Here is a 137,021-nt window from a genome sequence, read left to right on the forward strand (position 1 = left end):
GCCCAAATGCTACTTCATTTAAATTTGGACAAAAATGAAGAATAAAGGATCAATGCTAATAAAACAAAATAATTTTACTTTGTACATTAGAATGGTGTGAAATGGCTGTGGTAGAAACATAGAGTAAAGTCCAACCCTGAAGCAAGAGGGAGAACCATGGCTATGGATTATTTCATTTCTCTAGCTCCATCAATTCTGTCCCATGCACTTTATTGACATGGAAATAAATCCAACCAAATATAATACCAGTGGAGTTATAAGTTTTATTTAGAAACAAAACAACTCCCAATTAAAAGCACTATTTTAAATGTTTTTTATATCTGAAGAACAGTTTGAAACGCATAAAAAAAAACCTAATCCTCATGCTCCTTGATCCCTCGACTGTTTGAATCTCGAAGTGTTTCACATGCTAACGCATATTACCTACCAGATTATGGATAAGCTTTAGGCATGCATAACACCCTCCTTCAAAAACTCTATACAAAACAACCATGCATGGTCACCATCTTGCTCACGCTCAGACAACAAATACCACCACCGGAGAGGGCGAAGAGATCATCATGGCAGTCTTGAACGTCGATTTCATGATGTTGGCTACTTCTGCAATGGCTGGAATCTTAATTTCCAGCAACAAAGTAGCCCTTGGCCAAGAATGCCATGATGACTTGCAGGGATTGACAACACATTGTGCTCATTAAATATGTTCAAAGACTAGGGCCACCGACCGACGGACCCATCTCCAGCGTGTAGTAATGCACTCCGAACTGTAAGTTTTTTTTATATATATTTTAAAAGTATTTAAAAAAAATTAAATTTTTTTATATTTTTAAATCATTTTGATATATCATGTTAAAAATAATTTAAAAAAAATAATAAAAAATATTATTTTAAAATATTTTAAAATAAAAAATACTTTAAACATGACTATATTTTCAAACATGACATGTCTCTCATACGACAAAAGTAGCTCATGTTGCTGAATCCTGTGGCATACCACTTGCCAATGGCGCCAAATGCGGAAGTAAGTATCCTTTTTTTTTCCGGATATTTATAAAAATTTAACACACGAATCGGATTCATATGAATCAAAATTGTTCAAGATCTTGTTTTATTATTGTTTATTTATCCGCGAATGAATTCGTTCGTAGTTTTCTAAGTTTTTACATGTTTGATAGTATTTTTGAATAATTTTTAGAAGTCCATTTCACATAAAAAAAATATTAAATTAATATTTTTTAATTTTAAAAAATGAAAAATAATTTTCACCGCAATTTCAGACACAATCAATTAATGTGATATGATTTACAGATTTATTCAAAGATTTTTTACCCTGTAATGGAGGGCAATTTTGCCAATACACCTTGCCATTCTTGTCCCCCCATCACAATCATCTGTCCCTTTCCACCGTCTTTTACCTGATAAACTTCAAACTTAAAAAACACGAAAATAAACAAAAATATCTCTCTACTAGCCTCAAATCAACCGTCCGATGCCCACCAATCACTCTCCACCGTCGATGCTGTTCCCCATCGAAAGTTCCAGTATCATCCTTATCCACTCCGACTCCCACCACGTGTCCGTTTTACTCACCGCTTTATCCTTTAAAACCTTAGGTTCGGAAAATCGACCAGGCTCGGACTATATATTTTCCTCCCAGTCCAGATTCTTCCTGTGTCCGTTAACAGTAATAACTTCCACTAGATTCTCTCAGTAAACCTTTCTGATCGCCACTTGAGAAATTTAAGCCCTTTTTGGATCGAAAGGTAAAGCAATGACTATGATCTCATTGCTTTGCTAATTTATATCTTGAGTGGTTTTTTCTTTTTTTGAATTGGTGATGAAAAGCTTTAAAGTTTGTTGCTCTGTTGTTTTTGTGATGATATTGATGGATTCTTTGTTCTGGGGTTTGGATTTTTGTTGTTTTTTCTGTGATGACTGATGTTTCTGTTTCTAGTTTTTTTTTTGTGATTTGGGATGATTCGTGAGATGTTTTGTGGTTTTATGGGGTCTAGGATTCATGATCCTTGATTCTTTGTTAAAAGGGTGTTTGGATTCGATTGGAGATAACCGGTTAGGTTTGATGATAAAGATTGACTCTTGATTGTTGCAGTTTCAGGGAAATTGACTATTGTTGTGGTTGGATTGATTGAATAAAGGTGGTGAAATGGCTACTCTGATTTCTGGAAGAACCACATTGAATCCTAATGCACCTCTCTTTATCCCTAATGTGTATCGACAAGTGGAGGATTTCTCACCGGAATGGTGGGAACTTGTGAAGACCTCGACTTGGTTCAGGGATTTTTGGTTGAGTCAACATCCAGAGGAGAGTTTTGATGGCAGTGCTGGTGCTGATGATGATGATCTTACAGATTTGATGCCGGAGGATTTGGATGTTGGTGTGGAGGAGGAGTTTCCTAATTTGGAAGCTCAGTTTGAGGAGATGGTCAAGTTGGCTGAAGCTGAAGAGAAAACTGACTCTAGCGCTGCCGATCCCAAAGTTGAAAGGAAGCCTTTAAATGGTATTGTGTTTGTTTAAGATCTTTTCTTGTCAGAGTTGGATTGAATTCTAATAGCATTCAATGTTCGTAGGCACGAATACAATTAGCTGAGAAATGTGATCAGAAGATTGAAATTCTTTCACTGAAGTCAATGGATCTTTGTTTTTGGTAGTTCAACTTTATCAACTTCTTAACTGCAATGGATCGATTAATATCTTAAGCTGTATATCATCATCATTCAGAGTACATAAGCAATGGCATTCAGGAAGGATAATCATTTTTTGTGTGAACAGGTCTTGTAATGGATGTGAAAACTTTGCTCAAGGACATGAACATTCCAAAATCTCCCAAGGAAAGAAGTCCCAGATCTCCAAGAACCCTTGCAAAGTACCAAATGAAGCCACCACACCGCGTTGTTGCCAAGCGCACAGCGCTGTACATTCACCAGCCTCGCTGAAGGAAATGCTGGATAGTTTCAAGGTTGCATTTGTTGCAACATCGCTAACATCAAGTAGAGTCAGTAGACTTGCTTTTAGCTGTCTTTGTACATGCAAGGTCGTACCTTTTTTCGTGTCTTTCCTTGTGCAAGTTCATGTCTAGCTTTCAATGTAAAATTTGAATGGAACATGTTTAAAAAAGGAATAAAATCAGAAGTGCCTTTTGTGAGTATTAATCAGTGAGTGTTTTCGGGTTGCATGTTGATGTTTTTTTATGAGTTTTTGGATGGTTTTGATGATTTTGGATGCTTTTAATCATTTAATGTAAAAAATAAAAAAAATATTTAAATATATTTTCAATTAAAAAGTTTTTTTTTACCGTGATTTTGTTCAACAACGAGGGAATGCCTTGTCTAATTTGGGATCACTGAATTGATTTTCACATGGACGGGAGCAAAGGTAAAGAGAAGGTAGGGGCAGGCATCCTTTTGGATTGGATTAAAAATATCTAATTAAATGGATTTTCTCCAAGTTTTATTTGTTGAGAGAGAGCAGGAGAATAATTGAAGAAAATTTATAGTGCCTGACCTGTACCCAATGAGTGAAATACATGGTTGAGGTTGTGATTTTATTGGACTTGTGGGTGGCATGTCTATGACTAGAATGGGAGTAGAATATGGAAGTACATGTGGTAGCGCACTTCAGGTTGAGGTTACTTTTGCTGTCACATGTTGACTGTTCTCTTGATTCTTATTGAGTTTTGAAAGTTCGATTGGTTTTACTGCGCTAATGGAATTGGGTTATGGGATTGGTAACCAATCGCTAGTTTCATGTATTTGAAGCGATTGCTTTTAGTGGCACACTAACTGTTATTGAGTTTATGCTGCTGGTGTATATATTCTTTCGTATGTTGATTTGGTTTAGACTGGCTCTGCTGTTTGTGGGACAACAAGTGCATTTTATGGATTCAACCATGGTATCTACTGTTCTTTCCATATTTCCTCTCCTAATTGATGAAGAGTGTTTTAATGTACTCAATACGCATTTCATTCATGAGGCTAAAACCTCGTAGTTGTAACTGCAAAAACCCTTAAGATAAGCATATACTTTGTCTCGAGAATGCTGGGAAATTATTTACCATACTCAAGGCAGTGTTCCCTCATTTCACCTACATTTTGGATCTTCTTGTACTGGCTGTTATTGGTCTTGCATCAATGTTAGAGGGAGCACTTGACCGGGTATGGTGTAGTGGATGATCTTTCTAGGATGCCTACAAAAAAAAGGACCCTCGAACAATCATGGCTTGAGGCAATTCCGTTATGCTTTGATTCTTAAACCTTGAAAACACTGCCAGAAAAATAAAAGGGACATTCAGCAAGGAATCCATTTCTGAGTTCATGGCTCTCCTCTCAGTGCTCGATCACTTCAATATGTTTTCCATGTATGCAGGAACTTCTTTAAGACTGTCTTCTTTGTCCAGTATACTTTTCTTATTGGACAGTTTTTATTGATTTACTGATCAAAATCTATTTGCATATGCAGGCACCACCTGTAATAGTATTCTCTTCAGCTTGTGCAGGAGTGGCAGGTCAGCAATACTATCCTTAAATTTTCTTGTGAGAATCACCATGATTTTACTGGCATCTAACTACAGGAATGTCATAATGGACATGGAATTTTATATCCGTGAAAACTATGGGGTTTGTTCTGTAAATGGCCATGGCTATGAGAAATATCCTACTGTTATAGATGTGCGATGACTTCCATAGGAGGAAAGAGTATGTCCCCTTCTGGGACTCTGTTCCTCAGGATTTCCTTGCGTATCTACGAACTTAATCACTAGAAACCTGTAGCGACTAGCTAGGAGAGGATGATGCTGTCTGTCTATTGAGGCAGCAGTCAATCTGCAAGAGACGAAACACGGTTGGCTGGTGACCTGCATGTTGACTGCTGGCTAATGCATGTTTCAAATTTCAACCTATCCTTAATCTGTACTCGATAGCAGCTGGGCTTCATTTCCATGGACATGACATTGGAGGAATTAGCTCCATTTTCTTGAGATACAGTTATGATAACTGGTCCTGAAGCCGTTCTTTGTTAAAAGTAAAACTTATCTCATTGCTTTGCGACAATGTTCATCTGTGTATCGGTGGCTGCGCAAGCACATGTACCTTTATCATGTCTGATTGTTCTGACCAGGCATTTTGTTAGTGGATTGCATGGTGGTTTAGTGTTTATTTTGACTTATTATTCAATGTCTATCAATGCTATAGGATTAAAACTGTATGGACGTTTTCCAAAGGGCTGATATCAGTTGCTTGCTATGGATTCTGGATTCTGTTAGTTTTTGGCTACAGTGCCTTTTAGAGACTCCTAACACTGGCTCACCTGGTTAAAATTCAAATTATAGACTTGATCCGATCAAATCTCAACCCTCAATTAATTATTTTTCTTTTGAATTTTTCTTATCCAAACAAAATTGTTTTGATTATTTAAAAAAGAAATCTTTTTTGAGGCTTCCTCGATGATTTGGGTCTTGCCTTGAATTAATTGTTGACCTAGGTGGAAGAAACTGGAGGCACTGTGTGGAAGAGAATATACTTGGGTTTCGCAGTTGACGCTATTAGTCTGGTTTGGGCGTCCAGAGGCCTTCTCTATCCCACCTCCCCCCCCAACTAAATTCTAATTTTATGGATTAAATGTTGTGATGATTAATAATGCATATATTCTCAAGGAGGATATCATGAAGATTCTATGATATGACCAACTTAATACTAAAGTTATAAAACTTATCTCGGTTGATATAGATTAATTAAAACAAAATAATTTTAATTAATTTGTGATGTTGATCTTCGGACTAAATGTTGTGGTGGTTAATACTATTAAACTTAGCTAATCTCATGACTAAGTGGATTGAGAGGTTTAATCTAGATCAATTAAAAAAAAATTATTTTAATTTAATTTTTTAAAAATAATATAAATATTATTGTTTTGACAAAAAATAAAAAGATCAAATCGTGTTTTAATATAATCATCTAAATTTGATTGTGTCATGAACTCTCATATGATTTAATGATATTTTTTGAAATTAAAAAAGCCAATTTAATGATTTAATGATAAATGGCATAAATATTGGTAATAAAATCCAGAAGCCCAGTTTGGTGGTAACTACTGGTTGGTGAGTGTAAGTACGAGGTATATATATATAGAACTTCCTTGAAAGCTTGGCTGTGTGTATCAGGTTTTCAAACTTTTTTCTGGATTAACATGAAACATGACCCGAATAAATTAAACTTTAAATTTCAAGTTTTTTGGATCAACATGTTCAGACTATGACTGATTAATTTTTGTATTAATTATTACCAATCTTGACGTTGGATCTTCCATATGGTTCCTTGATACCCAAGTAGTCCAAGCTTGCATGCCTTGTTAAATATTTAACCAGCATACCAAACACGACCAACTATACTTGCTACAGGAAGGAACATCAAAACATATATATATATATATATATATATATATATATATATATATATATATTTGCTTTCAGACAACGTTCTAGCAACACATGGAACAGAAAGCTTGTTTTAACCATGGCAATATATTCTATCAGCAATATCACCGAATCAAAGCATAAAAAACCCCCTCTTTCTCCCTGGTTGAAACATGTGTCACTGTGTAACCATTGTCGTCGTTTGGACGGCTTATGCCACAGCTTTGCAGCTCTCGCATGCCTTGAAAGCAAACCCTTTTTTATGTGTTAAAATCAATTAATTTATGCATGCTAGCAGCAGGGAGGGAGAGGGTGTCTGCTCATTTTTCCCCTTGTAACATGTATCAACCCTAGTGAAACATGCACGCATGCATGTAATGATGGTATCCGTCTTGAGAAATAGATTAATTAGGCCGGTTATAAATTTATTTTTTAATTATTACAAGTTTGTATTCTTTTAATACCATTAAAAATGTATATAATTGTTAATTTTATAATTTATAAGATTAATTAAAATATACACACCCATGCTAATTAAAAAAAAAGTTTCATGTTATACTGTTTTTTTTTTTAAAATATCTAAAACGATCGATATGGTTTTTGCGACTTTTAAGAAATCCAAAATCTCAGACAACTCGCGATGATTTTCCGAGCAACTTCTTAGTGATGGGACACAGACAACTTCATCCATGTGAGAGAAGTTTAGGAGTAAAATAATGTTGAAAGAGACGTGGTTTTGTTATTACATTTCCAAGATAATGTGCTAATGACCGACCACTTTTAGCTTGGAAGTAACCAAAAGGTTAGGTGCTATAAACAAGCTTGATTAGTGATTTATTAATCAAAAAACTAGTTATAGAGGCTGGTGGTTCCCTGTGATTAATTGAATTTAAAGGATTTAGGTGGGCTTTTAGCATCCCTCTCTCGATGATGATTGATTCTTTGTATCAAGAACCTGTTATGTGATTGGTGTGAATCGTGTGAGGTAATGACGATTAGTGCTCCTCTAAATCTTTAAACTTATGCACCACATCAAGAATGTTGCTGAGAGGTTCCAGGTATGTATAATTGTTAAACATGGTTTACAGGATTAAACATAGTTTAATCCTGTAAATTCGATGACTTAAAGTATGGTTCAAGATGTTTTTAAGTTGAAGTGGGAAATATATTAACTTAATAAAACCCGGTTAATCAAATGAAATTGACGCATAACTATTCAATCAAGCCTGATTAAGTTAATATTAAGAATTTTTTTAAAAAAAAATGAATGAAAACACATCATTTTAATTTCTAATTAAATCAGTGGCTTGTAAATTGATTCAAAGATCCAATAATTTAGATTTTTTTTGTGTCAATCCCTGAATCAACTATAAAAATTATGGTTTTAGGAGTTATCTAAGAGATTATAAAAATAAAAGAATAATATTATTTTATTCTTATTAGAAGAATATGAGGCAGCTCTTTGATGCACAAAACAAAGATTTAGTGTGTCAGGTTACGAGGAAGAATGTCGGGATTACTATGTTTCTGGCAGAAGCAGCAAGGTGGTATGGCCCTGCGGCTTCAGTCTAGCTTTGGTTTAATCTGTTTTTTATCATAAATTATTTATTTTAAATTATTTTTTATATAATTGTTTTAGATTATTTTAATGTCGGAGGTTAAAAATAAAATTTTTAAAATAAAAAAATATTATTTTAATATATTTTTAAATAAAAAATATTTTAAAAAATATTTACCATTTACAAATAAATACAGCCAATTAAAGTTTCTTTTTACCCTTAGATCTGGGCAAATAGCTTTGTATTCAATCCAGCTATATTTTCTTTCTTTTATTTACTTTTCCTTTCTAATCATAAAAATTCGAGGAGCATTGAATAATGAACCACCATGGAAGGCAAGAATCCCTCTGGTTGACCATCAATAAAGAATAGTCTCAAAACTTAACCAGGAAGTTCACAAGTACAATCAGAAATTTCCCAGAAAAAAAACAGAAATTTACCAACTTGCTTGTAAGAAAATGATCGAACCCGATGAAGAAATAAATTAATTTATTATAGATTTGTTGAGAATGATTCTAACTAGTTCATGGTGTCTTAAAAATAGAAGATGTTCTATTGGATCCCAGTTCGATAATGGTCAAGGTGACATGCTTTCCTGTATTATTAGCACCATCCTTTGTATAAATTCAACTTTCTCCAGCAAATTTCCTTGGAGTCCTTGTATCTATAGTCAAGATATTCTTTTCTTTTTATTTATTTATTTATTTATTTATTGTCAAATTGCAAAGAAGAGTTGAACACAAGGGTTTGTCTCTCGTGAATATAGAGATCCCACAACATTGCCATGATTGCTAAAAAAACCCCTAACAGCTCAATCCACCATTAAATAACGAGTAAAAAAAAAACAGAGGTCCCTTGGGCCTTAACTTACTTTTCATGATCAAACTAACATTTTCAAAGTAGCCGTTGCACCTCCTTCTTATACCATTTAAATACTCTCTCACCAAATACTTTTGCTTTCCATCAAGAAATCCGTGCCCCTCTACGCTCCCCTCTCTCTCTCTCTCTCTCTCTCTCTCTCTCTCTCTCTCTCTCAAGACAAAGAAACACCCTTCTTCAGACCAAGAAACAAGATTCAAGACTGGTTTGTCATTTATGGTCAGTGCTCCAATGGATCTCTTTGTGTCAGAAATCACCACTCCTTCAACCCCATTACTGTTTGCAGCAGCTACAAGTACCATTGGCATGAGTACTAGTAGCAGCAGCAGTATTTGCAGCAGTGAAGATAGCCCAGCAACATCATTTCGCTTTGAGCTAAAAGATGAGGAGTGTCGTAGTTATCCAAGCAAATCTTTATCTGGGGCTTACTCATATAGGCCCCTGGCTGTTTTATCAGGTCATGTTGGGTCAGTTTCTTGCTTGGCTTTATGTGGGGAGTTTATTTTGAGTGCTTCTCAAGGCAAGGATATTATAGTTTGGCAGCAGCCTGATTTGAGGTTGTTTACAAAGTTTGGTCAAGGTGATGGTTCTGTGAAGGCATTAGTGACTGTTGGTAGTAAGGTTTTTACTGCCCATCAAGATAGTAGAATTAGGGTGTGGAAGGTGTCAAGAAGGTCTGAAAATGTGTTTAGGCTTGTTGATACACTGCCTACTACAAAGGATTATTTAGGGAAGTTTATGAAGCAAAGTAATTATGTGCAAACTAGGAGGCATCATAAGAAGTTATGGATTGAACATGCCGATAGTATTTCTTGTCTAACTGTTTATAATGGGTTGATTTATTCTGGTTCTTGGGATAAGACTCTTAAGGTTTGGAGGATATCAGATTTGAAGTGTTTGGAGTCAATTAAGGCTCATGATGATGCTATAAATGGATTGGTGGCCTGTAAAGGGATAGTTTATTCAGCATCTGCAGATGGGAAAATTAAGGCTTGGGGGAAAGAGGGAAAGAGTTCACATTCTTTGAAGGGGATTTTGGAGGGTCATAAAGATGTTTCACTTAATTCAGTAATTGTTTCAGATGATGGAAAGTGGGTCTATGGAGGAGCATCAGATGGGTTTGTGATGGGGTGGGAAGGGAGCTATGATTTTTTGAGTTGGAAATTGGTGTCCGAGACAAAAGCACATCAAATGGCTGTTTTGTGCATGTGTTTAATGGGGGAGTTTTTGTTTAGTGGATCTGCTGATAAGAGTATTAGCATATGGAAGAGAGAGGCTTTTGGTAAGCTTTCTAAAGTTGGGGTCATAAATGGCCATGAAGGGCCTGTCAAGTGTCTACAAGCATCACCTAATAATGTTGGTAGCGGGTTCTTGCTTTACAGTGGTGGCCTTGACAAAAGCTTAAGGGTCTGGTGGGTTCCCAAGCAATCTACGGCACAGAATACAGAGGAAAAATCCATCAGCTTGTGTTCGTAAGATTTTCAAGGTGTCAAGTCTTGAAGCACTGATTCCCAGTATTTTTTTCATGTGTTTGCAGTGCTTCTAAATTGTTCTTATAGTTGTTGATTGATATTCAAGTGTGAGAAGCTTAGGGAAAATTGAAACTTTAGAGGATCAGTTAAAAGATTTTTTTTTCCTTTTTTTTTTTCCAGATTTTGATTTCTTGTTATGTTGTTCTTAGGGCTTAAAAAGTCTATGGGATATGTTAAGAGTGGTCTGAATTAATTATTTTTTTATCTTCTTTTTTTCCTTTGAATGGGGTCTTATACAGGTTTTACATTCTATCAATTGTAATTAGTTTGTTGAAGGAATCAATCAATGAAATAATAAATATTTATTTTGTCTTTTACATGATTGATTTGCATGATTTCAGAGGTTTAGTATAGTTAAAAATTCCTGACTTGGAATCTGTGTTTTGCTAAGGACAAATACCACAGAACATGGTTTTGTTACACATAAACCTGACATTGCTACCCAATCAACACAGGAAAATAACTCTAAAATATGTTCTCAAGTTTATTGGAACCTTATTAACAAAGAGTTTGGTTTAGATAAGCCAATGATTCGTTGCCTTAATGGTGTAGTTTCCTTGGTATTTTGTATTTACTTTATCCTGTTTTCTTTTCATCCTTGATATAGATTGATGCGAATGATCAATTTTCCTGATCTGTATTAACATTTTCTTCCGAAAGCCGAGAGCGGAGAAGACTTATATGTTTTGATCTAAATCAAACAATCTATTCCTTGACACTAACCAAACGCAACAGGAGCTGAAAAGAAAACTAATCTTCATTGTTTAGGCATCGCCTGCTGTTGTTACTAATTTAAACGGTTAAGTTGCCTCTTGTCATTGTGGTTTTCTTGATCTTCTGCAGCCTGCATTGAAAGGCTTTTTGGTGTGGCAACGCTGGCAAACTACACTAACAAATTATCTAAAGCACTTTACAGTATTAACAATGATAATCTTGCAACACTAGTGTACCATGCTTTGTCTAACAGGCTGGCTGTCCATACTCTCCCTTTTCCCATTTTTTATTCTCCACTGAAAGAAACGGAGCCTAACAAGAGGATTCAAAAATATTGCAGATAGAAACAAGGTTGGACAACTGAAATTTTCAAGAGTGATGCTAGCACATTGATTTGGCATGGTTCTATCCATAAGACTGATCCGTCATCTTCTTGCTTAGCATTTTCTTATAACGCTAAAACATCAGATGATACAAATTAGATTTGAGTTATTTGATTTTTTGAGTAGCTAGGGAAGTTTTTCATCTGTCAGCAATGGAGATTCCACAGTGGAATCTACTCCTTGGAAATGGGAAGAAATTTCCATTTTGTTTTCTTCAACTTTGTTTTGCTAGGAGATGCAAGTCAGAGAAAAAAACTGAAACCAGTCCCTTTCTCTTCTTTTTTTATCCCCTGGCATTTGTTTTCTGTCTCGGGATAAAGAAAGGGAGATACTTGGAACAAAAGTTACATGTCCCTTCTGCCTTTTTTATTTTAGAATGACAAAAACTCACTTCAAAACCTTTTCTTAGACAAATTTACTTTTATTTCCGTCTTTGTCATTTCAAGTTTCAACTAAACATGTCTCTATTCTTTTAAATATGTCTCTTTGGTTTTAAGACACTAACCAAACATAACCCATAGTTTTCACTGTAGAATTATATCAAAGAACCTATATTTCACAAGAACCTGCTCCAACAAGTCTCAAGCAATAAAGTAGGTTTTGTTGGTCAATTGTCGGTCAGGATATAAAATATTTTAGCCGTTTCCAATTCATCTTTGGACCAGAAAATGTCCCTAACAGGAGAAATTAAGGGCAGGATGTTAACCCTTCTTAAAGCAACCATTCAGCTTGTTTAACCCGCAATCAGTTTATCAATGTTCTGTACACAACAACCAGTCTAGCTTTAGCTACACTGCTTTATCTCTTGCATTGTAGCTCAAACTGAGACAATTGCTACCGTAATGGACCACAAAGGGAGAAAAAAAACTATAAAAGAGAGGAATATTTAAAACAAATCTATTGATTCATGTGAAAGGAAGGAAGATACAAACTAAAGCAATGACTTAAATAGGTCCTGCTTACCAGAACAGTCTTGGAGAAATATTTCACTTTTCTTCAAATATGATGTCTCCATCTCCATTTTTCTATTCTTTTAGTAAAAAGACTATAGAAACCTATTAAACTGGACCACTCTATGCTTTTATGCATGTTGAAAAACATTTCATTCTGAGTTTTATAATAGAAGAAATCAAGCAGCCATTCAAGAAACGACCAAAACTTTGAAGGCAGCCAACTCGGATACCATCTTTGTGTATTATCTCTATTCCGTTCTTTAGGGACCATTCGAAAAGTTCAATCAGCCAGCACAAGCACTTTTTGAAAAGAAACAATTTGCTTTTTCAATTTATAATTTGGTTCAGTAAGGCTCGTGATAGGTTGCCAAACTTGAATGTAATTGAGAATTTATCATTAGTATTATCTCGTGTAAAATGCTTGTTTGTTGGAAAAATGGAAATGGAACAGAATCACAGCCTAGCATTTTTCTCAGCCGACAGTCATCAAGCAAACTAATTGAACATCACCTTTCAAGGCTTCAGTGAGAGGTTATGGCACCTTTTAGGGGCATTCATAATATGAATCATTCTCTAAATTAAATAGCAAGGAGTTCCATATGATTTTGTGATTTCCATGAGATTACATCAGTTGCATTCACAATATAAAGCTGAAAGGTAGAAAAATCACTACAACAGCTATTATTTCCATTCGCCTTGGGTATTAGCATTTTCTGACCTCCATCGAAGTGTCTGATGATACGTAAGCAATAACTTGCCCATTAAATACCGGAATGCAGAAGATTTCTTGTTTTTACATAGTGAATTAATGACAAAAATCCTCCACCGCCTTCTAAACTTGTTTGTAAAAGAGAACGTAAGCCTGGTCATGCAAAACCTTACTCGTTGTGATGGCAGTGACAGATGCATCATCAAAACGTAGCCACTGGCCATTAGCATGGCGCACATCAGCTGTATAATGACCTTTTGAAGGCTCCCTCCCGTGATGAGTTACTGTGGCAACTAGTTCATACTTTCGGCTCTGTAAATGCAAACAGAAGGAATCCAGTAAGAAATGACCCAGAACATTATTCTGACTTCAATTTGATTTGACAATAGAATAGCTGATTGCAGAAACTGCATGCTAGTAAAGAAAGATGACTGGCATTTAAAAAAGAACGCTTTAAGCTTTAGATAATGACCTATCACCAATGTACAATGAATACATGGAAGACACTTGCAACCATATAAATGTTGCATGGTGAAAGTGGGAACTGAATAAAAAGTAGCAGACCATTTGTGAGAGGATCGCATATCCATTATAGGTGTGCAGATTAAACATGAATATTACACATTGGTATTTTGTAGCGATGTACAATACTCATGGTCACTCTTCAGTTCCCTATTAAAAGGGTTGTAATTTGTTGAAAGTGCAACTAGATTTCTTCACCAAAGATTATGTAATATGAGAGGAAGAAAAAGATACGAGGTAGTTACCTCTGTCGATGGGGAAACAAGTAATTCCCGACTCAGAATGAATTCAAGAGGAAAGTGCACAGGCTTGAGCAACTTGGCACTCCCTTGGCTTCCATAACTAAAACGCATCAAGTGCAATATCATTATCTTTGAAAGTGTCTGTATTTTGACAGATTTTTTTGCAGTCACCACACCACCCTGTGAGATATGGCAAAGGGTCAGTACTTGGTTATCGCAAAAAATGTGCTAACCATATAAATGTAATCTCTATCATAATTTTCTGTTCACATTATCATCCTTATCAGAAGGACAAGTAGTTGGGAATTCTTCTTCAGCCAATGAGAGCGAAAATGTAAATGCACTCAGAAAGAGCCTTAACAAATCCTAATGATTCTACAAAGTTATGAATTACATGCCATCCATCCAAAGACTCCCACTATGATATTGCTTAACAATGTCACACTCTAGAATATCTTCATAGATGTACAGTAATCTACCCAACCATGATGCAGGTTTAAATTGTTTTCATTCGTTAAGGAAGCAGGGAATACCTTCCCAATTGCAGAAGTCCGGTACCCTTCAAGATTTTCAGGTGCAGAGAACAGATGGAGTGCATCCTCGATAGTGCGAACAGCTTCAACGTGAATATCAAGGTGGAGCAACAAAAATGGTTGAACTGTTGCAGAAGCTTTGTTTCCTGCACCACACAAAAGAAACATTAAGGACATGACACCAGGATGAAGCCATAGGGACTACACAAAAATCCATTCCACCATTTTTTTTTCCTATCAAAAAGAAATAAAAAGGATAATAGAAATCAGTGATGGTCTGAAAGCATTTTGATGTTATGTCGTATTAATTTTCTTACCCCAAGTTTGATAGCTTAAATAGCACTTCCTTACTGATCTAATATGGTATCCAGCAGGAATGGAGATAAGAAATGCCATGCAACAAGCTGGCATGGTCAGCCAGATGAGTTAGGGGAGATAACGGGAGGGAGAAGCGAGAGAGGGAATCAAGTGATTGCCTTACATTAAAATGGTTCCATTTGAATCAGATCATGTAACCACAGTTCTATTGGTTTCCTTGCCCTGTGCAGCTGTGCATGCCATTATAAGCAGTCACTAGTTATAATTCAATTTTCATAGTTGACTAGCATGCCCTTTTGGACAAGTTTGCAAGTTATTCCATCAGAGTAGTGGGGACAAAAAAAAAGATAATTAATAATAAAACTGTAAAAAATAAATAATTTATTAGGATCATACAGGGAACAGGAGAAGTACTTCAGAATGAGAAATGAGGAAACAAAGCAATTCTAACACCCAGGTGATTCTCATCCTTTAGATTGCCCAAAAAGCTAATTAGTTCTGAAGGAGAAAACAATAAATATATGTAGATTCTTCTAAGGAAAAAATGAAAAGAAAATGAACCGAAAGATAGCATGAACTGATACCTCTTGCCTTAACCACACTTCTCAACTGTCCTCCAAAAATATCACTTAACTCAGAAGGAATGAAGCTTTGTGTTCTAGTCACTGCAGATTTGTTTTTTGGCCCCACTGTCTCCCATTCATCTTCTTCTGTAGAAGAAACTACAGAGGTTTTAAAACCATTTGTACCAGAGGATTGTCCTTCAAGCTTAAGTAATTCATCATGCATTTGATGCATGATGAAACTCAGAAACTCCTGCGCATCTTCCTGCCTGAACACATATCATAGAAAGAAATATCAGCAGGCCTGACCTTGCTAGATGCTAAGCATGATAAATTGTTGTGGCATCTATTTTCAGCTTCTATTTCATCTTGATAGTGTACCTGTACTTTATTTCAATTGTTGTCTTTCCAGGGTCCAGAATCACCTTTCCATAATTAAACTGTCTTAAGGAATTCTACAAAATGAAATTCTTGTTTCTGTTCGCTCCCAATACACTGAATCATGTTTATTTAGATTTCCAAGCGTAAAATCAATAGCAAAGGAGGTTATGGAAGCAGGGAAAGAATATATGAGGTATTGAACTGAAGAAAGTCCTACTTTGAGGATAAAAGGCACACATGCAACATTACATAAAATGCATGCAGTTCCTTCAAACTCGATCCCTATCTTTGTACTATGATTTCCTGGGAAAATTGAAAATAAAAAAGGCCATTCAAAACCATCATATCCTAAAGGCGTAATTTACTATCATTCCAATTTTCCACCAGGAAAACTTGGTAAGTGCAGAAGGCTATACTGAATGAATATAAGATAGAAAAGTTATAAGAACAGTGAATGCACAAACCTTGGCCGTCCTGATATGCTATTTGGCACATCTGGGGTGAAATTTTTAAGAACAGCTTCAAACATGGCAGGACGAAAAGGCCGACCAGTCTCAACAGCATCTTTTTTCAAGTTTGAACTGGTTGGCATGTCAAAGTCACAGACGAACTCTGAAAATGCAGTCAATGTAGGAAAGCCAGCCTAGCAGATCATAGTTCAACAAAAGCATAGCTGTCATAAGCATGTGGAGTTTTTTACAAACTTATTTGAATTTGATTAATTCTACTTATAAGATTTTGGAACGATTAGAAAATTACAAAAACAAACTATTCATTTTGAACAACAAAGAACAATTAATCAAGCTCAACAACAGGTTTTACAAGGAGCTCTAGTATCAGTATAACAAAATAGACAGCATGTTTTCTATTGCTAGTGGTCTTATGCATTGTTATGATAACCAGGTCCACTAAAACCACAAAGAATCAAAAGAAAAGGATAGGAAGAAATTAAAATGACAAACCTTAGGGATGTCACGGATTCTAAGCTCCTGCAATAGCTGCACAAAAGGGGAACAGGATAAGAGCGCCTGCAGGGTCGCATTAAGAAAGCAAAGATTCCCTGTATTAATCAGGCCACGGGGTAGCAAACTCATAACAGCAGGAAGAGGCCCATCATTTGCTTTCCAAACATCCTCTTTTCTCACATGTATTGACGAATCATTGCTAGTCCCATCATGATCCCCATCCTTAATGCCTTCACTATCAAGGACATGAAAGCTCGAACTTTGCAATGGACTTGCGGGACCATCTTCCTTCTCAGACAAGTGCAAAGAAGTTAAATCGATACTCTCAGTTTTCAAGACATCCACACCATTACCTAGGGAAGAACCATGGTTCGAATTGCCTATGCTTCCATTTTCTCGCGGACTTCCTAACACCCCATCACCTTCCTTGGCAACCTTCACATCTTTTTCCTTCATAACTGAACTCTTAGACTGAGAAGTAACATTTCCATTAGCAGAAGCCAATTGCGTATTCAATGTGGTATCAAAATTACCAAAAGTTATTCCAGTTCCAAAATTCAAAGACCCAAATCGCAGTTCTATCTTCTCTACCGGCTTTTCGACTTTGCCAGGTGATTGCTTTCCCAGCAACGATTTCGTTTCATCTTCAGTGAATGAACCAAATACCAGTACCTTCTACAGTAGTATGCCACAAGTTACCATCACAAATCACAACAAAAAATAAAGAAGCAAAAAAACTAAAGCAAAACAATCATCAATGAATCTGGGCATACACAAATTACTCTCGTTACCAAACTTGCAACACATAAAAGTTCCAAATTTTAACTAAGTCAAACCCATTAATTTTTCTCTCTTTTAACCTCATTCAAGACAAACCCACATTCAAAAACCTCAAAAAAACCAAGACTTGAAGCACTAAAAGACAATGAAACACAAAAAGAGAAAAATCTCACCTTAGAGTCGCTCATGTTGTGCAGAAACCAGAGCTTGAGAACCTAGAAAGAGCGAAAAAAGCTTTGAGGTATAATCAGTGTTAAAGTTGTCTCCTTTCTGGACTAGGAAGGCTAACGAAGCAACAAAAACGACAGGCCTTATGATAAGAGTTAGAAGGGTTTGAGACCAGGTCCAGAGTGAACAAGAGAAAAGAAGGTGGTGGTTAATTGAAGACATGAAAAGGATGCAAAATTTGAAGAACTCGGAGAGAGAGAGCATTTAATGATGGAACTCTCTCTTTGGTTAAGGAAGAAGAGGAAGCTTATGCAAGGGAACATAGAGAGAGGGATGGAGGGAGAGTGGGGGGGGAGGTGGGGTGGGGGGGTGGGAGGGGGAGACTGTTTTTTGTGATGGGTTGATTCTTGGTTAGGGTTAGGTTTGTTATTTTGGGTTCTAAATAAAAAATAAAAGAGATGGGTGTGTTTGTTTCAATTGATACGGTGCCGTGCTCGAGGTTTCTCGGAATTTTAGAAATTTTGGAGGAAAAAATTAGGGTGTTCAGAAAAAATCATCTTGTGTAATATATACATTTTACTCTGCATGATACATTAAAATTAAATAATATGGATATGTGAGTTAAAAAATTTAAGAAATTAATATCATAAATTGAATAACGGTTAAGATTTTTAAAATTGGATCAATTTGACCTAACTCGAATATTCTATACTTATATTTTCTTTTATGTTAAATAGCCTATGAATTAAGTGTTTATTTTATTTTATTTTATTTAAAAATGTTTCAGCTTCAAAGTTTTTTAGTGAATTTTCTATTAGTTTTCTTTTATATAACCAGAAAAATCTTGCTTCTTTGTTAGAAATGAAGAAAGGTATCTAAAATTTAATAGTTATGCAAGTCATGAAAATTAAAGTTAATATTTGAAGTGTCATGTCACCTACAAAAATTATGGATATATATAACATCTACAAAAACTTTAATCCAACCCATTATGGTTGAGTTTGAGTTTGATATAATTATGAGTTGAAACTTAACCCAATTATTCATGAACACCATGAAGAAAATGGATTCACTCACATTTTTGTTCTTAGTTGTTCATTCAATACTTAATTTTTTATATAAATGTGAATATTTATATGAAAAATTTATTCAATTAAATAATATGTTTAATTAAAAAATACAATCTTTTACCGTGAACCAAAACACAATTCATGATTCATTGTAGATTGAAACAGTGAAATGACCATTTTGGCTTTCTCAATTAAGGATAATATGGTTTTTTCTACGTAATCTATTAGTTATATCTGATTAATTGGGATAAATTGATTTTTTCACATTTTTTTTGGCATAGTAAAGTAACTTAATTACTTTTAAAAGCAAAAAAAAAATATAAACTTGCTTCTAAGAGCTTTTTTTATATTTTCCTTTAAAGCACAATGAAATTATTGAATTACCCTTAAAAAAAATATTAAGTTGACGTCTAGGAACTTTTTTGTATTTTCAACTTGGTTTTCGACCAAAAGCAATTTAATATTTAAATAAATATAAAATATTATTTTTTAAAATAAAATGGTTGACATGTAGTGGAAGACGCCTGCATTATTTAGGTGTCATATTGAGTGTCGTTTAACGAACAAGTAAAGGCTTAAGGGGAAGCATCTAAATCGTCTCGATGACCCCTTAATCCCTTAGCGATACATGTGGGCAATGGATGTTTTGTTTAGTATTGACGGTTTTTTCTTTCTTTTCTATCTCCTTTTTTATTTCTTTCTTCTTATTTTTTTTATTTCTCTCCTCCTCGATTTTTATACACAACCCTTTAATTTTTCTACGCAACCATTCAGTTTGTTTTTTCTTCAGATTTGGTTACTATTCTTTTCATTACTATTTATTTTATTTAAAATAATTTATAAAATTAGAATATTTTTTTTCAATTTCACCCTCTATTTTTTGTTTTTCATTTATCATGTTTAGTCTCCATTCTTTTGATTGCTATTTACTTTCTATAATTTTAAAAATTGATTTTTTTATTTTTTTATCCTCTTTTAGTTTTTCCTATAAGATTTGATTCTTATTTTTTCATTATTTCTTTGGTTTTTTTTTTTTTTACTTTAGCCAACTTTTTAAACTGATTTTTTTAAAATTAGTTGGAAATTAAGCTTATTTATTGAGTTTGTGTTACAGGTTGCATGTTTTAGAGATTAACCTAAGATTAGGTAGTTTGCCTTTCTTTTTTTTTAAACTCATGTTTTTTTTTAATTTTATCATTAAACATTTTATTCAATTGGTGAATAGAATATATTATTTTTTCATTTTTTCTAAACTTATATTTTTTTTAATTTCATCCTTTATTATTTATATTTTAGTGATTAGACTTTATTTTTTTTTATCTTTTTTCTATAAGATTTTTTTTATGAATGTTCAAATTGATCACGTTATCTTGAGTCTTTGTATTTGTCATTTTCTGTTGGATTTACATTGATAAATTTTTTAAGTTGATATTTTTTTTTTCAATTTCATCTTTTAACATTATATCAGTTGCGAACCAAATTTTTATGTTAGTTCCATCCTTTAGTGTTGAGGATTTTTTATATTGGGCTTTGCGATTTTCTTTCTATTTGTTTGTTCTAATCCAATCACTTAGGCTGTAAGTTTGGCTAGTTTATTTGACTTTTTATGGTCATTTTTTTAAAAAAATTTATATCCTTTATGTTTCATCCTTCTCTATTAGGTTGTTTTAAAATTGAGTTTCATAATTTTTTTAATTTTCTTTTTATCTGAGATATCTCATTCACATAATTCAAGTTAGAGAGCTTGGTTGACTTGTTTAGTTTGCTTTGTATTTTTCTGATTTTTTTTTATTGTTTTTCTTTTAAATTTCATCGTTCTACATTAAATTTGTTTGGAGTTGTACTTTGTTTTTTATGTGTGTATTTTTTTGTTGGCTTATATCGGTCTCATAACTTGACTTATATATTTGACATGCCTGCTCGAATTGGCGTAAATTATTTTTTTCTTCTTCAACATTTAATTGGTTGAATCTTAGTTTTGTCTTATTTTTCATTTCTTTAACTATTCTTTTTTTTAAGGTTACCATGATTTTTTTTTGTCATGAATAATTGTTTAATTAAATAAAATATTTATTTAAAAAATAAATTTATTAAATATGACTTAATATATAATCCTTGTCATGAGATCAAATATATTAATTTTAGTTTTTTTATATATATAAAATATGGACATAATTAATTAAATACGTGTATAAACATTTCAATTGATGATTAAAAAAAATTATATTGAAAAAATCTATATATTTAATTTTTTACTAAAAACAATTTATGGAAGCCACAGCAAAATATGTATCAAATAGCTATTATTTACTATAGTGATTAGATTAATCCCTCGTCACAGCGGATATCAAGCTTGACTTCCTCTCCTTTTTACATGACAACTAATGTATATCAACTTAGATAAAAACAAAATAAAAATATAAAAAAAATAGAAGAATGTGTCTTTGACTGTTTTCTATTTGTCTTTAATCCATGATTTTTTTATCGCTATTTATTTATTTATGAGAAAATGTGTCATGGTATCAGACTTCATTAACAAAAAAAAATAAAAAATTAATGTTGTGATAATTAATAATCACTGAATACTTATATAATTATTATGATAATACCAAAACCTCTTTTAAATAACATATACAACAACTTCATTGCTTGAAAATTCAAACATAATTGTATTATAATATGAATAATGCTAAATTTATTAATTAAATAGCCTTGCTTGAATTATAATATGAATAATGTTAAATATTAAGAAAATATGATATTGTTTTTAGTAATACACCTAGATCGTACTCATTGAATCATGATCTTAAAAGTCCCATTAGTCTAAAAAAAATATAATTCATATATATTCTTAATTTTTTTTCTTGTCATATTTTCAAAATTTACATTACCTATTATAATTCTTCAAATGGAAAGAATTTAAAAGCTGAATGCTTAAAACCTAAAAAATCTAATATTCTTACCTTGAACAAAAAAAGAAGAAAATCCTTACCTTGACTTTCTTTAAAATTAATATTTTGAGAAGGAAATGGAAATCTTTCAACCTTTTCTTGATAAGAAAAAAATCCAAAATAATAAATCCAAAAACAGTAATATTCATTATTTTTCTAATATAAAATTCACAGACACTAATCTCTCCCACCAAAAATTATAATTATAATTTTCCCGAAGACTTAACTGCCAGGAGGCAGTTGAAGTAAACTACCTTTCCGCCTATCCCCTGCTTATCACTCCAAGGACATCCTCTTTCTCTCTTACAACCACCATGCCTAGCCACCACAACAACCACCTCACCGCTTCCCTCCGCTCCTCCACCACCATCTCCACACAATCCTTTACGTCAAGACTAATCCTCCTCCTGACACTCCTCCCTCTCTCTCTTGCAGCCTTAGCTTTCATCCTCCAATGGAAAGGGAATTCTGACTTCATGATGGACCCCATAACTGCCAATTCTCGTTGGGCCCCACAAGGGTCTCACATTCAGAACCATGAGATCTTCCCTGGCATGGAGTCGTCAGTTTTATCGCCTAAAGCTCACAAATCATCTGACTGTTCTAGTCTTGGACGTAGTGGGGCACCTTCTTTTCCTTATTTTCGTGATTGGAAGATTGATTTTCAAGATGATTTGAGGCCTAAGGTTTGTTTTTGTTTTTTGTTTTGTTTCCGGGTTGGTTTGGTTTTTGCTGAATTTTAATTGGTTTTTTGTTGAAGTTTGATTGGTTTTGAGTTTTGTGTTTGGGGTCATGTTGGCTTGTGGGCCTGGGTTTTGGGTTGATTGAATTACGGTGGCTTCTGTGAGTTTTTGCTGTTAATTATGGATAATTAATTATTAACTATATAGTTTTTATATTTTCTCTTAGCACTTGTGTTTTGGCTGTGAAAGATGTGAACTTGGCTGATCCTGGTTTGTAAGATAATTAGGAGATGAAACTGAGTTATTTACTCTTCTTGTTTGCATGCTAGTATTAATATTTTCTTTGTTTTTTCTTTTCAGGAACTGAATTTTGTGATAAGTGATAGGATTTGTTTCATGGTTATTTTATGAGTAAAATTAATCTGTTTGCTACTTTGGTTGACGAGAGAAGGAAATGAGGGAAAGCTTTAAGCTTTGACGATGTTGATGCTATTTTGATTTTGAGAATGAAAGACTTGATGAAGTATGGCAATTGGCTGTTGAATGATTTATCTGACATTTTGTAGGCTTGTTAATCAATTTGCAGATATGTATCACGACGAGTACTTCAGCTGATTTAGATCAGATTCTACAATGGATGTTTTATCATAAGGTTATGGGGGTGATGACCTTTTTTCTTTTTGTGGAAGGGAAGGCCGCGTCTCCTAAGGTGTCTAATGTTTTGGAATCAATTCCTGTGAGTTAACATAACTTTTGCTGTTACTAATTTATTTTTGTTTGTTTGTTTTCTTGTCATATTGGAGCTTCTCCTGTTTTTTGTTCTGAATCTTTTGGTATGAACTATTTGTTGATTTCCCAGGGAGTAAAATTGATTTATAGAACAAAAGAGCTCGAGGAGCAACAGGCTAAAAGGTCAGCTGGTTTTCATATGATGATGTTTCATTCATTTCTGTTTCATTTTGAAGCAAAACAGGGAGTAATTTTCCTCGTCTTTTTTCCATCTAGCACCCATTTTTAGGCTTTTAGCAGAAGTTTATTTGGAAATGTTTGGAGGATGAATACAGTTAGAAAATTACTTGAGATCTTTATTTCTTTGTCATCGAAAAGTGAGCAAAAGAAAAAGGATACACTTTGGCTTAAAGCTATTTAATGCTGATGACTCTCTTTCTAAATCTTTGTTAGTGTTTAGTCTGTTTGAAAATGCAATTGCTTGATGTATTCAAACTTAATCATCTTGAAAATTTTCCATGTGATTTCTATTTTCTGCCTCATTTAGGGTGTATGTTTAACTTCATTGTTTATATGCTCCTCTTTACTTGATCAGTCGGATATGGAATGAGACATGGCTGTCCAATTTCTTTTACAAACCATGCAACTATGAACTTTTTGTGAAGCAGTCTCTCAACATGGAAATGGCAATTGTCATGGCAAGGGTATGCATTATGCAACACTATTTACTCATCTATAGAAGTACAATTCCTATTTCCAGTAATAACAAATCGTTTTTGACACTCAGTTCTCACAAACAACAAAATTTTAGGATGCAGGCATGGATTGGATACTTCATCTTGACACTGATGAACTGATTCACCCTGCTGGTGCCCGTGAATATTCTTTGAGGCAGTTGCTGCTTGATGTTCCTGGAAATGTGGATATGGTCGTATTTCCAAATTATGTGAGTCTTGCTGTGTGGAATGTTATGTTTGTGATAATGCCGATTAGGGGATTTATAAATGTAAAAGTGTCAGTCCTGTTAATACTTCTCAACTATTTTCTTTTTAAATTATGTTGATGTTTTATTTTTCAGGAGAGCAGTGTTGAACGAGATGATATTGAGGATCCTTTCGGCGAGGTAAATCTCTCTAACTTACTGTTGAGGTTCAGCAGTTTGACTGGAACATGATGAATTTCATGAATGCAGTATTTGGTACTCTGGTTTTGTTAAATTCTATGTGGTTGAAAGTCTTATACCAATTGCTAATGTATTTGATCGTTATACATGGTTAAAGTTAGAAGTACTTCTGTTTCGGGTTTAAGTTCAATTTGATGCTTTTGACATGTGAGAGATATTGCTTCTAATGATGTAAACTTCAGAGATAGAAAGGGAATATATGATTGTAGATGACTTCTATTTTCTAAGAAATTTTGAAATAATGATGTGCCCTGCGTTGTTCTAGCTTCTAACAATAATTTGCTGGATTTAGTTTTCTTATTGTTTTGGACAACGCTTTGTATTGTCAATGTTTGCATGTATTTAAAGATAAAGGCATGATGTATTCCATAAATTCATGTATCTATCCTAACAGGTGTCGATGTTCAAGAGGAATTATGACCATCTCCCAAAGGATACGTACTTCGGAATGTACAAGGAATCTGCTCGTGGCAATCAAAATTATTTCTTAACTTATGGAAATGGGAAATCAGCTGCTCGAGTTCAAGATCACCTACGACCTAATGGCGCGCACAGATGGCACAATTATATGAAAACCCCAAAGTATGTTAATTGGATAATTTTATGTGGATTCTTAAAATGAAAACAACAATATAATCCTGCTCATGAAACCAGAGGGCTTGATACGTTTATAATTCACACATGTGCACAAACATTGGCAAGCGTGTTTATATGCTTGGCATTTACTCTTCCTTTTCTGGGCCACTTGTGTATTTGCAAGTATAGATAGATGTTAGTAATTTGTGAGCAATAGTAGTATTTTTAAATGTCTTACATCCCCCTTTTGTTTCTTTGTTTGCAACTTATGTTAATGTTATTTCCTTGAATCTGAGCTCTTGAATTTTTTTATTATGGCACTGCTATTCCTTAATTGATAATTTATAGTGGCATGAGCAGAACTTTTTCTTTCTAACAAACAGTCTTTTGTTCTATGAATTTTATTAGTGAGGTGAAATTTGAAGAGGCTGCTGTTCTACATTACACGTACTCCAAATTTTCCGATTTGACTTCTAGACGTGATCGGTGTGGCTGCAAGCCTACTAAGGAGGATGTCAAAAGATGCTTTATGTTGGATTTTGACAGATCTGTAAGTTTAGATCTTTCTCTTAATACTTTTCTTGTTTGCTCATTTCTGCCACTGCCTTTTCATGACAAGTAGCGGTAAGAATATGATTATAGAAATTACTGTCTCCAATTTGAGCAAAGGGAATCGAACTAGATTAGTTTTTTCATTTAGAGCATGGCGTCTTTTTTATATAACTTCGAAGAATCTAGTTTCAAAGGAGAAACCATTTTGGACTTGGACCTATGTAATCTGCTGGGATGATTTTGTTCTGGATTGTTCCATTCACCTTTTGTTTCAAAACATTAAGTGAATATTATTGAGAAATTTCTGAGGGGTTGCGTTTCTTTGCCATACATCACTATGTGTATGGTGGTAGTGTAGCATACAGATTACAGGGGCACGACATAAAATGGCTGACAAAGTAATATGTTTTTGGTAATGGTGATGCCAGGCAGCTACTTCATTCTTTATGCCATACAATACCATTGACTGACCAAGTTTGAGTGATGTCGGGCAATGACGTTTCTGATAATGGTGATGTGATGAGAGCTACCTCTTGTTCATTGTTTATTTCATACAAAGCAGTGATTGGGAGGCCAGGTTGCATTTATCCAAGACCCAATACCGGTGGCGGCCACAATGCATAGCTGGCTAATAATGATATTCTGGAGAAGAAGGGTTTCCCTGCTGCATTCTGTAGATATAGGAGGCACGTAGTTTATGGCTTATGATGTCATTGCACAGTGCAAAAACTGAAAGTCAGTCTGTTTCCAAGAAACAAGATCTGAGTTCTTTAATCAAGAGTTTGTATCATAGTACCATTTCACAGAGGGAATGCTGATCGTGTGGGTGTTTTTGATTTTACAGATTTTTTCATAACTATTGATTCTTATTTGAACCTGGGAAGTAAAACCTGGATAACTGCTTCTTAGCTAGGGTTTTAGTATTGAAAATCTTCTATAAACAAGAGAGACTTCAGTTTATTTCAATTCTCCCATACCTCAATTCGATAGCAGAATAGAAGGGCCTAAGTTTATAACTAGAACATTATTTTCGAGCAATTTCATTTGTGTTGGAGTCCATTTCCCTACAAATCTTCATTCTTAGCAAGCAAATGTTATTGCAGGCCTTCATAATTGCATCAACTGCAACCAAGGAGGAAATGCTGAACTGGTAAGAAACTTCCTTTTCTTATTCCTTAGTTGCATTTGCACGTTTCTGGAAACATGACAACTCATTGATGGTGTTTTATTCTGTTTTAGGTACCGTGAACATGTCGTATGGGGTGACAAAGACTTGAAATTGAAACTCCTGAGGAAGGGCATTTTAACTCGCATATATTCTCCCATGGTAAGCTAGATTAAGACACATCTACAGAATAAAACGACAGACAACCAAATATACTTCTTTTTTCAAACTGTTCATCTCTTAATAACCACAACATAGAAATAAGTAGGAAGGAGAAAGCATTTGGATTACATGGTAATTTGTCTTCTTAATCCTTACATACGAGGGCTTACTCAATAAAGGCTTAGCAGCTTCTTTTCTCTATGGAACTGATAGCTAATTGCTTACTGCTAAAAGAAAGAACAGAACAGAACAAAAGGATTTCATAGGTTAAGAATTAAGAATTAAGATGGAGGAAATGGTGATTTACAATCTGGGAAAATAAATTGATGTGTGCAATCAATTAGCTGGTCCTTTCCATCTAGGGGAAAAGATGTGCACGCGCATCAACTGTCCTAGCCATTTTCTTTATCGGCATACGCATGCTTGTATATTTCAGGTCATAATTCAGGGCTTAAGGGAGTCAGGCGTCTTCAGCTCTGTTATTGAATCCGCTCCAACAACACTTTCAAGGGACAAGTTTTTAGCATCTGTGGATAGTAGTAACTCATCAAGAGCAGTTGCCTCCGAATCAATGCTTTCAAGAAAGACCAACAAAAGCAGAGAGAATCAGGCAACAGCTAGGAAGGTTTTGGGTTTAGAAACTGCTGCAGCATCTCATGAAGCTGCTGTTCCACCACTTTCTCCTCCAGGGTTGCTTGTGGAAGCATGATCCACATTCCTGGCGTGATTGCTGCTTCTTCTCATTCCTGTTTTAACGGTGGATTTTCCTGAAGGGAAGAATCAGGAGAGAAAAGAAAGATCAAGCAGGCTTCTCATCGCCGTGTATGTGGTCAGTTACAACTGGTTCTTCCCGATCATGATCCAAGCGCCTCTGTACATTACCTTTAGGAAGAGGATTCTTGTCCATTTTGTGTGCGTGGCCACCTTTTTTTTCAAATAGAAAACTTTACCTGCCATTCTCATGTATAGAAACCAGTCTTGACAGTAGAAAAAGGTTATTATTTGTCGTTGGCAGTTCATTACCTGCCTTTATTTTATCAGAATTTTCCTAGGAGGAAACTTGAAATAATAATCACAATAATAAAAGAAAAACTATTTGCCTTAACATGTCAATCTCTGGTTATAAAACTTATATCGCCTGATGAGTTGACTCGAGATCCAGCTGATTTGAATTTTGAATTAGTTTGAATTAAGAAAAAAAATAAAAAATGATTAACTCAATCTAACCTGATAAAAAACTTGGGTCAACTTATAATTTATTTAAAAATTATATATTTTTTTTGGAAAAACAATAATGTTTTGATAATTTATAGATTTTTTTTGTTGACTTTTCCGATACATGACCTTGACCTCAATCAGAATTTAAAAATATATTTCAACCTAGAGGTAGAGGTATTTTATGTCATGGATTACAAATATTATTTTTCTTTCACCAAACACTTATTTTATGACATTTTTAATTACTTCAAAAAATAATTTAAAATAATGATATTTCAAAATAAATTAATTATTTTTTCTTGAAATAATGATACTTAATCATTTAAAATAATTATTTCAAAAACTATTTTATCGGATACATGGAAGCATTTAGTACGGTATAGCCACTTAATTCTATACGCAACTTCCGAATTTATTCATCTGTCATGAACATCATCCCTTCTTGTACAAATTCTTGAATCTTAACATTCTTCATTGCCTTATTCTTTTAGATCAATTATCTAATATCAAACCTAAAAATCTTTTCTTTTAAGGTAAAGTAATTTTTGTTTAATTTATCTCCAATATCCCAAATCATTTACAACATGATGAAAACACAATAAAAATATATAAAATTTGGGATTTGAATGCATAAATCATATGGACACCTTTCATGCAAACGTGAGGTCTTTCTTGTGAGACGAGAGTGGGACGATAGATTGGCCGATTAGGGGTTTATTAGAAATGACTATTTTTGAGGACCTACTATATATTTTGGCCCTTGCTAAACAAAACATCTAGTAAAACATCATGGATTCAAGTCTTTGAGCTGACCGGGTTAAAAAAACTCGATTAATTTATAAAAGTAAAAAAAAAACTAAGATTTGGGTCATTGGACCAACTGCTATCAAAAAATAAAAAGGCGACCACTATAAACAAATTGAAAAATTGAGTTATTTTCAAAATTATAGGAAAATATTAAGAAAAGAGGGAAAAAAGACTATGTCAAACCAGGTTAACTCACCAAATTCGTGATTTGAGACTTAAGATCAGGATAACCCTAAAAAAAAGAAATGAAAAAAATAATAAAGGATTATTTGGAATTAATCAAACATTGAAGAATCAAATAAAAATAAAATTATTAAAAGAAGGGTTTAAGAAAATGACGAAGCTGACACAAAATAATTCTCCAAACTTGTGACCCGAGTTATCAGAACATGATTATTCCATGGAAGGAAGATTAAAAAAAATAACGACACAATAATCTCAATAAATTAAATGTCAAGGAATGAAATAAAATAAAACATAGAAATAAAAAAGACTTTCAAAACCCGACTTAACCAAGTGGGTTGACATGTGAATCTTATAACTTAATGCCTAAGCCTGTTGAGTTTTTTCTCCATTATTTTTTTTTATGAAATTAATACTATTTTTTACTTTTTAGTTGAATAAAGAATTAAATGATTAGCTAGGAGAAAATCATGTTAAAACTTGTTGGGTTTTTTTTTGCCATTATTTTTTTTTATCAAAATAATGTTATTTTTACTTCCTGTACAATAAAACATCCAATTGACCCGGTAAACTCGGTCATTCAACCCCACCCATGACTCAGGACATGACGGGGGTCGACTTCTATGCCGGGTTTTAAAAGCATGATAAAAAAGCACCAAATATGATATGGAAATACAATGAAATTAAACAATGAGGGATGAAATTGCCAAAAAACAATTAATAGAAGAGAACTCAAAATAAAAGGAATTATAATCATAACAATGAGGATCGCAAAAAAAAAAGGAATTAAAATCAAATGATTAGGTATGAAATCGAAAAATAAAATCCAATTAGAAAAAAAAGATTAAAAGCAAAATAAATAGAAATCAAAAGAATGATTATCAAATTTAATAAAAAAATATAAAAAATCAAATATCAATGAATGAAATTGAAAATAAATAAATCAAATTCAATACAATTAAAAGATTAAGAATCACTTTGCAATTTTACAAGGCTAACACATCTTTTAAGGTAGGGGAGAGAGAAAAGAGGAAGGGACTAGAGCTTCGTTGTGTCCTAGTAACTGACATGTGCTAACTCACCGTGTAAAGAGTGACGCAATGCTTTGGACATCGCTTCAAAAAAGCACCAACAACCATCGAGATGAGCCTCATGCGCCGCTCAAAAGGCGCAATTGCCTCGGCGCATGTGATTTTTTTTTATTTATGAAAAAATTAGAACACCTTAACTCTACATGGTAGTTGCAAAAAAACCAATGTCAAAAAAACAAAAAGTCCTCTTTATCTATGTAAAAAAAAGTTACCCCACGAGCTATTTGGTAATTAAAATATACAAAAAAGAAAAAAAAAAAACATTGAAAACACCCCTCAAACATTATCAGCCTTTTTTTTTCCAAGAGCATGGGCGTAATTAAACCATGCAATGAAGTGTGAAAATACCATTTTACCCGTGTGTGTTCACTCCTTTTGGTTTTTAAAGTGCAAAATCGTTATTGTACAGTGAAAACACAGGGGAATTAGTTTTTGAGACGAGAGCGGGACAAGACCAGATAGATTGGCCGATTGGGGATTTAATAGCAATGACAATTAGCATTGCGTCCCACGCACCAATATCGTATCTTACTCATTTTTAAGTTATTATATGGGTTAGATTCGTTATGAATCAAATCAACATTTAAAGTTGTAATTCTTTCAAAATTGCACTTGCACTGTCAAAGATGAGACCGTGCTGCTCCCTACGGCATGTTCAAAGTCCACCTATGCTATTAGCCAATTGCCATGGCCAGCAGGTACAAATCTCACATCTCATCCCGTTCTTAGAGATGATGATCTACTGTCAGCAATTTTAGGAAACAGATACGAATGATAAAGGAAGCTCGAACACAAGATCATATAGGCAAAAATATATTTGATTCCCCTGTTTTTGCTGCAACTGCGAGGCAGTAAGATATGGTGTCGGCGTGTTATTGAATCAGACTACCAAGTTAATGTTCCCGCCTTAAAACGCATCAAAGCCGCGTTCATGTGCCATGCCAATTTTCCTTTACCAAGAACAGTACGTTAGATAAACAGTTGTGCTGTTCAGTTATGCAAATTCTGAGGCAAATTGATATGGAAGTTGATCGTGAATGCAATGCTCAACAGGATGCTATTCATGCTGTAAGCTACTATCTTTCACACCTTTTCAATTTATCACACTTCCATCCTTGAACTTAGAAAAAAAACCATGCTTATATTTGCAATTAAGAAAACAGAAATTCCACACAGTAACAATTAAATATATACCATTCAACTAAAGCATAGAGTATTTGCTAACTTTAGACAGAACGCAAACCTAGAACTTGGGTTGTGATCATGTTACTACTGTCAGAAGATGTCTTATTTTTCATTGTTTCTCATCATTGTTGGCGTCCTCATCAAAAGCACCCAGCAGCTCCTGCACATCTCTCTCCTTTATACTTGATTTCTTCACATTGCATCTCTCTCCTTCCCATTTATGAACAAGCCACAACATCTCTCTTACCCGATGATTATTTTGCTCATCCTTTTTAATCCAACAAACCAGATTCTGCGGATTCTCAAGCCAGCTCTTGTTCACTTTTGTATTTGAAATCAAAGAAAAAAACCTGGCCATCTGTTCAGATTCCATAAACACCTTCCCTACTTCTGTTCTATGCCGCACCTTACGTTTCAAACCATGCCTCTCTATTCCCGTACTCAAAATCACCACACTACTCAGCGTTTTAGGCCGATGACTTAATATTACAAGAAAAAAGGACATCATCAGAGGATTCTTGTCCTTTTCAATATCGAACCAGTCCCGTTTATGGGAAAACATCCCCCTACTATCACTTGACAATGGTCCAACTTCAATAGCCATACACAGATGAGTGTGCATTTTATCGTTCATATCCTCTGCCTTCAGCTTGTACTTGAATGCATGTCCACGATGCACTCCATAACAAGTGAGTAGTGAAGGGCAAAGGCAGAGCTTGATTTTAAGAGATTTCATATAAGCAAACACTTTCATAATGGCAGGGATAGCTGATAGCGGAATGTGGTAATGTGATTTCCAGCAAGGGAGATAGTCGCCTGCCTCTCCTGGATATGAGAATCTAAGAGAGACTGCATCCACTTTGGAGACAAGGGATTGCAAGTGCTTGCACACTAAACAGCAACGAAGAAGGGTTTTGGGGTCTCCAGTTTTCTTCAAGATGGTTATGATCAATTCATCCGGTAACTGGATGAATCTGTCCGAGGCATCCGAAATACGGCGTTTCTTTGTCAATTTGGATGCCGACATATCTTTTCAGAAGATGGGACTCAAAAGGTTTCTACTAAAATTAAAGATGATACTGTTTTAATCAAAACTAAATATGGTTGGCAAGGCTTCAATAACCTCTCCTGCAAAACAAATTCCAGGCTCAAACAATGAACATCGGAGAAATAATGACTGTTTATTCTACAGCATTAATCATATTCAAGATCTACACACCAATACTCCATTAACTATCTGAATTACTTTCCAAATTAAGAGAAGATACTAAAATCAATTGATAGACCTCACCAATCTACAAAAAAAGAAAAGATTGAAAATTTGAAACCCTAAGATGAACTCAAAATGAATACCCTAACCTGAGATAGAGAGTGACAGTTGAAAAGGTGCTGCCTTTACCTCGAAGGATGATGATACATCGATCTCACCTCTTCTGGGGTTCCTAGAGAATCAAAACTCGAGAGATGGAGTGATCAATCTGTCTGCGAGCTCGAAGATTAGGGTTTCGTGGGTAGAGAAAAGTTTGGAGCAGAGAGTGACCACACAACTAGACAAAAAAGAGGATGTCTTGAAGACAAACACCTACACCTCTTTTAAACCCGGTCCGATCAAGCTCGATATATAAGAAAAGATAAAAACCTAGGTTACCTAGTCTAGAATTCGGATTAACTTTGTAAGATCGGATAAAAAACCTAATCACAATCCATTGATCATTTATTTATTTTTAATAAAAATAAAGTCATTTTTATTTATAAAAACAAATTATAATTAATCTAATAACATGGTTATCCAATAAAAACTCATAACCTAGATTTTGAGTTGCATCAACCACCACCGAGTTTATTTTTTACAAAAATAATATTTTTTTTTTAAAAAATAAAATTTGATTCTAATCTTATTGGATTTTAATTAGATTTATTCTGATCAATTAATCACTAAAAGTAAACTAGCTTGTTTAGTGGTAATAATTTTTAATTTTTATTCTAAAAAACATAAAAATAATTAATTTTTTAGATTTTTTATATTAATATATTAAAAATATTAAAAAAATATCAATTCAATAGTTTTTCTAATTAAATATACTTTTAAAATATATCTAAACACAATTCCAAATACAAAAAATAAAAATAAAACGGTGCTAAATTAATATCCATTTCAATTCAATTTAACAAAACTAATTCAGTAGTCTTTGTAGTTTTTGAAGTTATATGTTTAGTCCTCAAGTTTCCAATCTATTTATAACTTAGTCCTAAACTAAAAAAAAGCAATACTGGTCAGTTAAGAGTAAAGTTTTAAAGGACTAACAGAGAAAAACATTGTGCGAATTTACAATGATTTTTTTTTATTGATGTATATTAAAACCAAAAAATATTTTAGTGTTGAAGAATTGTTTTTATTATTATGTAAGAATTTTATCCATAAAAAAGGAGGTACGTAGAAAAGCTTATCTTAAGATTGGGTATTGGAATATAATTATTAAACTTATATGATAAATTTATAATTTGGCGCATGATTCATAAAAATCAGGGTAATATCTCAGGTTGACTAATAAACCGGATAATTTAATTAAGTTTGGTTGAGTTAAAATTAAAATATTTTAAAAAATAAAAAAAATCTTTTCACACAAAAATAATAGAAACAAATTAATTCAATAACAAATAAATTACTCCGTTGATTTAATGATTCAAATAGTGTAGGAGGACAGACACACACGCACGAGATGCTAGATCCAGGATCTCTCGGCTGGGTTGATCTCCGGCGTCAGGTCGCCAATCGGACGGTGAGCAAATTCAACAAGTGGGTTAGTGACACGTGTTGCTACTTGAAGCTAAGCTTTGGGCTTGTTTTAAAGGGCTAGAATTTGTTTATTTGTGGACTATTATAGGTTTTATTTCCGGCCCAAATAGGCCCATTTATTTTCTTCTTACCAAACTCCAACCGTCCAACATCTAAGAACACCTGGAAGGCTGGACGTGCTATAACAAGAACACAAGTAAACTGCCAAACAAACCTTGAAATTTACAAAAAATGCCACCCCAACCGCCACCTCCGCCACCGCCAAAACCCCTTAAACCCTACTTCTTCTACGGCCACCGTAAACCCTCACAAAACCGCCCTGTAGTCCGCGGTGGCCTCTTCACAAACCGTCAAACCGTCAAACCACAACCTTCAAAAAACCCCATCACCCCTTTCAAGCCATTCGATCTCCACAAATGGGACCCACAGCAAAACCTTCCCCACCAGCCACAACCTTCCAAACCTCAATCTCCACGATCACGACACTCCCTCGCCCTCTCCCAACGCCTCTCCCCCATTGCCAGATTCATCCTCGACGCATTCCGCAAGAACCGGAACCAGTGGGGCCCAGAAGTGGTGACAGAGCTCTGCAAACTCCGGAGGGTGACACCGGACCTGGTTGCCGAAGTGCTGAAGGTCGAAAACGACCCCCAGTTAGCGACAAAGTTCTTTCACTGGGCAGGTAAACAGAAAGGGTTTAAGCATACTTTTGCTAGTTATAATGCTTTTGCTTATAATTTGAACAGGAGCAATTTTTTTAGAGCTGCTGATCAGTTGCCTGAATTAATGGAAGCACAAGGGAAGCCACCGACGGAAAAACAGTTTGAAATTTTGATTAGAATGCATTCGGATGCGAATAGGGGACTTAGAGTTTACTATGTGTATCAAAAGATGGTGAAGTTTGGGGTTAAACCGCGTGTTTTTTTGTATAATAGGATAATGGATTCATTGATTAAGACGGGGCATTTGGATTTGGCATTATCGGTTTATGAGGATTTTAGGAGGGATGGACTGGTGGAAGAGAGTGTTACTTATATGATTTTGATAAAAGGGTTGTGTAAGGCAGGGAGGATAGAGGAAATGATGAAGGTTTTAGGGAGAATGAGGGAGAATTTGTGCAAACCGGATGTTTTTGCATATACAGCAATGGTTAGAGCGTTGGCAGGAGAAGGGAATTTGGATGCTTGTTTGAGGGTTTGGGAGGAGATGAAGAGGGATGGGGTGGAGCCGGATGTGATGGCATATGTGACTTTGGTTACGGCGTTGTGTAAAGGAGGGAGCGTGGATAAAGGGTATGAGGTGTTTAAGGAGATGAAGGGGAGGAGGATATTGATCGATAGAGGAATTTATGGGATTTTGGTTGAGGCATTCGTGGCGGATGGAAAGATTGGGTTGGCTTGTGATTTATTGAAGGATTTAGTGGATTCAGGCTATAGGGCTGATCTGCGAATTTATAATTCACTTATTGAAGGTTTTTGTAATGTTAAGAGGGTTGATAAGGCTCATAAGCTTTTTCAGGTTACAGTTCAGGAGGGTCTCGAACAGGATTTTAAGACTGTGAATCCTTTGCTGATGTCGTATGCGGAGATGAAAAAGATGGATGATTTTTGCAAGCTTCTTAAGCAAATGGAGAAGTTGGGATTTTCTGTCTCTGATGATCTCTCCAAATTCTTCTCGTACGTGGTTGGGAAGCCAGAAAGAACTATGATGGCCTTGGAAGTGTTTGAAGACTTGAAAGTAAAAGGTTATAGTAGTGTGCCTATCTACAATATACTAATGGAGGCTCTCCTTACGATTGGAGAGATGAAAAGGGCATTATCACTTTTTGGTGAAATGAAGGACTTAAATAAACCCGACTCAACAACTTATAGCATTGCAATTATATGTTTTGTAGAAGATGGAAACATCCAAGAGGCTTGTGTTAGTCATAACAAAATAGTTGAGATGTTCTGCGTCCCTTCTGTTGCTGCCTATTGCTCTCTTGCTAAAGGGCTTTGTGATAATGGAGAGATTGATGCAGCTATGATGCTTGTTCGTGACTGCTTAGCCAGTGTTGAAAGTGGGCCCATGGAGTTCAAGTACAGTCTCACGATTCTTCATGCATGTAAAACAGGTGGTGCTGAAAAGGTGATTGATGTGCTAAATGAGATGATGCAGGAGGGTTGTACTCCCAATGAAGTTATATATTCTGCTATCATCTCTGGTATGTGCAAGCATGGGACAATTGAAGAGGCAAGAAAGGTGTTTACAGATTTGAGACAGCGTAAAATTTTGACTGAAGCAAAGACAATTGTGTTTGATGAAATATTAATTGAACACATGAAGAAGAAGACAGCTGACTTGGTATTGGCAGGGCTAAAGTTCTTTGGTCTAGAGTCAAAGTTGAAAGCAATGGGTAGCACGCTTCTGGGAAGCTGAATAGGTATTTACTTCATCTGTTTGATTGCAACCTAGTTTAGCATTTACTAAAAGCACAACAATTTGAGAGAGGGGATTTAATTTTCTGTTCATGTACATGCAAATGTTATTCATGCCTAACATACAGAATAGTTGTTTGCAGTCACACCAGTGGAATATGGATCGTGTGTTGCAGGATAAGATTCTGATGCCCATTAGTGTGAGCATCGTGATGAATAAGACTCAGCGGACTGGTGAACCTGGAGTCAAGGTCTCACTTGGACATGCATGCTCTTACAACACTCAATTGGTGGGTTCAAATCTCAAGCATGCCTTCTATTCATCATCAAGCAGTCAGGCTGTGAAATGCCTGCAGATTCGTTCCTTTTTTTTGGCACCAATTCTCTCGACCAAACAGTTCTTGCTCATCCCATTTTGGTTTTATTACCTCATGCATATATTGTTATGTATAGGAAAAATGTGCAATTTTGTAATTTAAAAGATTAATGTCAAAGAACTTCAAGTCCGGGAGCATTCGATAGTTGCTAGTCAGTAATCTAACTGGTTGGTCAAATGTCTAATTTATCATCTTCTTTATGTTGACGCTTGCCTGTTGATTCCCTGAAGTGTCTTTGTAAACTGCATCCAAGTTTACATTGGACAGGAAATATTACAATGTGATGCTTGAAGGAAACTGAGTAGTGCTTATGGACAATATGAAAGAAGAGGGGGCATTCGAGTAGTACTTAATATGGTTAATATCCAAGAGTTTTTGATTGATTGATCAATTCCAGGGGTAGATCCTAGAGATTTGTACCAGTATAGATCCAATAGTATGAATAACATTTCTTTCTTGTGCTGGGTTGCACCATGGAGAGGAATCTGAATTTGGTGTATATTGTTGTGGGACTTGTGATTGCTCTATTTTCGGTCTTAGAAAAGGAGAGGCCACCTCAAAAGGAGCTGAATGTGATAGAGTTGTCTCTGCTCATAGGGAAGCCTCTTTATAGAAGATTCTGTCTGCCTGCTTCTGTTATTTTTCATGGAAAGGAAAACCTATAGAGGGTGGCTGGTGTGGGTCAAGAACGCCGTCAGATTGAGGACAATCATCAACTTACTCTTCTTTTCCAAAAGTTCCTATATTTATAAAGGTTCTCAAGGACAAATCATCCAAGTTTTAATTGCTTTTAACACCGTTTGTAGCTGATTTGAGGAGTTACCAAGGTAAAAGGGATGCATATTTGATTGAAGAGTGAAAGAAATTCGTCCACACTGGCTCGGTTGCTTCAGTAGCTTGCGGAGTTCCCTTCTTGCTTTATGATTTCAGATATTCAGGAACACTGAGACAATGAGAAGAAGATTAAGATGTTGTCACTGCAAAATTTGGTGGTTTACTGGTTTGATGACTCCCCTTGTTCCTACGGAGGATGCACCGTCAGCATTAGAGTTTGTTTTTATAGTAACATGGAGCAGTGAAGCAGCCATGTATTGTTTAACTTTGTGATTGGAGCTTGTTTATATAGTAATATGGAGCAGTGAAGGAGCCATGTATTGTTCAACTTTGTGAGTGGTAATCTGGTAATGGTAATGGATGATGGAGTGCTGAAAGCTTTAAGTATTTTTATGAGGAATTGGAAACTTGGCTGGACATGGATTTCCTCTTATCAAATCACTTACAGCTGTGGGTAAAACAGGGACCCTGCAAAAATCTCATGTTGGACAAGGCAGGAAACACTTGGCTCTATTATGCATTTTGAAGAAAACAAATGCTGAACTACTGTCCGGATAAGTTGCAGAACTCTTAGCTTAAGTTGGAAACCTCTCTTTCTGTGATTTACATGTTTTTTTATAGGCATCAGATGAAAATTTAAGAATTTTGTTTCCCTTCCTAATAGACAAGTCTTCAAAGCTTTTGGTGCAACCTTGTAAACAGGCCTAGGGATATCACTGCACCAACAAATACCGGATATCCTCGTATACCTTTGGTAGTATGAAGAACCAGATTAGAGCTGCTTGTGGTGTCAGGCAGCCTTGCATGAAGATTAGGCAGAAACCTGGTTTTGACGTTCAGCAGATGATTATGTTGTATAGCCTTTCTTCCCAAGTTTCTACGGCTTCGGCAGACACACTGTTATTATTTGTAAACTAAACAATTTCATGCTGAGCCAGTTTAGCACATGCGGCTTGATTCTCCTGTAATTGGTGTCCAGATGATTTTTTCCATCACTAATCAACTATGAAAATATATATTATACAAACAACTCTGAATTATTGGTCATTTTGATGGATATGTTTTTTTTTTTATCGGATTAATGCCCCCTAACCATGTTAAGTTATTCATAATTTTTTTAGATTAACTCCTATAATTTTTGTCTTTCAATTTTAATACATGAGATCATTTGAGGGCAGAGCTTGTAAACTTCAAGCCATTTAAGATGTGATTGTATTATTGACACCTGGAGCTAGTATCATTGTTCGTTTTAAGCATGGTTGCTGGACTCACTCAGGAGATAATGCCATGTTTTGTGATTTTGTAAAAATATGATTTTTTTTTAAATTAATTTTTTTTATGTTTTTAAATTGATGTATTAATATCAAAAATATAAAAAATTATTTCAATATATTTCTAAATAAAAAATACTTTAAAAACAATAACTATTAAAATATTAAACATGGTCTATATAAAAAAAATAAAAAAAATCGAGGTCGCTATGTCATTAAGTTTACTAGCAAGAAATCATAACTGTTTTTGTTCTTAAACAATATTACTTCATTTATTTTTTTTATTTTTTTTGTGTTGATCTTATTGAATTTAAATAGAGTATTAATAGAGTGTTATCATATCAATATATTTTTTTTATTCAACTTTGCTTGGAACAAGTTTTGGATTTCAAGTTTTTTTTTTTCAACCTACCAGAGTCCAACAACTAAGATTCTAAGTAGTGAATTATGTATCTCGAAGTGATTGTACTGTCAACCCCATTTCTTCATGTTCATCTTGCTGAAATTCCTTTTCTCCATCCAATATCATGTATCTTTGTCCTAGGATTGGGAATTAGCAAGCAAATGAAAGAATGGATCAATTCATTGTAGGGATCTTGATTGATAATCTTTGCGCATATATTGCAAACAATTCAAGAAAGAAAAGAAAAAAAAGGGAACCATACTGAAATACAAGAAGGAGGACTTGAAACAACTCGGTGCAGCTCTGCTAGAACATATACAGCAATTGCGGAGAAGAGGAAAACCATTTATTTCTCCAAGATCAATGCTATTACAATATTCTTTCATCGGCATTACCTAATGACGATGTTCACCATGCAAAGACTAATAAGAAAACAATTTAAACCAAAATTGGAGATACAAAGTTACTATGGCTATACTATTGGATTTGGATTAACAAGCTGGTCATGGACAATAAACTGAAAGAAGCTAAAATTTGCTTTCTCTATAGCTATGCCTAGTGACACATCCAAACTCCAGACTGAAATCATGCAAAGCATGGATGATGAAGCCTAGGCTTTCGCTTAGGCCGGTTGCAAGTTCTTGTACATGGAAGCACCGTCTGCAATTCCTTCTCTAAAGAAATGTCAACAGTATCATCTTTCTCGTAGTCATCCTCATCGTCTTCTTCCTTGTCATCATCCACTTCTTCTGATTCCTTGATTAATTTCAAGCTTTAATTCGATGAAGTCGCGAAAGTCAAGAATTGTCCAAGGACAATCACACTCTCAAAACATATAAATGCTTGAAACAAGCATTATAGATTCAATCTTCACACAGTCTATGCATCTAAAACTGCATTCCATTAAATAAAACTAACACCAGAAAGTACTAACAGTGAAACTGAAATTGCCCATTCACATACAGGGAAAGAAAGAAAGAAAGAATGGCAAGAAATCCAAGCAGTTGGCATCTAATAGCTAAGTAGATTTGGTGTTAGTTTTAACATTCGAGATCTCATTTTACTTCTGCCACAATCAGAAACAAGTATCCTGGCACATCTTGAACATTTTAGACATCTCAATTTGCATCGAGACTCTAAGATTAGAAATCTAGCTCATGCAATAATATACAATCATAATGGATAAATGGACAAAACTTTGTTGGCAGCTTGTAAAATGGTCTATCAAATTCACCATTTCCCATGCTTGTTCACTACTAACACTAATCTATTTCTAGCCTAAAACACCAACAGCCTGAAAGAACCAACACACTAAAACATGAAACCAAGACAACCCATTTAACAAAAGACTGAGAACTTAAGAATCAATGTACCTCTTCAAGAAAGTCTTGGTCAAGCATATCAGCAATTCTAATAGAAGAAAAGATAGTGGCAGAAAAGAGAGAGAGAGATGGAGCAGGAATGCCAACACGTAGCTGTTGGAGCTTAACCCTGCAGGTGTCACCATTGTCAAACTTCTCCTCCTCCGCCTCGGGTCATCGGTGATGAGAATTGCCGGTGAGGTAGGCAGGTGAGCTGGCTTAAAGAAGGCACGAGTGGAAGAGAAGGGGATTGAGATACTGGCCATGTTTTTTTCGGTGGCACAATCGGAGTGGATATATAATTTGTATTTTTTTAATTTATGTTAATTACTATGTGAAAAAAAATACTGCAGATCGATAAATTAGAAAATGAAATACTATATTCTTAAAAGAAAAGTTACCGGAACAGATAATTTAATTTTGTGTAAATTAAATGTGTTTGTTGTTGTTAATTATGTCAAGTTGTGTTAAAAATTAAATATTAAAAATTATATTTTAGATTTTATATGATAACTTAAACTTTAACATTAAGATGATTTTATGTTAATAGTCATAGATAAATGCATTTTTATATTGGTGTGAGAACTAGATGTGAAACCTTAACCATTTTACTTGGAATTTAGAGCACCTAAATTTGCAATTATTGGCCATGCATGGCTTAATTACTCCATAGTTTTAACATGGTGGCAGCCTGTTATTGTCCATTCATTGCTTTTCTAACCCATTAATTAAAGCACTAGTTTCCCCACACAAATGCGAAATCCAAGGAGACCACCTTGCCATCGTCTCCAAAACGACACGATCTCCATCAGAGCAGCACTCCCATATCTTAGCTGGGGCGCTAGGTTTCCATGCTCGGGATCGCACAACCACCTTGCAGCATCACAAGTTCCAGGTCTCATGAAAGTGTTTGTCAATGTGAAATCTCTCAAGATTAGGTGTGCATTTTTCCAACTTTATCTCTGACGAAAGTGTTTTTCCAACCCTGACAGTAAAGTTTCATCTACGTACCTGCGAGAACAACAAATCTTGGCATGCGTAATTATCCACTAAAGACGTGTTCATGGCTTGGCTTGTCCAAATGTTCACCCCAAATGTCCAAATCATAAGACTTTCTTCCTAGTGCTAATTTCATGCTCTAGGAAGAGGTCATAACAATTGGATCACTTCATTTACATGCAGCCAGTGCCATCATAAGGCGGAAGAGACTCAAGTTCCTTAACCACTACCTGTAGGATCGATGCTGCTTGTTCTTGTCTTAACCAGTTATATATATATATACTCAAGAGTTCATTAAAAGACCCATTATGAGCGCTATTGCAATCGGATCAAAATCAAGCGAGAATAAAAGGGGAAAATAGTAAATAATCCAAGCATCAAATAACCATCTTAACATTAAAGTTTAAGATCATAGATAATATGATAAAAATGACTTTTTATTATGAAAGTTTTGTGAACTTGAAATTTACATTTGGCACATTAATTACTACCTTTAAATGAAAAATGACTTTGTGCGTGTGTGTGTGTATAAAGGCTTTACACATCACAACATACCATGATCCAAATCATTTTGTTGCGTCAAGAATCCTAGTAAATTAATTAAAAACTGATATCAGTTAACGTACATTATGGTTCAGCTCATTCTCGCAGGAAAACAGAATAAAATTGAAACACAATGAGCAATCATTAAGAAGTTTCTCTTTGGAACTTGAAACTTCATCGATCACACTTGCACCCAAACTTCGAGACGATGTCTTGAATAATCCAATTTGCCATATACTTATTTGAGTTTTGGGTCGAATGATATTGATCCCAGAACATATGCTTTTGAGGGTCTGAACAAGGTGGCTTACCTTGATCAATGTAGCAACCTTGAGTTATATATTCAAATCCTGCGCAGTAACAAGTGATCAAGTAAAAATGTCAGTTTCTATCCACTTATTTCAATATCTACGCAGTTTTGAAAAGGGATTTTCAAATATACTTACCAAATTTCTTGTAATTGTCCATAACAAACTGCATTGCATTATAATAATCACCATATACTATAGACACTCCAGGGTATTTCTTTCTCAATTTCTCAAGATTTGCTTGCAGAAGATCATTGTGATAGTTGAAAAAATCATTGTACTCCTTTACACAACCATATTTGTCTAGTGTGTTAGATTCTGCGAACTTCCTAACATAGCCTGGTGTACAACCTACTCGGTAGATTCCAGGGACAAGAACTCGAGTGACACCATAATGAATGACTTTCTGTGTAGCCAGAGGTGCAATAACAAATTAATTGAAGAATCAAATATGATCATGTTAGTTTAGTAAAAAATTAGCTAAGAAATTAACGCAATATTGTTACAGATATGGAAATACTCGTTTTACTAGTACGTTGACTTACTTCAATGGCTTTCTTGATGCTTTTTACGTTGTCAAATACAAGGCCCATCCTTTTCACCTCCTCAATTGTTTTACTGGCAAAGTGAAATGCCATGTTATAGTCATTTGCTCCAATCTCTCCCATTATAAAGAGAGATGACTTGAGTTTTTCCTTACAATCTGTTAGACATATAAAAGATAAACAATTAATATTAGTTATAATATTAACTTAAATTAATGACAAGTTTATGTTATGATGATACAAGAATCATTGCCTAGTTATGCAGGTCAACCCAGTGACTTGTTAACATGGGGTTTGGTCAGGATTAGATTAATAGAAAAATCTATTTTTTTTTACTAAAATGATTTTTTTATATAAAAAAATTAAATTAATTTAAATTAATTTACTAAACTTATGACTCATGATCCGGGCTATAAACCGGGTCAACCCTTGGTCATGTCTTATAAGACAAGAATTGCTTTACATGTACAGAAGAGCCATGCTACAGGAGAAAGCAATAACCTTTAGGTTTTCGACAGAATCCTTTTAAGTATCTGTCAAACCATTGAAGTTGTGTGCCGAGAGTATTAACAATAACTCCAGCATCCACCTTCAATTTAGGCACAAGAACTTTCGCTGGTAAAGTTGAAGCACCAGAAAATGCAAAATTCACTCCATTGTGAGAGTCCGTTTCATTTGTATTCAAATAAGCTTTGATGGATGAAAAACCGGCCGACTTCACTGCAAAATCAAGAAGCATAAACAATTTAGCGACATAGCTATGTAGTTTAGGTCGATTCTTATTACTATGCTTGAAAAACATGTAATAAAGAAGAATAAAAGTAATAGAAATTGTTTTCTTACCAATGTAGTCAAGCGGTACCAAGGATCTAACAGCTGTGCCGTCAGGAAGGCGACTTTCCGCTATACTAGAATTTATTCTGATTTTGTTTCCTGTGTTTGATAATGAATCACCGATATTATATATCGCATCAAACCCGCAAATCTTAAGTTCTTGTGATTCAAATCCATCAAGTGCGCTCACTTGGGACAAAAGAAGAGCTACAATGCAGCTTAGAACAATAGGAACATGAGATAGAACAACTTTGGTGGCAGCCATAATGGCTTTAGGAGAGTAATATTTCTTCTTAATGTTTTTCTATGATCTCTCTTTGGGTTTCCAAGTTGAAGAAATTATCTAGACCTATTGCTATATATGGCCATTTCTACGACAGATTAAGCAGACAGAGAGGAACAACTAATGACAATTAATATCCTGAAAGATCTCGAGTCTCCATGTCTATTCTTTTCTCTCATGTGTTGCAATTTGCTGTGTCCAGTTAAATTGCTAATTATAGTGAAATATTCCAGGAAAAATCCTATCGGAATTTGTTGAAGGACATCTTTTAGTTAAAAGTCAGTTATATGATTTGGCATGCATAGCTAGCCAAGTCCGAGGGAAAGTTTCTAGTTACAACCATTATTATTATTTTTGTTTATTTTATGGAAGAGAGAATATTTTTATTAATCAACTGATTTAGCCAATAAAAACAATGCTAAACAGGAGAGAAAAAATAACTATAGATAAGCTATACATTTACAAATGAAACATGGCATGTTAGCTCACTAAAAACAGACAAATCAGACAAATTATAAATCTATAAAAGAGAACTATAACCAATCAACCATAGCAGCTTCTATATGAATTGGAGATGTCATTGAAATCAATTTGTAACTACCCTAACCTCGTGCTATTGCTTCATTTTATTCAAGTAATTGCATTGTATGAATCAAGACTTCACAATCCAATCTTTTAAAGATACATAACAACAATTAATTTTTAAAAGAAAGCTTTTGAATTGACAAAACTTCAGCTTTATTAAGTTCTTTAATACACGTGGAACAATAAAATTGTCACAGGGCAATGTCGAATGACAACGCTTTTTATAATAAGCCTTATGATGAGGTGTGTTGGAAGGGAAACATTTTTGGGTATACTTATAAAATTTTGATTATAAAATTTATGAGTCGCCATCTAGTATTGAAGTTAATAGGAAACTTAATGATCTGCAAGAGTCCGAGTAAAAAACTGATTATGTAAAAAGAAGACGCATTACCCCCAGTGTATCCTACCTAAGGTAATTGAGTTGTATTATTGTTTGATTGTTTTTCTAGGTTAAGTTCCTATCCTTTGGTCTTCTTCTAAATTATAAGGCAATTTTCCCTTCGTAAGAGAGTCTCTATCGCATTGAGTTCAATTCTAACAATTCTAAAATTTAAATTTTAGCATTATATTTATTTTGCACTCTGTATGTTTAATACCTGAGGGTGTACTATATTATATAGTTTTACACCCTCAAATATTAAAGTCTACATCTAAATCCTAATATAAAATGAACAAAATAATTGATAAATGGTTTTTAATATTTTAACTAAATCCTAACATATAATCATAAACTAGCTAGTTACGATATCTATTTTTTGTTTTTTTTTAAATATAAGAAAGGTGCATTTTTTTTTTAATGAAATCATGCTTGGAAGACTTTTAAGATTTGACCCTATGTAGGAAAAAAAATATTTTATTATTTTTTTTGAAAGAGAAAATTAAGTTAAAAATTTTGAGTTTTTTTTTTAATTTTCAAAAAACATTTAGAAGAGTTTTTAAGAAAACTGAGTATTTTAATACTGGATCTGTATCTTATAGTGTAAATATACACCCCACTAAAATTTAGTATAAAGCTTTAGTTGATGACATTACTGAAGTTTTTTAGCTTCACTATCTTTTATCAGATTTATGTTTCTCTTCTAGTTTTGTCACTATTATTTGGTATGATAACTTGGGTGATACTTGTTTGTCTACTAATCTGAATTTTTATACTCGTACCAAATATGTTGACGTTGATTATTACTTTATTAGAGTAGCAAAAAAAAAAAAAGATTCAGATTCACTTCATATCCTCTAAGAATCAACTCATTGATGTTTTTACTAAGTTGTTACCTCATTTTTTCTTTGTTCATTTACAATCCAAGCTTCATGTGGATGCTCTACCTTCAGCTTGGAAGGTTATATTATGAAATGTATTATCTTATATAAAATATTGTAATTAACTTGTATAGAGTTATTCTGTGTAGTGTGGTCTATAATATTATCTGCATGTTGTCCTATTCATATATATATATATATATATATATATATATATATATATATATATATATATAGAGAGAGAGAGAGAGAGAGAGAGAGAGAGAGGCTGCCACATTAAATATATCCTTCTATTTTTCACAAAACACTATTTTTTTTTTTTTAATTATTCATCTGGTACATAAAATAAGTTTGCTAGAAGTTAGATTCCCCTGGATTCTCCTAAATAACTATGGACATTCCAAAGTAAAAATTGATAAGTTTATAAAAAACATTGAAAATCTCAGAGAAGAAAACGGTATGTGGAGCTTTATTAATTAGTATATTGTTGTGCCTTAATGAATTTTTAATGAAATTATGCCATCAGTTCAACGTCCATAGCTGTGCACTCTCTGCCTAGAATATACAAGTTAATTAAGTGTAAAACAAATAAAGCACAAGATAGAGCAACGTCTAACAAATCAGTAAAGCTCTCGAAATCCAACTAAAAATCAAACTAGACGATGAAAAATCAAACTAAAATCCATATTTCAATTTGGCACCTATTATCAAAAATCAATTTATTTCTAGCAAGCCAAATTTCCCCACAAAATACCACAGGACAACTCCCCCACAATTAATTCCTCAATGCAATCTGACCCGCTACCAAGAAAAGAATTGCAATAGTTAAATAATGGTGTGCAATATCGGTTAGCCATAAGCCCCCAACTACTGAATCTAATTCTTCACAGAAAGTAAAAATTCTGAATATTTTGATCAAGTGAAAAATGGAGTCTCAGCAGGATAAAGTCACGTCGAAAGATCCCGGTTCAAGAGAAACTCATGAGGAAGTGGAATTTCTTTCATCAAAACTATTTGCTAGGTATATAAAAACAAGTGATACATAATTTCAAGACACGCATGCATGCATAGAAACTAAAATATGAAATATAAAACTATAAAATACTAACTTGCAGTATAGTTTCATATATATCTCCAACTACTTATTAAAACTGAATATACTTAAAAACTAAAGCTTAATTCTTTTATAAGGTCACAACACAAGATTCAATGAGAATCTTTAAACAACATATGCAATCCTCATGTGAAGCTTGAATTTCTCTTTAATCCCTAATGACTGCGGCGCCATGCCCTGCCTAGCTTGTTGTAGATATTGTCTCCAATCCATAACTCCTGGTAGCCCCTAATTAAAATGAAACATCAAAGTTCAAAACTACAGGTACATATATGAAAATGAAACATCAAAGCGCAAAATTACAATTTTCATCACTTAGCACTTGTAGAGATCAGAGGATTCCAACAAGCCAAGATAAAAAAAAAGTTTAATTCTCTTTTTCGTACTGTTAAATGTTAATTTCTATTGAATTTCGGTAAAAAATAATTCAATATTCAATAAAAACAGTTTCTAATTCCATTGAAGTTACATAATTATATATATGTGTGTGTGTGTGTGTGTGTGTGTGTGTGTGAGTGTGATGATCATCTCATAGAACAAGAAGTAAAGTAAAGTGATCGAATCTTACTATTCACTGTTTCTCATCGCAATCGTCGTCTTTGGCAAACCCCAGTAATTCTTTCACGAACATCTCCGAAACAGTGGGGTTATCAATATACCTTTTTCCCATCACTGTATCTCCTGTGTGCAATGATTCCCAATGTTTAACATGCCACAATTCATCTCTAGACCAAATATTATTTATAGAGCTCTTAAGCTGATAAATAGAATTCCGAGCATCCTCAAGCCAATCTTCGACACTTGCGTTTGGTGGCAAATTAGTAAAGTCATCCAACTGTTTTCTGGTCATAAACACCTTCCCATTATACAAATCCCGCATCTTTCTGGTCATAAACACCTTCTTTCCATAAAAATCCTGCATCTTAACGAAAGAAATCACTATGCTACTCAAAGTTCTAGGACGATGCCGTAATATAATATGAAGACATACGTCACTTGCATATGAAATTGGATGTTGACTCAACATGGGGTTAAAAAACGTATCCATCGCTACTATCATTCTTCTCCGTAAAAACCCAACCTTAACAGCGTAGCAACTGTCGATGCGGATATCATCTCCATAAATCATGGCCTTAATCATCAACAAGTTATCGACCTGATTTCGTGGGTTAAGAGTTGGAAAAGTGCATAACTTAATCTTGAGAGATTTCACCTCGGCAAACACTTTCATGAGACCAGGAAATTCTGATGGTGGAAGGTGGTTGTGTGATTCCGAGCACGGAAACCCGCCGCCGCAGCTTGGATATGGGAGTACTCTGACAGAGATCGTTTCGGTTTTGGAGACGATGGCATGCCATTGCTTCGATACAGCTGAGCAGAGAACTAGGGTTTTGGTATCTCCGATTTTTTCCACGATTGTGAAGATTATATCCTCTGGTAGTTCGCTGAATTTGTCTTCCAACTCGTCAGAGTTGTGATCTAAGCTCCTGCCGCATTGCTTGGTTTGAATGGATCTTGTCATATTTAGGAGACTATCGAGAATGAAGAAAAAGGCCCCGGAGATATTGATGTATAGGATGTTGCCCTAGCTGGGGTTGAAAATTTTTGTTACTTACGTTTGCTCATATCAGATTAACATATTTATAACTAATAAAAAGATAAAATCTCCAACGTCTTTTTTTTTCCGTTTATTTTACAAATTCCTATAATTCGGCGGATACATGAGAATTAATCAAAATATTGTATTACTATCATAGTTATTATTCTATACAATAAAAAAAAAGTGGTTTTCTAGTTTAAATCAATCTCTGAGTAGATGAGTTATAAATAAACTCGATTTGTTAGGTTGAATCGGTTTTAATGAATATGTTGGTTATCCGTATTGAACCTTCAATACAAAAGCTTTATATTTATTTTCCATTGCTTCTACTTTGGAGAGATTGATTTATTTATTTTTCAAAATAAATAAATAAATAATCAAAAGGGATGCATGCACCTACCTATCATGTATATGTGGTGAGTTTATCATTCAAAAATAATATTTATCAAGTGGTGCAAATTATTTTTATTGACAATTTTTTTTTCATGAATTAGTTTGCTATGAAACCGGTTTTAGAGGGTTTTTTTTGTTAAAATTAAATTGAAATTTTGGAGGAAACAAAATTTATTTATCATAGGATTTTGAGGAAACAAGTTCGTTATCAACAAATAAAGATCATGAAAAGAATATACAGGAGCCGAATGTTCAAACATCAATATGTAGCAATGATAGGGTTGGCGGAAGCTCAGCTTGACTTCAAGAGATTTAAGATTTTCAAACACCTTCTTGAAAGGAGATTGCTGATCGGATAATAATCATCATCCTCCATTGTTATGAAGTGTTTGCGGGAGAAAGTATTAATTTTGGAGACAAGGGAAGCCCAGTCTTTGCAGACAGCAAAGCAATGAATCTGGTCGTCTCGTAACTTCATTGGGCACTGAAGCTCGAAGCCCCAGAATTGTTTTCTGATATTATCACTGGCTATCAAATTTATCTACCAGTTATTTCTTTCATGATACCATAGAAAAATAGAAAAGAATGGTGGATGATATTACCACTTATAAAAGGTAAAACGAACAGCATATAAAATTATGAAATTTGGAACTAATTTGAAGAGTCATCCAAGAATCAAGGGACAAAATCAAAAAAATTAAAAAGTTATGATCAAAGAATAAAAAACTAAATAAAAAAAACTGATTGGGGACCAAACTGGGAAAAAAAGAAGCTTAGTGTGTGCTTTTCATTTCACGGTGTGTAAGCACTTTATAATGGGGTTTTTGGATCGTTTATAAACACGGTCCAACCTGTATTTTTAAAAAATTTAAATTTGTTTTTATTTAAAATTAATATTTTTTATTTTTTAGATTGTTTTAATATGCTGATATTAAAAATAATTTTTTTAAAAATAAAAAATATATATTATTTTGATGTATTTTTAAATAAAAAACACTTTAAAAAATAACAAAAACCCTAGAGATTTTTCCATGGCTTGCAATGATTGATCAGTAATTGTTTTTGGCAAAATGTGATGTCTCTTGTAAGGATTCCAAACGTCAAATTTATTAAATTCAAGATATTGATCTAAAATAATATAATTTCAAGATATTTTTTATAAAAAACTAAAACGATAATATTTTTTTAAAAAATAAAAAATAAATTGAAATTAAGCTTTAATTATTATTATTATTATTATTTTAAAAAATGAGGCTCAGGACAGGTCTCCGGTGCCAAATCGATCTGTCGGGCATATTTAATAGCACTGAACAAAATGGTATTCCAAGAAAGAAAATGAAAGGCAGAAAAATCACTTTGGTCCAAACATGAATACTTTTATGGGTAAAGCATCGAAATTAGAGATTTGTCAATTCCTTGCTTGGGCCCGGCCCACATATTGATCTGCCAGCCCATATGCATATGGAATATCGAACGACAGCTGTCAGGTCGTTTCCATTTTATCAATTCAAGCCACAACTAGCGAGGGATCAGATACATCACCCTTTTCACATATCTCTTCTTTCTTTCTTTTTTTCTTTTTTTATTGGAAAGTTTATTGGATGTTGATCATGAAATATGATTGATCCAGAGATTATTTATACGACTGATATAGTCATTTCTCATTGCATTCTTGTGAAATTAAAAATAATTAAAAATAATTTTTGTTAATTATCAGCATATCAAAATAATTTAAAAAATAAAAGTAAAATTTAAGAAAAAAAATTAAAATTTTAAAAAATACTATTTGGGACAAGGTTCCAAATAACCCCAAATACATTGGAATATTCACCTCACACATGAATGTGATAGGATGGAACAATTCTATAAGGTGTCTTTTGATTATAAAAAGGAAATGTTCATTATGGTAATTAAGGAATCCTATGAGATTTCAATTTCAATACTGGTAATAAAAAATCAAAACAAAATTTATTATTTTTAACATCACACTATTAAGATGAAAAGAAATAGTGATTAAAAAATAATTTAATCATTAATATAGTACAAATAATAAAGATGATGATGATAGTGGTGGTGATAATGATAAGTTAATAATGAGGTCATAATAACAATAATATATTTCAAAACAAACATAATCAATGTCACTACCATGAGAGATGGTGGTGAGAAAAAAAGTAATGGAGATGGTGGAAAAGTGTTATTGATGATAATGATGATAAAAAGCTGATACATCAATTATGATGTTGATGGTGATGTTATATCTTTTTTTAAAAAGAATTCATAGCCATCACCAATATCCAATATAGTATTTGTGGAAATAGTGGTTAAGATAATAATTGGGTAGAAATAGTTGATATATATAAAATATATATATATATAATATTACATTATTTTTTAAGAAAAAATTATTATTATCCTTTTTTTACTTGAAAATATATTAAAATTATCTTTATAGATTTTTTTTATTTTTAATATCAATACATTAAAACCATTAAAAAACACTAAAAAACATCAATTTAATATTTTTTTTCTGGTTAAAAGCATTTTTTAAAATATTCCAAAAATAAAAATAAAAACACTCTCAAACACACCCTATGAGTATTCAATTATTTCTCTTAGGTTCCAACTTCTTGGACAAGTCGTCTCATCTCAGCTTTACAGGAGGAGGCTTACAAGAATTCTATACACAAATTTGTTCCTTTTCTACATTTTTTTTTTCTTTTTTTCTCCCCTTTAAAGTTTGTACTATTTGGAAAACGAGACGATTTGGACGCATCAAGTTTTATGACATAAGAATTTAACATTGAAGGGCACGGCTTCCACTTGTGAAAGTGAATGTGTACCACCATTGTTGTTTTTTTTTTTTTGGTTGAATACCACCATTGTTGTTATATGCAAGATGTCCTTGATTTCTAACAGTATTGACTGGTCTTCGACTTAAACCAATGCTCAGGGATGATTGCACATGCATGGACTCTCAAAATACATTATGTGTATGAAGACAAATCGCAAAACAATTACATGCATTATGCTCAGGGATAGCACATGGATTCTCGAAACAAGCACATGGATTCTCAAAATTAATCGACTTCGAAAGGGAGAGAACAAGAGAAAGATATTGATGGCTAAATATGCAAAGAGCGTTTGAAGGGCGCAGAATACTTTCAAAAGTCATTCAAACAAGTATATAGCAGACAAATCCATGCTGTTTATTTGGTTCAAAAGAGAGCACTCTTATTTCTTGATGGTACGTGTTAAGAGTCTAGGGCAACATTCAATTTGAGATTTGCGGGAATCATCCTCTTTTACACTTGTATTATTAGAAAATGACATGTTTTAAATTAATTTGGTCCAAGAAAATGACATTCAAAGGTTGAATTGATCAGGTAGTGTCATTGTAGTGTTGTATTGGACCCGATACATGTCTTGGGACAGTCAAGGCGGGCGTGATTAAGTCAAGTCCATATCAAACTTGATTGTTATGTTTTTGATGCTCTATGTATGTTTCCATATCAAGTTTAGTGAATGATTGCTAGAAGCAACAAAGCTCTAAAGGCTTGCCTTTGAATTAATGATCCATTTTCTCTTGCTTAATTAATCATAATCATAGTAAAATAGGTTAGAAATCTCAGAATGATTGGAATGTTAGCATAAGATTCAAGTCTATCTCTTTCTTTCGTTGTGTTAAGCATTATTAAGCAACTTAATTAAGGGAACAAAAGCTTCCGACGAGAGAGCTAAACAAAAAAGTACTGCTCACAAATCAAAGTGGACAAATTAAATTCAAAATGACCAAAGAAACATAAACAAATAATAAGAATTAATTCCCAATATTGCCGTAATTGTAATCTTTTATACATAAATCCATGATAATCTTCTTCTTTTTTTTGTTTTTTATGATAGAATTTTGTTCTTCTTAAAGTAGATTAACATGTAAATCAATATATGGTTGAATCAAACACAAAGCTTTTTTTTTTTTGCAGTTATATATCAAGTTGGGCATAATCCACTACACATTTATGCATTTACTTGCCATCCAAGAAAATAATTTTTTTTAATAAGCCACAATAAGAATAGTGTACAAGATCTAGGAACGGCTAAGGCCATTGGTGAAAGAAGAACAAAAAAAAAGGAAGCAATCTCTCTTTGTAACAATTTAAATCACCGCTTTTCCTAAAGCCATATTTAAGGGATTAAAGTTTTTTTTTTTTTTTAGTGTGTTTTTTGGGTGCCTTTTTTTAGAAGTGGGGGTAGGGTTTTTGGCACAAAAACTGCTACGTAGGATCTTATCTTTGCCTTTCACTAATAATACAAGTCTTTTGTGCTAGCTAGACAAGTATTTTGTATGATATAATTAACATATTTCTCTGAAAGCCAATGAATATGGCTTTCTTTTTTACGTATTATATATATATATATATATATATATATATATATATATATATATATATATATATATATATATATATATATATTGACACACACACACACACAGCCATTATCCTCCTCATGAGCCATGACAACAAAATTTGTTTTTGTTTGGGCATGCAATAATATATAGTAACGTGTAACTTGACATAAATCTTTAAAGTAATGGCTTGCGTGTTTTTCATCATTTATATCTTAAATGTGACCGAAAAGATAAATTAATTTAGTAGGAAAGGAAATGCACAGAAACTCCATTGTAGGACAAATGTTGGTGTTGACTATTTACATGTTCAATAGTACCTGTCATGATAGAGACTTTAGAAGAAGAAAAAAGAAGGTGAATTTCGTGGTGAAGATCAAAAGACGAAGAAAATCCAAGTGTTCAAGAACCATTTATAACATTATAGACTAAATTCTAGGGCATGCAGAGGCTGCTGAAAAAGAGAAGTGCATGATAAGCTGATGGAAAGAGAGGCTCACCTAAGCTCATGTTCCCATGGTTCCTTCCTTTTGCACTAGTTCAGGATACCATATGCCCTTGAAGGTGGGATATTGGCTTTCTCTTTTGCCTTTCGGTTTGTGTATATATATATACTTTGTAGCTCGTTTCTTCTCTCTCTCTCCCCCTCTCTCTCTATTTATTAGTTTACAAATAGATTTGATTTTTGTTGAATGAGATTGGAATTTATTTTTAAATGAGTTCGTATTGAATCTTAAAATTCATTAGATTTCTCCAATCATTCCAAAGATCACTAACTCCTTTTGATTGCGAATAGAAAAGGAGAAAATTCATACATGTAATTGACTTAATAACGAAGAAAATTGGATTAATGCAAGATATAAAAAAAAATAACGATTGGGTTTCCACAATATTTTGCTACTTTACTATCTCTTATTAATGTGCTAGAGAGAGACGGTGCAAGTTTTCTCTTTTTGATTCATGAAGAGAGTATTTTATTTGTCAAATTAATAATTTTTTATTATTTTTAAATATTTTGATACACTGATGTTAAAAATAATTTTTTAAAAATAAAATATATTATTTTAATGCTTTTCTAAGTGAAAAATATTTTAAAAAACAGTAACGATTACATTTCTAAACACATCCCGGATCATTTCAAATTCATATTTGAGACGATGTTGGAAGAAAACGTTGGATGTGAATTAAATTAGTAGCAGTAAACCAAGAATATTGCTTCTATTGTCTTTGGGATTTCAAGTACAAAGGCACTTTGAGATGTACTAACAAGGAGCTCACTATACGCTTTTAAAGTACTCATGTTTTTATCGACTATATTTCCTTTGATCCTCTCTCTTAGGACTTTATTATAAAAAGTAGGCGAAAATATTAGACAAAACCCTTTTCTTTAAATTTTTTCTCTATAACGAATATTAATAGCATAGTGTTCACATAAAGCTAGCTATCCACATGCAAACTACCATAATTAAATGAAATTTAGACAAGAAATTAAATTAAGAAAGGCATGTATAGAACCCTAGCTAGCTAGCAGTCTTAATTTATTTTTTATATATATATCGGACGTCATTGCTTGAGAACAAATTGAAGTAATTAAAATGAAGGGAAAAAGTTGGCCTAATAAATTAAAAACCAACTTGCTGAGCAAGTCTATGTTTTCTTCATATGCTGGACAGTTCATCTCTTCACTTGTACAATGCACTTTTCCTGACTTTTGAGAGAAAGAAATGTACTAAAAGAATATAAAGAATCATCAAAATAATAATAAAAAAGGTTTAGCAAAGATTGATTTATAGAAAATTAATCATCATTTTGTTGAAAGTTTTACTTAGAAACCTTCATTGATGGGTTTTGCCTTTTCATTTTGTATATATGCACAAAAGAAATTATGCCTCCTGGAAACATGTTGGCATGATACTGTGTTTTGATTTGTTTCTTTTAAGTCTGCATCCCCTTGCAAGTATATGGAAATCCAGCTTTGAAAATAGATTTTACTAAGTTTGAAATCAATATTTTTTTATATTATTTTTTGGTTATTTTTTAAAACACATCAAGTTAATTGAATTACATTAAAACAATTCTCACATGATTTAATTAAAAACTCAAGCTTGACAGGAACTCGAGTTGAAAGTTTTAAACTTGATTTGCAGGATCGGGTTTAATGATAATATCAAAAAATTTCCTACGACTTAATTATTGTATTTTTTGTATTTTCAGAATAATTTTAGTTTAACCCACAACCTAGCACTGAAAATAAACTAGTATTCCACTATACATTATGATTCACCTATCATTAATGAAAAAAAAACCTTTAATTAAGGTCCTATATTAATTGTATGATTTTTTCAAACGTAGTCCTAAGTGATGCATGCACCATGCAATGTTCACAAGTATTATACATTTGAAGTCAAAAAATTTGTGACAGTTAATAATTCAATGTCTAGAACACGCGCATGAAGAACATATCACACTTGAAAATTTTCCAAGTAAAACTGATAGTCATCAGTCACCTTGTCATTCATGAATGTAGAAGTGAAATATCACAAAGGAAACAATACAAATTTCATGAGTTTTGGCTTTTACCACGTGGATGGATTTCTTTTGTTGTTGCTTTTAACCTAGCTAGCTACCTTGGACAACATTGATTAGCTAGGTCTACAGTGCTAGAGCCCATGAACGACAAAACAAGAGATTACACACAGTTATTAGTTTTAACCTTGTATGAACGAGAAGAGAGACAAGGAAACATTGATTAAAGTGGATTAAAAGTGGGAAGAAGTAACATGATAAGTATGATTTCATAACCTCTAGGGTTTAAATCAAATTTTTGGTTTTGTACCCTACCAACCCCTCTAATTAAGTGCAATCGTTTTAGTCTTATTTGGCATGATTAAGATTATCATAATCATACTGAGTTGAGCCCTAACGTGGAAATCAACCCACCACATCCAACTTAGTGGCCTTCCCCTCACTTGTCGAGTTATTATTGGTTTGTCGTCGACATATGACTAGCCAATCAAATCGTTAAGTTAGTATGATGTGGCATGCTTAGTGTCACTAATTTGTTTTTATTAATGATTTTACAATATTGACATGACCATGGAAGGTGGCATGGGAACCACTCTAGCCGTCCCCTCGATCCTCAGATGACAAATGTACGAGTAGAATTAGACAATTTTTGACTTGTAAAGAGGCTTATGCATTGCAAGATTGAAGCATCAATGGACATGAAGGCCCCCTTGATAAGTGTTTATGGCTATAGGGAGTGTCTCATTTAACCATCATTAAGCTCTGTTAATCATGCCTGGTTTTCTTTATTAATGGTCGGTCTCCTTCTAGAAAGCACGTAATCAAAGATTAGGTTTTCCACCACAAATGAAAAGAACAATGTCACAACATGTTCACACACTACACTTTCACACCATAGCCCCCATAATTAGAGGTATTTGAGTGCAATATCTACTCCAAAAACATGAGATTACAATATTATAATCCCACAAAAGAAGACCCAAGTCCAAGTTAATTAGGACACTGAGTTTGGAGACAATGCCTCCTTGTTTTATTCAAAAATGTTGTCAAAATCCACTTCAAGGAACTTGGAGTCAAGTGCGAGTCAGTAGTTGATTTGTCAATGCAGTCTCTTTCACGTTGTTTTCCTCCTCGTATCATTGTGTTGTGCCATTTTCTTCCCATTAAGTTTTTTGTTCACTTTACCTAAACAACTTCTAGCAGTAAAAGAAACTCCACCATTCCATAATACAGATGCATATAAATATATAGAAGATGTTTCTACGACGGAAAAATATTATTCAAACAGGATTTGCTTGGATAAAAATCATCTGATTAGTTGGTATTAGATTGACCAGACTACTTGTAAAAATTGATCTGAAATTAACCATGATTTCTGGTTTGGTTTTAATTTTAAATTTTAAAAACAAAAAAAACTCAGACTCAAACCAAATGCAATAAACTAAAAAGCTTGATATGAATCTTTTGATATAAACTAAAGATTCATTAAATTAAAATTGGTTAAAAATATTAATTCAAATTTAACTTATTCAATTTTAATAAATGTAAAACTGAAATGAATCAAACCATACTAATCAGTTTGGTTTATTTATTCAATTTGAATTGATTTAATTTTTTTTAAAAAAAACAAATCAATTCATTTAGATTTTTTAATCCAACTCAAACCCTCACACCCATTGCGATCTCCAGGGCATACCGACATGGAGGGGCAATTGGCCCCTGAAACTTTACAAAAAAAATTCAGTTTAGCCCTCATTAATTAGTTTTAGCAATTCAAATCCATCCCTTTTCTATTCAGATATTTTGTCCTCGCCATTTCTTAAAATTTTCTCCTTTAGCCCCCCAACATTTGGATCATAGCTAGCTCCCCTCCTGTGCAGTGAAATGGAACCCATTAATTATTGTTAATAGGTGCCGCATTGGCATCACGTAATGTGTTAACAGGATTTAATGAGCTAATATTTGGTTAATCCCAATCAAGAATGTGATCAAATGCAAGGCCAGATGCGCTATAAGCAGTAACTTCTAAAGCACATTGTTCTGTGGAAGCACACGAGGGGTTTCCGGAGATCAATTTTCGAGATGTATCAATTTTGAAGATGTTGAATTCCTTTCCTTCGTCCCTTTCGGTTTCCATGAGAACCAGTTACCAACTACAAAAAAACAGCCCCTTGCTCAAATTTGACTGCTGTTTTTCCTTTTACACTAGTGCTTAGTTGGCCTCCACTTTTCAGCAGTGCAGAACCATGACATGGTAAGTTCAGTGCCAATACTAAGGGAAGTGCAAGATGCTTCCCTCTCCAAGTGCAAATCTTGGTGCTGTTATGCAACTCGTTGCAAAAAAGTTAAGGCAATAATTGCACTAGCGTAATTCAACTGAACTTGCAAACAAATAAACAAGAGAATCCTTCGGACTTGTCCGTTTGCTGGGAACTTAGGCTTCAAAACAATAAACAACAGAGAGGAAGTAGAAGAGTCTTTCAGTGCTTCCCTCAATCTGTCCTCCCCATCTACTCTGCTCTTCTTCCTACCTCTTCAAACTGGTTCAAAAGGGTCCCAACATGACTAATCATAACCCTTCACCCCACAAAGCACACAAAGATTAGCATTTCACGTGTTATATGGACCCATAAATACCCCACCTGATCATCCCTCCCCTTCAAATAAATCCAAGGGAGGCCCGTAGGCTCTCATCTGATCTCAATGCAGATACGCGATGCTTACATTCGGACAGCGACAAAAACATAGCCTATAATAATTCATGTACGAGAGACATAGGTATGGGCATACCTGTCATCAGAGGCAGTGGAGATACGCATACCGTGAAGCCATTGGGTATTTCCATTTTCTAGATATAGGAAAACGTTTCCTTAACATGGTAAGTGAGATAAATTTCTAGACAAGTTTGTCTTTGGTGAAAAGGTGAGATTGTGGTTGCAACTGTTGGAAAAAAGTGCAAAGATTTGTGAAATCTTCTTTCTTGTGACTTTTCTCTTCAACTTGGCATCTGTGTTTGATGGTTGCTGTTATAAATAAAAGAGCACAAAAAGGAGAACCAAAAGCAAGTCCTAACAAGTAGGCAGTCTTCATACGGATTCTTTAAACTGAATATTGGTTGACTCAGCCATCCAAGATCTTCACCTTTAAATTCTCCCCTCGACCCTCCATTTCCTTGGCTCCTCCATACCACTCCTTTAGCCTTTTTGCTAACAAACGCGCAGGAAAACCAGCTTAACACCTTCGTCTCCTCAACTTTCAAGCTGAAAAAAAAAAGATATCTACCAGTGAGCTTCCTCAAACAAACCAATATGCTTTTCATAAGAAGCTTCATGATTTTGTTCCTGTGCTGCATGACCCTAAGAATTAACCTTTGTTTTTCCAGCAACCCTTCTTCATTGAGAACCCTATCCGTTGATGGTCATTTCAGCTTTGATGAAGTTCACCATGCAGCCAAAGACTTCGGCAATAGGTTTCAGCTACTCCCTTTGGCAGTACTATATCCAAAGTCGGTTTCTGATATTGCCACTACAATAAGGCATATCTGGCAGATGGGTCCGAATTCAGAGCTCACAGTTGCAGCTAGAGGTCACAGCCACTCACTCCAGGGTCAGGCACAAGCCCACCAAGGAGTTGTAATCAACATGGAATCACTCCAAGGCCCTAAAATGCATGTCTACACTGGAAACAATCCATATGTGGATGCCTCTGCCGGTGAGTTATGGATAGATATCCTGCGTGAATGCCTGGAGTATGGGTTAGCACCAAAATCATGGACAGACTACTTACATTTAACTGTTGGTGGTACTTTGTCTAATGCTGGGGTTAGTGGGCAGGCATTTCGGCATGGCCCTCAGATCAGTAATGTCCACCAGATGGAAGTTGTTACAGGTTCGTTAAAGTAAGATTAGTAAAATTTCGAAAATAGATTAAAAAAGAAGGGAAAAACAATAACACAGTACGCATCACAAATGGATAATTTCAATCTAGGCATAATGGGACCAGGGTCGAGTGAAGTATTTATGACGTCCTTGCTATGCATGCTGTGCTAGACCTTGGTTCCACATAAGATACTTTGACCATTGCCAATAATTTGATGTTCAATTACAAAAATAAAACACGAGGGTTCACAAGCACACACAAATATGAAAAAATAGCATGAAAAAAAAATCATGTGTATCGCACAAATCCTTATGTAAAATTACTGAAACTGAGTGCAGGAAAAGGGGAAGTACTAAATTGCTCGGAGAAGCAAAATAGCGACCTATTTCACAGTGTTCTTGGAGGACTTGGTCAGTTTGGCATCATAACTCGGGCAAGAATATCCTTGGAACCAGCACCTGATATGGTAAAAGCATAAACATTGCATCCACGGAAGTTTTACAAAATTAATGCAGGAGAATGAAATTATGCCGATAGTAGTAAGTATCATTTCTCACAGCACAATTTCATATTTTGAATAGGTGAAATGGATTAGAGTTCTCTACTCGGATTTTACAACATTTGCCACAGACCAAGAGCGTTTGATAGGTGCAGAAAACACGTTCGACTACATTGAAGGATTTGTGATAATTAACAGGACTGGCCTCCTGAATAACTGGAGGTCATCTTTCAATCCCCAAGACCCAGTTCAAGCTAGCCAGTTTCATTCGGATGGAAGAACTCTATACTGCTTAGAATTGGCCAAATACTTCAACCGAGACAGGGCAGATGCACTAAATGAGGTGAGCGCATGGTCCACTATCTTTTGGTTGTCATATGTAAGTAAACTGCTTAGGAAACCATGAACTAGTTAATAAAATGGCATTACTCAAAATCTGTTTTTATCATGCAGGAAGTCGGGAATTTGTTGTCTCAACTAAGATACATCACATCAACACTGTTCCAAACAGAAGTTCCATACATAGAATTCTTGGATAGAGTTCATGTGTCTGAGGTCAAACTACGGTCCAAGGGCTTGTGGGAAGTTCCACATCCATGGCTCAATCTTCTTATACCCAAAAGCAAAATAAACGATTTTGCTGACGAAGTCTTTGGCAATATCCTCACAGACACCAGCAACGGTCCAGTCCTTATCTACCCAGTTAACAAATCAAAGTAACGGTTTGAAAAAAGAATTAAGTTTAATTTTGTGAATTCTCCAACTTTTTGTTGACTGATTGATTTATTAATTCTGATTTCAGATGGGACAACAGAACTTCTGCTGTTATTCCAGAGGAAAATATTTTCTACTTGGTGGCTTTCCTTACCTCTGCAGTGCCCTCGTCCACAGGAACTGATGGCTTAGAACATATCTTAACTCAGAATAAAAGAATTCTAGAATTTTGTGAAATAGCCCGCCTTGGGATGAAGCAATATCTGCCCCACTACACTACACATGAAGAATGGAAAGCCCACTTTGGCCCACAATGGGAAGTTTTTTCCCAAAGAAAATCTACTTATGACCCCCTGGCAATACTTGCCCCTGGCCAGAGAATATTTCAAAAGGCAATATCTTTCTCATAACACGCCATTATTCATCTTAAAAGCAGAAATCCCTTACGGCATGTGAGGAAGGTGCCTTAACCCATGTAAATAGATAACTATCATGGTCTCCTGTCTTCTCACAAACAGCAACTGTAACTAGAATGCTGCGGGAGCTAGTTGAAATTTTTCCATCAAACAAGCCATCCAATATTAACTATTATTTATAGTAAAAGCCACTGGAGAACAGTAGTCGTAGACGAAATGTATATGGTAATGATTTTGCAATTAAGTGTTGGTTATTCCTACAATGACTCTAATTCTAAAGACAACAGTGATATATTTTCTTGGATAAAGAGTTAACATATGTGTGACAAAAGAAGTGCCAGGTCCCATTGCTCCGGATATTTAAAGCATGGAGAAAACCAATAAGAGAGAATAATTGAACTATAAACAGTAGATGGTATAATGTTCTATCATGGACATACCTCAGATGTCTTAATCCACTTTTACAGCAATCAGTACACACCAATGACACGATGCCATATAGCAGCATGAAACTGGGCTACAGCCACAGACAAAATTCAATAAAAACAATATTAGCATGGTACTAGTTGTAGATCCATTCGCACATTGTTTACTACGGCAACATCAGCTTATACAATGTCTTGCACATCAACATCAAAAGGGTTAGACTAGAAAGTTAGCAACAGCTGTGAAGAGGCAAGAACCTATGGGTCATATCCAACTTCTCCCAAGACCAAGCATGTATATATATAAAGCACATGCATCATCTCCATTTTCCTCACCCTGTGTTCCCTGTATTTAAGGCTTTCTTCCAATGTTGATCTCATCATTTATTAGGTGCAATACTGCAATCCAATGACAAACTTCCAAGCTATAGTGGCCAAAAAAAAGGAACAGAAAAACCTAGACAAGTCAAGTTTCTATTTGGGGATCATTCTGGAGAGAAAAATCACAAATCAATATCATTCAACAAAATCCCCCACATGATTATTCAGCCACTAACTTGACTAATTGGCAGCCAAGCACACAGAAGATTATTTGTTTTAAGAAGAGTACATCATACATGGTTGATCCTTTATTAACCAGAACAATAATTTGAAAAAGAAAAAGGAAATGGTTATTATAAAAATCATCAGAAATGCAAAGAGTTGACAGTTATTGTTCTCCAACAGACCCGTCTCTCTCTATACATGCAGGTAAAGCATCCTTAATACATAACTTACCAAGGATGCGGGATTGTAACCTTATATAACTGTCCTTTAATTCTCTAAAAATGAGTGAAGTTTGTACTTTAATGGTCCTACAAATAATTTTCCATGATTCTCTAATGCTTGCCTTCTCACTGGGTAAGGTTAGTGCAATGAATCTTCCCCATTTTCATTTCACATTCAACCACCGTCAGCCACAGTGAAAGGATCTAATGAAAAGTGAACTCAAAAGGGGGCAACATGCTGTTTAAGAGATTCTTGCATATCTATATGTCAGACTATTGGGGAATAGCTTTCAATGGTTCATACAGTTCATTCTCTGTGTAATCACTGTACTTAATTATTCAAGCAAAAAGTTATAAGGCAGACATGGGCATCTCCATAATTTTATCGGTCCAGAATACCTCCTTTTGTTTTTCAAAAGCACTCAAACTACCAATGACAATTGCAACAGAATAAAGTAAATCTCCAATTTTCCATTGAGCATTAAGGACCTTCAATATAGAATATTCACACAATAAGGGACCTACATTTAATAGGGCATGCATGTGATGGGAGTTGACATATCAAATAAACCATTTACTATCTTTCATACTGCAAGCAATTTAAATCAACACTTGACTAGATCAAGTAGCAAAGACAAGCCTCATGAAGGAGATAACATTGGCCAGTGGTCAATGGAATATGCAGCCACCATGAGGATTGTTTTTGTTTTGATTTTCCACATTGAGAGCTATGTTTGGTCCCAATTCCAATGATGACTATGGTACAATACTACTAACTATACATTTACATTCCCGTTTTATTGATTATTCCAATAAGTTCTCTATTGGAAATTGCACATAAACCATTTGTTCCTAGGAAAGTAAATTAATTCTAAATGACTAATCCTTCGGATGCATTAATCTTGTTAACAATGAAATGCTAATTAAGCACATGTAAGCACAAATGCATGCATGCTATCTGAATAGCATGGCAAGTGCACCTAGGTTTTTTATAAATATTTATTGAAACAATGAAAACAGATTCATAAAAAATTACAAAAATGGAAAATCGTTTCTATGAAAATACAATACCTACGCACTATTGAGTACTAGTATTGTTTCTAAAAAAAGATTAGCACGGTGTAATGTGTTTCCCAGTTCTTTTCTTCATTTTACAAAGAAATCTAAACTCTGGAATACTACTTTGTATATGCTTCCATGTTCCACGTAAGAGGGTGGCTCCTGACAATCTCCTACTAACTAAAAGCATATCATTCAACATAATTTCTTGAGTTTTTTTATTCATAAAGCATATATTTAGTGTTGTGCATGGCTTGCAAAAGATTACAGAGTAACTATCCAAATTAACACTTCCTGCCACATTTTCTATAAGAGCTTCCAAATCCACAAAACCAGTTTTGGCGGTGACATAAACATCTAGATGTATCCACCAAGTGCAAAAAGACAATTTTCTGTTTGCCAATTGTGGAATAAGAAAAATGGCACAAGTAGAACTTGTGTATTCCCTTAGATAATAAGTATCTAGAGGGGCTGCAGTTCAACAACATCTTGTCCACAATAAAAATATGAAAATGTAAAACCAGCAGTAGAATTATCAATTTAGGGCTGCTACCAACAGAACATGTATATACTGAGATAACATTTAATGCTGGAGATTAAAACGACAGTGTGAACCCAAAAATTATTGCCGCTGCATTTTCTATTTTGGCCTAGAACTTCTTCCTATTCCTTTTTCCCCTCAAAAGTGAGATGCATATCTCTGTGATGCCTTCATACAATGGAAATTAAAAGCTCTTCAGGCTTTCAGCAATCCAGTCCACAGAACTATAATTTCAAACCTTAGCATGGCTACCAAGAATGTGAAAGTAAAGATTGTATAAGAATAAGCATATGAAATGAATGAGAAAAGGAAGGGCAAAAGATGGTTATCTGATATAGCTATAAATTGCTAGAATGTTACAAAGATATGCACTTAAAACAAGCATATGAATAAAGAAAACAATTCACAATGTCTTCTATTAATGTTAATACACATTGAAAAAAAACTTATGTAGGCTAGCATCATTTTAACATGTAGACTTCATGAGAAAAAAAACACACGCAAAAACACATCTGAAGGAGCAGATTAAAAGGCTAAAACATAGAACAACAATGGAAGAAATAGACACAATTATGTGATGTGAGATAGAATGGACTAGCATATGCCAAACTTAGGCCACCTCTGCTCATCCAAACTCAAACATAAGTTGCTTTCAAGAATTTTCATTGCCAAGTTTTATTCCTAAGAGGAAATTGATTCATTCCACACTTACATGCTAGCAAGAAAATATGCTAAGATATTCTGAAAGAAATATTTACATGAATAAGATACGATTTAATATATGTTTCCCCTTCTTTGTATTAATTAAGTGGTTTCGAAGAAATACATCTAAGAACATAGTTGAAAAAGGACCTTTATGGTCTTCCTTTTTTTAACAAGGCAAGAGCTGATGTATTATTAAAAAAGGAACAGGGTTACAAAAGTGATCAAGCCAAAACCAAAAGGCCTAGTCTTGTAGAGTTAGAATCTTTGTTGCAGTGAAAGAGAATGAAAAATATTACTTGATGATTAATTTAAGTGCCTTGTGGCAAACCAAGCACAAAACAATTCCTATAATAGCGTAGAGAATATAAATGTTGACAGAATTAACTTTAGATGTATGCACATTACAAAAATTTACAAGGTTTGTATCTTCGTAATGCAAAATAAATTAGCCAATGCTAGACGTTTCAGTCAATTACAGGGTAAGACATGAACCAATGTTTTTCCTATAAATCAAACATAAATTTGGGTTTGTGTAGATCACTGTACAACTTTCAAATTAGGGGATGCATCTTGTTTTAGTTCTATAAATTACACTTAGAAAAACTGTTTTCATGTTAGAAAAGCTAATTATTTTAAAAGCCTGAAAAAAGCCTTCTAATAAATAAAGTCCAATGCAAGGTCATCCATTTTCCAAAGTTTCATTGGTTTAATTCCAAAACCAATCAGATTTCTCTAAGTGTGCTCAATATGGCAGTTTCAAGCACTGTGAAGAACTCAACTTGTCCCAGTTGCATTTATGGAAAGCTTGTCCAATCATCTTCAATTTTCTAGCCTGCATATCAGAGCAAGAGAAGTAAACCCAATAAAGAGCGCGGTACATTCATGTCTGACCAAACAGACAGTGAGCTCTCTTGCAGATATCAGTCATGAACAATACATGATCTGATTTGTCTGTGTCCAAAGAACAGAAATCTTTGGTGATCAAGTAGAATTATGCTAAAAGCATAAAATGAAAGCAGGGAGGATGCATGACTTGCAGTATTAAAAAGCAAGTTCTTCAATACAATCACAATGCACCAGCCTCTTGTGACACCAAGACTCACAAAATAGATTTGCTCAGAAAAACTATGCCAATCACTTACAATGAACTAAAGATAATGTGATTACCTTTGAAGTTAAACCAATACACTCCTAGCATCCTACTTCTTGTCTCCTTTCATTTCTTCTGTTAACCAAGACTCAGCTTAGCCAGCAAATGCCAATTAATCATTGAAAAAACAAGATTCAACCACTTTTGCTCATAATAGAATGATCTTTTTTGAGAATTTGAATCCCAAATTCATTGAACATAGGGGACGACCGAATCAAAACATAGTCTTGAAGAACTTCAGTAGCAAAGATATTTTTTATCAAGATACCAAAGATTGGCATTTGCTAAGCAGTTTAACAAGGACAGAACAAGAACAACCAGCCACACCCTCCTACACAGACCACAGCACCGATTTTATAGCTCATATTCAGCATGGTGCTGAATAAATCACAAACAAACATCTCAATCTCCAGAAAAAAAATTACTTTTTACAAACATACAGCATAGGAAAAGACATCATGCCTAAAAAGCCAACATCTTTTGTCAAGAAAATAAACTCAAATCAAAAACCCTTTTACAAGAACATATCTTTTTCTTTCTCTGCCTTGTCCTATCCTACATTGCATTAATTCTTGCTCAATAGGCAGCAAAACATGATCACATAGAAAGAAAAAACAAGAACAAACATAAAGAAGGTGTTACCAGCGATCAGAGTGTTGTGCTAAATGCAATTCCATTGGTCCCTTTTCTCTGCAACCCATCTTTCATCCCGCAGAGCCAACATTGTCCACACAGACACTGTTCATTGGAGCTGACCAGAATATGAGATTGACAAGGTGGTCGGTGCAGCCCAGTTACTGTCTTGGGTTACCTTGGACTGGGCCACGGTTGCTTGGTCTTGTCATTGATTAAAATTTCCTTCTGGGATTTTTTTGTATCAATTCTTTTTTATCGATTCTTTTATTGAGGCCCATTTAGCTTCTTCCCAGAGTGGAACCCGTGGATATTATCGTGATAGTGAGTTTTAATATATATATATATATTGCGAATAAGGAAATATTGTATTGGAAGTATTGTAATAAGACCTGGTCTAGTTTGATGGATATATCCATCATAATTTATTGACTCAAAGCTTGATCAAGATAGGGTTATTGAAAAAATTAATTTTTTCTTTCAAATATTTTAGACTTTTAAAAAATAACATCAAAATATCATCATTTCAAAAAATTTAAAAAAGCTAGAATTGATTTGATTCAAAGTAAGGTTGTATAACCATGACTAATAGCATTTAATAATCTTTCAAAATAAATAATTTTATTCTTTTAAAAATTTTGTTTAAATTTATTAAATATTTGACAGATTTAATTCATCAAATAAGATAAAACCTTGAATTGCTGAATTGTGAATTTTGTGTGAATGTTTTGAATTGAGAAAAATAAATATACATTTTTTAAATATATTTTTTATAAGAATTATTAATAATTATGCCTGGCATATTTGTATTTTCTTTTTTCTTCGCTCAAAACAATAAGGAGTCATTTGTACCTTTTTTTAAAAAAATAAGGATTTTTATCATTTTAATTCTCAATATAAGGATTTTTTTTAATAATTAACTCTCTTCCAAAACAAGATCTGAGATTTTTTCCTATAAACCATAGACAATCCCACAAATATTAGTTGAATTTATAACAATATTAAACATAAAAACTATTAGATTTCTTCACTCAACAAATAATTTTGAAGACGAGATAATTTGTTCATTTGGGATCTGGTATTACTAAAATTTTACAAATACATAATGTTTTTTGCGTTTTTTCTAAAGATTATTCAAAAAACATTTCTGTGTTTTAATGAAAGTAATTAATTCTCATAATTTTGAAAAACATATATTTTTTCAATCAGATTATAAATAAATAAATTCTTTTGTTAATTTCATCTTCTTATGATCTGTTTATATATATATATATATATATATATATATATATATATATATATATATAAAGAAACAGAAAAGGAAAAGCATATAATATGAGGAAATTTGATGAGGAAATAAATCAATTTCGGAACAAAAATTTATTATTTAATTAATTGTTTTGGATTTTACAAGGATCCATCATATAGTTTTTCAAACTAAAGGGACTAGATTATTATTTAATTATGAGGTCTGAAAATCAAGCGGAGAAGAGACGCTGATCTTGACATTCGTGCCATATCAGCAGCGGCAACGGCACTCGCTTCCAAACAAGTAACTGTCAAAAAGCAGCTTTCTTCGAATTCTTTACTCCCTTCTTCGAAATTTACAGTTTCTTCGCTGCTTTGTTCTCTTAAGAAAACCAAAGACACGAGGAGCAATATTGTGTGAATACAGAGGTTGTTTTGTTGGAGAAAACTGACGTCAAACAAAGTTTGTTTCCCTGCCCCTTCTTTGATTTTCCCTGTCTTTGCTTACGTTTGACTGGGATCGTTTTTTTTAGCTTAGCTGGCTAAAGTTCTAGACTTTGCTGTGAAAGTTGGGATCTTTTTAGAATTTCTTGGTTATATCTCATGTGGGTTTTCTTGAAAGTTGGTGCTTATGCTATAAAAAAACCGGGTGCCAAAACCCATTTTGCATTTTCTTGTGTCATTTTCTAGAGGGTCCATAGAAAGATTTATTTTTTATTTTGCTATCAAAACCCACTTATAGATTAAATCTATAGTTGGTATTCTGTTTGCTAGCTGGTTTGCTGATTTGAGCTTTTGTATTTGCATGAGGGATAGATTGTTTCAAAATCCCTTGAGAATTTAGTTTGTCCAAGATCAGTGGTCTAAAGATCACAGTTTTGTATCTGAAGCTTAGGATATATCACCAAGGTAGGCTTTTGTGGTGGTTTAAGCTTAGGATATATTGGGATTCTTGGACCTTATTGTAATTGAGGGAGAAGAGAAAATGGTTGAAAATACAGAAGAAATGAATCACACTGTGTATTCAAATGGGTCAATTCAGAACCTGAATGGGGTTTTAGAAGAGAAGCTTGATGAGCTTCGGGCTCTGATAGGCAAAGCAGAAGGTGATCCGTTGAGGATTGTTGGCATTGGGGCAGGTGCTTGGGGCAGTGTGTTTACTGCTTTATTGCAAGATAGTTATGGTCATCTAAGAGATAGGGTACTGATAAGGATATGGAGAAGGCCTGGTAGATCGGTTGATAGGTCCACAGCTGAGCATTTATTTGAAGTGATTAATTCAAGGGAAGATGTGTTAAGGAGATTGATTAGGCGTTGTGCTTATTTAAAGTATGTTGAGGCAAGATTAGGTGATAGGATTTTACATGCAGATGAGCTTTTGAAAGATGGATTTTGCGTGAATATGATAGACACCCCACTTTGCCCATTGAAGGTTGTGACCAATTTACAGGAGGCTGTGTGGGATGCTGACATTGTTATTAATGGATTGCCATCAACTGAAACCCATGAAGTATTTGAGGAAATTAGTAGGTATTGGAAGGAGAGGATTACAGTGCCTATTATCATCTCTTTGGCAAAAGGTGTAGAGGCTGAGTTGGAGCCCGAGCCACGCATAATAACCCCCACCCAAATGATCAACCGTGCAAGTAAGATTCTCTCTCTCTCTCTCTCTCTCTGTTTTTTGTTCACCCCATTTTCTAGCAATGGTGTGGTTGTTCTTTAGCTAGTAGCAACCTTATTCACATCATAGTTGATGACTTTGTCCTCTGCAGCCGGAGTTCCAATGGAAAACATTCTCTATCTTGGAGGACCAAATATTGCCTCAGAGATTTACAACAAGGAATATGCCAATGCTCGGATTTGTGGAGCAGAAAAGTGGAGGAAACCATTGGCAAAATTTTTGAGGCAGCCAAACTTTATAGTGTGGGATAATGGTGATCTCATTACTCATGAAGTCATGGGTGGTCTAAAGAATGTCTATGCTATTGGAGCTGGTAAGCTTTGATTTCTATTTGCTCCAAATTTCAATATTATGACTCTAGCCAACGATATTATTCTCACTGTTTACGCATAATTTATCATACCAGAAAGTATTTAATGTAAGCTTTATGATACAGTGCCTCACACATTTTGAAGGTTCCATATTACATGAATGTAAACCACCAATGAATTTAGACATTTTTAATGTGTTAATGGCTGTTGTCATAGAAAATTAACTTAAGAATGGGACTGCTTTATCATTGTAATTATGAAGCCAGGAATAGTGTTTGCATCCACCATTTGTGCTACTCTAGAGTAACAGTTTGTTTATATCACCTACTTCCTCTCTGATGTCTTACATTAGTAGAACAAAGGATGCTTCTGGTTTGGTAGATGAATCATGGAGTCTGTTGTAGTGGGGAGACTGAATTTTGGGCGATGCAATATGCTATATTTTTCTATCTTCCAGCTGTTATTTCGTTCTATATAAAAGGAAATGCCATTTGTAAGAATTGGTAATTTGATTCTTCAGTCTGAAAATTTAACTCTTTATCGTGATTCTACAGGAATGGTAGCAGCTCTAACCAATGAGAGTGCAACCAGTAAATCAGTGTACTTTGCACACTGTACATCAGAGATGATTTTTATTACACATATGTTGGCAGAAAAACCTGAAAAACTTGCTGGCCCCTTGTTAGCTGACACTTATGTAACCTTACTGAAAGGTCGTAATGCATGGTATGGTCAAAAGTTGGCCAAAGGAGAGCTGAGTCTTGAAATGGGGGACAGCATCAAGGGCAAAGGAATGATTCAGGTATCAATCTTTGAAACTCTTAGGCATGGTTCATAAAGATGCTCAAGCCTATTGGACTTGAAGTTGTGTGTCAGGATGTTTTCTTGAGAAATCTTAATCTTTCCATTATTTTTTATCACCTTTTTAAAGATCCATATATTTATTTATGTACTGGATACCATGCTCCTGGAGGTGAAAATTTCGGAACTGGCAATTTGATTGAAACCCATGCGTGTAATAAGTCACCCAAGACATAATATGAGAGTTATAACTGGTGCTTCTTAACTTGCACATGCAAATTTGTGGTTATTAGAAGGAGAGGGACTGGGAGAATCTCTGAGGAATAGTGGTATCTCCCTAGACCACTTAGGGACTGTTGACCCACTACAACTTGGAGTTGAAAACATATCTTCAGTTTTAAACAATTCCATACTCATTAACCTTCAAAAAAACTTTTTGGGAGTGGCTTCAGTGCTTGTAATCATAGAAAATACCAAGTCATCATTAAGTTATGCCCAGGTGCATAAACAACTGGTTTTCTTGATATGTTTGTTGCTTTTGTTAGCCATTCCACTACATCAGCAATGTTGTCCATGGTTGATTTTGTGACCTTTTGGTAGTCTATTATTTGTTTCAACCTTGCACAATCAGATCCGCTTGTTTTTTGTAGTTCTCATTTTTTCTTTAGATCGGATACTAAGGCCACCCTTTTCCTTTGCAGGGTGTTTCTGCAGTGAAAGCATTTTACGAGCTGCTAAGTCAGTCTGCCTTAAGCGTCCTGCATCCTGAAGAAAACACACCTGTAGCTCCAGTTGAGCTATGCCCCATATTGAAGATGCTATATGGAATACTTATAACAAGGTATGCTGGGCGTTGTTGTATACTTGGTCACTATTCATCTTCACACTTGGAATTGCAATTCTTTGATGCTCACCATTTGTCTGGATCCGTGTATTTCATAATGCCTAGAAGTGCATTCTGATACTTTTCATGTGCTTGAACATTCAGGGAGTTTACAGTGCCGGCCATTCTTCAAGCATTAAGGGATGAAACAATGAACGACCCAAGAGATCGCATCGAGATTGCCCAAACCCGAGTTTACTATAGACCATCACTCCTTGGTCAGAATCCTTGACAGCTAGTGCTCTCTCTCTTTCTCATGCAGTTTTGTCACTCGTCAGTGGATGTAAAACTAACGAGTTAGTTTCCACTAGCTAGTTCATAAGCTTGTAGCTAAATTCTTAAGATAAGAAGGCTGTCCTGTGTGTTTGAGTTGGTTGTGGATTCGAAATGCCTTCCCAATTCCTTCATTTGTTGAACTTCGACTCCATAGATGACAATGAACAGAGACTTGTAATATGCTTGTTTGACCAAGCAATCTTTGCATGATTTTGTTTTATATTATTTTTCAGGAAATAAGAGTTTACAAAACAAGCCAGTAAGCATATGGCTAATGAAGTGAAAGGTTAAAAGTAAAATCAAGCGCTACTGACCTACAAAACCAACAGCTACCAAACTGAAAAATAGGCAGTAAAGCGTAACAATAGACACAGCCCAGCAGAAAGCTTATCTGATGGAAGTGAAAAGCGGCGAACTTCAGAGGTTACTCACACAGCAGAGTGGGGAAGAAAGTCTTTTTCAATTCAATGAGGTCTATCTCACTTGTTTTATCTAGTGAAAAGCTCCATTGCTTTTTACTGGAAACCGAGGTTGCACTGCAAGTGCAAACGGGCTCGACTCGCTAGTGTGTGTGTATGAATTTGCTCTTAATGTTAAACTCTTAAAAAAATTTATAGAATGAGTTCAAGAACTAGTACTTTAAGATCATGATCTGATGTTTAATTTCTTATAATTTTTTAATATTTAATATTATTTGTTAGCATTTGGATATAGAGGTTGTTGACTTGTTGTCATGGATATCAAACCGAATCGAGGCTCGTCTTGTGATTTATTGATCATGAATTTAGATTGAAAATTAATCTAGTTAAATTTAATTATTTATTGGGTTAAATTATAATTAAGTTGATTTGGCTAAATTTAACTGGATTAATTTCAATGATTTTTAATTTTTATTTAAAATTGTGTTGTTCATTTTAAAAATAAAATAAAAACTTTCTTATAATGTTACTTTAAATTTTTTTAATATGTATTTAGCTATGAACTTATATTAACTTGTCATCTAAAAAGGGGTTAGATGTATGTCTAGACTCTAGAGTGGCTAGTGCATCCAGAGATCCCTTTGACGATGAAAAGCCCACTAGCTATAGTATGAGGCACGCGAGTTAACTAGCTTTAGGTCCGGATTCTTCAGCCACTAGCCGAGGCTTCCATTATCAAAAAGAAAAGGAAATGAGAAGGAGCTCCGGAGCCAGTAGTTTCCAAGATCAAAGAGAGACAACAAGACACTGAGAGACAGGGAGAGAATCAAAATATGTCTTTAGTAGACTACGCTTCTTCCTCGGACGAGGATGTTCCAGACAACATAGAAGAAGAAGACGAAAACCATCATCATCAACAAGAACTACATGAAGAACAAGAACCAAAACCACAAATCGAGGCACAAGCCGCAAAGCCACAAAATAGCCAGTAATTCTCTAAGTTTCAGACAAAAGAAGAGATTTTGAATCGCGGTTTTTTTAAATTCTTGCTCAAAGTTGTTTCCTTTCCTTTTGTTTCAGGTCATCTGGGGCGTCATTACCGAAACAACATGTAGCTGGGCCAAGCCCTCTTCCCTCAATATCTAATCTTCCGGATGCTTCAATGCTTTTGAATTCGCCGACAGTTGGATTATCTGGAAGTGATCACGCGTCCCGAGTATCAGCAGCAATGGCTGAGAATGCGTCTCGAAAGAGAGAATTGAATGTGGGGTCTTCGCGTAGTGGGAAAGTAGCAAGAGGGAATTTGGTTGCTACTAGGAATGTTCCTGATACTGGTGGGGGTTTGTTAGTTCCTCCTCAGCTTAAAGGAAGGTGAGATTTTTAGTTATTTTTATGGACCCTGTCATGTAGATCTTATATGAGATTTATTTGTTCTTTTGCTGCTCTGTGTTAGTTCATAATGGAAGTTAAAATAATGGTTGAATGAGAGTACATTAGTGAGTCATAGTTAGATACATTTTGAGGTTTTAAGGTTACTTATGGAGGTGGTGTTGGGGTTTTAGGTGAAATTTATGCTGTGGAAAGTTTTAGATTTTGTGAGTTGAAATGGAACTTGATGGTTGTGGCGGAAATGGTAAATCCAGCGTTTATGATGTGGACTCCTAAGCAGAAGTTGAGCTGGAGTTATAGCTTTAACAGACGTGGTTGGTTGTTTTGCTATATTTGCACTTAAGGTATGAAGTAAAAGTTCTCTAGAAGACTGCGATTGCGAGAGCTACTGATTTACATAGAGTTCCCAAGTCACTTGAGTATTTAGCTGTAAGATTGGGAAACGACAGCCTCATAGATGACCTTGGATGTAGAGAGTAATGTGTCTTTAATGCCTACTATCGCTTATGGAATTTCTCCGTCCTGGGAATGAGACTACTGGACTGTCTGCTGTTTGACTTTATTTTATATTTTTCTTTTGTTTGAGGGAGGTATGACATTTGACCTTACTATTTACAACATACACGAATGTTATTCTGTGTGATTTTGCCTTCTTGTCCTTGACCAAGATTTGAAATTAAGATGTTAGCATTTCCATGCAATTTGGTTTTGGATGGTAATGTGACCATGTCTGGTGCACCTGCGTGCACTAAAAAAGCTGCATCATATGGATGATTCCTCAACTTCTTTAGAAATTTTTTGGCTATTAATTTGCCCTCTAAAACTTTTTTGAGGCTTTTTAAGCTCAGTGTTGTCTCTCTGCAACTGATAGGTCTCAGATCTTTGTTATTTGTCTGCAATTTTCTTTTTATTTTCAGGCACTAATTTTGGCCATATCATAAATGCAAGAAAAAGGAAAAATAAAATTGCTGTTGATGATTTGAATTTGGTTTTGCCAGGAGTAATGTTGTGACAGAAGATGTAGGGAAGCTGTTTGTAAGAAGACATGCAGAGCCTTCCTCTCACTAAAATGCCTTCAGATCACTTATGTTATTATTATGACATGTGACAAATCCGTAGCTGTGTATGATGGTGCAAATATCTTGGCTCTGGATCCTAAGATCTTGCACCTGTATAAATGCAAAAAGTTTTGTGGCACATGCTTGCAACTCCTGTACTTTCATAACCTTGTTCACTGGCAATCTGGTGGCTTCAACTACTGTGCCTTAATTGGATATTTATTGCAGAATAGTCGTCATTTAGCCTCTAGATATTCCATTGAAAGTTGCATGATTTTCATTTTCCTTTTTGTTTATTTTGCCTGCTGTGTGCCGCATGCAAAGTTGTGTGAACAATGGAGTTTGTTGTAGGCGCTATGCTTCATTTGGCAATAACTTGTGCCCTCATTGTTCCATCTTAGTGTGTTTATTGCATGCATTTTGCTTCTTATAGTAACAAACTTCTGCCAGTATGTTTTCCCAGAACTATTTTATAAGTTAGCAGTTGATTGTGTACTGGTATGCATGTTTAGCTGCAATTTGGAAACTTTTGCAATTTAGAATTTCATTTTTTGTTTATTGTTTGGAACATTGCTTTGGTTCACCAAGGTACTACTAGATAAGTTGCACATTACATGCATATCTGGGCTGTAACCAGTTCTTCTACCACCACTCATTGAAGCTAGCTCCAGAGCTAAGGATCGCATTTGAAACTGTGGTGATTTTTGTCATGCTCATTCTAGGTAGGGGTTTTTTTTGTTTTTTTTTCTGTTTTTCCCTTTTTTTTTTAGAGTGTGTAGAATTTCCAGCATTTTTTTCTTCTAAATTCACTGCCTATTGGAGCCTCATGTTGTGAAGTTTCTCGTGAGGTTAAACACAGTGATATATAAACTTGAGCTTCACTGTGCTTCTGATCATGAGATGACCATAGGAAGGGCCTTGAGAAGGCAATCACTCAGGACATTTGAAACTACTTGCCTCTTGAATTGGTTTTTTTGTCTGTATGTATGAGAAAGCAACTGGGTTTATATTTTCTAGCAACAATAAAATTCCTACTTTCAGTTATGTAACTTTCTTACTGGGGCAGGACCTTGTGCTCCATGCTGGTAATTGATGTTATCTCTCTGTGTGTGTGTTTTAGCCATTTTTTGTGTTGAAAATGTTGAGCTGTGGTGCTATGCTCATCATATGCATCTGCCTGAAAATATTAGGGACCTATGATGGGTCTGCACAAAGATATTATGGACCCATATACAGGATAGCCCACACAAAAAATATTAGGACACAATGGTACGAGCCACACATAAAAGTCATGCTTAAAAAATATCATGTTAGACATCGACATGGTAGAGGATGTTGTTTCTGACCGAAGAGTTTATGATGTTCCACAAACAATTTCTACTCAATGATGAGTTCATTTTAACTAAAGGAAACTGATACAGGAGTGTTTTTGGAAAAACAATTAATATTTTTTCTTATTTTTTCTTCAGTTTATAATTATTTTTTCTATTTTCAGTTTCATATTCACTATTATTAATTTTTTTCTAGTTTTTTATTTGAAGAAAATGATTTTTTTTTTTTAATAATTAATGTCTTTAAGAGTTTTAACTTTTAACGTATCTGCTAGAATTAGTTTTAGTTTAAAAAAAAATATTTCATATATGATTTTAGGCCTTTTCTAGTTATTCTATTTAAAAAATAATAGTTTTTCTCTTTTTATATTTCTATTAAGTATTAATAAAAAAAATTAATTTTTTTTATATATAAAGAATTGTAATAATATATTGGCAAGTAAAAATTAATTAAGTGTTTATGAATTGATATTATCTATGTGAATAAATCATGATTCACCTAATTATAAATGTTTTCAGTGACTCAATTCACCTTGCTTAACTGATCTAAACCCTTGCAAGTGAACAGCACCAGGCAACAGGATTTCTTATTATACAATCTTGTTTTTCTTTTTCTTTTTTTATTTGTTTGGTATTTATTTTAATTTATACTTTCTTTGTCTAAATATTATAATAAAAGAAAATGATGGATTTTGCAGATAAACATGCCTTAATATCCTCAGCACCATCTTTCTATATAAATTCCAGCATCATGAGGTAGCTCATATATACCCACTACTGAACCAGCACAAATTTGCAAGCATGACATCTTCCAGCTGTGTGCTTGCTTCCCTCTCCTTTTCATTCCAGCATCTTGCCCTGTTCTTGCATGAATGGCTTGACCAACAAAAGACCGCCCGCTGAATCTCCATTGCTGGTCTGAGGATGATAACCTTGGAGACCATGCATACTCTCTGTATTGGAGGAGACTTTCACCTTCAAGTTTGGTACGGATGAATCAGCTTCGTACAGAACCCATTTTCAAGTGGGGCCAAAAGCATCAACAACATGTGGATGTCTTTGTTGATGGCGAAGCATCACATAGGTGTTGTGTATAAAATTAGTTCTGCCGTCTAGTGGATGGCTGAAGACGACGGAATCTATTTCAGCTGTCGTAACAAGGATTACAAAAAGGAAGCTGACTGGTTGAAAAATAAGATGATGTTGTTGTGAGTCCAAATAAATTGCTAGAAAACACAACTTTTTGTAGTTATCTTTAAATAAATGATTTTTTTTTTTGTTAATCTAGCTATATGTTCATGCTTTGATAATATAATCTGTTGTCTTCTCTTATATATATATATGTTCTAATTTCTACATATACTCAGAAAATTGTTCTATTATACAAAATCTTGATAGAAAACAAGAGTGATTTGGTATAAAGTTTAATGCTTATTAAATCAATATTAAAAAATAAAATTAAAAAAAACTTTTATAAAAGTACTCTATACTACATTATCAAAAGCACTTGCAACAAAATTGATTTGATTTCCTTCAACGATCATAGACCAAAATATAAGCAAGGTATTTATTCAAAGTTATTAAACCATTCTAGCTCATTGTTTTGACTCAAGATCTAGATTATGGATTGACCCTAGTAAATTCAAAACAATATCATTTAAGAATTGTTTTTAAAGATAAAATAATATTATTTAAAACAAAATTAAAAGGTTAAATTAAGTTTTGATCAAGTCAGCCAAATCACAGATTAAACTATCAAGTCGTCAGGATTTAACACGATCAACTCTCATCGGTTTTTTAGAGATTCATCTCAGGCCAGGTTCTAGATTGACCGTCAAGCTAGAATAAGTTTAATAACACCATATAAAATTTAAAAAATTTAAAGATATATCTTAAAAAAAAAAGAGAGAGAGATTGTTCGATTTTGTTGCAATTATAATTGTGCATTCTTTTTAGTTTTTTATGAGATATGGGCCCATGCTATGCCATGATAGCATGGAGTCAGAATTTGTTTTTGTATAAAAACTAAAACTTAGGTTATGCAAACACATTTTAAAACATGAATAAAAATTTGTCATTCAAGTCATAAACTTTATTGGTTAAATAGATTGGTTTTATTTTTTAATTAGATGATACAAAAAATAGACAATAATAGTACATAGACCAAATTAAAAAAATAATCACAGTAACCTTGAAAAAAAAATCAAAAAGAAATAAACATTGTAACTCAATTTCCAACCTATTAAAAAAAAGACCCGATTTAACTTGAGTTAGCATCACAAACCTATAACCCGGGTAATAAGATCGTTTGAGTTATCTCGAGTTAACTCGTCAAACCAATATCGTTGTTATAAGATTAGAACAACTTGATAGAAAATACAATGAAGAGAATAAAACACTTATTTTTTTTTAAGAAAATTAATGTCGAATGATGAAAGCTAAGAAGAAAATACATAAAAAAAATAATATGAACTTGCGTTAACTTTTCAGACTAATAGCCTAGGTCATTAAACCGGAAAATTTTTATCTGAAAAAACTACAAAGTCCAATTCTCAACCAATTAAATATTAAAGGCTAAAATTAAAAAAAAAAGTCAATTATATAAAATGATTAAAAACAAAACTAGTAATTAAAAGAATGAGAATTAAAATAAAAATAAAAAATATTTTTTTATTTTTATTAAATGGTGAAATTGAAAAAATTAATAATTAAAAAAAACAATGAAGATAAAAATTTAAAAAGTAAAAATAAATTTTTGATAAAAGAATGCATATAATTGTCTTTGTTAATTTGAAGCTTTATCACATGTTATCCCTTTAATTATCCCATGAATTCAATCATAATATTGGTATACATATTGTCATATATATTTCCATTTCCTATCAAATTACTTGGAAAAATCTTCTGAAATTTTATAGAAAACCAAAACCAGGTCCATTTTTACAACTGGTCTTTAGCAATATATTCAAGCCCATATGTTTATGGCAGTACTCTTCTTCAGTCTCTCTCTTTTTCTCCTTGTTCCTGCGCCCGCCCTTCACGGCTACGATTGAATCTTTTCTCAACAAGAATATATCACCTACCTAGCTCCAAATTTTCATTTCTTGATACATGCATCATTTTATTCTCTATGATCGTTGGATTTGACCGGCTTTACATGGAGCAATACTTGAAAGAAAACTTCGTAGTTGATGCGAAGAGACCCTCCGAACAAGCTTTAAGAAGATGGAGATCTGCAGTTTCAGTCGTCAGGAATCCTCGCCGGAGGTTTCGAATGGTTGCTGATCTTGCCAAAAGAGCTGAAGCTGAAAGGAAACGTAAAAATCTCCAGGTCAGAAAACTTTATAGTGCCCCGCTGTTCAAGTTTTTGTGATCTTAATTCTTCGTGTTTTTCTTTTTCCTTTTTAAATATTATTTTATGTGTTTGAATTTATTTTATTTTCTTGAAGACGTTAAGGTTACTATCATAAATTAAGTTGTTGATAACAAAATGACGGTTCAGTGTTGACTTGTAGCACATTTTTATTGACATTAACCTAATTCACACAAATTATTCAACATTAATTAATTATTTATACTATGTGTTTTTACCACTCTTATTATTAAATTCTTGGGTTTAAACCCTCGGCCTTCATCTAAAAAAAAAACTATATATTAAATTTTTCTAAATATATATACTTAGTCAATACGTGAATTCACTAATAATTTTTTACTATGAAATAATCATTTCACAACTCATTTGTATAATTAAGAGCTAGATATATAATTAAGAAGATTTCGCAAATCTTTTAGGGTTCAAATTAATATTCGAATGAAAAGAAATGGAGTCTAATTGATGCATGACAAAATGTTCCTATATGTTACTGCAAATAGGGAATAAATTTTATAGAAGAAGATGAATATCGTGCTAGTTTTACTATAAACGTACCTTGAGGTATATCAACTCGCAAACAATCCAAAAAACAATTTCTGTAAAATCAGCATCTTTGAAAGCAAGAATATTCAACTCACAGAAAGAGATGTGTCCCTTGCTTACCTCGAGATCATTTCTGAAAAAGTCATGGAAGTTTTGAGTTCGAGCTTTTTGTTGGTTGACTAGTATATGTTCACTAAGAAAAAGTGACCCTTCGCCGATATTTCTTTTCCTTTAATGGCACGGTACTTACAAGAGGGAATGCCTTTGTTGACGTATTCATGCATTGAAAGCTTTGATTTCTTATCACGGACTGGCAGTTGTTAGACGTCAATTAGCATTAACGAACCCTAGGGGACGCTATGACTGTTATCGCCGGAAAGTCCGAGTTCAAACCTTTTAACGGTGGGGTGGGGGTTTGGAAATTTGGACGAACAGTTCTCAATCTATTCATTTGATCAGATATGACTTCAGCATTCTTGTTACAGAAACGGTAAGAAATTGTTCATATGAGCAACCGATTCAAAATAGCCATGAATTTTGATCTGATTGCTGGGTTGGTTTGAATTTTACTAGTGTACAAAATTGAACTTGAGCTGAGCCTTTACAGATGTTACAAATTTATTCGCTGCTCAGATTCACCAAATTGCACTCCCAATACTATCAAATTTGACTTGGAAATTTCAAACTAGTTCTTAGACTTTTTCTTTAACTTTAGATTTGAATTTTATTATTTTTCCTAATTGGTTGTTTCCTAGTTATTTACGAGTGTCTCTTTTCATATTTGATGAGACTTTTGCCGAATAAAACTGTAGACTTGTACAACTTTGATTGTATTTTTATCTAGTCTTAGAGTTGATCAGACATGTGTCAAACACAACTTCATAGCTTAATTTCTCCGCGTCAATCACTGTAAAGGTTATATGGATCTTCGGGAACCTCCCTCTCATGACACCAACATTTCTGGAGTTAACTGCTTGCTAAAGTTTCAGAGCTTAATTTGAATATGTATCCTTTTCACAGGTTAGCTACTAACCTGTTTTAAGAAGATGAGATGAGAACGAGGGTATTCTTTAATTTCCTCTATTAATTAGTATATTCTGTTTTAAATAGCTGATAAAGAAGGCAGGTTAATATTCTCTTGAGAGATTGGAAGAGCCTAGAGTGTTTGGTTTGAAGGTGGCTTTGACTTTTTTGATAGAATCACATAAAAAAAAATATATTTTTAACTTGGAGATGTGGTTTGTAATTTTAAAAAAACTATCACAAGCCAAATACTAACTAAACCAACGATATTCTTAGCTTTCTTGGAACCCTAGCTAGCTAATGCTAACCATGCAATGTATCCCCGTTTGGTCTCTGACGTTGAAATAAGGGAAAATGTCCTGTTCAAAATTAATGACAGCTTGTCCTCGATCAGAAGGAAGAATGTTAGGCAACGCGTACACCTCCATTTGTTTCTTAGCCAAACTGGATGCGCTTAGCAACTTGAATATGCACCGACTTGTTAGAATTTTCAACATAATATATATATATATATATATATATATATATATATATATATATATATATATATTATCTCTTTTATTACTGGAATATGCTTTTTTGTGGTCACAAAAATGAAATTAGCTTTTCTCTATTATTAACATATATATCTTTCTGTACTTCCGATAACGAATAGTATTGTTTTAAAATCTGGACCGTTTTTATAAATTAATTTGAAACTCAATTAATATCATCTAGGGTTTAATTAATTTGATTCAAGTTAAAAATAAATCAATTTATCTAGTGAAAAATCCATGTTAACCTAATTAATTTAAACTTACGTAAGATATCACTCTGTTGACTTTTTAAAAAGAAAAATTTCTTGTTGAAATAAACAACAAATAATATAGAAAATATTTTTAAAACTTGACTGGTTTTGCATATCAACCTAACCAATCTCGGGTCTAAATCAGTCCAAATTAAGGGGGGGAAAAACTTAATTGACCCAATTATAAATCTAGATTGACCCGGTAGACCATTTACCCAATCAAAATCCAAGCATCAATTTAAAAAAATAAAAAATATATAGTTTTGATATTTTTTTATAGAAAAATATGAGTTCAACTTCCATGTCATGTTATTAAAACTATCATGGAGAGTGGAGTCGTCCCTTTTCATCCCACACACGTAGATATCATCAGTGCATGACTAAACTGATATAAACTTGGTTTTTGTTGAGACAAGACAGCTCCCAGCTCCTTTGAAAACATACAGAAGCAGGAGTACTGGATGACTAGTTCTTCAAAAACAATGACATCCATCCACAAAAATATTGTTTGATAGGTTAGTGAGACTGGCGGCCAAGGGTTTAACTCTGTGTCTGAGTTCGTTACAGAAACCATTACTAGCTTTGAAGGCACTCAATACCAATAAATTCTGCGAAAGTTGGTAGTTTGTAATATTATCTTGTTCTTTCATCTAATATTGTTAGTTGATCTTGGACTAGTAGTTAGATTTGTGCCACTGTAGAAGAAAGAGTGTTGGCACTTCTGTTTGTCTCTTTATCTTACAGTTCCTTGAATTAACAAGCATCCTTGAATGTTTGGCCAGGAAAAGATACGGATAGCTCTTTATGTCAACAAGGCAGCATTGCATTTCATCGAGGGTATAATCTTTACTAGATGCAGTAACATTTTATTTATTCCAATTCTGTTTTCTTTCTGAATCATATGGTTTTATCTGATACAGCTGCTAATCTAGTTGAGCACAAGCTCTCAGACAATATTGTCAGGCAAACTGGTTTTGGCATTGGACCGGATGAACTAGCAGCGCTCGCTCGGTCCCATGATATCAATGACTTGGAATCTCATGGAGGAGTTGAGGGATTGGCCAGAGAAGTATCTGTTTCCTTGAATGATGGGGTTGTCTCAAGTGATATATCTATTAGGCAAAATATATACGGCTTCAACCGATATGCTGAGAAACCTGCCAGATCTTTTTGGATGTTTGTATGGGATGCTTTGCATGATTTGACGTTAGTTATTCTGATGGTGTGTGCTGTGGTCTCCATTGGTGTTGGTATTGCAACTGAAGGTTGGCCGAATGGAATGTATGATGGGGTGGGAATAGTAATATGCATTTTGCTAGTAGTGATGGTCACTGCAATCACTGACTACAAGCAGGCCTTGCAATTCAGGGTCCTGGACAAGGAGAAGAAGAATGTTATTGTTCAGGTTACCAGAGAAGGGAGCAGACAGAAGGTTTCTATCTTCGATTTGGTGGTTGGAGATGTTGTTCATCTATCAATTGGAGATCTGGTTCCTGCAGATGGCATTCTTATATCAGGCCACAGCTTATCAGTTGATGAATCCAGCTTGTCAGGAGAGAGTGAGCCAGTGGACATAAATAAAAAGAGGCCCTTTCTTCTATCAGGTACCAAAATACAGGATGGGTCTGGTAAAATGCTGGTGACAGCAGTCGGTATGAGGACTGAATGGGGCACGTTGATGGTTCATCTGAGCGAAGTGGATCAAGATGAGACACCATTACAGGTGAAGCTTAATGGAGTTGCAACTATTATTGGGAAAATTGGTTTGGCTTTTGCTGTGGTAACTTTTTTGGTTCTGCTGGCACGGTTTCTATTGGTGAAGGCAGACCACCATGAGATCACAAAATGGTCTAGTAGTGATGCTTTGCAGCTTCTAAATTTCTTTTCCATTTCTGTAACCATAATTGTTGTTGCAGTTCCTGAAGGGCTTCCATTAGCAGTGACACTTAGTCTTGCATTTGCAATGAAGAAACTAATGCATGATAGAGCACTGGTGAGGCATCTTTCCGCATGTGAAACAATGGGTTCTGTTTGTTGCATTTGCACAGATAAAACTGGAACATTGACTACAAATCATATGGTGGTGAACAAAATATGGATCTGTGAAGAAACAAAATCAATACAAACTAATAGCAATAAAGATTTATTAATGTCCTCTTTCTCAGAAAATGTGCATGGAATCCTTTTGCAATCTATATTTCAGAACACAGGATCAGAGGTAACCAAGGGAAAAGATGGAAGGGATAACATTTTGGGGACGCCGACGGAGACAGCAATATTAGAGCTCGGATTACTTTTAGGAGGTGAGTTTAAAACACATCATAACGAATCTGAGATAGTGAAAGTTGAGCCTTTCAATTCAGAAAAGAAGAAGATGTCTGTGCTTGTTTCTCTTCCTAACAACGGTGGGTTTCGAGCATTCTGCAAAGGTGCATCAGAAATAATTTTGAAAATGTGTGACAAGATGTTAACTGCTGATGGAAAAGCTGTGCCGCTATCTGAGAAGCAAAGACAGAAAATCACAGATGTCATAAATGGTTTTGCCTGTGAAGCTCTACGAACTCTATGCTTGGCTTTCAAGGATATGGAGAACACTTCTGGTGCAAATAGCATGCCTGACAATAACTATACATTAATCGCTGTCGTTGGAATTAAGGATCCTATACGCCCTGAGGTGAAGGAAGCTGTTAAGACTTGTTTAGATGCTGGAATTACTGTGCGTATGGTCACTGGTGACAATATCAACACTGCAAAAGCCATAGCTAGGGAATGTGGCATCTTGACAGATTATGGCCTGGTAATTGAAGGGGCAGATTTCCGTTGTAAGAGTCCTCAGGAGTTGGAGGAGATAATACCAAATCTTCAGGTCTTGAAACTTCTTCAAAGCTTCAATAACGTACTCTTAATCAAGTGTAGAACTTTCTAAAATGTTTAATCGGTAATGCAGGTTATGGCCCGATCATCACCTTCGGACAAGCATAAACTGGTGACTCAATTGAGGAGTGTATTTAAGGAAGTTGTGGCAGTGACTGGAGATGGTACTAATGATGCTCCAGCCTTGGCCGAGGCAGATATCGGACTTGCTATGGGCATAGCAGGAACAGAGGTTTGTTAATGTCCTGGCCCTCCTGGATTTTCACTTTCTCATTCCCTTTGATGTCTGTTTTGGGTACTTCTATTAGGCAGTAACTCAGCATTTTCCTCCTATTTCCTGCAGGTTGCAAAAGAAAGTGCTGATGTTATTGTAATGGATGACAACTTTAAAACTATAGTGAATGTTGCAAGATGGGGTCGATCAGTTTATATTAACATTCAGAAGTTTGTTCAGTTCCAGTTAACAGTCAATGTTGCTGCTCTCATGATAAATTTCATTTCTGCGTGCATCTCTGGCTAGTTCCTTTGCATCCCTAACCTTTTAAGTTCTAAATGTTAGGCCTTAGGGACCAGTGCCTGGTGAAATAGTAAACTGTTAACTTTTAATCAAAAGGATGCAGCATTGAGAATCTAGAGCAGTCAGTTCATTCAAAATTGTTGAAGGATAAGATTGTCTCTAAATTCTCCTTTCCAGGACGCTTGTTTTGCAGAACTATAACTGGATAATGTCTTTTGACTGATTTTTGTTGGATTTTGAACATGTGCACTTCTAGATACATGACTAAAAATGGTGAAATAATTTGCAGGCGGTGAGCCACTGACCACTGTTCAGCTGCTTTGGGTGAACTTGATCATGGACACTCTTGGTGCGTTGGCATTGGCTACAGAACCTCCTCATGATGGACTGATGAAAAGACCTCCAATTGGTAGGAATGTAAACATAATCACCAAGACAATGTGGAGGAATATCATTGGACAAAGCATCTATCAAATAAGTGTCCTTGTCATCCTCCAGCTTGATGGGAAACATCTACTGAAGCTTTCTGATTCAGATGATACTAAAATCCTGAATACTTTCATATTTAATACCTTTGTGCTTTGCCAGGTACCATACTTTGATCTTCAATTTCTTCATCACTACAACATCTCGTAGAAGTTTATCACTAAATATTCAACATATGTTCAGGTGTTCAATGAAATAAACAGCCGAGATATGGAGAAGATAAATGTGTTCAAAGGCATCTTTGGTAGCTGGATTTTCTTGGCTGTCATGTTCTCCACAGTTACTTTCCAGATTGTAATAGTTGAATTCTTGGGCACATATGCTAATACTGTGCCACTAAGGTGGGAATTATGGTTGGCCAGTGTCTTAATCGGAGCTGCAAGTTTAGTCATTTCTGTCATCCTGAAGTGCATTCCTGTTGGAACAAACAAAGATGACAACACTGCCAAGCATCACGACGGTTATGAGCCTCTTCCTAGTGGTCCAGATATGGCCTGAGAATATATGATGGATAGACTCATGAAGGGTCCAAAGCAGAATTCTGTAGGCAGCATGAAATGAAATCAGCAGCCAAAACCAAGCTGTATATAATATTGATGACGCTAGGTATTATTTGCACTTCGCAGGTATAGCTTAAACACAAATTTCCTTCTATTACTTGAGGCAAGGTCCTGTAAATGAAATGACATACACAAATCCAACATTTTTCCAATACCTCAATCTTTGTTGTATTGCAGTTAGCTTAGATTGCCTGCTGAGATCATGACAGATACGGCAAAAAATTGTATGTTTGGAGTAGGAAACTTGAGGGAGTTGTTTACAGACACTGCAAGTTTGATTCATGAAAGATCATTGTGAGTTTCATTTTATCAAAATCGTGTCATTTATAGACGGATGAGAAGACAATAAATCTGCAATAAAAAACTGAAGGATTTGAACCCTTTTTTATTAATTTTTTTTTCTTGAACCATTTGATTACTTGCTGAAATCATGTTGTTCAATTGAGAAAGGAAGTTTGGAACAGACAGTAACTAGCATCTAAAGACAGATGGGGAAAAGAAGAGTAATTTATTGACTGCAGCATCGTGTTACATGACAACGTGCTATCATGTCTCCAGTAAAAATGGAACCATGCAGCTGTAGAACTTCATGGATGGTATTTTTCCCATACACTGCTGAATAATTGATTAGGTTTCGATAATGATCAATCAACAGAAGTTACAAACTCTCCAATTAATTGTATCATCTCTCTATGCGTCTCTGTATCTCGATCTCTTCAAACATTTTATCAGACATCAAGTAGCTAACAAAACATTTATAAAGATTGGGGAAGTGTCAGCCCTTTCTGTGTTGGAATAAGAACCCAACCAATATGTGTCTAGTCTTTGGACATTACTTTGGCTTGCCATTGATGTAAAATCCTGCATTCTTTCCCCTTACTCGTCAGACTTGCAAACCCAATCAGTGAACATACCTAAACACTGGTTTGTAGTTGAAACCATGTCTTCACAGAAAATGTGTCACGCTAGATAAAAGTCCCAAGAGTGTTAAACTAAGTTTTTTATCCCCTAATTACGCTTCCATGGCTAAGACCAGTTCATTTACATGTTCACCTACACTTCCATTTTCATCTCCACGACAAGATTCCGTGACAAGAGCTTCCCAATCATCTGGACAGAACATCATCTGTCTCTTCTCCATCTCCTCCAGAACAAAGCAAGCACCATCAAGGTTTCCAGACTTCACAAGGCCAACAACCAAAGAACGGAAAGTTTCAACACGTGGAAAATGCCCACTTGTCAACATTGCATTCAGAACCTTTAGACCTCCCTCAAAGTCCCCAACCCGGCAAAACCCATCAACCAGCATTCTGTAAGTAGCAGCATTGGCTTCACAACCTCCAACTTGCATTTCAAACAAAACTTCATAAGCATCAGCCGCTCTACCCTCCTTACAGAGATAATTGATCAAAATATTGTAAGTGACAACATCCGGCTTCATATGCCTCTTCTTCATTTCATGAAGCACAGATTTTGCTTCGTCAATCTTCCCTCTCTTCCCAAGGTCACTCATCAAAACACCAAAATTCACAACTGTAGGTTTGCACCCTCTATATTCCATATCAAACATCATCTTTTTAGCCTCATTATGCTCACCTACCAAGCACGAACCTTCCATTAACAAAGCAAACGTAATCGCATTGGGACATTTTCCTTTCTTAATCATATCCTCTAACAAACCCTTTGCTTTATCCAACTCACCATTTCTACACAAATACCCAATAAGACTATTATACGTCACAACACTTGGTTCCACTTTCCTCTCAAGCATTTCATCAAACACCTTGCTCGCTTGCTCCCACTCCCCCTTCTCGAGCCACCCTTTAATCATTACATTAAAAGCAACCGAATTCAAACGGAACCCCATTTCATAACCCTTATCAAACAACTCATTGGCCTCAAGAAACCAACCATTATCAACAAGAACATTAAGCAGACCATTCAAAGACTGAGATGTACGGACACAATTAAACCGGGTCATTCTATTAAAAAGCTCAACAGCCTTATTGACCAATTGGGCTTTTCCGTAATGTTGAAACAAAGCAATGAAAATGGTTTCTTGACAATGAACATTATTATCTTCCACATAACGAAGAACTTCCTCAACAGCGCCAAAATCCTGGCAACGTGCGAGTTTGTATAAGAGAGCAGCGTATGAAGGGTAGTCAGGCTTAAACCCCCTTTGGAGATACTCATGAAATAGAGTTAAAGCCTCATCTGGGTCTCGTGCTTCTTTCACATGGTTCACAAATGGTGCATCATTGCGATTTCTCGAGCTTGTTTTGTGACCCTTTCTTCGATGTCTTGGTTTGGCTTTGGGTTTGTTGAAGGGGAGAGTTCTGTATTGTTGAAAAAAAGTGAGACGCCAGAAATGGTGGGTTTTGGTTGGGTTTGAGAGGATCATTGCTTTTAGTTGGATCAAAATCCATCAGGACAAGGAGTTGTTTTCTTGGCCCTTTTTTCCATTGATTCTAAAACTGCAATTCCTGTTCTGTTTTTCTGATGGAAGACAGCTCAGACAGGGTGTGTTTTATATAATCACGGTGTTGCGCAGTTATGATAATAATTATTTTGTAAAATATTTTTTTATTTAAAAATATATTAAAATTATTTTAAAAAAAGTTATTTTTAATATTAATCTATGAAAATAATTTAAATATAATAATTTTTTTTTTAATTACCGTAACAACTTAATCACTAAAAACTTAAGTGAATTAATAAAGTTTCACGAGTCTAAAATTTATTTAGTTTAACTAAAAACATCAAGTAAAGACAAGTATAATGGAAGTAGCTAATAATTTCTTTTTAGTCAGTACAAGAGAATGCTATAAGTGCATATATTAATCTCTCTTTTCATAAATCAATAAAATTGAATTGATAAATCCAATTTTATTTTTTTTAATTTCTTGAACATGAAAAAAACCTTCAACTTTAGAGCTTTTTCAAAGCTCAAACTTAAAAAGATAGTTAGGTATTGTAATAATTTTTGTTTTTTATATAAACAGAGAGAAAAAAAAATCATTTGAGTAGTTAAATAACTTTTGTTTTTAATAATATAATCAATAAATAATTATGTTTTAAATCTAAATTTTATAAAAATTAAAATAATCTACTTCTCATTCAATAAAATATATATGTCATTCATCCATCCCACCATAAGTTTAATTTCATGTATATTTTCTTAAAACTATTTTTTAAAAACATAACTAAAAATATTAATTTTAAATTTATTTATTTTAGACCGACCAGCAAAAGCTACCTGAAAAGATAAAAAAAAATGGTCGTTTAAAGTCAGTGTATAGCTAATATGACCACAACAGAAATAATTAAAGTGGTTAAATCTTGAGAGGTATAATCCAACTAGTTAGATTTTAGATTTATTTATTAAATTAAATCTTATAAATCTTAAGGCCATTGAAAATTTACATGATTGTTAAATTTAGAATCCATAAAAATAATCGAGATATGTATATATTATTCTAAATATTTATATTAATAAAAAATAATAATAATAATAATTAAAGTGGTCATGTCAAAACCAACACAACATGATTTATGCACAATTCTCTTTGCATGTATGTGTGTGTCGGGTCTCTTGAAATTAATATCTTATCATCTGTATTTTTATCAATACTATATGTTTAATTAGTCATTGTCATTTCTAGAGTATTCAATTATGTCTCCCTATCTCAAATTTATTTACAATTGTATTCTTGATTTATAATTGTCACTCTCTCTAGAATTAATACATGAACACTAAAGTTTATAATTGTCATTCTCAAATTTATAATACATGGTTTTTTCAAAAAATATTTTTTTAAAGTTAAAATTATTATATTTATAATCAGGGTTGATATCTTTATGAACACTAAAAAGAGTATGTAGGGATAAATATATATTATTTTCAAGAAAAATATATAAATTTTTTTTTAAAAAAAAAGAATGTTTGCAGATTAGTGTTTCCTTTATTACATAAAAAATTTGAAAGAAAAAACTTTCGTCCGATATTAAACCGAAATTTTAAATTACATTACCTTTTCATTTTTATAGAATCAATTAATCGTCTAACACTATGCACTTAACTATGCTATTCTCTCCCCTGAAATCTTGTTCGGTTGTGTGTGTATGTATACAAAGAAAGAGATAAATGAACAGCAATAATTAAATTAAACATGAGATTAATGAATTTTAATAGCACTATTTGGCACCATAAACAATGGGAATAGAAGTCGAAATTAAGAAAGGGAAATCTTAATAGTAATAAATTGAACTCGTCGATTAAGTCCTACCAGATTCATTCATGCATGTACTAGTTTTCTTATAAAGAATAAACCTTAAAAATAGTTTTTTCTTTTCTTTTCTACAGTGATATTAATGACAGAAAGAGTTGTGGAAGGTAGAATAATTCCCGCTGTGTAATGTGTAATATGATCAGCAATTCAGCATCTCAATCCAAATCTTACAAGCCTATATCCTGCAACCAACCTTCTGCGAGCCAAACCAATGCAAACAAGGCTTATTTACCTATAATGTAAGCTAACAGAAGTGGCATGCTTGCTAATGAGACTTTCACTTCCTATTCTAGCCATGGAAGACATACGGCTCTCGAGGACATCACTTTTGGATGCAGCACTGATTGTAGAAACACCAAATATGCTTTATTGCTTGACAAAAATCAATCCGGTGAGTGGAGTTTTGGGTATGGGATGGGGTCCTCGTTCTTTTGTAGCTGATCAATTAGGCTCCATCAGTGATGGAGAGTTCTCTTACTGCATCAAAGCAAACAGCACACACAGCGCCTATTTTAAGGTTCTCTTGCTGCATCAAAGCAAACAGCATGCAGTGAAACCAAGAAAATTCACAAACTACGTACAAAGATTATGCAAGCCAAGCCCTCGTCAGCTTATTATATGAATTTGCTAGGCATAAATGTTAATGGGGTCGAGCTCAACATCTCCAAAACTGATCTTGCCATTGAAAAAGATGGTGGAGGTGGATGTGTCATAGACTGTGGTACCCTGGCAACATTGCTTGTCAAGCCTATTTTTGATACACTACACACAGCTTTGGCAGATCATTTGTCAAGCAATCAAAACCTGAAGAGACGTATCATTCACAAGCTGCCCAAGGATCTTTGCTGTGAAGAACTATTGGATGATGGCCGCAAGAACCTTCCTGTTGTTACTTCCCATTTCGAGAATGCTGGCCTTGATGTTAAACCTGAAGCTGTCTTCATGTTTCGTGAGTTTGAGGGCAAAATTCTTTTCTGCTTTGTCAATGCTTTCTGATGATTCGATCCAATACCATAATTGGTGCTTAGATCAACAACTGAAGCAAAAGTTTGTGTATGATACAAAAGCTCAAGTGCTGGGTTTTGGTCTAAGGATTGTGAGAAGAATGGTTGATCTAGATTGTCTTTTTCTATGTTCCATATCCGTATAGTGATCACTATATACTCCTATAGAAGTAAAAGTCTCAGCTAAGCACGAATTGGGAAGGGATTTTTTTATCTATTTTTTAACATAGAAATTCTCTCTTAATTCTAGTTTCAGTTTCGAGTCTCAAACCACTCATATATTATAATTATTATAACTACTATATTAGAATCATATAAACAATATATAACGAAATAATATAAAATTCCATGTTATATATATATATATAAATAACATATGCTATATGTGCATAAATAAATAAAAAACTAAATATTATTTATTAACTCGAGTTTCATTCATTCATTCAAAAAGGTTATTTATGATACTATATATGACATAATTAAATTAAATAGTGTCAATTAGTTAACAAAGCTTTTTATCCATGTAAATCACATATGATAAGGAACTTATGTGCCACACATGATCATTACTTCATAATATAAACATAAAAGAAATAAGATCGAAGAAGAGGAAGAGGAATTTTGGCGTTATAGAACAAGTTTCTTTCATGGTGTCAACTTTGTAGCTAATCAAAGAAGAGAGGGACAATGACAGGGGATCCCTCTGGCAATATATGGAGGGGGAAATCAGCAATCTCATCAATAATGTAGCTGATAGAAAATTTTGATTAATCTATGCTTTTGAATTTGAGCATAGAAAATTGTAGCTTCTTGTGATGTTAAGTTCCCTATCAGACTTGTTCACGAAATGTAGAATATCGGATGACGCAACCTAAGGTTATTGGTGCCCCCAAGTCGAGAGAAGGCGGTTTAGACTTAGACTGCCTCTTATGAACATTTATATATTTTTTTATGTTTTTCAACCCTTTTTTTTTTTTTTCAAAAGGCAAGTTGAAACTTAAAAACAAACCTCAAGTTGCCTTTATAGGATCTCGTCATGCTTACCTGAGAATGTTCGAATACCAATAGGCCCAACTACACTCGGCTCAACGTTGTTGTAACCCCAATGTTAGGCCCGGGTACTCGGTTGGGCTGCCTGTAGAAAACTCGACGGGCAAAGCAGTGACACTAATACTTGATGTATGTTTTTTTCATTATGACGAAATTATAAATCTTGTCGAATATGATTCCAAGTTTTTCCCCCCAAGTTAAAATGAATCAATCTGTTCGATATTTGATCACAATGTTTGATAAGTTATATTCATGTATTTAATCGTTACATAATACATATCTCATCAACATATGATAGTGAAACCATGCAAGGATCGATTTCTGTTTGTGTAGAAATCTTTCCCTTGTATCACTGTTAGAAAATCAAAAAATATAAATAAACATAGAATTTTTATATTTATAAATTGTAGTGAATTTTTTGGACGGAATATATCTTCAAAGTATTTATCATTAAACACAAATAAAAATATTATCTCGATATATATCTTAGACAAATCTTTTATTTCTAAGCTCAAAACACTCGTATCGTTTTGTCTGCAATGGAGTTAATGTCTAGGCATAATCAAACAATATAATTCATAAAACTGTGTTTAGGTGCCTGATTTCCTAACATGCACAGTATAGTCTTGTCTTTACAATTTGTTTCTAATGGTGGTAGTATGGCAGACAGGTTCCAAGGTGGAGAATGGTGTCGGAAATGAACTAGGTACTCGGTTATTGGAACTGTAATAGAAGAAACAAAGGGAGGTTGAAGGAAACAGTTGTTCACTTTGATTAATTTTGGGATTTTCAAGGCTACTAAGAAGATATTTTTTTATATTTTATCCTGCACTAGAAAACACCGTAGTCAGCTACTTAATGATAGTTTTAGTAACTTAATTAGTAGCCTAGTATGATCATTGTTGCTTTTGTATATTGCCCAGCTGCCTAATTAGTAGATAGAATTAAAGTTCGAGACTCAACTCAGGTTTACCATAAAAATTACAGATCGCTAATTCATAGTATCAGCCAGGTTAACGTGAGTTTTGATTAGATTTTTAATACGATTAATGGGTTTTTTAATTTAATTTGAATCAGTTTAGAATCTAGATCGGTCAAAATTACATATTAACTTATGAAGTCGGTCTAAGTTTTAAAAAAATGGATAGAATTGCTTTAATGAAGTGCGGCTAGAATAGTCATCAAGTTGATATGGGATTATGCTATGATCAAGGTATACATGACTGGAACTTATGTCCAACAGGTGATTATTTAATTCATAATTAATGCATTAAAAATAACATGAAATTTTGGCACTAACAAGCAAGTTTCTTTCACATTACTAACTTTGTAGCTATCAATGGAAGAAGAGCCCGATAATGACAGGGCATCCCACTTGCAATAGAGAGGAAGAAAATCTCAATTATTTGAAGTGATGGAATATTTCGGCTAATCAAGATTTGGATTTGGGCCTCAAACCCAAACAAGACACTATCACCGAGTTTTTTCTTTGGGAATTCCTGACATGACCCCTTGTGGTTTAATTAGGTAAAAATCAATTGCAAACTTCACTTTCATTATTTACTTATTACAAAACTTCATAATGCTTCAGTCTACTCATGAACAGAACTCATGTATATATGGTCTAGTAAGATGATTTTTTATATATATTTTAGATTATTTTTGTACGTTAATTTTCAATAAAAAAATATTTATTATTAAGATTAGATGAAATATGACAACTTTACTTGGATGCGGCTTGATATTATTTTTTTTCTCTTTTAAATATTCGTTAAAGTGTGTTTTTTATGATTTTTATTTAAATAAAATCAAAAGCATGTAATAAAATATTAATTTCATATCTTTTTAAATAAAAAGACTTTAAACTGCATTGTTAAATATATATTTGAAATATTGTATGGGAATTTTTTGTTTTATTTTATAGTTTGATCTATTTCGCAATATCATCACGAGAAGCTCAACCATCACAACGTATAGGTAATTGATGTTATACATCAAGCTATTATTATTATTTTTTATAATAAAACTTGTGTAAAGATTAAAAAAAAAAAAAAAACAAGCAGAATCCAGTAGGGTTGATAATTTCCACTCCCCGCCAATAATGCCGTAGGGATTCATGAAAAGATTTTCCCACATGTCTAATGACCAAGTTCAAAGTTCAAGACAAATCATGGAGCAAAATTCAACAAAACCTCCATGGGAAAGTCTCAAACATTGTCTTCAAACACTTAACCTCAAGTAAAATAGAAAGGGTCGTGGCCTCCCATTATGAAAAAGAGTCGTAGACTATAATATCTCCATTAAACTAATGTCAGTGGATTGCATCATGTGTATATTGATATACAAGTCTCCATCAATTTGACCAAGATTATGTAATGCTATCCTTTTATGGTTTCTAGTCAATGATTAGAGAAACCCTAATCATATAACTTCATCATATATAGCAACACCACAGCACCGAATAGTAATGGAGTAGCCTCCACCATTCACTGAACTTTGAGCATCAATCTCTCATAGTACAGACCCTGCTTGTAGCAAAACGAGCATGGTTCTTCCCTGTTTTATCTAGGGCTAACATGCATTTAGCCCGTTTAGCAACGTGCTGGCCGTGCATTTGATGAAAATGTGAATTTGTCTAAGAAGTTATGAAAAGGTATATAGAAGAAAATATGAATATACAAGGACATATGAGAATGAAGGATTCTTAAAAGTTAATATAAAATAAAACACCTAATATACTATATTATATTTAAAATACGTACAAACGTAATTAAATTAATGAAAATTTAAATAAGATATATATAAAAAATTTAAATAAATTTCTCCAAATTTGACCTCGTCAGGTATATACCCGGTCAAAGCTCTGAAATTATCATTTTTAAAATAAAAATAAAAAACTTAAATTTCACCCAATACAAGGGAAAAAGAGGGGAAAATAGATTTTGTGTATCCGATGATATAACCACTTGAAACTCTCGACCGTCCCAACTTGTTAGTAAAATAATATTTTTTATAACTAAATTATTATATTTTTATATTTTATTGTGCACATCGATTTCTCGTTCTTATACGTACATAAATATATAAAAAATACTACAAAGAATATATATATAAAAAAAAAAACTCGTACTAAACCGGAGAAGAAAATGGATCTACCGTCTGATCATCTACCATCCCCAACACCATCTGATCGATCCATTTCCATCTCCAAGCTCAATTCATTGCCCAATGAGCAGAAGGGAATCGGATCCCTGCCATTGTTAACAAAAACAACAACAAGACTGGTTGTCTTTTATCCATAAAAGCTGCCTGCTTCCCTTCAAGCCTCCTTGGCTACGCAGTGCTCTTGTAATGTAATTTTTTTTGTGTTTTTTTTAATTTTGTTTTATTTAAAAATATATTAAAAGAATTCGTTGTTTAAATTGTGAATTAAAGTTATCTCACTTTTGAGACTGTTTAAATTGCGTTAAAAAGCACAAAATATCTTTTTTTGATGTGAAACGTAATTCACACGAACAAAGCCTCCATCCCACTTTCTCCATTTATTGCAGAATCAAACTCAGATACCCAGTAAAAAAAAAAAAATACAAACACACACACACATGCACGTAGTAAAAGAAACTGTAAAAATAAAATTGACAAGAACAACGACAACACAAGTGAACACAAACTCCAAGAGATTCCTGCAAATCAGTACACTTTTGTCATACGAGTGGCTATTATATCACTTCTGCTTTTCCTTTACTACATCTATGTCTGTTATCTATGGTCTGCGCGTCCTTTTCTGTCAACAACGAGGCCCTGCGAGCAATAAGAGAGTAAAAAAAGAAGCAGAACTCTGTACCCTCTTTTCTTTTTTTATTTTAACAGTAAAGTTATTTTTCAGCAATTTCTTAAACATTACCGTAATCTTTTTTTTATAGCTATGATGATTGATACACGCCATTACTTCCTTTTTCTTTCTCCTTTTTTTTTTCCCCCATAGATAGTTCTTGCAGCCTACAATATGAAGTTAGTCTTTCATGAGCTTGGTGTTGTAGTATGTGAATTTTAATCTCTAGGTCTATTGATGGCATTATTTTATTATGATATGTAACTTATCATAAAATGAACCTAAATTATAGCATGGTGAACATGTCCATCCACTATACATGCTGCGCATGAGTTCATTGTATTAGCTTAATCTTACTATCATGAATATTCTTTCAAATTTAATCAGAAATAATTTTTTTATATTAAAATAAAAAAAATAAAAAAAATCTTATTTTTTACCTTTAGATATGAGATTTAAAACCTAAAAGATAATTTTTTTAATCAGTGCGAGTTCTTAGTGATCATAATATTAAATGACAACTGCTTACACTAAATATTTTTCCATTTAAAAACATGATGTTAGATATCTATTTTTTTTCTATGAAATTTTTTTAAAACTCATAGCTATGTCGAATGCCACAAAGATAACGTGTTTTTTAAGCTATAATTTTCAAACAGATTGATTTATGAAATCTACAACTTGAAATTTAACATGAGTCAAGCTTCAAGTTAAATTGAAAAAAACATTAACTTAGTAAAACCCAATTAATTTAATTATAGTTTTAATGATTTATTTGCCTAACTTAACTTAAATAAAATTTAAAAAAGTATTGAAAAAATATTGTAGCAAATATAATAGAATTGAATTAATCCCAAAGATTTACAGCCTTTTTTACGCTTTAAATTTAACCACGAGTAAAACGGAGGATTGACAAGGTGTGTAGGCTATACTAGCTAGTATACGAGAGAGAGAGAGAGAGAGAGAGAGAGAGAGAGAGAGAGAGAGAGAGAGAGAGAGAGAGAGAGAGAGAGAGAGAGAGAGAGAGAGAGAGAGAGAGAGAGGCATCATCATCATCACATGGCATGGGGGGTGGTGGGGACCCACAAACAAGCTGGCACAATAACATACGAAAATAAAAGAAGGGAAGCATCCACATGCATCGTCAGCATCCCATGTGATGTTATCCCTTCCGGCCCCCTTTATCTTTTCTTCCTTTCCCCTCCATGGATGGCGAAACTTAAAGCCAGACCCCACTTCGATAATACTTCAATAATAAATAAATAACAGGAAACATATTTGTAGTATTAGTAGTGACAAGGTGGCAAATGATAATTCTCCTTGCAATAAGGCAAGAAGGACAGTAGATAGGGGGGGAGAGAGAGACCCGTTTTTCAGATTTCAAATCCCACTTTTTTCCCCCTTTTTTTCTCTTTATGATCATGATGTTTCTTGGGGTTTTGCTAAGTTTTAATCCCTCCGCAATCTGTGTCGAAAGGGTTTGAGACTCTGTGTGTAAGGTTTTACTTACTAGCTTTAAATATAGAATACATAATGGGTAGAAAATACCAGTTAAATTGTGTTATTAGCATGTAAAATGCAAGGAGATAGTGAAACGACATAAGAGGAGAAACATTTGGCCAAATAGTATATTTTTTTACGTTACAATTGTAATATGAGACATCAATTAATTATTGAATCACGATCAAATTTTAATTGATATCACAATCTACAGTTGCCATATCTATTTAAATTTAGAATTAAATACTCAATTTATTTGTTAAAACAGTCAATTAATTTGTTAAAACAGTCGACCGGTTCGCAAAGGAAACAACCAAAACCAAGGCTTAGAGTGATAATTTTGAGATCTAATGGTCAGTGTAGTGATTCGATAGTTATTTTAAGAAAAACTATCTTCAGAAACTCTTGTAAAAATTTAAATGCGATCCAACGATATGATCAAAAGTTATAGTTTTTTTTAATCCACCATACTTTCTTCTGGTCCTAAACTTATTTCATTGGTTCATAAATGTATTTGTTAGGTCATTCATATAATTTTTTAGAGGCAAATTCTCATCTAATTATAGCAAACTCACATTTAAGTGCTTATAATTACTCTTGAAAACTGCTATGCACAATAACTTCTTAAGATTTTAATTTGAGTCTGTTTTTAAGTCTATAAATTGGACAAAAACTAATTATACAACTGTATTTAATCAGCTAACTAGTTGGCAATTATCCTGTTTTAAAAACATGACATTATAATTTCAAAGATACAACAAGATAAAAATGTATTATTTAACTATATCTTTTTCAAATAATATCATTCTACCAAAACTTTTAATTTATTAAGCTAATTTTTTGAAATGAAATCCGAAAATACCATGCGGTTCTTGAAAGTGAGGTGGAGTAACCAAAATCTAATTCCTTACCTCACTTTTTTTTGCTCCCAGTCTCCCCCTTGCGGATAATTGGCAGCTCATTGCATGTGTGCTTGTTTTTTTTTAACTAGATGGACCTTTGAATTAGTGGCAGGTTTTCTTTTTTAATACTTTGATATATTTTATTATTTTTCAATCAAGTTTTTTCTAAATAAAAGTCAGAATAATTTTTTGTCCAACTAGCGCTAAAAACATATTATACATTTTAATTGATTATAACATTTTAAGTGAAACAAATTGTGGAAGGAATGAAAATGGAGAGAAAGTTAGAGGAGAGTTGACAACTTGAAGCCTATTAATTGGCGATGGAAATTGTAGAACTGTAGTTCCAGAAGGGGAACAGTGTCAGCCCTATTTTCATTCACATAGTCATAGATATAGATATAAGTAGTATATAGATTCTCTGATCTCTGGGGTTCAGCTTTCTGCTGTACAAAGATTTTTGATTATACCCTAAAAACATCACAAGCTAACACTAATTATAGGCTTTCTTTGTTTCTTCTAGGGAAGACAGGAGTGGTGAAAAAAGGGGGGGAAGGGAAGGGAAAGAAATTGTAGTTCCATAAAGTTACAACTTACAACTACACATTGTGTGACTCTTCTTTTTCTTTGCTTTCTTTACCTGTGGTCCAACTTACTTCAACTACTGAAATGAGTGACGAAAATAGTGCAACAAAGAAAGGAATGGCTGACCCACTTCCTCTACTGGCCTTTCACGTATGCAATTTGTATGGTAGTAAGTAGTATAGTATCGATGATGATGACGATGATGACGGTAGCAAGAGGTGGTAAAGGTAGCTGGTAGCACTGCTAGTGGTGGCGATGGCTCAATCTCTACATAATCTTTGATGTGAGTTTTTGTTTGGTTACACTTCTCAATCTTCCTGTAAATTTATACAGCAGAAAAAGCCAAAGCAAAACCAACCAAATCCCATTAAGAATACACATCACATTTTGTATGTATATAAAGCAAGCAAGAGAAAATATTTCAAGGAATCCAAAGTTTCAATAGTTTACCTATAAGCATAGCAAAGCTAAATTCCAACGGGACAGGTAGGTCCATCTGTGCTGGCATACATCCCAATTGCTCCATGCCCGGATGAAAACCTAAAGTAAGATCCAACTATTGTCACAAACTCGTCACCTTGTCTTTCAAGATTTTTTTTAAGGGTAAATTTGAATAATTTACCTAGGGATCTGGCAATTGAAGGATTTGAAGGATGCCATTTCCAGTGAAGAATTAGGAGAGATTAGACTTGAGGGGACCAAATTATTGTTAGCGGAAGTTGAAGTTGGGATGCTAGCATCCTTCTCATGGGCCTCAGTAAGTCCATTGATGAAGGCAGAGTAATAGTCCCCGGTGCCTTTTGTTGGAGATGCAAAGGGACTGTCAGGGAGGTTGTGCTCCAAACTGACATCAAAAATAAGATTCAGAAATACAAAATCTACCTAAATTGGAATGTTTCCAGAAATTTAGACCAATGGACCAAAACAGGAATTAGATACAAATCTGATTCAAAGGTATGGTGGTTACCATTTTAGGCCAGTTTATTGTCTATAGCTAAATGCCAAAAGGTTGGTTTATACCTTTCTTGTAAATCACTGTCTTCACCATGGGAGCTCTCTTTTCCACTGCCGTTCTCTTCACTGCTAGTATATTCTTTACCAGAAGTAGCATTTGATATCTGTTTTTCAGGCGGGGCAGTCACTGACGTGGCTGGCATTGAGCTAGAACAATTCTCTGAAACAAAACAATCCAAAAGTTAGGTTGTAAAGCTCAATTTTCACCTGTATAGAGTAGAGTAACAAAGAGAGCCATACCCTGTGGAACTTCGGTGCTGCTGTGGAGTGGAGGGAAGGCAAGAGAGTGATTGAAAATATTGGGAGAGTGAGTAGGAGAGGGGACAGGGCTGCCATTGGAAAGAGCCCTGTGATGATGTTTCTTGACATCAAGAAGCTGCAAGCTCATTAATCTTCTACTTTGAAGCTCAAGGGCTTGCTGCAAATCAGCTTGCTCCTCTAGCTTCCTCCTCCACAGCATGTCTTGAGTATTGTAAAACATTCTTGCACCTAGAATTAAAGAAAGATAAATTGATTTAAGTAACAATATGTGAAGTACAAAACAGAAGCGTGGTTGTTTTGGTTGTTGCATGATTACCAAGCTGGAGATCAAAGGGATCTCTTGAATCAAGACCAGTAGGAGTACCGCAAGGTGAGAACTCACCCCTCTCAACTTGTTGCTGCTGTTGCTTCCTGCAATCAACAGACTCGAATAAGCAAAACGAGCTTCAAAAAAGCTTATAGAAATCTGAAGTTAAGTAGAAAGTGTGAGAGAATGCCTGTACTTGTCTGGGACTTTGCCTTTCTCTTTGTATGGCTTAACAAGCACTCTTGCATCACAAACAAAATGAGGATTCCCTTTGGCCAAGATTATCTTCACCGTCTCTGGATAAACAAAGGTAACAAATCCAAACATCCTCTTCTGCTGATAAGGAATCCTCACATCTTGCACTGGCCCATAAATACTTCAAACAACAAAACCAAAATAGTTAAGCAAAGAACTTCTCTGATTTCACCAAGTTCAGCTTGCACAAAAACAAGTTGAAAAAATTAACCTGAAATAATTTGACACGTCTTCCTCTCTAAAAGTGCTATCAGCTGGGAAAGTCAAGTAGATCTGCCTTGAAGCAGGATTAACCAAATCATTCCTGTCAAGCCTAGATCTTCCAAATTTGTGCATGTCCTCCCCCATCATCAAAGCAGTAGCAGCAGCCCTGCAAGGAAAAAAAGAAATGGAGCTCACCACACAACTTACACAAAACAAAAAACAATGAACGTAATTTTTTTAAAAGAAAATACTCTAGTACCTCTGGCTATCATTTTGCTGCTGTTGAAGAAGAAAGTTCATGCTTTTAGGAGAGTAAGGAAAAGAAGCAGCAGAGCCACTCATGAGCTGAGAGGCAGCAGCTAACCTTTGCTGGTGAGCAGACTTAGATCTAAGCAACTCATGGCACTGGTCCATCATATCAATCTTGTTGTTGCTATTGGGTGAACCGACAACACCTGCACCATCTAGTTCTCCAAGCCCACCATGAACAAACCTACAATTACTTCCATTCTTACAGTACCCTCTAGCAAAGTAAAGACATGGTCTCCATCCAAACCCTGAATTTGGATCCTCAGACCCCAAAACATCACTGACAGAGCAGCTCCTTCTGTGCACAGACCCACCCCAGTAAGAAGGAAACATCATAGAATCACTAGCACCAGTTGGACTTGATAGAGCATCAAGCTGAGGGTAAAAAAGATCTGAACTTTTTGGACCGAGATTTTGTGAATTATCATTTAAGAATGAAAGCTGGTCTTGGAGCTGAAACTCATCCATCAAATCAGACTCTCCACCTCTTACTCCATTAGCATAGAAAGGCACTGAAGCAGGATTGAGTGAGCTATCATTAGGACTAATCATCAAGTCATCTGGGTTTGGAAGGTCACTCCAAGAAGAAGAATTATTTGATGAAGGGTTTGGGATAGCAAGTGAAGGTGGGATATTAAACCCAAGTCTTGAAGTTGAAGAACTATTTTGTCTAGAGATGGCTATTGGGTTGCTTGAGTAAAGAGGAGAAGGAGAGGAAGGACTTGTAGAAAGGTTTGTCGGAGAGCTTAGTCCTAGTTCTTTCCTGGCTTTAAGGATCACTGAGTGAACAAGTGCTTCTGGTCCAAAAGCTAACCTAATCATTTCCTTTTCACCATGGTCTTGAATCAAAAGAAGACCCATGATCTTTGAAGCATTTTCTGGGTCTAGATTTTGGATTCTTGAGAAAACTATTCTTGTTGCTTCGTAAGCATCCATGGTAGTAGTGGTAGTAGTTGTGAATAGAGAGTTTGGTACTATGTTTCACACCAAACCCCACCTCTCTTACAACACCTTGTTGTAGAAGTAGTTCCTTTGTCTATCTATGCTAATAGAGACTTGTTTTCTCTCTTTTCCTTGATTTGTGAGAGAGTAAGTTTCGTGTTTTTGTTTTGTGTGCTCTCTTTTTTACAAGTAAAACTTCTTTCTCAACCACAAACCCTACCTACCAACTAGAAAGAAAGAGTGTCAGTAGCAGCTAGCAGAGTGGTGGTGGTGGTGGTAGCAGAGCAACTTTCTTTCCCCCATTCCTGCAAAACCCAAGAAAAGTAAGGTAAAGAGAAAGAAGACACAAAAAAGAAAGCTTTCAAAAGGAGAGTATTCTCGTGTGGTTGATGGCAGTGGCAGTTGCCTTTGTTAAAAGCAAAAGAAAGGAGAAAAGGAAGTAAAGAAAATAATTAGTAGTTGAATTTCTCTATAAAGCAAAACCAAGAATGCCAAAGACACAGTCACAAAAGAAGAAGTGTGTTGTAGCTAAGCAGGCACCTATTACTATTAGCAAGAAGATGTCATAACTCTTATTCTTTCTTTTCCAAATTAATATTGATAGACTCAGCTATAGTCAAGACTGTACAGCTTGCCCATGAAAGAAAAGGAAGGATCTTTTTCTATATTTTCACTCTTTTCTTTCTTACCTGTCCCTAATAATTTAACACTCTATGTCTGTGTGATCCTCTCTCCTTAATGGGTTCCCTTCTTTCTTTCTTTTTCCCTCTCAAACTTGCTACAAAAGCCAAACCACCGCCTTGTTACTAGGATGGTTGGAAGGAGCTAGTAGCAGCAGCAGGGAAACCATGAATTGCTTCAGTGGACGCAGCTACTGCTGGTGTTATGGGTTCTGGCTAATAGTAAACAGTCAAACCTCTCTTTTTTTTCAATGTAGAACACTATCTTACAATTACCTCTCTAGCAATTTCTCTGTCTAGACACTGTCTCTCTGTCTCTTTCTTTCCTTATCTCTCTCCTTTGAAGTTTATAAACACAAGGACCGGTAAGGGTGGCAGTGATTAAGAGAGTGGTGGGGGGAGTAGGAGGGGGAGGGAGGGTGAGTTCGTGTGGGAAGTTGGGTCTTTTGGGTGTTTTTAGTGGATCCAGATCTGTGCTTCAAATAATGCACGTTCTTGCCCTAAACCCCTGACACAATACAAAACTCTTTTTCTTTTTAAAGAAGATTTTTTAGGGTTTTTTTTTTTTTGGTTTCTTGATTGCCCACTTGAAGATATAGATTGTGTATCATACGCGCTGATGGGTATCTTTTGTGGGACCTTTTTGAGATGATCACCATGTGTGGTGTGATTGGAAAGTGACCACTGTTGTTTTTGCCTTTATTGTCTTTTTGATTGATTCATAATATGTTTTGGGTGTGTGTTCTTGGAGAGGAGATGGTAGAGTCAATGCAACTCCTCAATCAATTACTACTGCTTGTGAAGTCATCATTCTTACTTACCCTTCTTGTTTTTTATTTTTTTTCTCCTAGAATGATAATTGTTTTTAGAGTTATTAAATGAGTAATCGAGGGTATAATAATTTTTATTTTTTAATGAGTTTTATTTAAAAATATTAAATTGATGTTAAAAATAAAAAATATATATATATATATATCAAACATGAATTTTTAAGTAAAAAATTATTTTTAAAAAATACTTTACATCACAATATTAAACAATCAACAAAATTAGCTTGCTTGACTCACTAATCTGATGTTGATTTGGAATTCAATCAATATAAAACCTAGCTTTGACTATATTTAAAAAAAAAAAAATATAAACTCCATATAACTCAATCAATTTAATTATAACATTATTCTTTTCCTTCCTGAGAATTTTGCTTTGTTTTGCTTCATTCCCTAGATGCATCATTTGAGGGGTATTTGGTCACAAGCCCCACCAGCATATGCTCCCCTCTCTCTTATCTTTCCATGAGTAAGTCATCTAATTGGGTTTTTTATATATATAATAATTGAATTTTATTGATTATTACAAAACTCCACCTAGTATATAAAGTTCTGCCAAAAAAATAAAAATTCAAGGTTACAAACGCTACACGAGTTTGTCCATTTCTGTATTCTTTCAGATCCTCTAAAAAAATTATTTTATATGTATGGAAACATTGGTGATTATGATTATGATTGTATAATATCTAGAAATAGAGGAGAGGGGGAGACATGGTAGAGTGACTCTTCAAGCGGAAAGATTATCTTATTAGTTGAATTTATTTGAAGTTAATTATTTAAAGAGATTATAATCAAAAGTTAATGATGAAAACATTACAATAACAGTAACAATTGATTCGCACTAAGTCTTAGCATCTATAAATTGATGAAATGGTAGTAATAATTAGGAAGTTTCATCTCTTTCTAGCACCACTACTAGGATTGCCAAATCTAGCTAATTGAGCTACTTGTTTTCATTGGGCTTGGAATCCTCGTCAAGAATCCTTGCTTTGCAACAACGTGTCATGTGTATGAATTATCACACCATCTCTTGCTTAAAGCCCTAATGCAATCATTAGACCATGCTGAAATATAATCATTGTCATATTCAATATATTTTACTTTAAGGATTTGAATGATGACTAGGAAAATGAGGTAAATCTTTGATTAGGCTATGAGAAATAAGATTTCCTATAAAAAATTTAATCTTCACATAGATTACTTGTCTTCGATCATAGTATAGATGCAGATTTAATTTAATGGTGATGTTTGAGAGTTAATCCAAGATTAAAAAAACTCGCATTAAGTTCAATCACATCTCTTTGATTAGCTAGAAAATATTATGTTCAAATCATATTGCTAGGCAGTGTGAGAATTTCATAAGAAAAAAGTAGTGTGAGAAAACTAATCATGGATTGCATTTCGCTGTTAATACATTTATTCAATTCAATACAATATAAATATACAAAATTAAAAATAATATCAAGGAAAAAACTTAAAAAAATAAAAAATTATTGTTTAAAGTTTATATTTTGTATTGTAATACAAGATGTTTTTCAAAAATATTTTTTATTTAAAAATATATTAAAATAGTTTTTTTTTAACCTTTAAGGGTGTAGCTCAACTAGTCAGGCTCTAGATTTGTTCCACGAAAATCATCAATTCGAGTCCCACAAACCTCAGGGTTACTAGAGGCTTGCATGGTCGTTAACTTCGAGCTCGTGTGATCAGTCGAAGTGCACGCAAGCTGATTTGGACAACCATGTTAATAATAAAAAAAGTTTTTTCTATTTATTTTAAATATCAACAAGTCAAAACCATAAAAAAATCAAGTAAAATAAAATTTTAAAACATACCAAAAACCAAAAATTATCAGACTCCCAACCACACACTATCATGAAAATATTTAGGAATAACAAGCTTTGAATTTGTAAAAAAACCCAACCTATTTGCTGAGACTCTTCAAGATTCTTATAGGGTGTTCTATATAATAATACAGATCTTGACATCTTCATCAATAATCAAATATACAACGCATGTTTTAAATGATCAAAAAAATGTTAAGAAAATACAAAATAAACTATTATTATGATGGCAGAAAATAAGAAAAAGGTTTTGGTATTTGTATTTGAAGAGGGGGCAGAGGCTCTTGCATGCCCCATCACCTCTTCCATCAGTTGTCGTTTTTAACATGTCCCCACGAAATAAATAGATGATACTACTGAATCTCTCCCTCTCTCTCTCCCTCTGTCTCGCTCCATTGCAGTTTCAGCAAGCGACTAACCTGCTATCATTCACAGCACAGACCTTGGTCACTTTTATTGCAACTTTTTAGAAATTTACTTACCCGAATGATGTGTGAATAAAGATGAGAGAGAGGGGAATGAGCAGTTAATTTCAGAGAGGTGGTGGTGAATCACAAATCGTGCGACTAAAAAGTATGGCATTCATGAGAAAAAAAGAAATCTATTGAGTTCCCACGACGAAGTACTATGATTTCACTTTCAAAAATTGTTATTAAAACCAGTATGTGCGTCAAATCAATAATTGGTCGACCCAAAATATGTTTTACACTATATTTAAGTGAAATTAAATGTAATTTGACTTGATTAAACTTGATTATTTAATGAATTAATTTAGGGTTTGTTTAATTTAATCAAAACTTGTTCTGAATTTCTTTTAAATAATTCAAAGTTAGAAGAGCTTCATTCAAACTCTTCTCGGGGCATTAAATTGAAGCAAAACATTAAGGGTATGTTGAGTGATGTGATGTATGGTATTTTTAAAAAATTAAAATGATATTATTTTTTATATTAATGTATTAAAAAAATAAAAAATATCTAAAAAAAATTCACAATCAAAATAAAACGAAAAACAATTTAAAAAATCAAAAGCTATGAAAAATCACTAAATAATGATCTCTCGTTTTACCTTTTCATAAAGGAAGTGAATGTTTTTGCACAAATGATCATATTCGCAATGAAAGTCATGACTGCCATCATTCTAAGCCAGACAAACACTAACACTCCTCATTCCTGGAAATTAAAATTTAGAATATATTTACTTTTGTATTTTAAAAGTATTTTTAAAAAAATTAGTTTTTTATTTATTTTTTTGGTTTAAATTATTTTTTTATATTATTTTGATTTCAGATTAACAAAAAATTGATATTCTCTTGAAATCTGATATCCAAATTATCTTAGATTCTCCGCAACAATCCCTTCTGAAGGTTTTTGAAATGTAGCTGAGGCACTCCTCCTGTTGAGAGGTGTTAACGTGAACAATGGTGACTGATGTGCTGAGATTGATAACGACTAAAATGTTGACGTTAACATTAGCAGCAATATAAAATGCGTTGCTCTTTTCATGTAGCTTTCACCGTGAACAATTGAACATAGAGATATTACGGTGTGAATTATGACAGCGTAATGTCGGTTTCATCCTTTCAAGAGGATCTTGGGTGCGCCTAGTTATGGAGGTCAATTTAGTCATTTTCAAGATATTAATTGATCATTCAAGAATTGTCGAGGAGTTATTATCATCTTTTCTTTCTTTACATATATGTTTTTTTAAAATATTTTATATAGATTGAATTTATTTTAAAAAATAAAAAAATTATTTTTAACAATATTTTTAATATGTATAGCCAAGCATATAATTTTTTTCCTTTATTTTTTTTTAATAAATTTTATGTGTGTGTTGATTTTTGTTACAAATTAATTTTCATAAATAAATTTATTAGATATAATCGGGTAAATAACTCGTATTACAATGTTGAATATCTTAACCTATATCTATTTTTTAGTTTTTCCAGTTTATCTTTTGGGTATAATTAGCAAAAAAAAAAATTGTGTTTATTTACATAAATGATTATCGATTTATATTGTAATTTTTTTTACATATCCTTTATACTCAGGGTATTTTTAAAAAAAGATTTAGAACCTGTAATAACGCACGGACGATTAAAATGCTGCTCGCAACATTACTGTATCATTACAGGCCATGTACTCAAACTTGTATGAGGATATTTTTTTTTGTCGAGTGGAAAAAAAATATTTCTTGTAGAGTGAAAAAAAGAAGTTTAATTCGCACTCTTGTTATAAAAAAAATGATGAAATAAAAGAAAAAGAAGATCAAAAGGATATTCCGAGCACATTGCCCCAAATGCTTCAAGAAAGAGATGGCCTGGCAGTCGCACAAAGATAAAAGAAAAAGAAAAAAGAGAAAAGGAGCAGCTCGTTGCTAGGACCACACTGATAATAACACAAAAGGCTTCCGTTTGTGGATTCCAAGTGCGTGCAGCTTATTTTAATAGTTGTTACATTTGATTTTTTGAAAAAATAATTTTTTCAAAAATTATAAATTATAATTTTTATATAATTAAAACATTAACATAGAAGTTTTGAAATTTATGTAAAATTATGGTATGTATTAATTAAATAAATAATTTTAAAATTATAATTAAAGCAAAACATAAATTCAATAAAACTACTTGACACAAGAGCAGAGACAGGATGCTGGCAATCTCAATCACATATCAATTATTTTAATTTGAGGTTATTAGAAGTATAATAATGAAAAATTTTTAGAGTATATTTTATTTGAAAATGTATTAAAATAATATTTTTAACATCATTACATCAAAATAATTTAAAAATAAAAAATATTTAATTTAAATAAATAAATTAAAATTTACTCCACCTAAGGTAATTTGAAACAGGGGCTTTAATTAATTGAAGACACACATGGTAGGTGATCGAGCCATGTCTAACAGGCTAGGGAACTAGTACGTTGTCCTAAATTCACGACGGGAATTGAGCAGCCTAGGGTTTAATGTGCACATTTATCAAAATTGCTTGTAAAACCTCAAGAAGCTAGTTGGGTCATGGGCTGAACACATTTTATTAGTAGTTTAATTTTAGCTTAGATTAAAAAAATAATATATATATATATATATCTTGAAGACTACGTGCTCTTGGTCCTGTCCCTCGGTCAATTGTGCATTAATTGCAAGTAATTTTTTACCGTGTTTAAATCCAACTATTCCCCAAAAACCGATCACGGAAGAGTGCCTCTAGAGACTTTGTTTTTGCCACTAATCCATCATAATTATGGTTATCCAAGCTTCAAATCATACTTAATGTATATTATATGGATAATTAATAAGAATCTTAAAATAGCAGGCAATTACTGGAATTTAATTTTTATAATTTAATCATATAAAATGAAAGTTTTGTGATTTGAATTTCTAACAGCATAATTATTAAGGCTAAAACCACTTTATCATAAAAAAATTAAAATCACTGGTCAATAAATTCTGACAACAACATAGTACACTAATTATTTATAATTAAAATGAAGCTAACATCTTTTAGGAGTAACATTTCTGCATTTAATAGATTGATTTCATTACCGGAACCGGAAGCCTTTTAATCTTAATTATGTCCCCAACAAACTATTGATTTGTGAGATTATTAATGATGGCGAACAAGTTCTTTTATTATTATTATTATTAATATAGATATTTGAGTATTAATTAATCTCACGAATTCTAAACTTAATAAATATACAAGTTATAATAGCTGTAAATTTATAAAACTTAAATTAATAATATTTAAAAAAACATGAATAATTAAATTACATCTTTAGAGGGTTGATTTTCCAAGCTCTCTTGATCAAGAGGTAGTTTGCTAGACAAAGATCCCGTCTTATGCTTAAAATCTTGGTTACTGTTTTAATTTAAACCATCAAACATCCAGACATTTTTCCTGGACCTCCTCTGCAATTTGCATGTTTCTCTGCACGTGCCATGAAAAGATTAAACCATCGTCTTTCTTTTTTCTTTTCTCCTTCAGTTTGCTTTCTATTATCTTGTGCTAAAGTTGCCCTTTTCATTCTAAAGAAAGGCTATTGCTTTTTTGGTTCTTGCGAGTGGGGTGAGGTTTCTGCACCTCCCTCCTTTTCATGTCTTTGTTATTTATATATTTGCATCGTGAATCAGTGGAAAATTAGAAAAAAATGGATGAGTTTTCAGTGGTGTTCTTGGAAGATTCTATTGATTGAAATATTGTTTTTGAGCTGGTTCTTCATCGCCTGGTATATATTTCGGCTGAAAACAATTGAAGGAAACCACCATTACCCGCCATGAATGAACATGCTTGGAAGCTCAGACGGGAATAATTGTGATACTTCTTTGGTCAAATCAACAAGGCATTTCAGTTTTGTTCATTGTATGCTTTCTAGTATATAGCTCATTAATTTCAGGTTTGTTTTCTTTTTATGTCTCCCTTTAATTTCTTCTTGCATGGAACCGCCTTGTTCCCTTTTTACTGGCTAGTTTGGCCATTATCGTTATCGCAATTGCAGCTATTAATAAAATCTTCTCGTATATTATGAAGGAAAAAAAAAACTGCTCTCAATTTATAATGCAGGTCCTAATTTCGCAAGCATCCTAAAATTCATATTTCTTGCCATTACCATTGTAGCTTAATAAATACAATTTTTTTCCGATTAAGTTTTTAATTCTAGTTGAAACTTCACTTACAGATTAAAAATTCAAGACAGTGTTAAGAATCTTGTTTAGCCACCAAGACTCCTTGGCTGGTGCGTGCCAACTAATTGTTCCAAGAAAGTTTTCTCTTCGGCTCCAAAAAGTTATGAAATAATGAATTGGGACCCCATTTCTCAACTGAGTAGGAACCTTTCTTTTCGAGTTTCCACGCCGGTGTCTGCTCCTATTTTGAAAATTTGTGATGTTTTTGGCCTCGGGGAGCCGAGTGATCCATTGACAGTGGCAATTCATTAATCAATCAATTGATTTTGGGAAAAGAAGATGGTTTTTATTTTATTTTTAATTGATGTTTTTTAAAGTTTTTTTTGTTTGAAAATATATTAAAATAATATATTTTTTATTTTTTAAAAATTATTTTTGATATCAGCGCATCAAAATGATTTAAAAACACCAAAAATTTATTAATTTCAAGCAAATTCAAAAATATTTTTGAAACGCAAAAATAAATAGGCCTATATAATAGTTAATGATTCAAACTCAAGATTTTTTAAAGAAATAAAACATTAATATAAGATAATTGTGAACTGATTAAATATTGTTATTTATTAAAATTATGATCTTAGTTTATAAAATTAAAATATTAAATGAAATTTAAAGAATAATTTTATGTTCTCTAATATACACCATTAAATAAAAGAGTTTTGTACTCCAAACTTGTACAAAAACACCATTACTTCATGCTAAGTTTTATTTAATTTACTTGGAAGACTGAGATTAGTGATACCATGCAACCATGTAAAAAATCAATCTTATTTAAAAATTTAAATCAATTTTAATAAATAATTTTATATTATTTTTTAAAATCACGCTTTTAAAATATAGTGAAAAGAACTTTGAAGAACAATATCAAATTATCTCTAGGAATGTGTTTTTTCCGTTTAAAATGGACCTTAAATATTTTTAAATCGTAAAAAATAAAAACATAAAAAAAAGTTTGCACAATTGAACAATTATTTTATGGTATCAAGAAAGAATCACAATATAGTTTTCACCCAACAAGAATTAACTTGGAACTAACTATTGAAAAAATGTGATCATATTCCACTAATTATAGCCTATGATAGAAAATGAGAAGAAGGGCCGTATAAGGGTGAGTGGAGATCATCATCAAAGTGACAAATAAACTTGTCCTATGCGCATACAACGTCCATTTCATTGATCACAGGAAAATAAAACTTTATAACAAGGGAGATGGTACCGGTACCGTCCACATAATAAATATAAATATAATAATTACTTTATAATTTTGAAATATAAATTTGATTATTATCAACTACCCTAATGTTCGAGTATATATATATATATATATATATATATATATATGTGTCTAGGCCCCATAAAAGAGGTGCCAAATTTTTGACATGCATGATTGATTTCTGCTTCTTTTATTGACCCTACTCCTCACTGATCGTAGTCATCCGAGAGCGAGAGAGAGAGAGAGCAAAGAAGCTTCCCTCCTATCATTGTAAATAAAATGATTTAATTTTTTTTATTGATTGATACTGCTGTGGTATCGTTCTCGGTTCTAAAATCCCTTTATTTGACTTTTAAATCCTTTAGGATGATCGTTGTTTTTAAAAATGAAAAATAAAATGCAGTGTAAATCATATAAAATAGAGTAGAATCATTTGTGAAGCAATTAATTAATAATTGTGCTCCTAACCTGTTTCAAGTCTACGAGGCAAAATCTTGATGCAAAGACACTCAAGTTTTGCTCACACACGCCTCATCGTCTCTACAATGAAACTCGAAGAAGATCCCTTCAATCTGCTTTATTAGAAATAAAGCCAAATTGGTGCCCATTTATTCAAATTCTTGGACTTACTACCTAGCACTAGAGGACGCATTGTCAAGCATCTTAAATTAAACCTCAAATTTGGCAAAGTTAATTATATCTCCCATGTGGTGGCATGTCCTATTCTAACAAACCCACCCTTTTAAGTTTTTTTAGTCAATTACCTTTATTTTGAATATATACCACAGCTAATATGTTAATTATATGTTTGTCTACGCGGGTAACTGTTTATGTTTTAAATTATAATTGGACATATAAAACATATTATATTTTTTTTGCACGACTAACCATCATTTAAAACACTTTAAAACACAACAGGATTTTTTTTTATTAGGTTTTTTTTTTAACGCTACGGACCTACAAATCATAGCAAACTAAGTAGATCCAAATTTTATTCCCATTTGAATTCTCACATGAAATTAAGGAAATACAATTAATTGCATGTTATGTGATATGTTTTCGAATCATTTTCTATTATTACCCTGCTTTTTGACATTAATAAAAAAAAAAAAGAGTGGTTGGATTAAAGAAACATATTTGCTTAAAACGAGTTACAATCAAGGATTAAGAATGCAATAGAAAAATCAAATAAATAAAGAACAATAGTTTTGAGAAATTCCAAGATAATAAAAAAAATGGATAAATTTCTTGAGACAAGAAAGAGTATCGTGTTTCAGATAATCTAAAAGATTAAATACACATTGTTTTCACTATCAACACTTTTTGTAACGCAGCTAGATTCATGCATCTCTATTACCATGCATAAGTTCCTTTTTAATCCAGCTATATAAGCAAGTGATCAAGGCAGAAATATTTAATCATGCCCTCCTTTTCCTTTTCCTTTGACGACAAAATGCCCAAATATTGAAGCCTATGTTTTGGCTTACATATCCCACCTTCCATGTTATGAATTGACAGGGATAGAGTTTGCGTTTGAAAAGGTCAACAAAAGGGAATGAACAGAAAATTCACGAGGAACCCCTTCTACGATTAAAATTAAAGAAAAAAAGGGAACCAAACTAAATCGCCGCCTGTAATCAAACAAGTGAGAAGGATGTTTTTTTTCTGTTTTCTTTTTATAATATTGTGTACATATTTGTCTGTATATTAACATGGCTATATGGGTAGTTTGTGCATATCTCAACTAATATATATTTTTATATATTATTTATTGATGTGCAGTTATTTTTAAGAATCAGATTGTAAGGAAGAACCCATTAAAATAAAATTTATTAACAAGCACATACTTTAATCATCTAGTAGGTGATCCAGTGGTAAGAACTTGCGGCTAAGTAGCTTGCTTTCCATGTTGTTTCAAGTTTGAGCCATGTGGTTGTTAATATGATGGTCACTAGAGGCTTACATGGTCGTTAATTTCAGAACCCGTGAGATTAATCAAAATGCACGCAAGCTGCCCAAACATCCACATTAATAAAAAAAAATATAATATTAAAAAAAAATGTTTGCCAAAGGATAGTTTTTTTTTTTAATTTAATATTTGGGCTATTTCTTGGAGGCTATAAAATATAGATGGCAACAAGTCGAGTGCTAATAGTGCTCCCCTCTTCTCAAATGCTAATTTGTTGATACGCTGTTTTCATTAGTTGTTTCAACTCCTGTCAAGCATTAAGATAACGTTTACTTATTATCTCATAACAGATAAAAAAATAAAAATAAAAATATATTTAGTTAAAAAAAAACGAACAAAAATAAAAATATTTTTAAAAATATTTTATATTTAATCTTTATTGTTTTTAATGTCTCAATTTTTTTTAATCTCAAAATAGTAACCAAACTATGCTAAAATAACACATCTACTATTAATGAAACGAGTACAGTAATTAAAAGTTGGAATAAGTAAAGCATTATCTAATCGGCTGGCTAAGGAAATTAAATGGCCGTAAGCCTAGCTGATAGCTCAACAATAACCACCTCTATGCGTGCACAAAACGATATGGATAGGCTTGTATTAGGGATAGTAGCATAAAGTTTAACATTTCTTTAAATGGTTTTTTTTTTAATATTTGAACTGAAAAACTGCATCAATATTCGAGTGCGAGAGATTTTACATTGAGAAGTTCGGGACCAAACTACTTCGGCAAGGAGAATCTCTGCACTGAATCATGGAAAGGAAACAGACAACCATGCAAAGATATGGTAAAAGAACAGTGATCAAATTGGTGAAAAAAAAAGAAGAAAAAAACAGCCAGAGAACAAGATAAGGAAGAGGGGCAGGAAAACCCATGTGCCTCTGAGTTTCATGTAATGTAAAATGTCTAACCTGATTTTTATGGGACAAGCATTTTCATGAAATGAATATCACGTGGGGTCAAAAAGACATGAATAATCAATACATGAATTAAGTCACAGGGAGATGTGGCTTCGTGGATGTGACTGTGCACTGGTGCATTTGTCTGCTGAGATGGTGATGATACCTCTGATCCTAGGGTTTATAAATGTTGCTTCAAGTCTTTACAAATAGTTTGTTAGTGGTTAATTAATTAGCAGTAGGGCGCCACCAAGTTGCTCATGTTTCTTAACATTACACAGACATTTTGTTAATCAGGAAACAACAAACAAGATCGTGGAGGGTATCTTTAAAACCTGACAAGATCGTGCAGGTATTAAATAGTACCATTCACTGCTCTGATCCCATCTGTGATTCTATCTATCTGCTTCGAATCCCCTTCCATACCTATAGAAAACGGCCCAAGTTGTTTTCCTCTCCCAATTGAACTTATACAAGGCCATTTTGTGCAGATGAAAATGACCCATCTCAAAGAAACTAGTCCAACATCCATCCTGGTTTGCCCTAGGACTAGCCTAGCTTTACAGTTGAACCTTGTGGGCTGTCAAACCTATAGTCCATTGTTTCATCCGAATTTCGGCCCTGTGAGCCTCTGAGTGTTGAATGTAGTTAAAATTTAGAACAGTAGAATACCGTCCATTGCTCTCCCCACTCTCTGCCATTAATGTCTTCATTTTCTCTACCCTCATATCTGCTTTGCAGCAGCCGCAATTTTGAATTAGCTTTCATTTATCTTACTGGTGACTTGGTTTTGTATTTTGTGTTGAATCAGTAGGTACCCTAGCGCAAAAGAGTAGCTGTTCTTGCAGATTTTGATCTAATTCTGCATGCAAGTAAATGTGGGATCCAGGGGCTTAGTTTTAACCTTCTACTGCATTTGTTATGAATTACTGTGGACATGTATCACGATGCTAAATATCTCACTCATTTCATCAAGCGGAGGATGCCAGCCTCTGCATCATAGCAATCGGGGAGCATGCTCTATTAACTACCTCTGCATCATCCACAATTTTACTTCAACCATTCAAACTTACTAAAGAACAGACTAAGAGAGAAGCAAAAAATAGAAAAAAGCAAAGGAAAGTTGGTGTGGATGAAACAAGATGACAGAGATTGAAATCAGATAAAAGCACTAACTTTTTGAAGGGGAGACTAAAAGAGATGTGAAGGAAGGTACAAAACAAGCATGCATGTACCATTTTCACAACCATCACAGATTCACAATGTGGAAATCACAGAATGGAGTAGTTAAATGTTGCAATAAAGCATGTACGTAAATAGAATGACCGTCCCTGGCGTGTCTAGCGACCACTTCAAAATCCAAAACGGAGAGTTCTTTGTGGCAATTGTTTAAGGTCTTAAGCATAGATCAAGTTCCACACTAGCAGAAAAATTCCACAAATGTATAGAACACTAATCAAAATAGATATTTTCAATAGCAAAACAAGCAGAAACCGAATCAAGCTATAGCTATTTCAGCCAATGGAAGATGACTATTTCTACCAAGAGGAGTAAACTAATAAAAACTTTTCCACATCTTTGCGCCATCATTAAGAGAGAACAGGAAAGTAATATTTGCAATCTAATTCATCATACAATCTATTCAGATAATCAAAACAAAAGATTGTAATAGTCCTTTTTGGCTGAAGTTGTATTAAGTGCAACACGTATATACAACTCTGTGTGGCACTCAACATTCTAAGTCCTATATCCTTATTAGTATAAACAATCATTATTCCCAACTTCAACATATCTTGATGCAGTAAGATCAAAAGAGCTGAAGAGCTTACAGATATTGTCTTTCCCTCTAGTTATTGAGCTTGAGAGGCAGATGGCACGAAGGCTTCCACCATGTCCATTGCATGCCCTTCAGCATTTTCCGTATTATTTGTGTTAGCTTGACAAGTTACTATTGTAGGGGTATGGAAGCATGGTAAATCTGCCTGACACTGTAGATTCATTAGCCCACCAGTGGACTGTGCTCCACAATCACCTTCCTTCAAAACAGTGGTGGTGTTGCAATGGTTTTGGAATGGAAAAACACCCAACTCAGTGTCAATCTTTCCCCTCAGGTCCACCAGAATGCTTCTTAGCCTCGAAACCTCGGCTTCAAGAATTGCCTGCCGTTGTATTTTCCTCACCAGCTGCTGGTTCAACAAATGCAATTTCTTTACTTCCTCTTCTAAGTAAGCCGTATGTGCCTTCTTCTTTTCCCTATACTTTCGAACTGCTTCCCTATTTCCTGCTGGCCTTTTTCTTGAATGCTCTCTATTGTCTGGGTTATCATCTTCTTCAGAAGCAATGACTTGGGTGTGTGTGTGGTAGCATGTATGTGTATGGATTGCATCGGGGCCATGAGGGTTGCAAGTGTGAGTGTGAGTACATGTTCTCGTATTCTTCAATAATTCATCAAGAAGTGAATCCACAGACCCAGAACACTGCAAACTTCCAGAAGTACCGGGATCCGGTAACAAAACATGATCCGAAAGCTCTACCTCCCCATCATCCATTCTATAATCTTTCATTCATTCCTCCAAACAACATGTACTTTCAGTCAGGCACCTCAAAAAATAGGAAATCAGCAAGACCAAAATATCCAACTTTTCTTTGATCAATCACCTCTACTGCTCTAACAAAGCAATAAACCTAACGCAAAATCGAACAACTTAAGCTTATAATAAACTAAAATCACCAACTTGTAACATAAAAGCGGGATTGCAATTTGCATGATTACTACCACCTTAAGAATATATGCAAAGGCAGAGTCCCTACACAGAACATAACATTATAGCTTTCCACAACCTAAATTGTCATAGTCACCAAAAAATTGAACAACCCTTTTAACATTCAAACCAATACGCAGAATCAAACCCCAAACTCAGTAAAAAACTTTGGAGGGTGAATTCAACCCAACAAAAAAAGTAGCTTTCTTTCACCAATTTAAAGAAAACCCAGATGGAGATTCTTTACAAGAATATAAAATAAAGCATAAAGAAAAGATATTGACATTGAAATCATTCAACAACAGAAGAGAATCCAATAATCTTAAGCTTCAAATGGACAAGTGGTAGCACATAAAGAACATGATTTTACAGTGCAAGAATATCAATAAAAGCAAGAAACTGTGTTAGAGAGAGATGGAGAGTTATTACCTGATCTAAGTGAAGATTCCGAGGGAAACAAGAAGCATTTCTCATGTTCTTCTCCATGCTTCCATTTTGTTTGTCAACTTGTGTAGAATTTGTCTAACGGCAAATAGTTTTTCCCACTTTGTCCATTCATTGGTTGATTGACAACTGCCCTGTTATCTTGTGGACACAAATTGAGCTGCACAAACATAAAGAATTGAGAAATGTAATGAATTTCAAAGAATGTTGAGGTTGATGGATAGTTTGGTGTCATTTTCGTTGTAACAACAATTTTCGATTAATTTTTTCCATACCCAAAGTCAATGCTCCTTACTTAATATTTTAGAGAGCTACATTATATATTCAGCAATTTGTGATTCTTGCATGTATTCCCATTTTTCCTCGAGTTATTAAAATAAATAAATGTGAATAAGAAATATTTCATAAATACATCAACAATTTAGATATTTTATTATTCTACTGTAATTTAGATATTTTTGTTATTCTACTATAATGAATGTTTTTAAATAATTAACGTATTAAGAGAAATTAAATTCTTTATAATTTTAAAGACACATTCAAAGTGTTTGTTTGGTAATTGTATTCAAACTATTTTTTAAAATATTTTATTTTAAAAAATATCAAATTGATTTTTTAAATGTTTTTTGATGATTTTAATGTTGCTGATTTTAAAAATAAAAAATTATAAAAAAACATAAACATCAACACGAATTTTGAAATTTAATTAAGAAAAGACTTTGTCTCTGTTAAAAAATAATCCAAAAAACTATATATATATATATATATATATATCCCAATTTTATCTGGAAAGAAAGAAAAATTGCCAATCCAGTTAAAAAAGGTTATCTGAGTATGTGAGTATTTTTTTTTATATGTAAAAAGAAGCTAATCATAGCTTTAATTTGGTGTTGTTATCGGAGATTATTTTCCTTATATTCACTTAACTTTTATTTTCATCTCAATCTGATATTTCATAGCAGCTTAGTTAACAAGATTTATTAGCAAATATCCTAAATTTTATCGGAGAATTTTTGTTAAGTTTAATTACAATAAATCTCTTGGGATTTGGTGTTATTTCAATCAATTCCTAAACTTTATAGTATTTAAGGCCTGGATAGTGGGAGTCGATCATCTCTTTGTTGATTGCAAATCATGTAATATTGTCTTCATATCTTCAAAATTTTGAAGACTAAAGTGTGTGCATGTATGATGTATGGATATGGTGAAGCAAAAGAATTCCCTCCGTGATGGTAGGAAGCTTTCATTAAGTATAAGAAATGGTACAAAAAGCAGTTCCTACTGCAGAATTCATCAAGGATAACTTCTCTTCAACCTTTATTTTAGAACAAAAACACTTTTCATAAAAGAAATCCCAAAGACTCTCACAAAAAAACCAATCAAATCATGAGTTACTCTCGTTACAAGTTGGAAGAATGAATTAATCAATAAGAAAACACACACAAGCTTAGTATCTTTCGGGTGGTGAAGAAGGTGAAATATGGAACATAGTCACATGAATGGGATGGAAGGTATTTTTAGTAAAGAGGAGGGGGAGGAGATGGTGATGGTGGTGGTGATGACTTGTAATAGTATGTGTTAGAGAATAATATAAATCATATCCTAGGACCTCACCTGTTGTAACCCAATTTTGGATCCACCAAGGTTTTCTCGAATGTTATTTTATTTCTATTATTATTTATAAAAATCCAAAAAAATTAAGAAAAAGTTTAAAAATTCAAAAATATACTTTTCTCAAGTCAACCGCATCTTTCCATCAAAACCGAGTCCACCGGGTCAATACGGGTCAAACCATGTCGACCAGGGTAAAAAATAAGTTTCGGGCCGTTTCGGGTCAAAACCGTCATTTTTGACCAAAACCGAGTCCACCGGGTCAATACGGGTCAAACCATGTCGACCACGGTAAAAAATGAGTTTCGGGCCGTTTCGGGCCGTTTCGGGTCAAAATCGTCATTTTTGACCAAAACCGAGTCCACCGGGTCAATACGGGTCAAACCATGTCGACCACGGTAAAAAATGAGTTTCGGGTCGTTTCGGGTCAAAACCGCCATTTTTGACCAAAACCGAGTCCACCGGGTCAATACGGGTCAAACTATGTCGACCGGGGTAAAAAATGAGTTTCGGGTCATTTTGGGTCAAAACTATTATTTTCGGTCATTAAAATTAATTTTTAGCGGTTGAAATGAGGTTTTTCTAATACTGATTTGAGTTTTTAATTTTATCTATATAAATATATATATTATTATATATAATAAAACAAAATTAATAATATAAATTTGTTATATTAGGCGGGGCAGTTACACTAATTGTAGGCGGAGTAGTTGGCATATACAATTTTTCTTAAAGCAGATGCGTGTTGTCCCCTGTCATTGGCTATAAATAGCCAGTGACAGTACGCTAGAGGAGGAAAGGGGGAAAAGAAAAAAAAGAGAAAGAAAAAAATATTACTGTTATATTTTTTTTAGTTTTTCTTCACGAGAGTAGGATATTGTTTTTAAAAAATAACAATTTCAAAAATACCAAATATATCCCGACATATCTCAGCCGTTGAAATATTCCAAGATTTGATCTCGTTGCGCCACGTCAGCCGGTGCACCGAGATTTCTGTGCACCGCGACACACCAGATCAACGCTCTACTCATCCAGACCGTTCGTTCAATCTGCTAATCTAGCCAATCACAACCATCCGATCATTTCATCCGAGATCCAACGGCGTACAGTGTTCAGCGGTACCGGTGTACCATACACGCGTTCACACTGTAGCGTAATCTCGGAGCCTCTCTCTCCTCTCGCCGGCGACGTTCTCTCTCTCATCCGATCTCCACTTTCCGGCCACCTCTTGCCTCCGCACCACCACAGAAAGGTTTATCCCCTGCTGTCAAGAAAAACCCCGGTGGTTTTCATCGTTTTATCCGCCTCATCTGGCCGGAAAAAGGCCGCGATTGTCGGCGGCCACCGAAGCTTCAAGTCGTCGATTCTCCTTCGTCAGACATCAACGACCGACGATACCACCGCCATCAGAATCCTCGTCCTCAGATCTACCAGGATCGACCGTCGTTTGGACAGAAATCTCGCCGGGAAATTTCGCCGCCGCCAACAGTAGCCGCGCGTGAGTCACACGCGCCGCCAGTGGCATTTTCGTAATTTTCGGAGAATTTCGAGGGTATTTCAGTCTTTTACCTATACAGTGATACTCAGGTAAATTTTTTGAGATTTCTAACATTTTTTTATTTTGTGTATAAATTTTCTTGCATGTAAAAAACAATAAAACAAAAAATATAAAGAACAACGTGGTTCCCGCACCCATTTTATCATATTATTGTTCGTGGATCCAAAGCCCAATTCTCGAATATGGTTATATCAATTTCTCAATAATATCAAAATAAAATTTATTTTTATAAACGAATATTATTTTTCGACACGTCTCTTTTTTTAAAAGGACCGATGTCAAAAAATGTAAATATCACAAATATGGATTATTTCAATTTTTTTTCTTTTGGTAATCCAGACGTAATTCTCCTTTTTAGGGTTAAAACGTCATATTTTAGACAAGTTTCCTAATTTTTAGGGACTGATGTCATTTTTAACGCGTCTCCTATTTTTAGGGACCGACGTTAATCATTTTAAAAAAGGCAAATTGCCAATATCTATTATTTCTTTTGGTAACCCAGACGTAACTCTCCTTTTTAGGGATAAACGTCAGTATTTTAGACAAGTCTCCTAATTTTTAGGGACTGATGTCATTTTAACGTGTCTCCTATTTTTAGGGACCGACGTTAATCATTTTAAAATAATTACCAATAAGCCCAAAATATAATAGCATTTGAATCAAATAAAAAACACACAAGTAAGGGTAACCTTTCTTTTGAAAGGATGTTTTAAGGGTGGTGTCTACCTTCCCTTAATCATAACCAACCCTGTACCCGAATCTCTGGGATCAGTGTCTAATTTAGGATTTCTAGTTCCCTCAAATTACTAGATGGCGACTCCAATAAAATCTTTGTTTCCCTAAAAAAAAAAAAACCCTTTTTGTTAAAATAAACAAAAAAAGCGGGAGCCGTCGCCCGACGTCGTGTATCGACATCACCTAATAGCTTAAGCTATTGGGTTGAGATGGTTCTTTGACATGGTATCAGAGCCTTGATGACCAAGTGGTCTCGAGTTCGAATCTCACCATTCCTATTTATTTGATAAAAATTAAGCATAAAGGTAATGTGGGCCTATGCAAGTTTCAAGCCCAAAGGGCTTTCACTTGAGGGGGTGTGTTAGAGAATAATATAAATCATATCTTAGGACCTCACCTAACAGCTTAAGCTATTGGGTTGAGATGGTTCTTTGACAGTATGAAGGTGGTGGTTATGAGGATGGTAGAGGTGGTGAATTTTAATAGTATGGTGGAGGAGGAGAAGGAGAAGGAGGAGGTGACTTATAGTAGTATGAAGGTGGTGGTGACGACAATGGTGGAGGAGATGACTTGTAGTAGTATGGGGGAGGAGGTGACGACGAAGGAGGTGGTGGTGACTTGTAGTAGTATGGAGGTGGAGGTGACGAAGATGGAGGAGGTGGTGACTTGTAGTAGTATGAAGGTGGTGGTGATGAAGATGGTGGAGGCGGTGATTTGTAGTAGTATGATGGAGAAGGAGATGAAGAATGAGGAGGTGGTGACTTGTAGTAATAATGTGATGCTTGATAATGCTTTGATGGTGGTGGAGGTGATTTGTAATAATAAGATGAATGTTTTATATATTTTGGTGGAGGTGGTGACTTGTAATAATACGGTGAATGCACTATATGTTTAGGTGGTGGTGGTGACTTGTAATAATAATGAGGTGTTGAAGAATATTTTGGTGGTGTGGGTGACTTGTAATAGTATTTAGGAATATGTTTTGATTTCTTTGATGGTGGTGGTGGTGATTTATAGAAATAAGGTGGATGTTTTAAATATTTTGATGGAGATGGTGACTTGTAATAATATAGTGGATGAACTATTTGTTTTGATGGAGATAGAGGTGACTTGTAATAGTATGATGGAGATTTTACATACTTTGGAAGGTGAGATTTGTAATGGCGTGGAAGATGCTCAACATGTTTTGGAATTAATGGTAACTTGTTCGATGGGTGTTTGTAGATGAGTTGAGGGTGGTGAAGTGGTGGCGGCGAAGCACTGATGTAAGGCTTGTAAGCGACTACAGTAGTGGCTATGACGCAAAATGCCACTGCATAGACTAACTGCGTAGGCCAATATCCTAGCCGTCCCCAGGTTCCCATCTCTAGCTAATGAAAGTTGAAAGCCAGAAATTAAGTTTTTAGAAGTGTGTTCTGTGACTTGCAGCTGCTATGTCTCTTTATATAGTGATCTTTCCTACAGTTAGGCACATTTATATGTCAACCATTAAATAGTGGGCTTCCAATCAGAAACTAAGATGAGAGTTAATATGTTGGCCATGATGAAGTCAAGCATCCTGGTGAGCATTGGTGTATTCAATCATGCATGGCTGTTTGTAATTGCTTCTCCACTCACGGCCCCAAGTTTGCTCTTAGGTATTAACCATATAAATATAAATAGTAATGTCTTCGTTTAAGTTTTATTGTCCACCACCACCAAGCCATTAGGAGGAAGAGAATATATATATATACATGTATATATATACATATATATATATATACATGTATATATATACATATATATATATATATATAGAGAGAGAGAGAGAGAGAGAGAGAGGGGGGGGGGGTAGTGGCCTCCCAATCAGGACTTATGACAATAGATATAATTGTGTAGGATATGATTAAGTCGAGAACCGTACAACCTCCAAGTACTCGTGCAGTCGATCATGGTGGATTTTTTTTTTCCTGTCGATCAAAGGAGATAAATATTATATGATTGTTCGGAAAGCAAGATGCTTTATCTGTGATGGCTTTATCCGCTTCCCAAAGGTTGCTCTCCGAATAAGCAGATACGAAGAAATTGAAATTTATCTAATAATTTTGAGTTTTAAAGTTGTAATGTCTTGATGGAAACTAAAGAAATAAAAGATAGATTCAGTAAAGTTTCTGTGTTTGATATTTTTTTAGTGCGTAAATGAATATTCAATAAATTCTTGACTAAATGATTTTATTTGCCGAAAAAACAACCAATAAAGATAATTCTAATTTTATTTAATAAAATGAAATTAGAATTCAGATCTTTATCAGAACTTAGAACTTCTCAAATCGGTTGAGTTGCTGTTTCAAGGCTGTTCTTGCCACATATAAAGCCTCTTAAATTATAGGAAACTTAATCTCTTTTCCTGTCCAGTTGCCACAAGAGAGCTGCCTCTGATTGGCGACTTATAGCTGCAAAGACTCCTCGAACCAGCCTAGTTTCGGGAAATTCTGATGCTGCCAATTCTCGGCTGATGTTTCCTTTGCTGCTGATTTTGGTTCTCATCATGTTCCCTCGACACCTAATCCTACGTGAATCTTCACTGCTTGAGACTAGCTGCATCAAGACATGCTACGTGAGAGTAGTGGCGGAGCCAAAAAAAATATTTATAATGAAGGGATAAATTACCAACAAATACTTGATATTATATATTATATAAATATGTGTTATATATAAAAAAATTAATTTAAAATGCATGTACTAACTTATGTTAAGAAAAATTAATTTAAAAATATTTTTAAAATAAAAAAACTTATATTATAATTATTTTTTTCGAGTTTTTATATTTTAAAACTGTTTCATAATGACTTCATTCTTAATTTCATTAAAGATATTCTTTCTCAATATATACAATTAAACTTTCATTCATCTATTTCTAAATCTTCCAGGGACTAGTGAAATTATTGGCAACAATTCTTTATTAACTTGTTGTTTTATATAAGTGGGTTAAATATAAATATTAATATATATTTTTTTAATTTTTTTTATTGTGTCTCTAATTTTTTGAGTTGTTTAGTACTTCATTTTTAATCACTAGTAAGTTGATCACCATCATTTTTCATATGAAATTCATAATAAAATTCATATTAATTCATCAAAACTCATTTCAATTCATATTCATATGCATATAATATTATCCATACACATATTAATTTAACAAATCTATAAATTATCATAAACTCTAACATTTTTAATAACTAATTATTAAAGAATAAAATTAAAATTAAACAGTGAAAAAAATAGAAAAAAATAAAGAAAACTCACTTAAAACATAAAGTATAAAAGGTTACTTACTTATTTAATTAATAGTTTAGAACTTGAAGAGAAATTTTATAGAACGAAGAGAGACAGGAATAATAATTAAAAAAAAAAGTTTGGATCAATTAGTAATTAATAAAAAAAATTGAAACTTATTAAATTATTATATTAAAATTCTAATATAAAAAATATTAAAAAAAAAGATTGAGGGGGCAATTGCCCCCTTAATCTCCATTGTGGCTCCGCCACTGCGTGAGAGCCCCCACCTGATTGTTTTTTTTTTCTTTTTGAGAGAATTCCTACATTATTCGACCTATATTATATCTCTAGTTATAAGTAAAAGTACATGGCCTGTCTTATATTTCTTAAGAATATCCTCGTTACCTTATCTTTTGTTTGTAGCCAGCTAATTAAACTATATTAAACACATGTTTTTCAGTCATAACATACGTAATCAAGCAATCTTTGACCAAAATGGGTATACAAAGTCAATTACGTTGTACCTAATTAATAGTAATTCCTACTGCACTGAAACTTAGTTTTGGTATTGTCTTCAAATTAAAGTAAAAGTTGTTCAATGCATCATCCCGTTTGAACATGATCATTACGCTTTTATAATTGCTAAAATATTAGCAATGAGAAGAAGGGAAAATAAAAGAGAAGACAAGTAGACTAGAATCAAGCAGTTTAAAGAGGATGAATATATCCTGGTAAAAGAAGGGTATTCACCTTATTTGTTTTTGAGTTAACAAATTATATTAGTTATATAATATAATTTGTAAATCCATTCTAATTATAGCTTTGTTTAATTTTGAATTACCTGCTTTACACTATTAGAAAACTAGTAAATACAAATGAAAACGACGACGAAACTTTTCCATTAGTATATTGAGATGACCTTTATCGACAGAATTTTCATCCTCGAATCCATCAGTAAACACCAAGAGAAAAATTCTCTCGGTATCTATACCGAGGGAATTGCAGTGGGAAAATAAAGAATAAAAAAAGCCAAACAGTAAGATGACGTGTAACTTGTACATACAACATTATCGATTTAGTTAACCTGACGGTAAAGTATGTCTGTAAATATACCAATGGTAAAATTCTCTCGGTATATACCGAGGAAATTACAGAGAGTATTACAACAAGATTCAAAAAAGGTAAATCATATGGACGTGGTATTTGTACCAAAAAAATGACCGACAAAATTATTTTATCAGTAAATCCATCGATAATATTTAATTTATGACCTAGTGATCGAACCCCCTCCCCCCTCCCCCATTTCTTCTTCTTTCTTCTGCATTTTTTTTTTGCAACAAACACCCACCCCTCCCCCTCAATTTTAACACAATTCAACCTCCCATAATAAATCTGACCACCACAACACTTAGTTTGTCAGCATCTGTGTTCTAATGCAAATTTTATTAAGGATTCACCATTTTAATAAGTAAGCAAATCTATCTTTTTTTTTATTTGAACTCAATTTTAAAATGTTTTTTTTTTTGCATATTTTTGTAGTATATGTATTTTGTTTGGGTGTTTACTTATTTTATAGTTTTTTTCTCATAGAAATTTGTTGTATGAATTTATGATTTGTACATGTTAGAGGTTTGTTTTAGATTTTGTAAAATTATATTTGATAGTAAATTGATGAAATTTATGTCAAATTTCTGACTTAGGGGTTTTGTGATGAAATAAATAATGACTTATTTAATGGGTCCGTTTTGTATTTTGTCAATTTTATTGCCGAGTTGAAATTTTCGGTAAATGTGTAGAAATTTGAATTTATATAGATAATCGATAATGAATTATTGTAATGAGATTCAGAGTTTTATTAATTATACACTATCTAATTCGAGAAATATTAGTGGAGGCGGTATGAGATGTCTATATAAAAGGTGTAAAAATAAAAAGTTTCTCGATCCAGAGATTGTAATGATGCATCTTCTATAAAAAGATTTTATGGAGAAATATATTTGTTGGAATGCACATGAAGAACAATATGTTCTTCACGATATCATAGTAGAAAGGATGGTTGGGTCAACTTCTAGTTTTAGCAATGTGTATGGAGTTGTAGATGACAATAGTAATCTTTATAGAATATGGTTAAAGATGTGATAGGAATGAATCAGGATCATGCTGGTCAATGTCCAATCATAGATGAAGAACCTAATACAGATGCGACCAGGTTTTTTGATATTTCGAAAGATTCTAACGAATCATTATGGGATGGTTGCACAAATCACAGTAAATTATTGGTCATTGTATATGTGTTTACCATCAAGTTAGATCAAGGGTTGAGTGAGGCCAGTTATGACAATATTGTCGAATGAGCGAGAAACATTTTACTTGAAGGTAATGGGTTGATAGAGAATTCTATGCTGTTAAGTCCATGATGAAACTCTTTGGTCTAGGATATCAGAAAATTGACATGTGTCCAAACTTTTGCATGTTGTACTACCTTGAAAATGCATAGTTGACTGAGTGCAGAACATATGGGCATTCTCGTTATAAACCCAGAATGGCAAGGGAAGGACTCTTGTCGCACACAAAAAACTTAGATACTTCCGAATCACACCTAGATTGTAAATGTTATTCATGTCACCGAATATTATTGAGCATATGACATGACAATATTCACATGATACAGTTAATGGAGTGATATGCACCCTTTCGATGGTGAAGCCTGGAAATATTTTAATAGTGTGCATCCTCAGTTTTCAATGGAATCAAGGAATGTGCATCTTGGGTTATGTAAAAATGGATTCAATCCATTCAGGTAATTTGCTGCTCCTTACTCTTGTTGGCCAATAATATATTCACATGATACAGTTAATGGAGTGATATGCACCCTTTCGATGGTGAAGCCTGGAAATATTTTAATAGTGTGCATCCTCAGTTTTCAATGGAATCAAGGAATGTGCATCTTGGGTTATGTAAAAATGGATTCAATCCATTCAGGTAATTTGCTGCTCCTTACTCTTGTTGGCCAATAATACATTCACATGATACAGTTAATGGAGTGATATGCACCCTTTCGATGGTGAAGCCTGGAAATATTTTAATAGTGTGCATCCTCAGTTTTTAATGGAATCAAGGAATGTGCATCTTGGGTTATGTAAAAATGGATTCAATCCATTCAGGTAATTTGCTGCTCCTTACTCTTGTTAGCCAATAATACATTCACATGATACAGTTAATGGAGTGATATGCACCCTTTTGATGGTGAAGCCTGGAAATATTTTAATAGTGTGCATCCTCAGTTTTCAATGGAATCAAGGAATGTGCATCTTGGGTTATGTAAAAATGGATTCAATCCATTCAGGTAATTTGTTGCTCCTTACTCTTGTTGGCCAATAATATTCACATTCTACAACTTGCCACAATTAAGGGATGTGTAAGTGAACAGAGTTCATGTTTTTCCTATGGTTATACTCGGTTCTAATAGTTCAGGTTAGAATATAGATTTTTGTCTTTGATCGTTGATTGATGAGTTTAAGCAGTAATGGTCATCTGAGACTTTGACTTATGATGTATCGAGAAAACATAATTTTTTGATGAAAATAGCTTTGATGTGAATTATCAATGATTTTCCTACTTATGGAATGGTTTCTAGTTGGAGCACGTATGTAAAATTAGCATGTCCATATTATATGAAAAATAATAAGCTGTTCATGCGAATAAATGATGGTAAAACATCTTTTTTTAACTGTTTCTTGCTAACGAGTCATAAGTATAGAAAGAACAGAAAAGACTTTTTAGTTAGTAGAGTTGAAAGGGATGTTGCACCATCGTTTTTTTTGGGTGAAGAATTGTCTGACATGGTGTCGCATCCTCGCGACGGAGCACGGCAACCCTCGATTAGTTTCGAGGTCTTTTGTTTTGTGTAAAGGAGTCGCCACCTAGTATTATGATCACTAGAAAACCTAACTGGTCTTTCAGAGATTTTAAGGCAAGGGATTGGTTGCATAAAGGGAAGGTATTAGCACCCCTAGTACGCCCTACCTAAGGTAAGCTGCTTGGTGTTTGGTTTGTCTAATAATTACTATAGTGTTGGTGTTTTCTAATCCCATCAGTTTTTTTAGGTTTGATTCAAACTAAATTTATTAAGATAGAAATCCAAGGAAGTTTCATGTGCTTTAAAAGCTTATTTTCTCCTTAGTTTTTCAAGAGTTTGCGACTCGTAAATCGCAAGGAGGAGGGACAAAAATTTAGAAACCTAGGGTGCTTTAAAAACCTATTTTTTTGTCTTAGTGTTTTATACTCTCACGACTTGTAAACCGTGGAGAAAAAAAAATTAAAATGTCCTCGATTATAATCAAGGCTTCTTTCAAGGATGTGTGCGGATTTATTATTCCTAGAAAATTATTTTGGATATTTACCACTGCGGGTTTCTTTATCCAAATATTAACAGTGAATAATAACAAATTATTCCCAATAATATTTCGGATATTCGTCCTTTAAGGATTTCTTTATCCAAACATTAGCGGTGAATAATAGATGAATTCCTCCCAAAATAAGATTTTTATATTTTTTGGAATATTGGCCAATACCCTTTGGAGTTTTACAAACATGTTGTAAAATCCAGAAATGCAAGAAAATAATTTTTGTTGTGTTTAAGAAATCCATGCGAAAATATATTTTTCAAGACTTCCAATATTTTTTGTATAAAAAAAAAGCGTTCAAAACATGTTAGGGTATTGGCCGTATGCAACATACAAGAAAAATTTTATTTTATTTTATCGAAACACAAACATCACAATTGCATAATAATCATAATAAAAGCTAACCAGCTGTCACATATATTATTTTTTTGTTACTAAGATTTATAATAAGCTTAAAGAAAACTAAAAAAATTCAAAGCCAACTCACCCCACGCAGACAGCAAGGAAAAAATAAAACTGGGAGCAATCACTAAGAAAAACAAAACAATGGCCGGTTGATTTCTTATCCAGCAGGTGTAAGGAAAACAAAAGGCAAGTCCCTAAATGAAGACAAACCCTTTTTACATGGACAGTAGCTAAACTCAAACATCATGGAAGAAAATGGACAAGCGCTGGTTTTGTCTAAACAGAAATCAATTATTCAGAGGAAAAAAAGTTTTACAACCAAATAACCAACGAATGCCTAGTATAAAAAAAAAATAACAAAGGAGGAGAGATTGGGGTTTATACCTGCAGATCCTGTTTGCAGCAAATAATAACCAAAGATCGAAAGACAGCTCATGTGTGCCTCCTTAGCTACTGGTAAATGACAGACGAAGCAAAGACGTTGAAGCTGTGCTGATGAATGGAACGTTCTTCGTTCTACTTCTCTTGCCTTTACTGGTTTCCCTGTCGCTTGCCTCTCCTTTGTCCTCTCGTTCCCCTGTTATCTACGGTTTTTTAAACTCCCTCCCTTTCTTGTGTTTTGCTTCTTTCTTTTGCTGTTTTTTTTTCTGCTCTTTTCTCCCCGGTTTTCTCTTCTTTTTATGCTCTTTTTTTCTTTTTCCTCTTTCTCCTCTTTAGGTCAGCAGCCGAGGCTTCTATATAGCCTATACACGGCTTTATTTAGGAAACAAATATTACATTAACTCTAGGATGTATTCTCGGGTGAGCAGAAATAGGAAACCAGAATGTTTGATTCTGATTTTGTCATCAGCAGTGATTTCTTTCCTAGTTAGAGGATGGTGTGGCTCTTTTCTTTCCTTCCATAGGGCTAGCTGCTCCCTTTGAAATGAGGCAACAAAAACGTGGTCTTCAGCTCCAAAAATCAGGCGTGATGAGAAAGGAAAACAACAGAGAAAAAAAAGGAAAGAAATCAGATGGAGGGTGCAGCTGCAAAGTCCTATTTTTCTTATTCGGTGTGGTAAAAATCCTGTCATTTATGATGATCCAGCCCCCCTCTCCAGCTTTCAATGTCCTTCTTCAATTCAATCCCTCAATTTAGCACATTTCGATTCAGTCCTTGGTCCCAAAAAAATCCTTCAAATCAGTCCCGCGAACTTGGGCTATATCCTTCCCGCGACAGAATTTTCTGCCCTCACGTTAGATATTCAAATGGGAATATCTTAAGCTTATGATATCGAAATCAAGTGATTCAAAAGCCTAAATTCATCTACGTGTCTAGGACTAAAACTTTGATGAAGAAGTCGAAGTGAGATAAAATTTTTTTACAGAACAGAATCTAGCAGTAATCTAGTTGGTCAAAAGGGATCTCCGGGTCTAACTCAAAAACTGACGAATGCTGATAATCCTGATATGACTGAGAGTATGAACTAAGAACAAAAATCACAAAAACTAGGCCAAAAATAGAGTTTCTTTAGTGCAGACTCGGGTCAATATCCTTCTCGCGGCAGAATTCTCTGCCTTCACATTAGATATTCAAACGAGAACATCTTGAGCCTCTGATATCGAAATCAAGTGATTCAAAAGCTCAAATTCATCTACACGTCTAGGAATACAACTTTGATGAAGGAGTCGAAGTGAGATACAATCTTTTTACAGAATAGAAACTGGTAGTAATCTAGTTGGTCAAAAAGGTTCTTGATCTAACAATACTGAGCATCTAAATCTGACTGAGAATCTGCTCTAAGAACAATGATCCCTAGGACCTAATGAAGGTGTACATCAATTTTTCAACATGTAATGAGTGACAGAATATACCTAGGATGGTCAGATATCGTACGAAACAGGGTCAGAATCAGAGCCTAAGTTGGAACAAAAAATTGCGACAGCAGCATAACTATTTTTTTGGTGCAAATTCTGAGGGATTTATTCAACCTTAAAGACCAGATAAAAAAGAATGAATTTAGCATTATGAAGACTCCTGATCAACCTAAGAAAACCTGCTGATTTTGGTAGTAAAGGAAAAGGATAAAAAAGAGTAGAAAACAGCTCAAACAAGGTTTCAAAAAACAAAATATTTCTTTCTGTGCTTTTGTCAATCTTCTGGCGAATATGAGCTAAACTCCTACACTCTGTTCAAAAGAGGTATACACCGTCTCCAGCACGTGGGGTCCAAAATTGAGTAACAACACATGGTGTTAGAGTACGATGACATTGTGTTTGATTTTCAATCCGGTAAACAAAAGTTTTCTGGTTTTGGTTTGCCACACAATTGGGTAAAGCGGAGTATTTTCTGGGAGCTTTTTTACTGAAAGTCCAATCTCCTCCTCTATAACCTTGATGTCATGCACATAGAAAATAACATGTTTGAGAATATTTTAATACGGTTATGGACGTGAAGGGAAAAACAAAGGATAACATCAAGACTATAATGAATATAACTTTGTTTTGTCATCATGAAAATATGAAGTTGGTTTATGTTAGGTCACGGGTCACAAATAGCTTGTCTACCATAATAGTTATGCACACTTGTCGATACACGACGTCGGGCGACGGCTCCCGCTTTTTTTTGTTTATTTAACAAAAATAGTTTTTTTCTCAATTGGGGGAAAATAAAGATTTTATTGGAGTCGCCATCTAGTAATTTGAGGGAACTAGAAATCCTAAATTAGACACTGGTCCCAGAGATTCGGGTACGGGGTTAGTTATGATTAAGGGAAGGTAGACACCACCCTTAAAACATCCTTTCAATAGAAAGGTTACCCTTACTTGTGTGTTTTCTATTTGATTCAAATGCGATTATATTTTGGGCTTATTTGTAAATTTTTTAATGATTAATGTCGGTCCCTAAAAATAGGAGACACATTAAAAATGACATCAGTCCCTAAAAATTAGGAGACTCGTCTAAAATATTGACGTTTGTCCCTAAAAAGGAGAATTACGTCTGGGTTACCAAAAGAAATAATGGATATAATCCATTATATTTTGGGTTTATTGGTAACTTGTTTTTTTAAAAATGGTTAACGTCGGTCCCTAAAAATAGGAGACGCGTTAAAAATGACATCAGTCCCTAAAAATTAGGAGACTTGTCGACTTTGGTTTTTTGTATTTTTTTTATAACATGCAAGAAAATTTACAAGCATTTATATATAAAAAAATATCAAAAATACCAGTTGAAACCCAAAAAATTACCTGAGTGTCAATGTATAGGTAAAGGACTGAAATACCCTCGGATTTCTTGAAAAATTATGAAAATGCCACTGGCGACGCGTGTGGCACACGCGCGGTTACTGTGGGCGGCGGCGAGATTTCCCGGCGAGATTTCTGTCCAACCGACGGTCGATCCTGGTAGATCTGAGGACGAGGATTCTGATGGAGGTGGTATCGTCGGTCGTTGATGGCTGACGAAGGAGAATCGACGACTTGAAGCTTCGGTGGCCGCCGACAATCGCGACCCTTTTCCGGCCAAATGAGGCGGCGAAATCAATGAAAACCACAGGGGTTTTTCTTTACATCAGAGGAGAAACCTTTCTGTGGTGGTGCGGAGGCTGGACACGGCCGGAGATGGGAGATCGGGGGAGAGAGAGAGAGTCGCCGGCGAGAGGAGAGAGAGACTCTAAGCTGTGCTATGGTGTGAACGCGCGCATGGTTCACCGGTGCATCTGAAGGCTCTGAACCGTTGGATCGTCGTTGAACTGATCCTGCGGCTGTGATTGGCTGGATCTGCAAGTTGATCGGACGGTCCGGATGAGAGGAGCATTGCTCTGGTGTGTCGCGGTGCACCGAAAGCTCGGACACCGTGTGACGTGGCGCCACCGGATCTAAGGGAGAATTGTTTTAAGGGCTGAGATTGATTTGGGTTTTAATTGGGTGTGGTAAGCTCTATTGTACCCTATTAAATCAACGGTTCAGATCTAAACACTATAGATCTAACAGTTAGGATATATTTGGTATTTTTCAAATTGTTTTTTTTGAAAATCAATATCCTACTCGCATGAAGAAATAGTAAAAAAACGTGAATAGTAAAGATTTTTTTTTCTTCTTTTTCCCTTTTTTTTTTCTTTCCTCCCCCTCGGTCGAACTATCACCGGCTATTTATAGCCAATGACAGGAGACATGCAAATCTTCAAATATTATTTTTTAAATCACCGTTTGCTTTTGTTATTTGTTTAATCGCCGTTTGCTTTCGGCGCAACGCATTGCGCTGTTTGACAATTTATTTTATTATTTTTATTTTATTTTTATTTTATTTTTTTATTTTTTTTATTTTATTTTTTTATTTTTTTTATTATGTATAATACTATATATTTATATAGGTAAAAATTAAAAAAACTAGTATTAGAAAAAACCTGATTCAACAACTAAAAATCCATTTTAATGACCGAAAATTATTTTAAACACCGGGAAAAAAACTTTTGATGGGTATCAACCCAGTGAACCGGGTTTTGGTCGAAAATGATGGTTTTTAACCCGAAACAGCTCGAAACTCATTTTTTACTTTGGTCGACATGGTTTGACCCGTATTGACCCGGTGGACTCGGTTTTGGTCAAAAATGACGGTTTTGACTCGAAACAGCTCGAAACTCATTTTTTACTCTGGTCGACATGGTTTGACCCGTATTGACCCGGTGGACTCGGTTTTGGTCAAAAATGGCGGTTTTGACCCGAAACTCATTTTTTACCCTGGTCGACATGGTTTGACCCGTATTGACCCGGTGGACTCGGTTTTGGTCAAAAATGACGGTTTTGACCCGAAACGGCCCGAAACTCATTTTTTACCCTGATCGACATGGTTTGACCCGTATTGACCCGGTGGACTCGGTTTTGATGGAAAGATGCGGTTGACTTGAGAAAAGTATATTTTTTTGAATTTTTAAACTTTTTTCTTAATTTTTTTGGATTTTTATAAATAATAATAGAAATAAAATAACATTCGAGAAAATCTTGGTGGATCCAAAATTGGGTTACAACAACACTAATGCCTTTGCCTTAGACAATAATGCACACTTACTTGTCTACCAATAGCTTAAAAGTCTATGTTTTCTTGATGAATATGCCTCAAACATAACAAGGTTGATGAATTTGGAGGATTATAGATTGTATGGAATAAGGAGCCATGATTGCCACATATTTATGTAAACACTTATTTCATTAGCTTACTAGGATATATTGCCAAAGAAGATATGAGATGCACTTATGAAGACCGGTCACTTCTTTAGAGATATATGCTCCAACAAATTGCAGACACAACATACAAAGAGGCTTGAAGCGAATATCGTCCAGATAATATGCAAACTTGAGATGATATTCTCTCATTTGTTTTTCAAATCGATAGAGCATCTACTCATATATTTACCGTTTGAGGTAAGAGTTGGAGGCCCAGTCCAATATAGATGGATGTATTCATTCGAGAGGTTAGAGATTACACATGCATCATAATTATTATTTTTTTTCTTTCTTTGCATAATTCAGAACATTCATTTTAATTCCATGCAGGTACTTGTTCAACCTTAAGAGAAAAGTAAAAAACAAGGTGCACGGACTCTCTAACACTATGGCCCGAAACTTGTGGATGACCCGTAGTGTTTCAACCGTTAGATGCTTGCAATTGGTTTCAAGCATTCAAACTCCAGAGTTCATGGTGATGTTAGACCTTCAGACGACCAAACTGTATGTTGAGATAGTCTAACTTCATGTTGAGATGGTCAAACTACGCTGAATGCTGATGGAGATGAGATCATATATGGGTGGTCCATATGCTCCTCCTTATTGGCCCCACAATCCTGACATTGACCTGCCTCCTACTCCTCTTCCAACACCGTCTCTATTTGAGATTTATTGTATTTGAAAGTGCAAATATTTAAATTTGTAATTTTTATATTATTTTTATATTATTATAATTATTTTAAAATATTACTGATGGCATTACCGACGGACCACGTCCATCGGTATATTCTATAGGGTTGGAAAACAATTATTGCAAATACCATTGTTGTTGTTATCTCATCAACGAACTTATTGATGGTATTCTGTCAGTGATATGTTATATTCACCCTGAGAAATACTGATGGAAAAACAAAAACACCGATGGAATTACATATGATTTTTCTATTGGTGATATGTTAAATTTATCAGTGGAATGGAGTTGATAATTGTTTTGGGCTTGCTTTGTCTGTTATTAAATCCATCGGTAAATTTATCACCTACGGACCCATCAATAGACCACAAAATATTGATGAGATTTTTTCCAACAAACTATTTCTATTCATGAGCCTATTGGTAAAATACGTATTGACGGACTATGAGTGTAAATACCGACATAAATTTTTATTGGTAAAACTATTAAATCTGGTAGTGTTATCTGTTTTCCTACAAAATCACCTTTTTGAAAAACAAGTATATAGCTATGATTGATTAATGTGATTTAAGAAATAAAAACCTATAACATTGATTTTTTTTTATATCATAGTCACACTCCTGAACATAATTAATGGGTGGGCGACCACTCCTAAGAGCAAAACTATAGGGGAGAGTCTGCCAACTCAAGATCCCTGGTTGATTGCATATTTATATGTGAATGGAGAAATGCAAGTAGTAGAATTCGAATCAGGGATGTCCTATTTCCCTAGTTATCTCGTTACTACTTGACTATTACCAGCTAGGTTACTAGCTCACTTGTGAAGATATGTTTTTATTTATTTATATTTTCTCTTTCTTTTCTGTTTTGATATAGTAACTAAAAGTTAGTGAGAATATTAATATTAACGGTAATTTCTTTACAAGAGTATAGAATATAATATATCCATGTCAAAATGATAGAATCTAGTATAACTGGACT

At 34.0% G+C, this 137,021-nt stretch overlaps 15 protein-coding genes and 2 long non-coding RNA genes across 27 annotated transcripts; 9 read left to right on the forward strand and 8 right to left on the reverse strand.

Annotated features, from left to right (window-relative positions):
• The first annotated feature begins 1,602 nt into the window (after nt 1–1,602).
• On the forward strand, nt 1,603–3,171 carry LOC133702147 (polyadenylate-binding protein-interacting protein 2-like). Its single transcript, XM_062126387.1, has 3 exons — nt 1,603–1,763; nt 2,111–2,519; nt 2,792–3,171. The coding sequence occupies exons 2-3, from the start codon at nt 2,165–2,167 to the stop codon at nt 2,953–2,955; spliced, it is 519 nt and encodes a 172-aa protein (XP_061982371.1). The 5' UTR covers nt 1,603–1,763; nt 2,111–2,164; the 3' UTR covers nt 2,956–3,171.
• Nucleotides 3,172–8,875: 5,704 nt separating this feature from the next.
• On the forward strand, nt 8,876–10,715 carry LOC133701207 (protein JINGUBANG-like). Its single transcript, XM_062125043.1, has one exon. The coding sequence runs from the start codon at nt 9,083–9,085 to the stop codon at nt 10,340–10,342; it is 1,260 nt and encodes a 419-aa protein (XP_061981027.1). The 5' UTR covers nt 8,876–9,082; the 3' UTR covers nt 10,343–10,715.
• A 2,290-nt stretch (nt 10,716–13,005) lies between these two features.
• LOC133701617 (ubiquitin carboxyl-terminal hydrolase 24) lies at nt 13,006–18,036 on the reverse strand. The gene is made up of 7 exons (XM_062125593.1): nt 17,635–18,036; nt 16,679–17,356; nt 16,181–16,359; nt 15,357–15,604; nt 14,455–14,600; nt 13,925–14,101; nt 13,006–13,469 (listed from the first exon to the last, which is right to left on the reverse strand). Exons 1-7 carry the CDS (start codon nt 17,647–17,649, stop codon nt 13,281–13,283), a joined length of 1,632 nt encoding a protein of 543 aa, XP_061981577.1. The 5' UTR covers nt 17,650–18,036; the 3' UTR covers nt 13,006–13,280.
• Nucleotides 18,037–21,857: 3,821 nt separating this feature from the next.
• Nucleotides 21,858–27,805, forward strand: LOC133702185 (glycosyltransferase-like KOBITO 1). Its single transcript, XM_062126444.1, has 11 exons — nt 21,858–22,336; nt 22,920–23,069; nt 23,193–23,245; nt 23,658–23,766; nt 23,874–24,008; nt 24,141–24,185; nt 24,640–24,827; nt 25,230–25,371; nt 26,477–26,523; nt 26,613–26,700; nt 27,137–27,805. Exons 1-11 carry the CDS (start codon nt 21,965–21,967, stop codon nt 27,407–27,409), a joined length of 1,602 nt encoding a protein of 533 aa, XP_061982428.1. The 5' UTR covers nt 21,858–21,964; the 3' UTR covers nt 27,410–27,805.
• Nucleotides 27,806–31,120: 3,315 nt separating this feature from the next.
• On the reverse strand, nt 31,121–32,783 carry LOC133700423 (uncharacterized). Of its 2 annotated transcripts, none has more exons than XM_062123943.1 (2): nt 32,584–32,783; nt 31,121–32,312 (listed from the first exon to the last, which is right to left on the reverse strand). In XM_062123943.1, the coding sequence occupies exon 2, from the start codon at nt 32,209–32,211 to the stop codon at nt 31,294–31,296; it is 918 nt and encodes a 305-aa protein (XP_061979927.1). In that variant the 5' UTR covers nt 32,212–32,312; nt 32,584–32,783; the 3' UTR covers nt 31,121–31,293. The 2 variants fall into 2 exon arrangements, with proteins under 2 accessions (XP_061979927.1, XP_061979926.1); XM_062123942.1 differs by having other exon boundaries at nt 32,544–32,783.
• Nucleotides 32,784–34,152: 1,369 nt separating this feature from the next.
• On the forward strand, nt 34,153–36,975 carry LOC133700596 (pentatricopeptide repeat-containing protein At4g20740). 3 transcript variants are annotated; one of them, XM_062124167.1, is made up of 3 exons: nt 34,247–34,663; nt 34,743–36,403; nt 36,542–36,975. In XM_062124167.1, exons 1-2 carry the CDS (start codon nt 34,398–34,400, stop codon nt 36,397–36,399), a joined length of 1,923 nt encoding a protein of 640 aa, XP_061980151.1. In that variant the 5' UTR covers nt 34,247–34,397; the 3' UTR covers nt 36,400–36,403; nt 36,542–36,975. The 3 variants fall into 3 exon arrangements, with proteins under 3 accessions (XP_061980150.1, XP_061980149.1, XP_061980151.1); XM_062124166.1 differs by having other exon boundaries at nt 34,153–36,403; nt 36,532–36,975; XM_062124165.1 differs by having other exon boundaries at nt 34,153–36,403.
• A 2,632-nt stretch (nt 36,976–39,607) lies between these two features.
• Nucleotides 39,608–40,876, reverse strand: LOC133700576 (uncharacterized). The gene is made up of 2 exons (XR_009843437.1): nt 40,657–40,876; nt 39,608–40,055 (listed from the first exon to the last, which is right to left on the reverse strand). It is a non-coding gene; the product is annotated as an uncharacterized LOC133700576 (long non-coding RNA).
• Nucleotides 40,877–42,360: 1,484 nt separating this feature from the next.
• Nucleotides 42,361–44,138, reverse strand: LOC133702016 (acetylajmalan esterase-like). The gene is made up of 5 exons (XM_062126196.1): nt 43,883–44,138; nt 43,541–43,759; nt 43,040–43,197; nt 42,633–42,900; nt 42,361–42,536 (listed from the first exon to the last, which is right to left on the reverse strand). Exons 1-5 carry the CDS (start codon nt 44,136–44,138, stop codon nt 42,361–42,363), a joined length of 1,077 nt encoding a protein of 358 aa, XP_061982180.1.
• A 14,249-nt stretch (nt 44,139–58,387) lies between these two features.
• Nucleotides 58,388–67,122, reverse strand: LOC133700667 (uncharacterized). Of its 2 annotated transcripts, XR_009843461.1 has the most exons (6): nt 66,840–67,122; nt 66,215–66,272; nt 65,827–65,879; nt 61,991–62,067; nt 59,411–60,379; nt 58,388–59,302 (listed from the first exon to the last, which is right to left on the reverse strand). It is a non-coding gene; the product is annotated as an uncharacterized LOC133700667 (long non-coding RNA). The 2 variants fall into 2 exon arrangements; XR_009843460.1 differs by lacking the exons at nt 65,827–65,879; nt 66,215–66,272.
• On the forward strand, nt 59,216–61,813 carry LOC133700666 (cytokinin dehydrogenase 6-like). The gene is made up of 5 exons (XM_062124261.1): nt 59,216–59,930; nt 60,260–60,387; nt 60,503–60,763; nt 60,874–61,136; nt 61,223–61,813. Exons 1-5 carry the CDS (start codon nt 59,351–59,353, stop codon nt 61,542–61,544), a joined length of 1,554 nt encoding a protein of 517 aa, XP_061980245.1. The 5' UTR covers nt 59,216–59,350; the 3' UTR covers nt 61,545–61,813.
• A 1,221-nt stretch (nt 67,123–68,343) lies between the features above and the next one.
• LOC133700349 (probable glycerol-3-phosphate dehydrogenase [NAD(+)] 1, cytosolic) lies at nt 68,344–72,225 on the forward strand. Its single transcript, XM_062123847.1, has 5 exons — nt 68,344–69,724; nt 69,851–70,072; nt 70,625–70,872; nt 71,573–71,712; nt 71,860–72,225. Exons 1-5 carry the CDS (start codon nt 69,064–69,066, stop codon nt 71,984–71,986), a joined length of 1,398 nt encoding a protein of 465 aa, XP_061979831.1. The 5' UTR covers nt 68,344–69,063; the 3' UTR covers nt 71,987–72,225.
• An 847-nt stretch (nt 72,226–73,072) lies between these two features.
• On the forward strand, nt 73,073–75,146 carry LOC133700962 (uncharacterized). The gene is made up of 3 exons (XM_062124705.1): nt 73,073–73,437; nt 73,530–73,820; nt 74,837–75,146. Exons 1-3 carry the CDS (start codon nt 73,283–73,285, stop codon nt 74,904–74,906), a joined length of 516 nt encoding a protein of 171 aa, XP_061980689.1. The 5' UTR covers nt 73,073–73,282; the 3' UTR covers nt 74,907–75,146.
• Nucleotides 75,147–79,357: 4,211 nt separating this feature from the next.
• LOC133700382 (calcium-transporting ATPase 4, plasma membrane-type-like) lies at nt 79,358–86,705 on the forward strand. 3 transcript variants are annotated; one of them, XR_009843388.1, is made up of 8 exons: nt 79,358–79,558; nt 82,736–82,790; nt 82,874–84,819; nt 84,901–85,059; nt 85,171–85,342; nt 85,634–85,932; nt 86,014–86,456; nt 86,568–86,705. XR_009843388.1 is itself a non-coding variant. In XM_062123892.1 (8 exons), exons 1-8 carry the CDS (start codon nt 79,358–79,360, stop codon nt 86,326–86,328), a joined length of 2,937 nt encoding a protein of 978 aa, XP_061979876.1. In that variant the 3' UTR covers nt 86,329–86,705. The 3 variants fall into 3 exon arrangements, 2 of the variants coding, with proteins under 2 accessions (XP_061979876.1, XP_061979875.1); XM_062123892.1 differs by having other exon boundaries at nt 82,874–83,946; nt 84,157–84,819; nt 86,014–86,705; XM_062123891.1 differs by having other exon boundaries at nt 86,014–86,705.
• Nucleotides 86,706–86,879: 174 nt separating this feature from the next.
• LOC133700384 (pentatricopeptide repeat-containing protein At1g07740, mitochondrial) lies at nt 86,880–88,900 on the reverse strand. Its single transcript, XM_062123893.1, has one exon. The coding sequence runs from the start codon at nt 88,792–88,794 to the stop codon at nt 87,403–87,405; it is 1,392 nt and encodes a 463-aa protein (XP_061979877.1). The 5' UTR covers nt 88,795–88,900; the 3' UTR covers nt 86,880–87,402.
• A 2,077-nt stretch (nt 88,901–90,977) lies between these two features.
• On the forward strand, nt 90,978–91,678 carry LOC133702017 (uncharacterized). Its single transcript, XM_062126197.1, has 2 exons — nt 90,978–91,176; nt 91,314–91,678. The coding sequence occupies exons 1-2, from the start codon at nt 90,978–90,980 to the stop codon at nt 91,676–91,678; spliced, it is 564 nt and encodes a 187-aa protein (XP_061982181.1).
• A 7,609-nt stretch (nt 91,679–99,287) lies between these two features.
• On the reverse strand, nt 99,288–104,314 carry LOC133701802 (zinc finger CCCH domain-containing protein 53-like). 4 transcript variants are annotated; one of them, XM_062125897.1, is made up of 10 exons: nt 103,804–104,314; nt 101,856–103,152; nt 101,604–101,762; nt 101,328–101,513; nt 101,147–101,241; nt 100,810–101,058; nt 100,576–100,729; nt 100,178–100,399; nt 100,006–100,095; nt 99,288–99,872 (listed from the first exon to the last, which is right to left on the reverse strand). In XM_062125897.1, the coding sequence occupies exons 2-9, from the start codon at nt 102,839–102,841 to the stop codon at nt 100,023–100,025; spliced, it is 2,124 nt and encodes a 707-aa protein (XP_061981881.1). In that variant the 5' UTR covers nt 102,842–103,152; nt 103,804–104,314; the 3' UTR covers nt 99,288–99,872; nt 100,006–100,022. The 4 variants fall into 4 exon arrangements, with proteins under 4 accessions (XP_061981881.1, XP_061981883.1, XP_061981879.1 ...); XM_062125899.1 differs by having other exon boundaries at nt 101,334–101,513; nt 103,537–104,314; XM_062125895.1 differs by having other exon boundaries at nt 103,537–104,314.
• Nucleotides 104,315–116,557: 12,243 nt separating this feature from the next.
• LOC133702200 (basic leucine zipper 23-like) lies at nt 116,558–118,421 on the reverse strand. Of its 2 annotated transcripts, none has more exons than XM_062126470.1 (2): nt 118,160–118,421; nt 116,558–117,525 (listed from the first exon to the last, which is right to left on the reverse strand). In XM_062126470.1, exon 2 carries the CDS (start codon nt 117,515–117,517, stop codon nt 116,819–116,821), a length of 699 nt encoding a protein of 232 aa, XP_061982454.1. In that variant the 5' UTR covers nt 117,518–117,525; nt 118,160–118,421; the 3' UTR covers nt 116,558–116,818. The 2 variants fall into 2 exon arrangements, with proteins under 2 accessions (XP_061982454.1, XP_061982453.1); XM_062126469.1 differs by having other exon boundaries at nt 116,558–117,653; nt 118,160–118,419.
• Nucleotides 118,422–137,021: the final 18,600 nt, after the last annotated feature.

Source organism: Populus nigra, chromosome 8 (assembly GCF_951802175.1).
Source record: "Populus nigra chromosome 8, ddPopNigr1.1, whole genome shotgun sequence".
Classification (NCBI taxonomy): domain Eukaryota; kingdom Viridiplantae; phylum Streptophyta; class Magnoliopsida; order Malpighiales; family Salicaceae; genus Populus; species Populus nigra.

Excerpts from the sequence above, each read along its gene's own strand:
- LOC133702147 (XM_062126387.1), top strand. The coding sequence starts at position 2,165 with ATGGCTACTCTGATTTCTGGAAGAACCACATTGAATCCTAATGCACCT. Across the intron at positions 2,520-2,791 it reads TGAAAGGAAGCCTTTAAATG|GTCTTGTAATGGATGTGAAA; the intron begins GTATTGTGTTTG and ends TTGTGTGAACAG.
- LOC133701207 (XM_062125043.1), top strand. The coding sequence starts at position 9,083 with ATGGTCAGTGCTCCAATGGATCTCTTTGTGTCAGAAATCACCACTCCT.
- LOC133701617 (XM_062125593.1), bottom strand. Across the intron at positions 16,360-16,678 it reads GAATCCGTGACATCCCTAAG|GCTGGCTTTCCTACATTGAC; the intron begins GTTTGTCATTTT and ends ATGATCTGCTAG. Across the intron at positions 15,605-16,180 it reads AGCATATCAGGACGGCCAAG|GCAGGAAGATGCGCAGGAGT; the intron begins GTTTGTGCATTC and ends ATATGTGTTCAG.
- LOC133702185 (XM_062126444.1), top strand. The coding sequence starts at position 21,965 with ATGCCTAGCCACCACAACAACCACCTCACCGCTTCCCTCCGCTCCTCC. Across the intron at positions 22,337-22,919 it reads AAGATGATTTGAGGCCTAAG|ATATGTATCACGACGAGTAC; the intron begins GTTTGTTTTTGT and ends ATCAATTTGCAG. Across the intron at positions 23,070-23,192 it reads ATGTTTTGGAATCAATTCCT|GGAGTAAAATTGATTTATAG; the intron begins GTGAGTTAACAT and ends TTGATTTCCCAG.
- LOC133700423 (XM_062123943.1), bottom strand. The coding sequence starts at position 32,211 with ATGTCGGCATCCAAATTGACAAAGAAACGCCGTATTTCGGATGCCTCG.
- LOC133700596 (XM_062124166.1), top strand. The coding sequence starts at position 34,213 with ATGCCACCCCAACCGCCACCTCCGCCACCGCCAAAACCCCTTAAACCC.
- LOC133702016 (XM_062126196.1), bottom strand. The coding sequence starts at position 44,138 with ATGGCTGCCACCAAAGTTGTTCTATCTCATGTTCCTATTGTTCTAAGC. Across the intron at positions 43,198-43,540 it reads ATTCTGTCGAAAACCTAAAG|ATTGTAAGGAAAAACTCAAG; the intron begins GTTATTGCTTTC and ends TATGTCTAACAG. Across the intron at positions 42,901-43,039 it reads GCATCAAGAAAGCCATTGAA|AAAGTCATTCATTATGGTGT; the intron begins GTAAGTCAACGT and ends CTGGCTACACAG.
- LOC133700666 (XM_062124261.1), top strand. The coding sequence starts at position 59,351 with ATGCTTTTCATAAGAAGCTTCATGATTTTGTTCCTGTGCTGCATGACC. Across the intron at positions 60,764-60,873 it reads GGGCAGATGCACTAAATGAG|GAAGTCGGGAATTTGTTGTC; the intron begins GTGAGCGCATGG and ends TTTATCATGCAG. Across the intron at positions 61,137-61,222 it reads TACCCAGTTAACAAATCAAA|ATGGGACAACAGAACTTCTG; the intron begins GTAACGGTTTGA and ends TTCTGATTTCAG.
- LOC133700349 (XM_062123847.1), top strand. The coding sequence starts at position 69,064 with ATGGTTGAAAATACAGAAGAAATGAATCACACTGTGTATTCAAATGGG. Across the intron at positions 69,725-69,850 it reads CCAAATGATCAACCGTGCAA|CCGGAGTTCCAATGGAAAAC; the intron begins GTAAGATTCTCT and ends TGTCCTCTGCAG. Across the intron at positions 71,713-71,859 it reads TATGGAATACTTATAACAAG|GGAGTTTACAGTGCCGGCCA; the intron begins GTATGCTGGGCG and ends TTGAACATTCAG.
- LOC133700962 (XM_062124705.1), top strand. The coding sequence starts at position 73,283 with ATGTCTTTAGTAGACTACGCTTCTTCCTCGGACGAGGATGTTCCAGAC. Across the intron at positions 73,438-73,529 it reads GCAAAGCCACAAAATAGCCA|GTCATCTGGGGCGTCATTAC; the intron begins GTAATTCTCTAA and ends CTTTTGTTTCAG. Across the intron at positions 73,821-74,836 it reads CCTCCTCAGCTTAAAGGAAG|GAGTAATGTTGTGACAGAAG; the intron begins GTGAGATTTTTA and ends TGGTTTTGCCAG.
- LOC133700382 (XM_062123891.1), top strand. The coding sequence starts at position 79,358 with ATGATCGTTGGATTTGACCGGCTTTACATGGAGCAATACTTGAAAGAA. Across the intron at positions 79,559-82,735 it reads GGAAACGTAAAAATCTCCAG|GAAAAGATACGGATAGCTCT; the intron begins GTCAGAAAACTT and ends ATGTTTGGCCAG. Across the intron at positions 85,060-85,170 it reads TGGGCATAGCAGGAACAGAG|GTTGCAAAAGAAAGTGCTGA; the intron begins GTTTGTTAATGT and ends TATTTCCTGCAG.
- LOC133700384 (XM_062123893.1), bottom strand. The coding sequence starts at position 88,794 with ATGATCCTCTCAAACCCAACCAAAACCCACCATTTCTGGCGTCTCACT.
- LOC133702017 (XM_062126197.1), top strand. The coding sequence starts at position 90,978 with ATGGAAGACATACGGCTCTCGAGGACATCACTTTTGGATGCAGCACTG. Across the intron at positions 91,177-91,313 it reads TTACTGCATCAAAGCAAACA|GCATAAATGTTAATGGGGTC; the intron begins GCACACACAGCG and ends TGAATTTGCTAG.
- LOC133701802 (XM_062125897.1), bottom strand. The coding sequence starts at position 102,841 with ATGGATGCTTACGAAGCAACAAGAATAGTTTTCTCAAGAATCCAAAAT. Across the intron at positions 101,514-101,603 it reads GACGTGTCAAATTATTTCAG|TATTTATGGGCCAGTGCAAG; the intron begins GTTAATTTTTTC and ends TGTTGTTTGAAG. Across the intron at positions 100,096-100,177 it reads TTCAATTGCCAGATCCCTAG|GTTTTCATCCGGGCATGGAG; the intron begins GTAAATTATTCA and ends ATCTTACTTTAG.
- LOC133702200 (XM_062126469.1), bottom strand. The coding sequence starts at position 117,532 with ATGAAAGATTATAGAATGGATGATGGGGAGGTAGAGCTTTCGGATCAT.